Raw genomic sequence first — 144,179 nt, forward strand, 5'->3', positions numbered from 1 at the left:
AATGAGAACACATGGACACAGAGAGAGGAACAACACACACCAGAACCTGTTGGGGGATGGGGGTGAGAAGAGGGAACTTAGAGGATGGGTCAATAGGTGCAGCAAACCACCATGGCACATGTATACTTATGCAACAAATCTGCACATTCTGCACATGTATCCCTATTTTTTTAAAGAAGAAATAAAGAAATAACAGTAATAATAATAAGGTTGAATGTCTTTTCAAATGTTTTTGGCCACTTGTGTTTTCTCTGAAGAGTTCTTTTGCTAATTTTTCTATTCATTTTTCATTTATTATTAAATTGTGGTAATTATTTAAATATTCCTGATAAGAATTCTTTGGGGTGTGTGTGTGTGTGTATGAATGTGGGTTTATATGTATATAAAACATCTTCTCTTAATTTGTGACCTTAAACATTTTTACTGTGCTTTGTGATGAATAAAAGTTATTGATTAAAAAAATAAAGTCGGCTGGGCACGGTAGCTCATGCCTGTAATCCCAGCACTTTGGGAGGCTGAGGTGGGCAGATCATGAGGTCAGGAGATGGAGACCATCCTGGCTAACATGGTGAAACCCCGACTCTACTAAAAATACAAAAAAATTAGCCAGGTGTGGTGGCGGGCACCTGTAGTCCCAGCTACTCGGGAGGCTGAGGCAGGAGAATGGTGTGAACCAGGGAGGCGGAGCTTGCAGTGAGCCGAGATCGTGCAGCTGCACTCCAACCTGGGCGACCGAGCAAGCCTCCATCTCAAAAAAAAAAAAAAAAAAGTCATGGTCATAGTGTTTTTATTCTGATTCAAAGATATGTTAGTTACATGATATTTGGTAAGTTTATTAATCATTTTTAATGATGCCTAAAACTATCAATTCCTTTGTGAGGATTTTATAAAGGGAAAGCATGTGAAAATCTATATATATATGTGTGTGTGTGTATAAATATACATACATGTGTGCCTCTGTATAAGTATAAACACATACACACACACACATAGTTTTTCACATGCTTTTCATATACATATATGTATATATGGATGTTATATTTGTCCATTATAGCATTGCTATAAAAAATATTTAAGACTGAGTAATTTATAAAGAAAAGAGGTTTAATTGACTCATGGTTCTGCAGGCTGTACAGGAAGCATGGTGGCACCTGCTTCTGGGGAGGCCTCAGGTAGCTTTTACACAGGGTGGAAGGCAATGCAGGAGTGAGTCACTTCACATGTTCACATGGTTAGAATAGGGGGAAGAGAGTGCTACACACTTTTAAACAACCAGATCTCATGAGAACTCAATATGAAGACAACAGCACCAAGGGGTGATGGTATTAAATCATGAGAAACTGCCTCCATGATCTAATCACCTCCCACTAGGCCCCACCTCCAGCACTGGGGATTATATTTCACCAAACTATTCGATGAGGACACAGATCAAAACCATATTATTCTGTCCTGGCCCCTCCAAAATCTCATGTCCTTCTCCCATTGCAAGATACAATTATGCCTTCCCAACAGTCCCCAAAAGTATTAACTCACTCCAGCATTAACTCAAAAGTTGAAAGTTCAAAGTCTCATCTGAGACAAGGTAAGTCCCTTACACCTATGAGCCTCTAAAATAAAATTAAAAAAAAAAACAAACAAATTAGTAACTTTCAAGATACAATGGGGGTATAGGCATTCAATAAATGCTCCCATTCCAAAAAGGAGAAATCTGCCAAACTAAAGGGGCTACAGGCCTCAGGCAAGTCCAAAAACCAGCAGGGTAGTCATTAAATCTTAAAACACCAAAATAATACCCTTTAACTCCATGTCTCGCATACAGGGCACACTGGCACAAGGGGTGGCTCCCAAAGCATTGGGCAGCTCTGCTCCTGTGGCTTTACAGGGTTCAGCCCCCACAGCTGCTTTCATGGGCTGGCATTGAGTATCTGTGGCTTTGCAGGTGTGGGATGCAAGCTATTGGTGGATCTACTTTTCTGGAGTCTGGAGGATAGTGGCCCTCTTTTCACAGCTCCACTAGGTAATGCCCCAGTGGGGACACTGTGTGGGGTATCTTACCCCACATTTTCCCCCTACTGCTCTACTAGAGGTTCTCCATGAGGAACATTTACTGCCCTAGTAAAGGTTCACCATGAAGGCTCCAGCTCTGCACCAGGCTTCTGCCTGGATATCAAGTGTTTTCCACACTTCCTCTGAAATCTAGGCAGAGCCTCCCAAGCCTCAACTCTTGCATTCTGTGTACCTGCAGGGTTAATACTATGTGGAAGCCATCAAGACTTACAGCTTGCACCCTCTGAAGCAGCAGCCTGAGCTGTACCTGGGCCCCTTTCAGTCATAGCTGGATCTGGACCAGCTGGGATGCAGGGAGCAGTGTCCCAAGGCTGCACAGGGCAGCAAGGCCCTGTCCCTGTCTTCTTTCCTAGGCCTCTGGGTCTGTGATGGAAGGGGCTGTTGCCAAGATCTCTGAAATGCCTTTGAGGCATTTTCTCCATTGTTCTGGATATTAATAGTTGGCTTCTTTTTTTCTCATGCAAATTTCTGGAGCCTGCTTGAATTTCTCCCCTGGAAATGGGCTTTTCTTTTCTATCACATGGTCAGGCTGCAAATTTTCCAAACTTTTATGCTATACTTCCGTTTTACATAGAAGTTCCAGTTTCAGGTAATTTTCAGGTACAGGTTGTTAGAAACAGCAGGCCACATCTTGAACATTTTGCTGCTTAGAAATTTCTTCTACCACATACCCTAAATCATCATTTGCGAGTTCAAAGCTTCACAGGTTCCTACGGCAGGGGCAAATGCTTCCAAGTTCTTTGCTAAAGCATAACAAGCATAAAAAAAGTGCTTCAGTTCTGAATAAGTTTCTCATCTCCATCTGGGACCACCTCAGCCTAGACTTCATTGTCCCTATCTCTATCAGCATTTTGCTCAACCATTCAACAACTGTCTAGGAAGTTCCAAACTTTTCCTCATCTTCCTGTCTTCTTCTGAGCTCACCACACTCTTCCAACCTCTGCCTGTTACCCACTTCCAAGGTCACTTCCACATTTCCAGGTATCTTTATAGCAATGCCCCACCTCCGATACCCATTTTCTGTGTTAGTTAGTTCTCTCATTGCTATAAAGAAATATCTGAGACTGAGTAAGTTATAAAGAAAAGAGGTTTAATTGGCTCACAGTTTCAAAGTCTGTATAGGAAGCATAGTAGCATCTGTTTCTGGAGTGGCCTCAGGAAGCTTTTACTTGTGGTTGAAGAAAAAGGGGGAGTGAGGCTTTTTTCATGGCCAGAGTAGGAGGCAGGGGGTGGGGGAAGAGCTACACACTTTTAAACAACCAGATTTTATAAGAACTCATTATTGTGATGACAGCACCAAGGGAGAATGGTGTTAAACCATGAGAAACTGCCCTCATGATCCAATTACCTCCCACCTCCAGCATTGAGGATTACATTTCAACATGAGACTTGGGTTGGGATAAAAATACAAACTATCTTAGATGTCATTGGTGGTGTTTTTAGTAGTATTAATATTGTTATTGTTTAAAGTCTTCTAAAAGAAACAAATTCTCCTTTCTCCTAAGAAGATGTTCTGTCAATTTGTCAGGCAAACCCTATTGTGTTTTTTCAATGACTTTCATTCACTAGGGAAAGAAATGTAACTTTGGTAAAGGATAATACAGAAAATAGAGGCAATATCTATTCAAAATCTTCCTCTTTTTAATTTATTAAGCCTACTCAAGTATTTCATTAAAACAACTCTAAAACTTTTTTTTTTTTTTTTAAACAGCTCACTCTATCCCCCAGGCTGGAGTGCAGTGGTACAATCTCGGCTCACTGCAACCTCCGATTCCTGGGCTCAAGTGATTCTCATGCCTCAGCTTCCCAAGTAGCTGGGATTACAGGTCCCCGCCACCACACCCAGCTAATTTTTCTATTTTTAGTAGAGACAGTGTTTCACCATGTTAGCCAGGCTGGTCTTGAACTCCTGACCTTAGGTGATTCACCCGCCTCGGCCTCCCAAAATGTTAGGATTACAGGAGTGAGCCACCGCTCCCAGCCTAAAACAAACTTATCATCATTCTTCAGTACTTTCCAATTGCTCTTTTTCCTTTCATAGGCCAACATCTAAAAGCTGCCTACTTTTTTTAGTTTTGTTTCCTCAATTCCGAACTACTCCTGTTAAATAAAAACAATAAAAGGCCATTGTGGTGGACTGAGATTCTGCATTAGGATCAAAAAGACCAGATGAAAGATCAGAATAGAGTTACTCATGCCGAAGTTCCACATCATCAAACTAAAACTAAGAGATGGGAAGAGAGAGAGAGACAACAGCCTAATTTCCCAAACAGGCCAGTTTCAACTGACATGATAATGAAGTTTCCTCTGCTTTAATTCTTACAACAAAAAGGTTACCTAGGATGGGTGTAGTGGCTCATGCCTGTTATCCTAGCACTTTGGGAAGCCAAGGTGGCAGGATTTCTTGAGTTCAGCAGTACAAGACCAGCCTGGGCAACACAGTCAGCCCTAGTCTCTCTCTCTCTCTACACACACACACACACACACACACACACACACACACACACACACATTTTAAATTGGGCAGGCATCCTAGTATGTGCCTGTAGTCTCAGCTACTTGGGAGGCTGAGTGGGGAGGATCATTTGAGCCTGGGAGATCGAGGCTGCAGTGAGTTCTGATTATACCACTGCATTCCAGCCTGTGCCACAGAGCGAGACCCTATCTATAAACGCATTGTAAAAACCTGATGTAAACCAGTTATTTCCCTATTATTCTCTTTCCCCTTTTCTGCCTTACAAGGACAGTAACTTGAAAGGACCAATCTGCTTTTTATTCTGTTTTTGATTTCTCCAGCTCTCCTAGGTTTCTAAAGCCAACCTCCTCTGCTTGGCTTATCGGAAGACATTTATTCTATTTTATGGAATGAAATGTTGCCTGATTCTAGAATCACAAATAAAGCCAATTAAAATCTTTAAATTTGTTGTACTTTTTTTTTTGACACTCTTAAGTTTTGCTGTTAGAGTTGCATCCCCATCCCTTCACCAAACTATTATTATGTAAGATAAAGACATTTTTCAATCAAAGTTTTTTTTTTTTCTTTTGAGACGGAGTCTCGCTCTGTTGCCCTGGCTAGAGTGCAGTGGGGCGATCTCCGCTCACTGCCAGCTCCGCCTCCCGGGTTCACACCATTCTCCTGCCTCAGCCTCCCAAGTAGCTGGGACTACAGGCGCCCGCCACCACGCCCGGCTAATTTTTTGTATTTTTGGTAGAGACAGGATTTTACCACGTTACAGGATGGTCTCGATCTCCTGACCTTGTGATCTGCCCGCCTCGGCCTCCCAAAGTGCTGGGATTAGAGGTGTGAGCCACCGTGCCCGGCCTCAATCAAAGTTTTTTACCTCTCACTGATATTTGTAACACCCATACTCTGACTGCTGGTACTTAACAAGACTCTCCTGTTCTCCTCATCTTTCTCTCCTGTTCTTACCACTCTGTCTGCTATTGTTCTGTTTTATGTAGGTTCATCCTCTTCTACCTGAACATTCAATATGAAAGTTTCTGAAGTCTCAGATGTAGGTAATCAATAATAATATATGCTGATGATTCACACATTGATATATTCAGTCTCTGAGCCCTAGGCCCATATAGACTATTGCTCATGTGACATCATTTTCCTGCCAATTGTTTCATAGCTCTCTCAAACTCAAGACATTCCGGAATAAAATAATTCTCTCTCCTGAACCTGGTGTTCATCTGGCATTCCCTGTATCAGTGCGTGATACCAGCACAGATACATTTGCACATTCCAAACCTAAAAAAATCATTATTATGTACCTCTAACTCCCCTTTCCTCAACTCGTCACCGTATTCTATCATTTTTATCTTCTAACAGTTTTTCAAATTGGTCTACTTTTTCTGTCTCCACCACATCCTTTTAAATCCAAGTAACCATCATCCCTTACTAAATGTGATTCACTTCTTACTAAATGACTAGCCAAATATAGTTATGCATAGTGTTTAAATGCATTGATCTTGTAGCCAGTATGCCTGGGTTCAAATCCTGGCTTTGATAATTATTACCTTTATCACCTCCACTTACTGCCTCCTTGTTAGCTATTCTTAGTTCTGTACTTATGCCCTGACATTTTGTTCTTCACACTGTAGCCATGTTGATCTTTTTCAAAATATAAATTTGGTCACTTCACTTCACATAAGTGTTCCTTCCTCTATTAAAGAGGAGGCTTCCATTATGCTTAGAATAAAGGGGAAAAATTATGACATGACCTACAGGGCCCTACATAGTCTAGCATCTAACTTGTAACAGCTTCATCTCACATCATTCTTTCCTCTAATAATATCTGATCATGTACTCTTCTCTCTCCTGCCCTAAGGCTTTTGCATGAGCTATTTCTCTTTATAGAATGTTCTTCCCTCCCAATTTGCCTTCTTAACTCCTGCTCATTCTTCTGACCTCACTTTGAATGTCATACTTAAGGATTATTCCCTGACTTATCTAACTAGGTGTATCAAATTGCTTAAGGACTAATTTTCCAGTTGTATTGGTGGAGGTAGGAACACATTATTTTACTTCTAATGAGTGGATCTTCAGGCAGAGAATAAAAATCATAGGGAGCAGATAAAGATTGTGCACTTTCAGATGTTACCTTTAACTTCTCAAGGCTGTATGGAGAAGAGAGAATAGGATCCCTAAACAAATAAATGAGTTAAAGATTACAAATATTTCCCATTCCAATTAGAGTTTGGAGCCCATTCACAGCCAAGAAAGACAGATGAAGCCGTCATCACAGCTTATGATTTCTCAAGGAAATTGGGTCCTTTCTTGTTTGGTCAGAGGTGGAATAGCCATCAGCTGGTCTAAGGACTGCCACATCAACCACATGGACGTGGTGCCTTAGGCTACTCCTTGGTGACATCTACCATGCCTGCCTCTTACAGAATAAGCTCAGTGCCATCCTGACTCTGAATGGGGGAAAATATCTACAAACTACTCCTCTGACAAATGTGACCAGGCAAGCAAGCTCAGGCGCCAATGAGGGTGATTAGACATTTGTGGGCTAATTTTCTAAGACAAATGCTCACCAATTTGTTTTGAAGACATATAGTCAGAGGTGGCATAAAGGGGGCTTCTGGGAAATGGATAATGTTCTATTTCTTGATTTTTTTTTCTAATTTTTAAAAATTATATTTTAAAAATTTGAGGTACACAATAGGTGTATATACTTACGGGGTACATGATACAGGCATGCAAGGTGAAATAAGAACATCATGGAGAATGAGGTTTCTATTCCATCAAGCATTTATCCTTTGTGTTACAAACAATCCAGTTACATTATTTATTTTGAAATATACAATTAAGTTATTATTAAGTTATCCTATTGGGATATCAAAAAGTAGGTCTTATTCTTTCTGCTTTTTTTGGACACATTAACCATTTCCACTTTCCTCCAAACCCCCAACTACACTTTCCAGCCTCTGGTAACCATATATCTACTCTCTATGTCCATGAGTTCAGTTGATTTTATTTCTAGACCCCATAAATATTTGAGAACGTGCAATATTTGTCTTTCTGTGCCTGGCTTATTGCACTCAATATAATGCTCTCCAGTTCCATTCATGTTGTTGCAAATCACTGGATCACATACTTTCTATGGATAAATATAACTTCATTGTGTTTATGTACCACATTTTCTTTATCCATTTGTCCTTTGATGAACACTTAAGTTGCCTCTCAGTCTTAACTATTGTAAACAGTGCTGCAACACACACAGAAGTGCAGATATATTTTCAATAATTTTCCTTTCTTTTGTGTATATACCCAACAGAACTTCTGAATCATATACTAGCTCAATTTTTACTTCTGAATCATATACTAGCTCAATTTTTACTTTTATGAGGTACATCCAAACTGTTCTCCATGTGGTGGTACTAGTTTACATTCCCACCAACAGTGTATAAAGGTTCCTTTTTCTCCACATCCTAGCCAGCATTTGTTACTGCCTCTCTTTTGAATATGAGCCATTTTTACTGGGGTGAGGTGATACCTAATTTTAGTTTTGATTTCATTTCTCACATGATCAATGATGTTGAGTACCTATTAATAGGCCCATTTGCCATTTGTATGTCTTTTTTTGGGAAATGTCTATTCAAATATTGTGCCCATTTTTGATAAGATTTTTCAATTTTTCATAGAGTTATTTGAGATTCTTATATATTCTTATGAATCCCTTGTCAAAAGGGTAGTTTGCAGACATTTTTTCCCATTCTGCAGGTTGTAACTTCACTTTGTTGATTGTGTCCTTTGCTGTGCAGAAGCTTTCTAACTTGATGTGATCCAATTTGTCTATTTTGCTTTGGTTGCCTGTGCTTGTGGGGTATTGATCAAAAAAATCATCGCCCCAACCAATGTCCTGGAGATTTTCCCCAATGTTTTCGTAAAGTTGTTTCATAGTTTGAGGTCTTAGATTTAAGTCTTAAATTCATTTTGATTTGATATTTGTATATTGTAAGAGATAGGGGTCTAGTTTCATTCTTCTGCCTATGAATATCCAGTTTTCCCAGCACAATTTATTGGAAAAACTGTCTTTTTGCCAGCATAAGTTTTTGGCATCATTGTCAAAAATGAGTTCACTGTAGGTGTGTGGATTCATTTCTGGGTTTTCTATTCTATTTCATTAGTCTATGTATCTGTTTTTAGGCCAGTGCCACACTGTTTTGGTTACTATATCTCTGTAGTGTAATTTGAAGCAAGGTAATGTGATTCCTCCAATTTTGTTCTTTTGCTTAGGATAGCTTGATCTAATCTGGATATTTTATGGTTCTGTATACATTTTAGGGTCTTTTTAAAATTTATATGAAGAATGTCATTGGTATTTTGATAGGAATTTTATGAATCTTTTGACTACTTTGGGTAGTATGAACATTTAAAAAATATTAATTCTTTCAATATGTGAACATAGAATTATTTTTTTCATTGTTTGCTGTCCTCTTCAATATCCTTCATTATTTTATTGTTTTCACTATAGAGATCTTTCACTGTTTCGGTTTAGCTAATTCCCAGATATCTAATTATATGTGTGGCTATTGTAAATGAGATTACCTTTTTACTTTATTTTTCAGATAGTTCACTGTTGGCATATAGAAATACTGCTGATTTGTGTATGTTAATTTTATATTCTGCAACTTCAGTTAATTCGTTTATCAGTTCAATAGTTTTCCTGTGGAGTTTTTAGGTTTTTCCAAATGTAAACTCATGTCATCTGCAAACAAGGATAGCTAGAGCTTCCAGTACTATGTTGAATAACAGTGGTAACAATGGGCATTCTTGCTGTGTTCCGGATCTTAGAGAAAAGGCTTTCAGCTTTTCCCCATTCAGTATGATGCTAGCTGTGATCTGTCATCTATGGATTTTATTACCTACCCAGTTTTTTGAGGGTTTTTATCATGAAGGGATGTTTACTTTTATGCAATGCTTTTTTTTTTAAGCATCAATTGAATTGATCCTATAGTTTCTGTCTTTTATTCTGTTATGATGTATCACATTGATTAATTTGTGTATGTTTAATCATCCTTGCATTCATGGAATAAATTCTACTTGGTCATAATGATCTTTCTAGTGTTTTAATTCTATTTGTGATAATTCTGTTGAAGCTTTTTGCATTAATCTTCATCAATGATATTGGCCTGTGGCATTCGTTTTTTCATGTGTCTTTGTCTGTTTTTGGTATCGGGGCAATTCTGGCCTGGTATAATGACTTTGGAAGTACTCTCTCCTCCTCTATTTTTCTGAAGAGTTTAAATAGGATTCTTTTAAAGACAAATATATAGTTCTATAGTTTCTTTAGAGGTTTGATAGAATTTGGCAGTGAAGCTAACATGTCCTGGGCTTGCTGTTACTGGGAAACTTTTTATTACTGCTTAGATCTTGTTACTTGTTATTGGTCTGTTCAGGTTTTCCAGTTTCTTCAGACGCATGGTAGGTTGTATGTAACTAGGAAATTGTCAATTTCTTCTCGATTTTTCAATTTATTAGCATATAGTTACTCATAGTAGCCAATAATGATCCTTTGAATTTCTGCAGTATCAGTAGTAACATCTCTTTTTTTAATTTCTGATTTTACTGATTTATATTTTTTTAATCTGTCACTTTTCTTTAACTTTTAAAAAATCAACTTGTTTCACTGATCTTTTGCATTTTCATTTTCATTTTATTTATTTTTGGTCAGATTTTATTATTTCTTTTCTTCCACCAACTTTGCATTTGGTTTGCTCTTGCTTTTCTGTTAAAGTTGCATCATTAGATTGTTGATTTGAAGCTTTTTCTCTTCTTGATGTAGGCACTGATACATACAAACTTTTTTCTGAGTAGTGCTTTTGCTATATACCATAGGTTTTTGTACAATATATTTCCATTTTCATTTATTTTAAGACATTTAAATTTTTTTTTCTTAATGTTTGCATTGAACCTCTGGTCATTCAGGAGCATACTGTTTAATTTTCATTTATTTGCATAGTTTCCAAAATTCCTCTTTTAATTAATGTATAGTTTTATTCTGTTGTGGTCACGGAAGATGCTTGATAGTTATTTCAAGTTTTTCAATATTTAAAGACTTGCTTTGTGACCTAACATATGATCTATCCTTGAGAATAATCCATGTGCTGTGGAAAAGAATGTGTATTCTGTACCTCTTGGATGAAATATTCTATAAATATTTGTTAGATCTATTTGGCCTAGAGTGCAGATTAAGTATGTTTGTTGTTGTTGTTGACTTTCTGCCTGAAAGACCTATCTAATGCTGAAAGTGAAGTGTTGAAATCTCCAGCTATTATTTTATTGGGGCCTATCTCTCTATTTGGCTCAAATAATATTTCCTTTATATATTTACATGCTCCAGCGTTGGGTGCATATACATTTAAAATTGTTATATCCTCTTGCTGAATTGACCCCTTTATCATTATATTGACCTTTTTTGCCTCTTCTTCTAGATTTTTTTTGAAATCAATTTGGTCTGATGTAAGTATGGCAACTCCTGCTCTTTTTTAGTTTCCATTGGAATGGAATTTTTTTTTGCATTCATTTATTTTTAGTCTATGTGTGTCTTTATAGGTGAAGTGTGTTTCTTGTAGGCAACAGGTCAACAGATCTTGTTTTTTTCAATCCATTCAGCCAGTCTATATGAGAATTTAGTTCATTTCCATTCAATATTACTATTGAATAATATATAGGAGTAAGTAAATACTTACTCCTGTAATTTTGTTATTTGTTTTCTGGTTGCCTTGTGGTTCAGGACTGATTTTTACCTTTTGTCCCTTTTTCAATGATATACTGTTAAAACTAGGTAGTATGAGTGCTCACCTTAATTTTGGTTCTTCTGAAGGTTTTTTTTTTTGTGTGTGTAGATAGTTGTTAACTTGGTGTCTTTGTTGAGGGGACAATCAGTGAAGCTTTCCATTCTGTCATTTTTTATTTCTTTATTTGGGTGCTGGTTAAATGGATATGTGTATTTTTTTATAGTTCATTGAGATATATTATTATATGTGCACTTTTTTCCATTAATATTTCAATGAAATGATTTTTTAAAAGCAATCATTCATTATTGTTTAAAATATGGAATTGACACTGGAATTAAACCTTCTATATTATAATCAAGATGCACAAACCAGTTTTGTATCTCAGAGGTAAAATATTCAACTAATTCAGAGAAAGTACTAGAGATTAAAAAAAAAAAAAAACCCCACAAAAAAACAGTCTTCTGTAAAATGGCATTTGCTCTGGGGGCCCTAGCACCAAGTGAAAATTATTTCTGAGAATCCTAATGAAGACACTAATTTAAATCATGCTGTTATGATCTACTAATCACGTCACTTAGCATCATGCCATGTGGCACTGTTATTTTATACTGATCCTTGTGACTATTTAATTAACACCAGTCTTTTCCACAAGGGCACAATTACATTAGTTCCAAACCTGTATCTATAATACTTACTGATGAATCCCCAGAACCTGGCATAATATCTGGAATATCTTAGCCTCTCAATAAATATTGATGGAATGAATAGATCGATCAATGACTGAAACAAATCTATACTGCAAAAAATAAAAATAAAAAAAAGGTCAGGGCATGGTGGTAGCTGTAGGTGTTAAGTGGTAGAAAATTCTGCCTTCTTTAAACTGATTTAGAAAGACAATAGAATAGTTTTACCATGATAGTGAAAGAATGTCATTTACATCCTTTCAGTTCATGAGTTCTTTATAGGAACATCAGAACACTTTTATAGTTTGTATTTCCACATTCTGACTTGTTTTTCATCAATAATCCACCTAAAACTATACCATAAAAACAGTATGCCACATTCTACTGCTGGACTAATCACACGAAACAGAAGCATGGGAATGTGCCTTTCATTTGGATTTTCAGCAGAGAGCAAAATATTGCTTTGGGCCTTCCAAATCTCTCTGTAATATAGTACTGACAGATTGGAAAGTTAATTCATGACCTTGCAACATTTTTGTTCCCAAAAATAACAGAAATGAGAAATTTGTCTTTAACGCATTCCTGAACCATCCAGATAGCTTTATATATACTTGTAAATGGTTCAATCTCATCTTCTGTTAGCCATTCCTTGTTATCAGGTATCTCTTTATATATGTAATTAAAAATAGCCCATCACTCTTCTGACATTAACAGCACACTAATACACCTTTCTTCTTCAAATGAATAACATCTCAATTGTCAATCAGCAGTACCTTAAGGTATCTTTTAAAATTTGCCAAGCATAATACACAATGAACCGCACATCACCCACATCTATAGATTAAAATCTTATTCAAGAGCCACTCAGAGCTAAATCATTACATGGATGACATAGCTTGTATACTACAATCTTGTTGAAGATTTTCACATGTCTCTAAGCTTATAGTAATGTTTTCAAAAGAGAAAAAAGGAATAAGTTTGTTCTTTTAGAAAAAGTAGGCAAAATTACAAATGTGTAGTGACTGATACAAGTAAGGATTCCTCTTTCAGAAAACAATTACATGATTTTAACACTTCAACATATGAATTTTAGGAGATACAATTCAGCTGATTACAGAGCCCAACAGACCTAAGTCAGAATCTATACTACTTTTATGCAGCCAATTGACTTTAGATAAGTCAAACTCTGAGTATTAGCTCTTTTTCTCTATCCTTTAAAATCTTTTAGACACAATAAAATTAAGTTGCAGGGTTGTTGGGAAACTAAAGAATCAGATACCATTATAAGAACTTGTTTCAATTGGTCTTTGCTACACCACTGTTTCCTTCCTTGCCTACTCCATCTCCACCCCATTTTCATATGAAATCCAAGTGTTCCTGCTCTTCAGTCAATGTTCTATGTGCCCTTGAGCAGGTCAACTGTTCAAATCTTAGCTTTTCAACATTAAACTGAAAATATTGGGCTACATATTCTCTAAGAACCTAAGATTGAAAGAATCTATGATGATCACTGGCTGAAATGTGATGAGGGTGGTGAGTAGGATAGAGAAAATTTAATATATATATATATATAAAATATACATAAATAAATGCTAAAGTTTGTTTTGCCAGATTGTCTTAAGCTTCATTTCAAAATCACATCATATCAGCCTAACATAACATACTATAACATACCACATCATGGTTGTGTAAGTCCTTGTCTAGAAAAGTTAAACAGGCCAAGTGAAAAAAATAAAGAAGGTTCTATTTTATTGGAGTTTGTGTTCTGGAAGGAGCATATTCCTAATGTGATAGTATTAGAGGGTGAGGCCTTTGGGAGATAATTAGGTCATGAGGGTGGTGCCTTCATATGAATGAGGTTAGTGCCCTCATAAAGGAGACCTCAGAGATCCCTTGGCCCTTCTGATATGTGAAGAAACAAATAGAAGGCGCCAGTTACAAGAAAGAGGGCATTCCCCAGACATTGAATCTTCTTGGTCCTTTATCTTGGACTTCCAAGAATCTAGAAATGTAAGAAATAAATTTCTGTTGTTTTTAAGCTACTCAGTTTACGGCATTTTGTTCTAAGCAGCGCAAACAGATTAAGACAGAAAAGCAAGAGAGAGAAGTCCACTGAAAAGGGAGCAATTCTGCCCCACCCTCAGTTAGTAAAAGTTAAGTCTAAGGGTCCTTAAACAGAGAGTTCTGAAACAAGACTTAGTGCCCGCAATAATGAACCATCCATTCCCTTCACTTAAATTGCATACAACAGTGCCTGGCACAAAGCACTTGCTATATATAGAGGAGCTGTCGCGGTGGTGGTGGTGGTGGTCATGTTGTTGGTGGTTATAATTATTATTTTTGAGGCAAACTAAAGCCTTCTAAATTCTCCCACTATTCTCAGTGAAGAACAACATCACAATAATGATTGAGATGGAATTTCATACCAACCCGGAAACATGTGGCCTCAATGCCAGCATTAAGTTGATTTAAGGAAAATTTTAAAAATGATTTTTTTTGCACACTTGAATATATGGGCTGAGATTTATATTTGCTAAATCAGTTTATGTCAAAACGAAGGGAATTATCCCGAGAGACTTGATAGCTAATCTATAGTACAGTACACAACAAATGGTACAGACCATTACCAGTTATGTGAAAAGTGAGCTTAGAGTGTGTTAGTGCTATGCAGTGAAAGAAACAGTAGCACTGACCTGCCAGGTATCTCTGCTGCCTACTTCGAGACATCAGAGTTATAAGATTTATTTCAAATACTGTCTGGAATATCAGAGCTCAGGCACAACAGGAAGACAAGAAAACAACCATACAGTTTGTTTGGTGCCAAACAAACAAAAAAGGTTAATTAAATAAGACAGCAAATCTATAAATAATTTAAGAATCAGTTGCCAGGAAATGCTTAAAATGTCAGGATACATTTTTATTTTTGCCTTTCTTAGAAAGTAATTGAAAACCAAAAGCAACATTCAAGATTTGAAAATAATAGCTTATGCAGCTCTTCTTGAGACACCTAGGAAAAGAGAAACTGGTCTCCAAGGGCTGTAAGCCTTTCATTCTTCATTGAGAAAGTTCACCCATGCCAACAATTTAGCACCAGCTTCTGATAGACCCATATTTTATTTATTATTTCTCGATTAATTTTTTTAAGCAGAGAAAACAATGTGACAGTATCAGGAGGCAGTAGCAATAAAAGTCCAGGCCCCCACAAAAGGGAGGTGAGAAGGCTGTTCTCTTCAGTTGGTCCTGCAAGGTCTTTTGCAACCTCCAAATGTAATCTACATTTATTGGCCGGCCAGATTAGAATACTCTCACCAAGATAGCAGAATTACAAGCCAAAATCTAAAGCTGACCTGGGGAAGAGTAAATTGTAGAAGAAAGATTTTGCGTTAGGCAGCATTCTCTAAGATGGCACTCAATGAGGCACATGCCCATGTATAATTCAGTCTTTTTCTTATGGGCAGAACCTGTGACTTCCTTCTAACCAATCAAATATGGCAAAGGTGATGGCAGAGTCACTCAAGTGCTTATATTACATTATAAAATATTCCATTTTAGCAGAATGGAGTTGTTACAGGATCTTTGTGGGTGTCACTTCAGCAGCCAGAAACCTCTGTGGCCAGTGGTGCCGTTGCCTGAGTTTTGCTCTGGCCTGCTGGACTCATTCTGCCCACTCGGCCTGGCAGGCTGTGGTTGGCTTATGCTACCAGCCTGGATCCCACATCTTCCAAGGCACGGAGCAATGAGGGGTGTGTGAGCGAGCATGGGGTCCAGTTGCTGCACACAACCAGGCACACTGGCTGCAGTGGGGCAGGCAGCTCCAGGTGCCAGCATGGGCTCCGGCTCCCTTCAAGGCTGTGGCTGGACCAGGCATACCATAAGAAGCTTCCACAGCTGACGCCAGGGCATGCAGTGACACCCAAAAGCTTGGAGATGCCAGGAACTGCAAAGCCCTAAAGAAGGTGTCATAACCCTTGCTCAAGGAGCTCCAAGGTCTAGGCTCCCCAAAGGGCCACAGCACTTCTCTCCTTCTCTCTCTTCTTCTTCTTGTCATCTGCAATGTGGCAAGCAAGGGGCATGTTTCAGCCCTGGTTGTGTTACTGTTCTTTTAGCCCCTTCATTCAGTGGTTCCTGAGTTCTTGTCCTGTGTCTAGGAAGAATGAGGTACACAGACAAGTGGAGGGAGAGCAAGATGAAAAGGAGCTTTATTAAGTAATAGAACAGCTCAGAGGAGACCTACAGTGGGTAGCCCATCTCCATAGCCAGGGTGTCCCAATGAGTGTTCAGTTCTTAGCAGAGAGGGTAGCTCCTCTCTACTAGGCAGTTTGTCCCAACAAGTTTTCAGCTCTCAGCATATAGGATAGCTCCTCTCTGCTGGGAAGGTCATCCCAACAAGCATTCAGCTCTCAGCAGAGATGGTAGCTCTTCTCTGCAGGTAGGTCGTCCTATTGTCTCTTTGAGTCTGGCTGAGCTTGGGGCTTTTATGGGCCTCAGAGGGGAGAAGGTGTGTGCTGATTGGTCCATGAGCAGCCATGGGCAGTCCCAGAAAGAGCACCACAAGTTTCCACTCTGGTCCGTGGGACTGGCAGCCCAGTCCCAGGCTTCAAGCCCTCCCTGACTTGAAGGTGAGATTTCACGGGGGACCTGCCCCCTTCCACCCAGAAGCCTGTCTGCCTCCTGCTGCTGTATATGGCTCCTGGGCTGTTCATGCCAAGGGGCACCTGCAGGCCAGTGCCAAGCTGCCCTAAGCATCCACCTCAGCCTCCCTCCCATGCTTGTCGGTGCCCAAGTCTGGAGGAGGCTGAGGTGGCAGAGGCCTAGTGTGTCAGCACTGTCCCAAGCATGTGCACACCTGGCCAGGCTGCAACAGTGCCTGGACTTGGCTCCAACCCCGCTCTGAGATTGGAGCAGGAGCCGGGGATAGGGAGAGGCCAGGCAGCAGGAGAAGACACCTCTAAGCCTGAAGGAGCAAGGGGATAGTCTTCCCAGGTGCCTAAAAGTACAGAGATGCCTGGATCCACAGCTGTAGCAGGGCAGCTGCAGCTGCACCTGGGATGGCAGGACTCCTGCCTGCTACTGGCCCCCGAGAGCACATGGAGGCCCAGGTCCACAGCTGTGACTTGGGTGCCTGCAGCTGTGCCCAGGAGGGTGAAGATCCTACCTGCTCCTGGATCCAGCCAGCTCTGTGGAGCATGGCACCACCCTGGGCCCAGATCCGCCTTGGGGCCCTACACTGCCAGCCCCTCCATGCCCAACCACATTGCTACCCTGCTGGTGGGTAACTCGATCTGGCCCCATCATGGCAGCTCCTAGCATGGTGGACTCCAGGGGGGCTCCCAGGGGTGGGATCCGGGGATTTCCCACCTTCTCTCTGCATTTTCCCTGCAACAGCAGCAGGCAAGGTTCAGGTGGCACTGGCCCCAGCCAACTCTGCAGAAACAAACTCGATGCTTTCAGGGGTGGCCCCACCAGTCCTGGATGTGTCTTCAGCAAGGTGCTTGCAGGTTCCCAAGACAGGGTGGGGAGCGAGGCTGATACCACGGCAGAGGCTCTGGGGCTATATGAGGGTGGGGGTGGCACAGTCGGCTGCCTCAGGGATGCGGGGCACAGGGGACCCACCACCACCACTTCTGCTCCTACAGCCATTCCTGCTGCCACCATCTGTGCCTCCCTGCTACAGCTGGCATGATGTCAGTGACCACCTTGGACAGCCTGCCACTGCCATCATAGTGAGAAATTCTCCTGCTAGCTTTGAAGAAGCAAACGCCATAATGTGAGTAGGCCTGTGAGAGAGCCATGTAGCGGGGAACCGTAGATGCTTCAGGAGCTGAGAGTAGCTCCGGAATGGCAGCCAAGATGAAAAGGGATATCTCAGTTCTACGACCACAAGGAACTTGATTCTGTAACTGACCATTTTTTAAAAGTATTTATTTATTTATTTATTTATTTTGAGATGGAGTCTCACTCTTTGCCCAGGCTAGCTGGAGTGCAGTGGTGCAATCTTGGCTCACTGCAACCTCTGCCTCCTGGGTTCAAGTGATTCTCCCGCCTCAGCCTCCCAAGCAGCTGGAATTATAGGCACATGCCACCATGCAGCTATTTTTTGTATTTTTAGTAGAGACAGAGCTTCACCATGTTGACCAGGCTAGTCGTGAACTCCTGACCTCAGGTGATCCAGCCACCTTGGCCTCCCAAAGTGCTGGGATTGTATACATGAGCCACCTCGCCCAGCCTCATTTTTAAGTTAAAAGATCACTCTAAGGCTAAGATGAGAAACAATTTGGCCAACATCCTGATTTCATCCTTGGAAACCCTGAGCAGAGGACTGAGCTATGCTTTTCCTGTATTTCTGACCCATGAAAACTGTGAGATAATAAATGGAGATTGTTTGAAGCCACTGAATTTGTTGTACTTTGTTATGCAACAATAGAAAACAGAGCAGATCAGTCACATCCTGGGATTAAATGCATAAAATAAGATTCTTATTCTGGAGCCTAAGTAATCTCTTAATTCTGGACCAATAAAGAAATTAATGGGAAGTCACATCTTTGTATAATCCCTCCAAGAAAATATAAGCTTCTGAATCTTACTGAAAAAATAGAATTATTTTTCACATCATTATTTCCAAAATCTTTCGCTGTCCTGTGACTCTAGAGGAAAGAGATAAAAATCCCCTTGTCAAGATTTCTCTGTTTATAACAGAAGGGCCTATAATTCCCCTTAACACCCAAGATTTGAGTAGATAAACTTAGTCTGTTATAAACAGGGCCCATAACATACCACGGTGAACTCTAGCATTCCATAGAAGAATTTCTTGAGTATTTCAACTGAGTCAAAGGAAATGTTTAGTGCAGGATTTCTCAACCTCAATCCAATTGAAATTTGGGGCTAGATAATTATTTGTTGTGGGGGATATCTTGTGCACTGCATGGTGTTTAGCAGCATTCCTGGCCTCTACTCACTAATTTCCAGTAGCATCTCCCAAGTATTGACAACGAAATTTGTGTGCAAACATCACCAAATAATATCCTGTAGAGATAGAGGCAAAATTGTTCCTGGTTGAAACCACTGCATTAGCACAAGGTCTTTGTGAAACAACCTGAAGACCAATGGGAGGTGGTCATTGTGAGGGCATTTGAAGACTAATAAAAGCAACAGTCTCCCACAGAGCAGGCCATGGTCCTCCCTTTCTTTCTTCTCACTGTGACATAGTGCCTTCATCACCTTCCTTTCCATTGAACACTCTGTTCATTGGGAACTCGGATTCATCTGAGGCCCCAGGACACTCCATCACGCTGTAAGTACTCTCCCCTGTTTCTCTCAGGGTGATCCTTCCATGCACATTTTCTCTCCCAATGTTCTAGCTTTTCAGTTTTAACACATACCTTAATACCACATTCTCCACCCTACAACCTTCACAGAGGCCAGTCAACTACTTCTGAGCCAAGTCTCTCCTCCACTGTCTGGAGTGAGATGCGGCCGCAGCTGTGCCCAGGAGGGTGAAGATCCTACCTGCTCCTGGCTCCAGCCAGCTCTGTGGAGCATGGCACCACTCTGGGCCCAGATCTGCCTTGGGACTCTACTCCGCCCACCCCTCCACGCCCAATTACATTGCTTCCCTGGTGGTGGGTGACTCGATCTGGCCCCATCACGGCAGCCCCTAGCATGGTGACTCCGGGGGGGCTTCCAGGGGTGGGCACGTGGGCTTTTGCCATGTGACTATGCTAAACGATGAGCTTTCTGATATGGAGTTCTCTGCGCCCAAGAGTTCAGGCCCATTCCACTGAGGCACACTGACAGGCACACTGATTTGAATCAGCTCCTAAGCCTCTGAACACTCAGATTATAGGGTTAGAAAAGACAGACCTGGTGGCCTGAGGTGACATGTCCATTCTCACATCTCTTATCCACACAGAGTCCTCTGATTTGTCAAATTAGAGCTGTCAGGCTTCTGAAGTCTACATCCTCTGGCCACTCCTGACCTGACTTCAAGAGACTGGAGAAGCAGGAGAGGTGAGGGGTCCACCTCATTCATAGTGTGACTCTGAATAGTAAATGCTTCTTTCCTGTAAGAAGTTTTGTCCATGGAAAACTGTCTGAACCACAGTAGAAACTGCCAGTAAGACCCATTCTGAGTCACCAGTTACCCGTGGGATAAAGAATATCAGTATTTATCCTCTTGCTGGGTACTTTATACAGGACAGAAGCTACTCTCTCACACCTCACTTTAGTCAACAATGTTACTATCCTACCTACGTGTGAAAATTGAATGGTGACTTATGGGAAGAGAGGCAGCAGTGAGCAAAGGCCTCTTCAGTTCCATCAATGACATTCTAAGGGATCTAGAATTCTTATTATTTAACCTTCTGAACTATCTTGAGGAGATATGTGCCCTGCTGAGGCAGGAATAATGGTCATGGAAGGCATTTTTATTTTTCACCCTAGTTATTTTTGTTCTTAAATTTATATGTTTGTGATAAAAATTCAAACATTATAAAAATACATAATGTGGGAGTGACATCCTTACAACCCCAGAAAGACAATCGCTAATAGGATTAATGGTTCATATTTCTCCATTTTTCTTTTTATACATATTCAAACATATATTATTAATAGCATATTTCAAAGGGATTATACTATGCATACTGTTTTGTAATTTATTTTTAAATATGTACTGTGATCAGGTTTTTATGATGGTATATATGTCTTTACCTCATTCTTGTTAATGACTGTATGGTTTGCCTTTGTATGGATACGCCACAATTCCTTTAGTCAGTTTCTTACTGTTGAACATAACATTATTTCCTATTATTTTTAATTATTAAAAGAAGAATAAACCACCCTTGTCTATTACCCTCTGTACACAGTAGTTTTATAAGATAGATGCATACAAGTAGAAAAACTGACTAAAAGAATAGGGGAATTTTAGTTTTAAAAAGTATTGTCAAATTAACCCCCCCCCAAACTGTATTAATTTATATTCTCACTAAAAGAGTTAATAAGAATACTTAATTCTGCAGTATCTTGAAAACTTAGAGCTGGAAGAAATCATTTTTCCTCATTATTTGCTGAAACAATAAGTGAAAAACAATAATCTCATGGTTACATTATTTCTCTTTTTGTAGCTATGTTACTTTTCATTATTTGATTATTATTGAAGTAGAATGTCTTTTAAAAAGTTTATTGACTGTGTCTGTGTGTGTGTGTGTGTATGTTTCTATTCTATTCTTATCCTTTGCTCATTTGCTTTTGAGCTACTCATTCTTTTCTTGCTTATCAATATAAATTCACTGTATATTGTGATATTTATCATTTCTCTGTTATATATACTTCATGTTTGCAGTGACTACAATATTTAACCTTGCCCATTGTATATTTTGATGTACAATATTTTTAATTAATAAGCATATCTGTTCATCTGTTTATTATAGATTTTGTTTTCTTAGAAAAGTATTTTCTTTACAAAGATTATATAATTTTGAGTATATATGTGTATATATATATATATATGTATTTAACTAAAATATTTAATTTTACCAGAATATTTTAGAGGGTATGACATAAAATACAAAATGAAACTTTCTTACATATAGATATCCAATTGTCCCAACACAATTATTTCTAATTATCAAAAGAATAATAAACCACCTTTTTTTACTGATTTAAAATAGGTTATAATAAATTTTCACAAACACAAAAATCTGTTTCTGAATTATTCCCTTGATCTACTTGTTAGTTTGTGTAGCAGTACTACTCAGCTTAAATTACTTTCTTAGTATGTTTTCTCATCTTACAGGTCAATTCCCCTCATAAAATAAAAATATTTTGACAGTTCTCACTCATTTGTTTTTCTATATGATCTTTTGGATTCAACCGTGACGTTTCAAACTATGTTATTATTTTCATTAAAATTTCAATAAATTTATAAATTACTTTGGAGAGAAACAACAGTTTTAAAATATTGGGATCCCCAGTCCGACATCATAATATGCTTCATCATTTATTCATGCTTTCTTGATAAATTCAACAAAGATTTATAGCATTTTCTTTTAAGATCTCACATACTCATTGTCAAGCTTATTTATGATTTATGAAAGTTTAGAGTTTAGGTCACTGTTACCAACGGAATTTTTAAAATATACTTTAAAATGGCTATTACTGGTATATGGGAAAAATATATGTGTATCTCCTTTCATGACCAGCTGATTAGTTCTGAAATATAAAAAAGGCTATACTGATTAATATTTAGTACCTCAAACATTTACTAATTATTAGAATATAAATTATAAACTATATTTTAATTATAAAATTAAGAATTAGGTATATTTTTCCATTCTTGCACTGCTATAACAAAATACATGAGACTGGATAATGTATAAGAAAAAGACATTTAATTGGCTCATGGTTCTACAGACTTTACCGGAAGCATAGTGGCCTCTGTTTTGAGGGAGGCCTCAGGGAACTTATAATCATGGCAGAAGGGGAAGCAGGCATGTCTTACATGACCAGAGCAGGAGCAAGAGAGAACGAGGTGGGGGGAGAGGCTACACACTTTAATATAAGCAGCTCTCGTGAGAACTCCCTTACTCTCATGAATACACCACCGAGGTGATGGTGCTAAACCATTCACAAAGGATCAACCCCCAGGATCCAGTCACCTCCCACCAGGCCCTACCTCCAACACTGGGGATTACAATTCAACATGAGATTTGGGAGGGGACACAGATTCAAACCATATCGTTCAGCTTTCCCAATTTCCTTGTTAATTAAATGTATTCAATAATATTGTTGTATTTGAGTTAAATGAAGATGAGTTTATAGTTAACATTTTAATAAATACAACTGGGCTGCATGTTGAACTACTGTGGGCACCATAGCAAACTATTTGAGTCCATCGTACAATATCAGTATTTTCAATTTCCCCTCTTACAGAGAGCACATGTCATCATGTGAATCAGAGCCTGACACACAGTAGGCCCAGAAGAAATGTTTCCTGCATTGTATACTGTGAGAAAATAGTGGTGGTAGTATTAGATCATAATTCAAAGATGCTAAAGTTCAATAAGAGTATATGTGACATGATTGCATTTCTTTATCTTGGAGCCTGCCTTTATCTCATAAATCTCTGTATGCTTTCTAATTTCTTGATTTGTCAAATAACATTATGGAGAAATTATAGTTATCTTTTCTAAGGACTTACACTTTGTCCTATGTATTAACTCATTTAAACCTCACAACAATTCTTTGTGGTAGGTACTATCACTATATCCATTTTACAGATGAATAAACTGAGGCTTCTCAAGTTTCTGAACAATTTAAGTGATTTTCCCAAGGTCACACAGCTGGTAAGAAGAAATAGATCTTCACACAAGCCGTCTGGTTCCAGAGCCTGCTCATAGTATCTAGCTGCCTCTTTTTCCCACTGACTTTTTTTTTGGAGGGGGGACTCTTTTGAAAAATCTCCGCAAGGTGTATAAATTAAGTTGTCCAGATTGATAACAAGAATAAAGGTGATTTCATCTATTAAGACTTTATTTCCAATGAACTTTCGACTGTCAATATTTTCCCCATGAGAATTAACATACATTCGGAGAATTTGGACTTACATTATCTTAAATGGTATTCTAATAACACAGGAAATTAATACCTAGGGAGGGGATATAATTCCCTAGGCTCACAGGAGGGATTAGTTGCAAAGAAGCAGGATCCAGGCCTTCTGTCAAAGGCTGATTTCACTATAATCACCTGGGAGGATACACAATTTTGCTTTTAGACACTGAAACGACAAGAAGTTCACTACCATTTGGATGGGCCAAGATATGGCTGGTAAATTATAGGTCAGGATATGGCTGGGAAATTATGCCTTTTATGAGGTAGAATGCCGATACTAGGGATCAATCCATCTCTAAAGGCACAAAGTGTCCTTCTACAGTCAAACTCAGAAACCAAAAAGTTAATCCACAAAAGCTAAACATCTGTTTGTACTTGGCTGTCTCCCAGCAAGTGAACACTCATTTTACTTGAGCTTTTGTGTTTTTCTTGCAAATGATAAACCTTTGGAAAATGTGAACATTTGTCCCGTTCATTATTGTGGTGAAACAAAGGTTTAGAGGAGAAAGAAGGGAGATTCAAACATTTTTGCAAACATCTCCCACAGGCCAGCTGGTAGAATTATTGGCAAAGAGTACAGGCAGGACTAAACAAATGCGAATTTAAAAAGAAGAGAGAGAGAGACAGAGAGAGACAGAGTGTGTGTGTGTGTGCGTGTGTGTGTGTGTGTGTGTGTGTATCTGTGTGTGTTTCCGGGAATCTGTTTATAATAGAAATTAGCCTAACCAAATGTTTCTGAGAACTATCACTCAGCATCATCATTCCAGCTGTGAAATGGTGCTAGTGAGGCAGACTATTCCCTATCATTGATGTAATGCAAAGGAGTAACCTCAATTAAAATAGTTAATGTGGCAAGATGGCCATCACCAGGTATATCAACATCTCCTGGCACGTTCACATGACATATTAGCCTCCAGCCACTGAATGTGTAAGTGAGCGGGACTTGTTTATTATCTTGGAATGTTATAAACAAAGCAGATAAAAATTTTGAATTAAAAGGACCTAACATATGTCTCTGTATAGAATATAAAGAATTTTAGATCACTTTGCTCTCCTCATGTAATTAAACATAATCCAGATGTTACGTAGCACAATATGAAATGAAGGCCTTGAGTCTTACTTTTGGAAATAGCCTTAGATTGGCAAACAGAATACATGAGAATTTTTGTAACATATTTTGTTCTGTACAAATCATATTCTCTGACTCACAAATTCCAGTATGTTATGTGCCTGTTCTCAAATGCAATAAAATGGTTTTATTGTTTGATAACTTACGATAGCATAAAAATTTTTATAAGATGGCTGAATAGGAAAAAGTATCTGTCTAGAATATAACATATTTCTCATAAAATAAACTTGCTACTAAATTAGTCATATGTAAAAATCCTGAATTGTAATAACTCAAATATAAGCATGGAAAACACACTGTGCCTCATGATACAACAATGCTGTTATTTTTAAAGATAGTTTTTCCAAAATAATATTTTGAATTTTGACTCATCAGGATGTCTGTGGATTTATTAGACTCAATCAGGCACGAAAATCTTTCTTTTCCAATACTTGGTAAGAAGAAATGTATATAGGGACCTGATAAAAATCAAACAGGTCTTTCCTTCTCTCCCTTTCTTTTTTTATATATTGTCTGTCATCAGAATTATCTTTTATTCTAATATGCTTCAAAATAATTTGTGTTATTTTCATGTCACTCACAAATATCCCCATTAAGTTCCACAGAGATATTCACACATATAAAACAGAATTATACAATAGACAATGAGACAAATCATTATTTCAAATTATTCCACCCACATCAAATAGCTTCACTATACCTAATTAGAAATTTATCATTTGAAAATGCTTTTTATAATAGGTAAGCTTTTTAAGACAAATAAAAACAGTGCTGACATTTTAGAATAAAATTATTTTATACAGTATCAAATACCTTTTATTTTCACCCTTATTCGTGCTCTATAAACCATAATAAAAATCCGTATTTTATTGGCAAAAACACAGGAAAACTATAAGTACTACAAACATCTACAAGTGCACACACACACATACAGTCATAAATATAAGCATACACATACTCCCTTATACAGAACACAGAACGTTATAGGGGAAAATAGATATAGGCTTGAGAGGAGAGGTAGAACAACATGGTTCGATAGAACCCTCCAGTAAACATGACCCCACAGGAACACCAAATTGAACAACTATTCAGCAAGAAAGCACCGCCATAAGAACCAAAAAATCAGGTGAACAATCACAGTACTTTGTTTTAACATCATAATTTTAAAAAGACATTGAAGATGGTAGGAAGGATAGTCTTGAATTGCCTACATCATCCATCCTGCAACCCTAGAAAGTTCAGTCTGAAGAAAGAATTTGTATGCTTGGGGGAGGGAGAGCAAAGTGAGTGTGGAAATTTACATTGGAACTCAGTGTTACTATGTCACACTGGAACACAAAACGGCAGAATTCTGCGGGCACCCACAGAGAGAGCATTTATACCAGACCAGGGCCAAAGAGGAATCCTTTGCCCCAAAAGGAGAAACCCCAGTCCCAGAAGTCTTCACCACCAGCTAATTGAAGTGGCCTGAGGCTTTGAATAAATTTGAGTGGCAGTCAGGCCACAAGGTTACAGTCCCTGGGCAAGCCTTGGTGCTGCACTGGTCTTAGAGTCAATGGGCTTGGTGTGTGGCCCAATACAACACCAACTGTGGTAGCTACAGCATTGCCTACATCATTTCCCCCCTAACTCCAGGCAGTGCAATCAGGGAGAGACTCTTTCCACCTGGGGAAAAGAGAGAGACGATTACAGAGGACTTTGTCTTGTAATTTGGGTACAAGTTCAGCCACAGTAAAATAAAGCACCAGGCAGATTCTTGTTGCCCGTAAGTCTAGGCCTTTGCTCCTGGATGGTGTTTTTGAACTTACCCTGGGCCAGAAGGTGATTTGCTGCCTTGGTGGAACAGACCCAGTGCCAGCAGTATTCATGACCTGCTGACTAAAGAGGCCTTGGCCCTTGCATAAACATCGGGGACAGCCAGAGAGTAGAGACCACAGGGCTTGGGTGAGCCCCACTACTGTGCTGGCCTAGGAAGCTAAGGACTTCTGGTGGGACCCATTAAGATGCCATGTTTCGGGGCCACAAAAGTGCCCACATCTCCTTTTCCCAAACTCCAGGCAGCTCATCACAGAAAGAGATTCCTTTTGCATGGGAGAAAGAGAGTGAGAGACTTCACCTGTAAACCCAGAGAAGTCTTCCTTTTTTTCCTCAAGTCCACCAAGGCTGTGTATCTACGAGTCTGCAAGTGTTGCAGAGTTACTGGGCTTATGGCACCCCCTAGGGCTAAAATGGCTGCAGTAACCATAAGCTTAGGTCATGATACTCAATTTCCTTTAAATTCTAGGAAAGTGCTCTCAAGAAAGATGGGTACAAACCAGCCCAAACTCTGAGAATAAATACCTAACTTGTTAAAACACAGACATAAACAAAGATCTAGAAGCATCAAGAACACCCAAGAAAACATGACCTCACCAAACAGACTAAATAAGGCACCAGTGACAAATCCTGGAATGACATAAATATTTGACTGAAGTTGGGGAATTCAAAATAGCTGTTTTGATAAGCTCAACAAACCAAAATAACACAGAAGGAGAATTCATAATTCCAACAGGTACTTTTTTTAAAAATTGAGATAATAAAATACATCAAACAGGAAGTCTGGAGCTGAAAAATTCAATTGGCAAACTAAAAAGTGCATCAGAAAGATCTGTTCCAATGATCCAAATACCAGCTTAGCAACTAGGATAGGGCACTGGGCAGAATCATGAGGCCTCCCTTCCATGATCTACCTCCCAGAGGATATTTCTAGACATACCCTGAGCAAGAAGGGGATCTTCTTCCTTGACAAGTAGGACTCAGTCCTGGCAGGATTTATCACCTGCTGATTAAAGAGCAGTTAGATCCTGAGTAATCAGCACCAACAGCCAGGTAGTATATGCTGTGGGTATTAGGTAAGACTCTGAGATGTGTGGGCTTCAGGGGTACTCATCACATTTTCAGCTGTGATAGATACAGGAAGAGACTTATTCTGCTTGAGAAAAGCAGAAGAAATAGTAAAAGTGACTGTCCTGCACCTTTAGTACCAGGTCCACCATAATGGAGTAGAACACCAAGCAGGTTCTTAGGGTCTTCAATTCCAGGCCTTGGCTCTTGAATGGTGTATTACGCCATTCTTTCATTTCTATAAAGAAACACGTGAGACTGGGTAATTTATTTAAAAAGAGGTTGAATTGGCTCACAGTTCTGTAGGATTTACACAAAGCATGGTCCTGGCATCTGCTGGGCTTCTATGGAGGTTTCAGGAAGCTAATAATCATGGCAGAAAATGAAGGGGGAGCAAACACATAACATAACTAAAGCAGGAGCAATAGCAGGGGAGGTGCCACACATTTTTAAACAACAAGATTCTGTGTGAAGTAAGAGAGAGAGATTACTCACCACCAAAAAGATGGTGTCAAGTCATTCATGAGGAATCCGCCCCAATGATCCAAATACCTTCCACCAGGCCCCACCTCCAATACTGGGAATTACAATTTAACATGAGATATGGGCAGGGACAAATATGCAAACTATATCATTCCATCCCTGGCTTCTCCCAACCCTCATGTTCTTCTCACTTTGAAAAATACAATCATGTCTTCCCAACAGTTCCCCAGAGATTTAACTCATGGCAGCATTAACTCAAAAGTTCAAAGTCTCATCTGAGACAAGGCAAATCTCTTCCACATATAAGCCTACAAATTTTTTAAAAAGTTATGTACTTTCATGATACAATAGGAGTATAGGTATTTTGTAAATATTGCCATTCCCAAATGGAGAAACTAGCCAAAAGAGGCTACAGCCTCCATCCAAGTCTGACACACAGCACAACAGTCATTAAATCTTAAAGCTTCAAAGTAATATATGAATCCATGTTACACATACAGGCACACAGGATCAAGGGGTGGGTTCTCAAGTCCTTTGTCAACTTCACCCCTGTGGCTTTGCAGGGTTTAGCCCCTAAGACTGCTCTCACAGGCTGGAGTTGAATACCTGTGGCTTTTCCAGGAGCAGGGTGCAAGCTACTGGTGGATCTATCATTCTTCGGTCTGGGGAATAATGGACCCCTTCTCATAGCTCTGCTAGGCAGTGCCCAAGTGAGGACTATGTGTGGGGTCTCCAACCCTGCATTTCCCCTTTACACTGATCTAGTAGAGGTTCTCTGTGAGGGCTCCACCCTTGCAGCTGGTTTCTGTCTGGACACTCAGATGTTTCCATAGATTCTCTGAAATCTAGGCAGAGCCTCCAAAGCCTCCTTCATTTTTGCATTCTGTGCACCTGCAGGCTTAACACCACATGGAAGCCTCCAAGGCTTATGGTTCAAACCCTCTGAAGCAGTAGTCTGAGCTGTATCTGGGGACCTTTGAGATGAGGCTGGAGCCACAGCAGTTGGGATGCAGGGAGCAGTATCCCAAGGCTGCACAGGGCAGCAGGGCCCTAGGCCTGGCCCTGAAATTATTCTTTCCTTCCAGGCCTCTGGGCCTGTTTTGGGAGGGGCTGCCACGAAGGTCTCTGAAATTCTCTTGAGGCCTTTTTCCTATTGTCTTTTCTATTAGTGTTTTGGCCCCTTTTAGTTATGCAAATGTCTCTAGCGAGTGGTTACTCTGCATCCTGCTCGAATTCCTTTTCCGAAAAAGCTTTTTTTTTTTTCTTTGTGTGTCACATGGCAAACCTACAAATTTTCCCAGCTTTTATACACTACTTTCCTTTTACACATATACATTGCAACTTTAGGTCATTTCTTTGCTCCCACATCTGAGCATAGGTTGTTAGAAGCAGCCAAGACACATCTTAAATGCTGCTTAGAAATACATTCTATCAGATACCCTAGGGGATAACTCTCAATCTCAAGCTTCAGCAGATCCCTAGGGCATAAAACCAACGAAGGCAATTTCATTGCTAAGGCATAACATGTGTGAACTTTGCTTCGGTTTCCAATAAGTTCCTCATTTCCATCTGACACCTCCTCAGCCTTGACTTCACTGTCAATATTACTATCAGCATTTTGGTTGCAGCCATTTAAACATTCTCTAAAAAGTTTCAATCTTTCCTTCTTTTTCCTGTCCTCTTATGAGCCCTCCAAACTCTTCCAAGCTCTGCTCATTATCCTGTTCCAAAGTTGCTTCCATGTTTTAAGGTATCTTTATAGCAAAGCCCCACACCTCTGGACCAATTTTCTCTATTAGGCCATTCTTGAATATCTATAAATAAATACACGAGACTGGGTGATTTAGAAAAAAAAAGTTTAATTGACTAATGGTTTGCAGGCTTCAGAGAAAGCATGGTGCTAGCATCTTCTTGGCTTCTAGGAAGGTCTTGGGAAGCTTAAGATCACAGTGAAAGTGAACGTGTGAGCAGGTATGTCACGTGTTGAATGCAGAAGCAAGAGGAGGGGAGATGCCACACACTTTTAAACAACCAGATCTTCTGTGAACTCAGAGTGAGCACTCACTTATCACTAAGGGGATGGTGACAAGCCATTTATGAGGGATCTGTTTCTATGACCTAAAAACCTCCCAACAGATCTCACCTCCAATACTGGGGATTACAATTCAACATGAGATTTGGGTGGGGACAAACATTGAAACTATCCGATGGAATTTTGGACCTTTCCTGAGCCAGAGGGGAGGCCCCTTCCCTGAAAGGTGAGTCCCAGGCTTGGCAGCATTTACAACAAGTGGACTTAAGAGCCCTTTATCATGAGTAAACATGATTGGTAGCCAGGCTGTACTCTCTGTGGACCCATGGTGTCAGTGGCCATGGAGAGAGACCACTCTGCTTTTGGAAATGGGAGGAAAGAATGAAAAATAATTTGTCTCGTGGGTTGGGTGCCTGATCAGTCACAGTAGAATAGACCAAATGATAGTTTCCTAAGGTTTATGATTCCAGGCCCTGGCTCCTAGATAGCATCTAAGAGCTGCTCAGTGCTACAGAGAACTTGCCACCCTGAAAGGAGGGACAAAGACTGGCTGGCTTCACCACCTTCTGATTGTGGAGCACTAGGGCCTTGAGCAAACATAGATGGTAGCCAGGTAGTAGTTACACCAGGCCTTGGGCAAGATGCAGTGTTGTGCTGGATTCAGCTCCAACCCAGCAGAGTTTCAGTGGAGGTTGCAACAGGGGTGCTTGGGTCAACCCTCACCAAGCTCCATGTTGCTCAGCACAAAGAGAGGGACTTGATTTGTTTGGAAGAAAGTAAAGGAAGTAAAGAAAAGTCTCAAATTGGTGATCCAGAGAATTCTTCTGGATCTTATCCCAAGGCCACCAAGGTGGTACCTCTGTAACTCTTCAAGATCCACAACATTACTAAACTTGGGGTGCCCACTTGTGCAGATTCAGCTGCAGTAACTAAAAACTTAGACTGCAATACCCAAGACTCTTCAAATACTTGAAAAAACTTCCCAATAATAATAGGTACAAACAAGTGGTATCTCTACAAGTCTGCAAGTGCTGCAATGTTACTGGGCTTGAGGTGGCCCCTAAAGCAGAAACAGCTTAGATCACGATACTCAAATCCTTTTAAATACCTGGAAAGCATTCCCAAGAAGGACAGCTACAAATAAATCCAGACTATGAAGACTACAATGAATACCTAATTCTTCAGTGCCCAGATATCAAGGAATATCCACAAGCATCAATACCATCCAGGAAAATGTGACCTCACCAAATGAACTAATAAAAAGCACCATGGACCGATCCTGGAGAGACAGAAATATATGAACTTTCAGACAGAATTCAAAATAGCTGCTTTGTGAAAACTCAATGAAATTCAAGATAACACAGAGAAGGAATTCAGAATCCTATTAGATAAATTTAAAAACAACATTGCAATATTTTTTTAAAATTACCAAGAATTCTAGAGTTAAAAAATGTAACTGACATACTATAGGATGCATCAGAGTCTCTTAATAGCAGAACTTATTAAACAGAAGAAAGAATTACTAAGTGAGCTTGAAGACAGGCCATTTGAAAAAACAGTCAGAGGTAAAAAGGAAAACAAATAAAAATGAATTAAGCACACCCACAAGATCTAGAAAATTGCCTCAAAAGGGCAAATCTAAAGAGATGATGGCCTTAAAGAGGAAGTAGAGAAACAGAGAGAAAGAAAGCAAATTTATTCAAAGAGATAGTAACAGAAAACTACCCCAAACTAGAGAAAGATACTAATATTCAGGTAAAAGAAGATTATAGAATACCAAGCACATTTAACCCAAAGAAGACTACCTCAAGACATTTAAAAATGGAATTCTTAAAGGGCAAACATAGAGGAAGAATCCTAAAAGTGGCACAATAAATAAAACAAATAACATACATTGGTGCTCTAGTATGTCTGGCAGCAGACTTTTTACTGAAAACTTTACAGTCCAGGAGACAGTGGCATGACATACTTAAAATGTTGAAGGAAAAGCTTTTTACCTTGGAATAGTATATCTGGCAAAAATATCCTGCAAACATAAAGGATAAATAAATACTTTTCCAGACAAACAAAAGCTGAAGAATTTCATCAACACCAGATCTATCTTATAAGATATGCTAAAGGAGGTTCTTCAATTTTAAAGAAAATGATGTTAATGAGCAATAAAAATTATCTAAATGTACAAAACTCACTGGTAATTGTGAGTACATAAAAATACAAAACATTATAACACCGTATTTGTGGTATGTAAACTACTCATACCTGGAATAGAAGGTCTAAAACATGAATTCATCAAAAACAATAACTGCAAAATTTCTAAACATATACAGTACAATAAAATAAATAGAAATAACAAAAAGTTAAAAAATAGAGGAACAAAACTAAAGTATAGGGTTTTTTAAAATTAGTTTTCTCTAATAGTTCGTTAGTTTATGCAATCAGTGTTAAGTTGCCATGAATTTAAAATAATGGGTTATAAGATATTATTTGCAAGACTCATAGTAACCTCAAATTAAAAAAATAAAATGGTAACACAAAACATATAAAGCAAGAAATTAAAAATGCAACCAAAGAGAATTATCTCTACTAAGAGCTAGATAGGAAGGAAGAAAAATAAAAATGAAGGAAGGAAGGAAGGAAGATAGGATCTGAAAACAACCAGAAAACACATAACGAACTGGCAGAAGTAACTCCTTACTTATCAATAATAGTATTAAATGTAAATGGAAAACCTCTCCTATCAAAAGAACTACAGGGGCTGAATGGATTAAAAAAAAAAAGGCCCAATATTCTGTTCCTTATAAAAAACACACTTTACAAAGACATACACAGGCTGAAAATGAAGGAATGAAAGAAAATATTCTATGCCTATGGAAACCAAAAAAGAGCAGGAGTATATATACCTACATCAGATGAAATCGATTTCAAGAAAACAACTGGTAAAAAGAAACAGAGATCATCATATAATGGTAAAGGAGTCAATTCAGTAGGAGGCTATAACAATTGTAAATATATGTGCACCCAATAACAGACGTCTCAGGTACATAAAGCAAATTTTTTTTTTTTTCTTTTTGAGACGGAGTCTCGCTCTGTCCCCCAGGCTGGAGTGCAGTGGCGCAATCTTGGCTCACTGCAAGCTCCGCCTCCCGGGTTCACGCCATTCTCCTGCCTCAGCCTCCCGAGTAGCTGGGACTACAGGTGCCCACCACCACGCCTGGCTAATTTTTTGTATTTTTAGTAGAGACGGGGTTTCACCGTGTTAGCCAGGATGGTCTCGATCTCCTGACCTCGTGATCCGCCCGCCTTGGCCTCCCAAAGTGCTGGGATTATAGGCGTGAGTCACCACGCCCGGCCATAAAGCAAATATTTTTATAGCTGAAGAGAAAGATAGACCCCAATATAATAATAGCTGGAGACTTCAATGCCCCATTTTCAGCATTGGACAAATCTTCCAGACAGAAAATGAACAAAGAAACATTGGACATAATCTTCAGTATAGATCAAACAGACCTAATAAATATTTACAGAACATTTAATCCAATGATCCAATGGTTACAGAATACACCTTTTTCCTCAGCACATAAATTAATCTCAAGGATAAACCATATGCTAGGCAATAAAACAAATCTTAAAACATTCAAAAAAATGAAATAATATCAATTATCTTCTCTGACCACAAATGAATAAAACTGTAAGTCAATAACAGGAGGAAATTTGAAAATATACAACCATGTGGAAATTAAACAGTATAATCCTGAATGACCAGTGGGTAAATGAAGAAATTAAGAAAAAGATGAAAAAAATTGATGCAAATAATAATGGAAATACAATATATCAAAACCTATGTGATACAGCAAAAGCAGTACTAAGAGGAAAGTTTATAGCAGTAAGTGCCTACATCAGAAAAGAAAAATAAAACTAAAAAAACTGTACAATGCATCATAAAGAAATAGAACAGCAAGAACAAACCCAATGCAAAGTTAGCAGAAGAAAAGTAATATTAAGGATCATAGCATAAATAAACTTGAAACAAAGAAAACAATATGAAACACCCACAAAGCAAAAAATTGGTTTTTGAAAATGTAAACAAAATTGACAAATGTTTAGACAGACTGATGAAAAAAAGTGACAGAAGACTTAAGTACCGTCAGAGATAAAAAAAAAAAAAAAAACATTACAACCAGTACTGCAGGAAATCAAAGTATTACTAGAGATTACATTGAGCAACTATATGCCAATAAATTGGAAAACTTATCAGAAATTGAAAAATTCCTAGACACATCCAACCTACCAAGATTGAAACATAAAGAAATCCAAAACCTGAACAGACCAATAACTAGTAACAAAATTAAAGCCATAATAAAAAAGTCTCCCAGCCAAAAAAGTCCAGGATCAAATGGCTTCACTGCTGAATTTTACTAAACATTTAAAGAAAAACTAATACCAATCCTACTCTAACTATTCTGAAAAACAGAGGAGGAGAACATGCTTTCAAACTCATTCTCTGAGGTTATTATTACCCTGATACCAAAACCAGACAAAAACAAAACAAAACAAATGACCCTGATGGGCATTTATGCAAAAATCCTCAATAAAATACTAACAAATCAAATTCAGAAACACTTTAACAAATTATTCATTATGACTAAGTTGGATTCATTGAAGGGATGCAAGAATATTTCTCTATACGCTAATCAAACCACGTGATACATCATTTCAACAGGATGAAGGACAAAAATTGTATAGTCATTTTAATTGATGCTGAAAAAGGATTTGGTAAAATTTAACAAAAATCCTAAAAAATAGGTATATGAAAAACATACATCACCGTAATAAAAGTCATTTATGCAGACCAACAGCTAGTATCATGCTGAATGAATAAAAACTGAAAGCTTTTCCTCTTAGATCTGGAATATGACAAGGATACCCACTTTCACCACTGTTATTCAACATAGTACAGGAAATCCTAGTTAGAGAAATCAGATAGAGACAGATATAAAGGACATCTGCATTCAAATGGAATAAGTGAAATTATTTTTGTTTGCCATTAATATAACCTTATATTTGTAAAAACCAAAAGATTCCACCAGAAACATATTAGAACTGATAAACAAATTCAGTAAATTTGGAAGATACAAAATCAATAGCATGCCAATAGTGAAAAACTTGAAAAAGAATTTAAAAAGTAATCTCATTTACAATAGCTGCAAGTAACACTGAATATCTAGGGATAAACTTAACCAAAGAAATTAAAAGTCTCGGCAATAAAAACTATAAAACATTGATGAAAGAAATTATGAGGACACAAAAAACTGGAAAGATATTCCATGTTTATGGATTGGAAGAATCAATATTGTTAAATTGTCCATACTACCCAAGGCAATCTATGAATTCAGTGCAATCCTTATCAAAATACCAATGACGCTTTTCACAGAAATAGAAAATGCAATGCTAAAATTTACATTGAACCACAAAAGACCCAGAGTAGCCAAAGCTATTCTGAACAATAAGAACAAAACTCGAGGAATCACATTACATACCTTCAAATTATACTATAGAGCAATAGTAATCCAAACAGCATGATACTGGAATAAAAAGAAACACACAGGCCAGTGGAACAGAGTGAAAAACCCAGAAACAAATCTATACATATACAGTGAACTCATTCTTAACAGAGGTTTTAAGAACAGACATTGGGAAAAGGACAGTCACTTCAATAAATGGTGATAGGCAAACTGGATATAGATATACAGAAGAATGAAACTGGATTCCTATCTCTCACTATGTAAAAAAAAATAAAACGGGCAAAAGAAAGAAAAATAATCAAATCAAAATGGATTAAATAATTAAATCTAACACCTTAAACTATGAAACTACTAAAAGAGAACATTGGGGAAATTCTCCAGGACATTGATCTACACAAAATTTCCTGAGTGATACCCTACAAGCACAGGCAACCAAAGTAAAAATGGACAAATAATATTACGTCAAGTTAAAAAGCTTCTGCACAGCAAAGGAAAGAATCAATAATGTTAAGAGACAATCCACAGGAGAAAATATCTGTAAAATAACCACGTGACAAGGTATTAATAACTAGACTATATAAGGAACTCATACAACTCAAAGGGAAAAAATCTAATAATCTGAATTTAAAATGGCAAAAATCTGAGTAGACATTTCTTAAAAGAAGACATACAAATGACAAACAGGTATACAAAAGTGCTGAACATTACTGATCACCAGAGAAATGCAAATCAGAAGTACAGCATGGTATCTTCTCACCCCAGTATAAATGGCTTTTATCGAAAGACAGGTGACAACAAATGTTGGTCAGGATATGGAGAAAAAGAAACTTTTGTACAATGCTGGTGAGAATGTAAATTAATACAACCACAGTGGAGAACAGCTTTGAAGGTTTTTCAAAAATCTAAACTAGAGGAACCATATAATCCAGCAATCCCACTGCTAGGTCTATATTTAAAATAAAGGAAATCAGTATATGGAAGAGATATCTGCACTCCCATGTTTATTGCAGTACTATTCACAATAGCAAAGATTTGGAATCATCCTAAGTGTCTATCAACAGATGAATGGAGTACTATTCAGTCACAAAGAAGAATGAGATTCCGTCATTTGCAACAACATGGATGAAATTGGAGGTTATTGTTTAGTAAAATAAACCAGAAACCAACAAACTTTGCATGTTCTCAGTTATTTTTAGGAGCTAAAACATAACACAATTGAACTAATGGAGACAGAAGGTAGAATGATGGTTACCAGAGTCAGGGAAGGGTATTGGGGGTGGGGGATCATGGCGGCGGTGGGGGAGTAGAGATGTTTAATGGGCACAAAAAATAGAATGATTAAGATCTAGTATTTGATAGTACAACAGGGTTACTGTGGTCAATAATAATTTAATTTCATAAAGTAAAATTGTATAATTGGATTATTTGTAACACACATAAATGTTTGAAGTCATTAATACCCAATTTTCTCTGATGTAATTATTATTCATTATATGCTTGTATCAAAATATTTTATATACCCCGTAAATATATACACCTACTATGTACCCACAATAAGAAAAATGTGTAAAGTAAAAAAAGATGACATTCTTCACAGAAATATAAACAATTCTAAAATGTATATGGAATCACAAAAGACCCAGAATTACCAAATCAATCTTCAGCAAAAGAACAAACCTGAAGGCACTGTATGTGTTACCTGACTTCAAATTATGCTACAAAGATCTGGTAACCAATACAGCATTGCACTGGCATAAAAACAGACACATATTCCGATGAAATAGAGAATGGAGAACCTTAAATAAATCTATGTATTTACAGCCAACTCATCTTCAACAAAAGTGCCAAGAAGATATGCTTTGTGAAGGGCCGTATATGTAAAATGACCCCCAAATGCAGAGGAGCTGAGAAAAAATAAAGAAAGATAAGTCCAGCTTGTCATAAGGTGGTTTTATTTGGTAACTTATGAACAGAAATATGGTCTTTGGTTGCCTCAAACAGGTAGATCTCCACACCATCACCCACTAGACCCAGTAACTATACACCCTAGGGACAGGCACACATACTTCAGGGGAATGGGTAGAAATTTGCCCAAAGGGCAGGGTTTACAGTAAGTCTGAGCTGATCAAGTTCAATTTGATCTAAGGGCAGAATTTATGGTAAGTACCTATTCTTACACAAGGAACAAGAGATAAACTGGAAATCTCATAGGCATTCCTGTAACCTGAGTTAATTAGAAATTAACATGGCAGATTAGTTTCAAAGATGGAGTTACCTTATCCTCCACAGTCCACCCCTCTAATCTGGCTCTTACAATCTCACATGGCCTTCTTTTTTGCAATGGTCCCTGGGCCTTTATTTGAAGAGGTTGTGGATGACATCAGTTTGTTTTCTACTTGTAGAAGAGTCTGCAGCAATAATCCAGACAATAGCAGGCAATAACACCTATGCCAAGTAGATATTTTTTGCTTCCTGGCAAGAAATATCTTATTCACCCTAAGGGGAGATGCCAATTCAACCCCCATTCAAATGTCCCCTACTCCAGCTCAAGATCTTGGGGAGTCCTAAAAAACATTTGCTATTCACCCTTTATCAGCTCTGGTAGAGATGTATCTGGTCAAACTTTCTTTTTTTCTTTTCAATTTATTTATCTATTGTGTTGTATTTTATTTTATTATTTTTTGAGACAGGGTCTCCCTTGTCACTGGCTGGAGTGAAGTAGTGTGATCTTGGCTTACTGCAGCCTCAACTTCCTGGGCTCAAGCAATTCTCCCGCTTCAGCCTCCCGGATAGCTGGGAATACAGACATACATTTTTGTATTTTTTTGTTTGTAGAGATGGGTTTTCACCATGTTGCCCAGGCTGGTCTTGAACTCTTGGGCTCAAACGATCTGCCTGCTTTCACCTTCCAAAGTGTTGGAATTGCAGGGGTAAGCTACCATGTCCGGCCTGAAATTTCTTTACAACCATGGTTAATGGGCACTCCTTTAAAGTCGTCCCAAGTCCTTGGTAGGGTGCCAGCCCTGTACTTATCTCAACTGAATTAAGTTTCCTAAAAGCTTGAGGAAAAACCTTTATCCACCAAGGCAAGGTATTGAATTGTGAAAGTGCCCAAAGTTGTTCCTTGAAAATGCCATTTTTTCCTATCAATCAACCCTTCCACTTGGGGATTGTATGGCAAAAAAAATCTCCAGTCTATATCTCTTTCATGTTCCCAATCTTGTACCTTACGTTCAGTGAAATGCTCACGTCAGTTGCTATTAATGCAACGAGGGTATTTATCCATGACACTGGGCTGCCCCAAGCACTTAATGGTGGCTGTTTGGTTTGTCATTTTTGCAAAGAAAAGTGTGTAACAATCCCATGGCAATGTCTACACGTGTTGGTGCACACTTTTGTCCCAAGTTTACTGGCAGGAGTTTGATGTAGTCTATCTGCTAGCCTTTCACATGGCTGGACATCTTATGAATTTGTCCAGGTGTATGTGGGATGTGGCAGGGGAGCCGTCTGTTACTTGTGACACTAAATCTACATAGTGGAGAGGCATATCTGCTCCTTTGGATATCTGCCAGCCCACACGTGTACTGCAATGTTTATGTACCCAATTAGCTAGCTCAAATGACTGCAAGAGAGCCAGCATTCTAATATTCGCTATAGTATCTGCCTCCATGTTACTGAGAGGTGAATCTGACCAGTGTGCTGAAACATAATACACATTTAGCCTCATGGTGGGTTCTTGTAGCCTTTCCCAAATATCTTTCCACATAGCAGCTCCTCATAAGGGTTTATTGAGGACATACCAGTCATCTCGGTCCCACTGGGCAAGCCAAGTGGAAAGATTCTTAAATACAGCCCAACTGTTTGTACAGAGGACTATAAGCCATAACTCCTGGGTACAAACCAACCACAGCCCAGAATTCTGCCCATTGACTGCTTTTCTGTGCTACCATTTCAAACCATATGGTATCTGTCTGTGGTTGTACAGGTACTGCCTTGTATATACAAGGGTTACTTCAGCTGCACCCATCTGAGTACCAAGTGACCCCTAGGAACTTTACAGCTGGTCCTGGGCCTCGTATCTTTTATGGATTGATGGCTCATCCTCTGGATTGGAGACAGGAACACAATAAGTCAAGGTGTTGTCATAGCAATGACAAGTCTTCGGAGGTCAGCATAACATCACCAATGTAATGAAACTATTTTACAATAGTGGGTGGTGGACATATAGTTAAATCTCCAGGAATCAATCCATATCAAATAGTGGGGCTATGTAGATTTCCCTGAGGCAACAATTGGAATGTCCATCGCTGGTCATTCCAAGTAAAAGCAAATTGATCCTGTGAGTCAGGATGTAAAGGGATACTGAAGAAGGCATTGACTAGACCTAATGCAGTAAGTTAAGTGCCTATAGTTTGTATTCGTTTTCCTATCAGCTGAGTTATATAGAAACTGCAGCATATATTTTGGGAGCCAGCTTATTTAATTCTTGGTAGTCTATCATTGTGTACCAGGTGCCATCAACTTTCTCCACTGGTCATGTGGAAGTACTAAATGGGCTCTGGAGTGGTGGAATCATATTAGCTTTGGCCAGCTCCTGTACAGTGGCTGTAATTTCTTCCATCTCACCAGGAAGACGGTGGTGTTTCACATTAGAAACATGCCATGAGGGAAGGAAATATACAGATTTCCCTTTTGCTTCCCCTTTTTAAATATCTTTCACTACCCAAATTGTAGGTAAAATTTCCTCACAGATGTTTGTAAAGGACATCCTAAAAGGACATCCATACCTAAGATATTCTCTGGAATTGGTGAAATAAAGACAGTATAGTAACTAAGGAAGTACTGAACTCTGCCTAATACTAAGGGAGAAAGAAGTTTGCTTCCCTCAGATTGTTCATCCCCCATAATCATCTACAGCTGCCCACTTGCCAGGGTGGTTTTCTGTATTTCCATAAATTATGGTACTAAAGCTAAGGTTCTCTGCTTGTTTGGGGGGGTACCAATGGTTTGTGAGCTCCACATGGGGCCTCTGGTCAGCCCCTACGGCTTGCACATGGAGGAAAACTTGACCACACCCCTAGTCTCTAGGCTGGGAGGAGTCTGCCCCTGGAATGCAGAGACTGGAATTCTTTCACCTGGGGTTTCTTTTCCTTCTTCTTCCTCCTCTGACAGGGCACAGGAGATGGTCCTAAGCTGCTGAGCAGGAGTTAAGTCTTTCCGAATGTCCACCAATAATGGCATTAGGTTGCCAAACTATATTTTCTTTGACTACCCAAGCTGAGATGAGATCATACCATATTTGCTTTCTGATAACCTTAACTGGGCCTTTTAGACTTCCCTTTTTTAGTCCAACAAACTTAGAATCTTATTTCTTTTCTTTTTCCCTGGTAACCAGTTGGACCTTCTATTTTCAATTTTTCCAAGATCAGTTATAGTTTCCCCCACATCATACACATCTTATCCCACAAGGAAGCTCAAGAGAGATATGAGGGGACCATGTCAATCGGGTGGGTGTGGGGGTAAGCACTTTTTAACAAGTTATATTTCATCCCACAGTAAACACTACCTTACCCAGTCCTGCAAATTACTTTGAATAGATTGTCTGGCGCAAGCCCAGCTCTCTTAAATTGCTCTGCACTTTCTCCAGAGATTGACATAAGACCGTGATTACCCTCAACAGTTCTAGCATTGTGCAAATCCTGTCTTAAATCAGGATGAGGAGCTACATTGCTCATTTTTTTTTTAGCTTAACTCCCTGTTAGGGAGAAGCCTTCTCCACCAATGTGCCACAGATGCACCATTAATGTAGTACATTCATGGTGATGCATTAATTAACATTAATGTAGTGAGCTTTCTTTCAGCAGCTGTTTACAGGTTTTTGCCATGTCTAACAGTACTGCCAAGGTGTAGTCTCAGATAGTTAAGGTTTCCCTGGAAACTCTGTTCATTATTGCCCAGTTGCATGTGTTGGGCCTTTGCTTTCCACTGCATGAGTGGTCTTGCTCTCAAGAGGGGAAGAGAGTTATCTTTCTTCTCCTCTGAGAATATCTCTATGTCTTCAGCTCACTAAATAGTTGCTTCCACGGAATTCTAAGTCTTAGCATTCCAGTCTGGTTTAGCAAAGATAGCTCACCTCTGTCTGTGCACCTGCCTCCCTCCCAGTGGCACAAATCAAATAGGCTACAGTTTCCAGCTGTGCTTTATAAGTTTCAAGTTTGTCCACCAAACTCGACACTAACATAGACATGGAGGTTCACATATCTTTTTTTAATTGTAATTCTTTATCTATCTTTCCTACCCTCATTCTTCTGCTAATTGTGCTTCCATGGCCATTTGTACAGCACAAAACACAACCATCCCACTTTCGCCACCACCTAGCAGCTTTCCTTACTCCAGTGGGTCATGTGGCTTTCCACTCACAAGCATTCTAGGCCCTCTGGCGTTTTTCGGGCATCATCATATACACACAGTGGTCCACGGGAATATAGCAAATGGACAACACCACACCACATAGATGAGGAGGGCCACCCCAGGATTTTTCCCTCGGACGCTTCTTACCACTTGTCCATACTTTGGTTCTCGGGTTCCTGGTGAGATTGATACTTACTCTGTGAAAGCTGCATATATATAAAATGATCCCCAAACACAGAAGGAGCCAAGAAACCAAGGCAGAAAAGTTCAGTTTGTCATTATAATTTGATTTTATTGAGAAACTTATGGACGGAAGTGTAGTCTTGAGTGCTTGCAAGACAGGTACATCTCCACATCATCACCTCTCAGACCCAGGGATGATAAACCATGAGGGAGGGTGACACATCCTTCAGAGAGAAAGTGTAGAAATTTGCCCTAAGGGCAGGGTTTATAGTAAGCAGGAGTTTATCAAGGTTGATTTGCTCTAAGGGCAGGATTTATAGTAAGTACATGCTCTTACAAAAGGAACAATAGATAAAGTGGAAACATCAAAGGCATTCTCCAAACCTGGATTAATTAGAAGTCAAAATGGTGAAATAGTTTCCAAGATGTAGTTACTTTAGCCTCTCCAACACACAATAGAAAAAGAACAGTCTCTTCAATAAATGGTTTTGGGAAAACTGGATATCCACATGCAGAGGAAAAATACTAGGTCTCTATCTCTCACCATATATAAAAATAAAATCAAAATTACTTGAGCACTTAAATGTAAGACCTGAAAATATGAAACTACTAGAAGAAAACATTGAGGAAATTCTCTAGGACATTAGTCTGGGCAAATATTTCTTGACTAAGACCTGAAAAGCACAGGCAGTCAAAGCAAATACTGACAAATGAAATCACACCAAGCTAAAAATATTCTGTACAGAAAAGGAAATAATTTAAAAAGTGAAAAGACAATTCATAGAATGGAAGAATATCTTCACAAACTACCCACCTCACAAGGAATTATCGACCAGAATATATAAAGAGCTCAAACAACTTAATATAAAAAATAAAATAAGAATCCAGGCCAAGTGCTGTGGCACATGCCTGTAATCCCAGGACTGTGGGAGGCTGAGGCTGGCAGATCACTTGAGGCCAGGAGTTCGAGACCAGCCTGGCCAGCATGGTGAAACCCCATCTCCACTAAAAATACAAAAATTAGCCAGGAGTGGTGGCACTCCCTTGTAATCTCAGCTACTCAGGTGGCTGAGGCATGAGAACCCAGGAAGCTCTGTTCATTGAACCCAGGAAGCGGAGATTGAACCCAGTGAGCAGAGGTTGCAGTGAGCCGAGATCATGCCACTGCACTCCAGCCTGGGTGACAGAGTGAGACTCTGTTTCAAAAAAAAAAAAAAATACATATATATATATATATATATATATATATATATATACACACCAATTAAAAGATGGGCAAAATATCTGGATAGACATTTCTTAAAATAAGACACACAAATGTCAAAGAGGTGTAAGAAAAAGTGTTGAACACCATTAATCACATCAGATAAATGAAAATCAAAAGTAAAATGATATGTCATCTTACTTCTGTTTAAAAGGCAGACAATAATGTCAAAAAAAGAAAAACAGGCAATAATGGTTGCTAGCAAGAACGTGAAGAATAAGGAACTCTCATACACTGTTCATGGGAATGTAAATTCATAAGCCAGTATGGAGAAGAGTATGGTGCTCCTCAAAAAACTAAGAATAGAACTACCATATGATTCAGCAATCCCACTGCTAAGTATATATTCAAAAGAGAGGAAATCAGTATATGAAGGAGATATGGGTACTTCCATGTTTATTGCAGTGCTATTCACAATAACCAAATTATGGAATCCACCTAAGTGTACATCAACAGATGAATGGATTTTTTAAGATATAGTGCATATACGGCATGGGCAAGGACTTCATGTCTAAAACACCAAAAGCAATGGCAACAAAAGCCAAAATTGACAAATGGGATCTAATTAAACTAAAGAGCTTCTGCACAGCAAAAGAAACTACCATCAGAGTGAACAGGCAACCTACAGAATGGGAGAAAATTTTCACAACCTATTCATGTGACAAAGGGCTAATATCCAGAATCTACAAAGAACTCAAACAAATTTACAAGAAATAAACAAACAACCCCATCAAAAAGTGGGTGAAGGACATGAACAGACACTTCTCAAAAGAAGACATTTATGCAGCCAAAAGACACATGAAAAAATGCTCACCATCACTGGCCATCAGAGAAATGCAAATCAAAACCACAATGAGATACCATCTCACACCAGTTAGAATGGCAATCATTAAAAAGTCAGGAAACAACAGGTGCTGGAGAGGATGTGGAGAAATAGGAACACTTTTACACTGTTGGTGGGACTGTCAACTAGTTCAACCATTGTGGAAGTCAGTGTGGCGATTACTCAGGGATCTAGAACTAGAAATACCATTTGACCCAGCCATCCCATTACTGGGTATATACCCAAAGGACTATAAATCATGCTGCTATAAAGACACATGCACACGTATGTTTATTGTGGCACTATTCACAATAGCAAGGACTTGGAACCAACCCAAATGTCCAACAATTATACACTGGATTAAGAAAATGTGGCACATATACACCATGGAATACTATGCAGCCATAAAAAATGATGAGTTCACGTCCTTTGTAGGGACATGGATGAAATTGGAAATCATCATTCTCAGTAAACTATCGCAAGAACAAAAAACCAAACACCACATATTCTCACTCATAGGTGGGAATTGAACAATGAGAACACATGGACACAGGAGGGGGAACATCACACTCTGGGGAGTGTTGTGGGGTGGGGGGAGGGGGGAGGGATAGCACTGGGATATATACCTAATGCTAGATGACGAGTTATTGGGTGCAGTGCACCAGCATGGCACACGTATACATATGTAACTAACCTGCACATTGTGCACATGTACCCTAAAACTTAAAGTATAATAATAATAAATTAAAAAAAACAAAGAATAAAAAATAAAAAAGATATAGTGCATATACACAAATAAATATTATTCAACCATAAAAAATAAAATCTTATCAATTGCAACAACATGGATGGAACTGAAGGACATTATATTAAGTTAAAAAAAAAGCAGGCAAAAAAGACAAATATTGCATGTTCTCACCTATATGTTTGAACTAAAATAGTTGATCTCATGGAGATAGGGAGTACAATGATGGTTACCAGAACCTGAGAAAGGTAGATAAGAGGAAAGGATAAAAAGGAATTGGCTAATGGGCACAAAAATATAGTTCGATAGAATAAATAAGATCTTATGTTTGGTAGCACATTAGGGTGAATATAGTTAAAAATAACAGTGTATATTTCAAAATAATTTAGAAAAGTGGAATTGGAATGTTTCTAACACAATAGATAATAAATGCATGAGGATATTCCAATTACTATTTAATATTCCATTACCCAGGAAATGAATATCCCAATTATTATGATTCAATCATTACACATTGTATGCTTGCATCAAAACATAACATTTACCTCAAAAATTTGTACTGTTATGTATCCACAGAAATTTATATATATATATGAATATATATAAACACACTATCTATCTAGTGTGTGTGTGTGTTGTGTGTGTGTATACTATACAGGCTTTATCATTCAATAGATATATTAGACAAATAACTTTTCCATTCTGAACTCCAATTTATACCTTGTATAACACAAAGGAAAATGTTGTGTCGTAATGTAATTATGATACGCAAAGAAAATAATGTGAATGTTCATTGCATAAACTAGAAAGTGTTGTACACATGTAAGGTTGTGTTTTTGATGCCGTTTTTCTTCTAAAATTCTGTATACAGAGTCAACACAAAAATGTTTCTTGAATTAATTATATAATTACAGGACATAATTTTATTGATGATATAACTATGATAGTTTATCGCATCATGATGTTGTCTTCTAATTCTCTTGTAGTTAATTACTTTTTTTACACTGCGAGATAGACTTGAGTTAAAATCACTACAGCCCTGTCAATTCTAGCTGATTATGTGTGAGAAAAAATATAATTTTTCAGAAATGAAAAATTGGTAATAATTACAGAGTTAGAGATCTGAAGAAGTAAAAAGCACATGTAACTCTATTATAGTAAACTTGAACATTTCAATCAAATGGACAATTTCTACAAAACTAAAAGTGAGCAAACACAAATATATAAATAACCATGAAATAAATTTATAAATGTTAAAAATCTATTTTAGTTATTCTTGATTTCTCTCTCAAACAGCTTTCACTCACTAATAAAATCCTGTTTTTTCTGTCTTCAAAGTATATCCAAAATATAATTAGCTCTCTCAACCTCAATTCCTGCCACCCAGATCCAAGCCATCATCATATCTAGCCTAGAATTTTGCATAATAGCTTCTTAATTGGTCTCACTGCTACATACTTTCTTCCCTTCAATGTATCCTCAACAAAATAGCAGAGAGAACTTTTCAAAACATAATTGTCAGTCAAGATAGAGTAACAAGAATCAGATTAGTCCTCCTGCCTCAGGCAAGAGGAAACCAGAAAAATGTTAATCAGGTTTTCAGGCATTGGAAAACAGATGACACAGAAATACAAACTCTGAAAGATGACAACAAAGTAAGCACTAATTATTTCATCAGTTTATTTCCTGTAAGCAGTGTCTAGGCTACATCTGAGACAGGAGTAACCCATTCAGGGTCTGCAGTCTTGCTGAACTAAGGAGATGCAAATAGAAACCTGGTAAGAAAACTTGAAAGGGTTAGAAATTTGCAGCACAGATTACTGGAGAATAGGGAAGTACACAAAGAGAGTGAAAGAGCTTGGGAGAGATGCATAGTGGAATCCTCACATGTTTGGCTGAGTACTTATCTATGCACGCATGCCTGAAAATTACCTGAAATATTGAAAAGAACAACCAAAAGGGAGTAGGCAAACCAATTACTAAAATCCACACAGATGTATAAATAGGTCCTGCTTCCACAAATCAGAGGAGAAAGATTCATATGTTATAGGTTTGAATCCTTAGAATGGTATTACATTAGTAGTCAGGCTAGATTAGCTTAGACCTAAGATTGCTATGAACCACATCTAACAAAGATAGAATGAAGCCTTGAAAGAATTCAATTAATTCTAAGTAACTCATCTGGAAGCCAGAGCAAAATCCAACACTATTTTGTAGATACAATAAATTCTACTAACCAAAAGGTAAATCTCCCTGGTATGCAAAGAAGCAGGAAAATATGACCCATTACTCATATTAACGAGAAAAATATCAATCAACAGAGAAATCCAGAAATAATAGAGATGATTGAACTAACATCCAGGGATGTTAAAGCAATTATAAATTCTTATATAGAATACATACTTTTCATGTGTTTAATAAGCTAGACAAATATATTAGCATGATGAGAAAGAATAAAAAAGTGCTAGATGAAACTTGCGAAGGAAAAAAATGCAATAACTGAAATGAAAAATACACTGGATGCTATTACAAGCAAGTTAGATTTTGCAGAAAAAAATCAGAAAACTTTAAAACATAGAAAAAATTATTTGAATTGAAGCACAGAGAGAAAAAAACTGAAACATGAACATAAGTAGAGCATGAGTGAGCTATAGGAAAATATTAAGCTACAATAATGGCTAGGAATTTTCTGAATTAAAGAAATATATAAACTCACAAATTTTAGAAATTTAGGCTGGGCGTGGTGGCTTATGCCTGTAATCCCAGCACATTGGGAGGCTGAGTCAGGCAGATCATGAGGTCGGGAGTTCAAGACCAGCCTGGCCAACATAGTGGAACTCCATCTCTACTAAAAATACAAAAATTAGCCGGGTGTAGTGGTGCACGCCTGTAGTCCCAGATACTCTGGAGGCTGAGGCAGGAGACTTGCTTGAACCCGGGAGGCGGAAGCTGTGGGGAGCCGAGATGGTGCAGCTGAACTCCAGACTGGGCAACAGAGCGAGACTCCATCTCAAAAAAAAAAATGAAATTTAACAGACTCCAAGGAAAATAAGCCTAAGGATTCAAACCAAGACACTTAATAACATTGCTTAAAACCAGTGATAAATAGAATTTTTAATAACAGCCAGAACTACATGACTCATGACATACAGGGGAACACAGATAAGAATGACAATGGACTTTTACTAGAAATTATAAAGACAAGAGATGGTAGGGATACATCTTTTCAGTGCTGAAAGAAAAACAAAACTACCAACATAGATTTTTTTTTTATCCAACAAGAATATCAAAAGTGAAAGCAAAATAAAGACATTTTCATTGTGTTTATATTTCCAGTGACAGAATACATTACCAGCACACTGGCATTAGAAGAAATTTTAAAGGAAGTCTTCAGACTAAAGAAGAATTGATACAAAATTAAAATTGTATCTACACAAAGAAAGAAAGAGCCCTAAAATGCTAAATGTGTGGGACACATAAAATATCTTTTTTACACATTTTAAAAACCATATCAAAGATAATTGACCATTTAAAGCAAAAACAATAATTACGCACTGTGGGAATTTTAATGAAACATAAAGAATAGAACAAAAACAGAAAGGTAGAAAATCAAAATATACTATTTTCAGGTTTTTTTAAACTATACTTTAAATAACATGCTAGTATTTAAAGGTAGACAGTAATGAACTAAAAATGTAATGTTGTAAGCCTAAAGCAACCAAAAATTAATGAATGACAGCTAGCAAGCTAACAGTGGAAAGAAATTAGAATCATAAAAAATTGTTGAAGAGAAAGCAAGTTAAGAGAAAAACTGAAACCAAGAGCAAATGGGACAAATAGAAAATAAATAGCAACATAGTAGGTCAATGGATTTGCATTTAAACCTACTATGTGCTATTTATTTTCTATTTTGTGCTACTACACAAAATTAAAATGATGTAATCTCTGCAATTCAATGTTGAAAATTGTCTTGAGCATTCACTGATTTTGGTATCCTCATGGGTTCTCGAACTAATTCCTCTCCCGATACTGGATAGTAAGGGAAGGCCGTATTTGTCCTGTCTTATAGCTCTCTGGAAAGTCCCCATTTACAGAATACTGTTATTAGACCTGAGCTGCTGAAGTCCTACAGTTTTCTAATAGGCTCTACATGACCTGACCTAAATTCTGCCTCTGCCCCTCTTTTCCTCTCTGACCTCATCTACTGCTACTCTAACTCTTTCTCACTATGCTGTAGCCACACTGGTCTTCTTACATTCTGTAGAACATGTATGCCATCGTTCCCTCCTAAGGACCTTAGCATTTTTTGTCTCTTCCAGCCAGCAAATTTTCCCCAGATACCTCATTACCTCCATGCCTCATCTCAAAATTCACCTTATTAGAGAAGTCTTCTTTGACCATTGTATTTAAAATTGCAACCCTACCTCCACCATTGTCATACACTATGCCCCTTTTCAATTTCATTTTTCTCTATAACACATATTGGCATACGGTATGATCTGAATGCATGTGTCTCCTGTCTCCCCAAAATTCATATGTTGAAATCCTAACCCCCAATGTGGTGGTATTAGGAGGTGGGGCCTTTGAGAGGTGATTAGGTCACAAGGGCAGAGCCCTCATGAATTAAGTTAGTGCCCTTATGAAAGAGAACCCAGAGAGTTTCCTGACTCTTTCCACCATGTGAAGACACAGCAAGGATTTGGCAGTCTGCATCCTGGAAGAGGGCTTTCACCAGAATGCAATCATCCTGGCACTCTGATCATGGGTTTCCCAGTTCCTAGATCTGTGAGAAATACATTTTTGTTGGTTATAAGTCACCCAATTTAAGGAATTTTTGTATAACAGCCTGAGCAGACTAAGACATCATCTGACATAGTGTATAATTCACTTAATTTTGTTGATGATCTCCCCCCATCAGAATATGAGCTCCTTGCAGTTAAAACTTTTGTTTTTCTGCTCCATCTCCAGAACTCAAAAGAGTATTTGGCACAAAGGAGATTCCAATAAATATTTGTTGAATTAATTCAGTAATTTCTCTGTTTTCAAACATATAGAACATGCAGTATAGACTTTCAAACTTATAGAGCATGTATATGTTCAAACTTATACAGCAATGTATTTTCTAACTTATAGAGCATGCAATATAGACTTGCTTAACCCTACAAAAATAATTAGCAAAATCGCATCTCTCTCATATATCCACTTATTGTACCTATGCACATCAAATTTAAATATTACATGCCAAAATCTACACTAATAGCACTAAAAGTCATTTCACCAATGACTGATACAATTGCCAAATTAAATTCCAATCTAAGTCTTTGATCCATCAAATACTTTTGATAGAGTTGATTGCTTCCTTGTTAAAATATTTTCTTCATTGGCTTCTAGGACATCAAATCTACTCTCCTATTTTTCTCATAACTCATTGCCACTTTCTTGGTCTGTTTTTTCTTTTTTTTATTCTTCTCCTTTATTTTTTAAACCTCTAATTGTTAGAGTGCTCCAAGGTGCATCCCAGGACTTCTTATTTCTATTTACTCCCTCTTTCTAGGTGAGGTCACTGAGATCTATGACACAAATCACAACCTTCCGCTGACAACTCAAATTCTGGTTCCAGCAAGTGCCATTCATCGCAAATCTCTTTCTCTGGAGAACCATGACGAACACAGATTTTGGTACCTAGAATTTTTCTAGAGGAGCATAATTTTAAGAGTTTTCTGAATTGGTTCTGGGTTTTCTAGAATTAGCTTGCTAATCTGACTAGATTTTAAGATGCTCATGACTCTATTTTCAATAATGAAGAAAGCATTGATAGCCCATGGTACAAACTGTTTACAGAGACATGGAAAATACTTATATTAGATACTTCTAATAAACTACTTATAAGAAGTAAGGAGCTACGTGACTTTGTATATAATACCTTCAAACATTTTTGAAAAGCTAACCAATATAATGCCACTGGTTGGTTGCTCCTAATGTCACTAGAAAAGTGGTGAAAGAAAAGAATGAGCTCAGGTATTTTAATTCTCAGCTCAAGACCCACAAAAAGGACCTAAAGTCTTCTCTGGATACCCTGAAAGAAACCCTTACCCCCTGTAGTTGCAGAGCTGAAATTCTTGAAAATCAAACACTGAACCTTGTTCAGTGACTGGCTGAATTAAAACCAAGTGTAGCCTCCAGCCTGTAAGGGTATCTATAGTTACAGTGAGGAAATTGATTGGGAAAGAATGGAATTCTATAAGTTAGGATCAGAATATATTGGAAGATATTGATGAAGCTGGGCATACTGAACCCTTAAATTCTGATGAGTTTTGTTTGTTTTTGGAAGCGATCTCCCCATCCCCAGTGGAAGTGACCTCCCTACTACTAGTCGTGGCGGCATCCTCACCCATGGTCTGAGCAGCCTTTCCACTTCCATTTAAGAGAATTAACTCTCCATTGCCTGAGCAAACTCTAATGTCCTCTCCTGAGGCAGTAGCCATGCAAGACAGTGGTGATTATCCTCATAACCCATCCCCATCATCCCTCTTTCTTTTCCAAGTCCCAACAGTTCCTAAAAGTGAGGTACAAAGTGTGACTCATGAGGAGATGTGCTACACTCCAAAATAACTATTTGAGTTTTCTAATTTATACAGGCAAAAATCCAGAGAGCATATGTGGGAGTGGATATTAAAGATGTTGGATGATATGTGGAAGGAACATAAAGTTGGATTGGGCCAAGTTTATTGACAAGGGCTTACTAATCAGAGATTCTGCCTTTAGCATTGCAGCTCAGGGAGTTAGAAAAGGCTCAATTTGTTTCATTGGTTTGCTGAAACATGAACCACAAGGTGGCCCACTGTGAGTGAATTGGAAATGCCTGACATGTGTCAAACTAAATAACAAAGAGAGAGAGAGAGAGTCTCCAAACATAATGAGTTTACTTGAGAGTGTGCAGGGGATTTGAAAATTTGGAATATGTGCTATGGGGACCATAGACATATCAAAATAGGTTGAGGCAAGAAGAAGATTTAAAGTCGAAAGTAGGAGTACATGTAAGTTGTATTGTGGTAAAAGAACATTGGTTACAGGGGCTAATCACAGGAGTTGAAGTCACTTCATTAGTGGAGACACTGTGCCAGGCAAATGTTCATGTGCATCTGGTTAGCTGTCCTTGTGATTCATGTAGCAAGCTGAAATTTGGAACGTCCTTGGCAATAGTTTTGGTTATGAGTATATGTGCATAAAGGCTGTGATGGTTAATTTTATGTGACAATTGGAGTGGGCCACAGGATGAGAAGATTAAACAGTGTTTCTGAGTGTGCCTGTGAGAATGTTTGTAACTGAGATTAGCATTTGAATCAGTGGACTCAGTAAAGAAGATAGCCCTCCTCCCAATTATGGTTGGGTATCATCTAATCCATTGAGGACCTGAATAGAATAAAAGGCGAAGAAAAGAGTAATTTGTTCCTTTTTTTCCCTGACTCACTGCTTGATCTGGTACATTATATCTCATCTTCTCCAGCCCTCATACTGGGAGTTATATTATTGGCCCCCTCCTTGTTCTCAGGACTTCAGATTTGGACAGAATTATACCACCAGCATTCTGGGGTCTCTAGCTTACAGATGGCAGAGCATGAAACGTCTCAGCCTCTATAATCACATGAGCCAATTCCTCATAATCAATTTTCTCTCCCTCTCTCTCAATCTCTCTCTCTCCACTTCTATCTCTATTTCCTATTGATTCTATTTGGAGAACCCTGACTAATACAAGGGAATGACATATTCTGGGACCAAGCTTTCTCCAGATTTCATCTCTTACTATTTACTTCTTCACTCACCGTACTTGAAACACATTTGATCTTTTTGCTGCTCCTTAATCATAACAAATTCATTTTTACCTTTTTGAGTTTGCATGATGTTCTTTCTGCCTGTAATTTCCTTCCCTGAGACATCCACATGGCATTTTACCTTTCTTTATTCAGACTTCTACTTTGACTTCACCTTTTCAGGCAGGCCTTTCTTCACGACTTTAATATAACACCTCTTTACTTTCTATTTATTTATTTACATAAGCATTCTTCATATCCATTATAATCTATGTAATATTTTAAACTATATGCATCATTTATTTTCTGTGTATATTCATCTCTAGAGTTTAAGTTCCATTTAGTGCAGGTGCTTTGTCTGTTTTGTTCCCTCATCTGTCTCTAAGGCTTAGTAATATTCTCGGCATATAAATATTAATAAATGATTGAATGAGTGATTGAATTAATTAGTACATATAAAACAAATAGGAAATAAATAAAAGGAAAAGATATACAACAATTGTGTTTATCTCTAGGTAGATGAAATAGTAGGTCACTATTGTTGCTTCCTTTCACTTACTGGCATCTTGTGCTTTTTAGTTAATGATCGTCTTTTAATATTAAAATGAGAAAATGTAATTAACATTATTTTCCATTACAAATTTTATAGCCCATACCCTCAAGTGGGTAAATCAGTTGAATCCAAAGGTCAATATATTGATAACTCATTTATAAATGAATTTTTCTATACTTTGGAAGCTGTCACTTCAATGAAAGATAAGCATGCTAATTGAGTAACTGACAAAGATAATGAGTAGAGAAATGAATAATGGTCAGTCTAAATTGTTTAAATATTATGCAGATGTCAACAATAACTGAAATGGAAGAAGAGTATTAATAAGCCTGAAAATATTACTTATGAAAAATATTTTGTGATGCCAAGAATTCTTTAGCAATTTCACTGAAAATATTTAATATATTGCATCATGGATATTGAAGAAATATCCTATTTGAATCCATAATAAGAAAATCACCAGTACAGAGTTTTAATAAAGTCCTACTAGTTTTATTTTCAACCGATGTATGACTTTTTCTCCCTTGTTGTTTAGGAAATTTTTAGTATTTGCATCATGAAAAGATTAGGAGTCATGCTTTTTTCAGTCCATTTTAATCCAATTATTATTACTGATCATTTTCAATGTACAAAGCATTTTGTGGGGTACTGTGGAGTAAAGCAAAATATTCACTCACTTGTAAAAGTAGCAGCCATGTACACAATAAAGCATCAAGCAAGACAACAGTTCCTGTTGTAATATTAGAGGAACAAAGGCTCTGGGAGTATGGAAAGAGAGATATATTTCAGGTTGGTGGTTGGGGAGGGCTGTCTAATAACAATCATAGGATGACGATTTGAGTAGGGTCGAAGGATAAGCAGGCTTTTCATAGACAGGTAAGAACCTGGGGTAGCAGAGGACATTTCTGACAAAATGAACAGACTGAGCAAGGCCAAGAACAGGAACACAATGAAATGAATAAAGGAAGGTTTCATTGGAGGAGTACAGTGAAAGGAAAACCTGGGAAAACAGTTGGTGCAAACTGTGTGCTGCTAAATTAACACTCAGCTCCCCAGAAAGCCCTCATTTGTAAGTTTTGTCAATTTATGTTGTGATATGGTTTGGCTCTGTGTCTCCACCCATGTTGAATTGTTCTCCCATAAATCCCAAGTGTTGTGGGAGGGACCTGGTGGGAGATAATTTGAATCGTGGGGGCAGTTTCCCCATACTGTTCTCATGTAGTGAGTAAGTCTCATGAGATCTGATGATTTTATCAGGGGTTTCCGTTTTTGCATCTTCCCCATTTTCTCTTGCCGCCTTCATGTAAGTGCCTTTCACCTTCCACCATGATTCTGAGGCCTTCCCAGCCATGTGAAACTGTAAGTCCAATTAAACCTCTTTTTCTTCCCAGTCTGGGGTATGTCTTTATCAGCAGCATGAAAACAGACTAATACATATAGTACAAATATTCTCACCATGGCCAATTTCAAGCTGCTAACATATGCCACTGAACACAGAATCGGGAAGGGATGCTCTTCATGGACTCCCACAAGCTGTATGAGACAGCTCCCACATGCCCCTGCATTTGGCTCAAATTATGTGGAGATTTATAGAGGATAAAAAGTCACTGAGTTACTTTGAACCAGGAAATGGAATAATCAAACATATTTTGGGACAAGAACTGGAAGCAAGTTTCTTAAAGTACTGGGGAAATATAATCTAGATTGGGAAACAAATAAAAAATAACAGTCTCTTTCAAAAGTCTTTCTGAGAGACAATGAAGGCCTATTTTAAAGTAGACACAAGGAAGAAATACACGTTAGAAAGTATAGGTGGCAGATTAAATAATGTGAGAAGAAGTAGAAAAAGTGCAAAATAATTCCCAAGTTTCTAACTTGCATGCCTTAGTGGATAGTAGTACCTTCAGTCGTTATAAGGAACAGAGGGGGAGTCAATGTTGCCTAGGGATGGTTAAAATGAAAGGAGGTGAAGAGAAGATAATTTTCGGTTCACACTTCTGGAATGGAAGCTCCCATGTGAGCAGGGACCTTGTCTTTTCTTTTTCCACTATTATATTTTAGTGCTGAGGACAATACCTGAAAACATGCAGGCACCTTCTAAATATTTGTTAAAGAAATGATTAAACTACAGTCTAAGTTTGGCATTTTGAAGGATAATTTTATCAGCTAATTGCCATGAAAACTTCACTTTTGCTTGAAATGCTTTCTTTAGAACCTCATTACACTTAGTGAGTCTTTTAGACACTAAGAGAAATGAAGTCAATGAGTCCATATGTTGTTCAATCTCATTTCTTTGATTCTTAATGAGTCTATATTGATGTTGCCAAAAAAAGTAGGTTGCAAGGACATAGATGTGGCTTTTAAAAATTAATCTCTGTGTCCTCTTCCAAATATCTAGGACAATATCACAGACACATTGGAGAGTCAAAAATTATTAACTTATAACAACAATACTGATAATCTGGCCATTACAAAAAATTCTAGAAAGCTCTATAGCATTCTATTTTAATAGAAATATAATATTGTAATAGCAACATATACAGAATTAATGGTAATTTAAGCATCAGAACTTTGTTGGCATACATTTGAAAAATATAAGAAAAACCTTTTTCTCTGCTATACAAATGCACTGTCCTGGAAAGAATAAATCATAGCCAGAAATAAACATTAAGACTGTGTCACAGATCTACCCACAGAAATTAAAAACTAAAAGTAAGAATGCTTCATAGTATTTCTTAGATCAATGAGCAATATCCGATAAGCCTATATGCTGCCACTTATGAAAGGAAAATTAATCTCGGGAACCCCAAATCACTAAGCCAAGGAAAAAGTCGAGTGGGGAACTATGTCAGGCAAAGCTGCCTCCCATTTAATTCCTAAATAAGAAGCTACAAAAATTAAAAAGCTCCATACCTCCCTCATACAGCAAAATAGACAGCTTTACCAATCATCCCCACCACAAGGACACAAAATTAACAATTATCTACACTAAATAAATACCTTCATAAGAACCAAAAATCGTCATACCTAGCTTTATCTTCATATTGCTGAAAGAGGCCCTGAAGAGAGACAGAGAAAAGAAAAGCCTCAAATCGCCCATGTCTGCACTTCCCCAGCTCTCAGCAGTGGCAGCATGGCGCAGAGAGTGTCTCTGGGTGCTGAAGGAGGGAGAACACAGCAATTGTGAGGGATTGAACTCAGTGATGTCCTGTTAGAGCAGAAACAAAAATCAAACCAAACTTAGCTGATGGCCACCCATGGAGAGGGCATTGAAACCAGCCCTAGCCAGAGGGAAATCACTGATCCTAAGAGTCAGGACTTAAGTTCTCACAAATCTTGCCACCAAGGGCTAAACTGCTCTTGGTCTCTAAGTAACCTGGAAAGGCAGTCTCGGCCATAAAATCTGCAACTTTTAGGTGAGTCATAGTGTTGAACTGGCCTTAAAGACGATGGACCGGGAAGACACACAACCCACTGAGACACCAGCTGAAGGGGCAAAGGAAATGCTGGCATCACCCCTTCCCGAATTCAAGGCTGCACAGCTTGCGGGTCAAAAAGAGACCCATTCCTTCCACTTTAGTAGAGGAAAGGGAAGAGTGGGGAGGACTTTGTCTTGCATGTTGGCTACTAGCTCAGCCACTGAAGGGATAGGGCACCAATCTGAGTCATGAGGCTCACATTCCAGGCCCTAGTACCCTGATAACATTTCTAGACACACTCTGGGCCAGAATAAAAGCAATTTCCTGAAGGAAAGCACTCAGTTCTGGCAGCATTCATCACCCGCTAACTGAAGAGCCCCTGGGCCCTGAATAGCCAGCAGTGATACACAGTTACTACCCCTAGTGGCCTTGGGTGACCCTCTGAGACTTACTGGCTTTTGGTGAAACTCAGCACATTACCATGTGTGGTGGTTACTGAGCAAAACACCTTGTGCTTGAGAAAAACAGAGGAAAAATAAAGGGGACTTTGCTTTGCACATTAGGTACCAGCGCAGCCATAGAAGGTGTAGCACCAAGTGGCCTCTTAAGCTCCCTGATGCCAGGACTTGACTCTTGGATAGCATTTCTGGACCTGCTCTTGGCCAAAGGGGAGTCTACATCCCTTAAGTGTGAGTACCAAGCTCAGCATCATTCACCACAAGCTGACTGAAGAGTCCTTGGGCATTAATGGAACATTGGCAGTAGTCTGACAGTACTCCCCATGGCCTGTGCTGGTGGTGGAAACAAGGAGTTCTCCCCTGCCTTTGGAAAGGGGAACAAAGAGTGAGAAAAACTGTATCTTGTGGTCTGAGTGTTGGTCCAGTGGCACTACAACAGAACACCAGAGAGACTTTTAAGATTTATGACTCCAGTTCTTGACTCCCAGAAGGCATCTCTAGACCCAAGTGAGGCTTGGGAGAACTTGCCACCATGAAGGGGAAGACACAGGCCTGGCTGGCTTTGCCACCTGCTGATTGTAGAGCCCAAGGGGCTTAAGCAAACAAAGGCAGTAGCCAGAGAGTGGTTACAGCAGGTCTTGGGCAAGACAGTGCTATGCTGCCTTTGGGTCTGACTCAGTTCACTCCCAGGAGTGGTGAACACAAGTGTACTTGTAACTCCACCCCCAGCTTTAGGTGGCTCAGAACAGAGAGAGAGACTCTGTATGTTTGGGAGAAAGTGAGGAAAGAGAACAGAATGAGAGCAGTCTAATACAGTAAATTTGTACCAGGGAGTGGGGCGCTGATGTAAAGATACCTGAAAATGTGGAAGCAACTTTGAAGCTGGGTAATAGGCAGGCAGACATTGGAACAGTTTGGAGGTCTCAGAAGAAGGCAGGAAAATGTGGGGATGTTTGGAACTTCCTAGCGACTTGGAAGGCTCAGAAGACAGGAAGATGTGGGAAAGTTTGAAACTTCCTAGAGACTTGTTGAATGGCTTTGACCAAAATGCTGATAGTGATATAGACGATAAGGTCCAGGCTGTGCTGGTCTCAGATGGAATTGAGGAATGTGTTGGGAACTGGAGTAAAGGTCACTCCTTCTATGCAAAGAGGCTGGCAGCATTTTGCCCCCGCCCCAGAGATCTATGGAACTTTGAACTTAAGAGAGATGATTTAAGGTATTTGGGGTAAAATGTTTTTAAGTGGTGAAGTGTTCAAGAAGAAGCAGAGCATAAAAGTTTGGAGAATTTGCAGTCTGAGGATGTGATAGAAAAGAAAACCCCATTTTGTGGGGAGAAATTCAAGCTGGCTGCAGAAATTTTTATAAGTAAATGAGGTGCCAAATGTTAATCACCAAGACAAAGGGGAAAATGTCTCCAGAGCACGTCAGAGAACTTCAAAGCATCCCCTCTTATCACAGGCCCAGAGGCCTAGAAGGGAAAAATGGTTTCCTGGGCTGAGCCCAGGGCGTCCTTTGCTGTGTGCAGCCTTGAGACTTGGTGCCCTGTGTCCCAGCCACTCAAGCTGTGGCTGAAAGGGGCCAACATAGAGCTCAGGCTGTGTCTTCACGGGGTGGAAGCCCCAAGCCTTGGCAGCTTTCACATGGTGTTGAGCCTGTGGGTGCAGAGAAGTCAAGAATCACGGTTTGGGAACCTCTGCCTAGATTTTAGAGGATGTATGGAGACACCTGGAGGTCCAGGCAGAGGTGTGCTGCAGGGGTGGGGCCTTCATGGAGAACCTCAGCCACAGCAGTGAGGAAGGGAAATGTGGGGTCAGAGCCTTCACACAGAGTTTCCACTGGGGCACCGCCTAGTGGAGCGGTGAGTAGAGGGCCACCGTACTCCAGACCCCAGAATAGTAGATTCACCAACAGCTTGCACTGTGTTCCTGGAAAAGCCACAGACAATGGCAGCCCATCAAAGCAGCCAGGAGGGAGCTGTACCCTGCTAAGCCATAGAGGCAGAGCTGCCCAAAGCCATGGGAATTCACCTCTTGCATCAGCATGACCTGGATGTGAGACATGGATCCAAAGGAAATCATTTTGGAGCTTTAAGATTTGGCTGCCCTGCTGGATTTTGGACTTGCTTGGGGCCTGTAGCCCCTTCATTTTTGCCAATTTATCACATTCGGAATGGGTATATTTACCCAACGCCTATACCTCCATTGTATCTAGGAAGTAATTAACTTGCTTTTGATTTTACAGGCTCATAGGGAGAAGGGACTTGCCTTGTTTCAGATGAAAGTTTAGAATGTGGACTTTTGATTTAATGCTGAAATGAATTAAGACTTTGGGGGACTGTTGGGAAGACATGATTGGTTTTGAAATGTGAGAAGAACATGAGATTTAGGAGTGGCCCGGGGCAGGATGATATAGTTTGCTTCTGTCCCCACCTAAATCTCATCTTGTATTGGAGCTCCCATAATCCCCATGTGTCAAGGGAGGGACCTGGTGGGAGGTAATTGAATTATGGAGCAGGTTTTCCTGTGCAGTTCTTATGATAGGGAATAAGTCTCATGAGATCTGATAGTTTCATAAAGGGCAGTTCAGGAAAACAGTCTCTTGCCTGCCGCCATGTAAGATGTACCATTGCTCTTTCTTTGCCTTCCGCTATGATTGTGAGGCCTCCCCAGCCATGTTGTACTGTGAGTCAATTAAACCTCTTTTCTTTATAAATTACCTAGTCTCAGGTATGTCTTTATTAGCAGCGTGAGAATGGACTAATAGAGGAAACAAAAGAAAAAAGAATAAAAAACAATGAAGCACACCTACAATATCTAGAAAATAGCCTAAAAAGGACAAATCTAAGAGTTATTGTCTTTGAAAAGGAGATAGACAAAGAGGGCAAAAAGTGTAATCAAAGGGATAAAAACAGAGAACTTCTAAAACCTAGAGAAAGATATTAATATCCAAGTACAGGAAGGTTGTAGAATGCCAAGCAGATTTAGCCTAAAGGAAACTACCTCAAGGAATTTAATATTCAAACTCCCAAATTCCAAGGGTAAGGAAAGGATCCTTAAAGCAGCAAGAAAAAAATAAACAAATAACATACAAAGGCGCTCCAAGACATCTGACAGCAGACATTTCAGTGGAAACCTTACAGGCCAGGATAGATTGGCTTCACATATATGAAGTGCTGAAGAAAAAGAAAAAAAAACACTTTGTGCTAGAATAGTATATCCAGAGAAAATGTCCTTCAAATTTAAAGGAGAAATACAGACTTCTCCAGAGAAACAAAAACTGAGGGATTTCATCAGTATCAGACCATCCTATAAAAAGGTGGTTTTTTGGAAAGTTAAAAAAAGTCTACAAACCTCTAGCCAGACAAACTAAGAAGAAAAGAGAGATCAAATAAATGAAATCAGAAGTAAGAATGGTTACATTGCAAATGTACTACAGAAATTGAAATGATCATTAGTGGCTACTATGAGTAACCATATGCTAATGAATTGGAAAACCTAGAAGAAATTGACAAATTCCTAAACACATATAACCTACCAACACTGAACCAGGAGGAAATTCAAAACCTGAACAGACCAATAACAAGTCATGAGGTAGAATCTGTAATAAAAAGTCTCCCAGTAATGAAAAGCCTGGGATCTGATGTTCATTAGTAGCTATAGTCCATTTTGGGAACTATATTTACTATTTAACATAAAACAATTTACCCTTTGAAATGAATTCACATGGTTTTAAAATATACCTTATGCTAACCTTAATTTTACTCTGTATTTTTGTGAGTCATGCATATTTTTGGAGTTAACATATTTCTGGAATAATCTAATGGCACATCTTCTCCCATTTAGTCCTTTTTTCTGTTTATTTCTCATTTTTAGTCTACATCAAAAAGAACATTTTTAAGGTTAACAAATGACATTTTCCAAAAGAAATACAAGTCTGTATCATTATAAGTATACGTCATGATTTCTTTTCAACATGGATAGCTAAGGCCAATCTTGGTTTCTAAGTAATAATGGCCTAAAAAATCAATCTCTAATGGATGAACTTAGAGGTAAGTTCATTGTTCACTGTGGTAAGTGAAATAAGCTAGGCAGGGAAAGACAAATAGTTCATACTCTCACTCATAGGTGGGAGCTAAAAACGTTGAATTCATAGAGGTAGAGAGTAAAATGGCATTTATTAGAGACTGGGAACAGTATGAGAGAGGGAGATGAAAAGAGGTTGGTTACTGGGTGCAAAAATACAGTTAGATAAAAATCAACCTCTCTATGTAAACAATCTAACCTCCAAAACATCAACAAACTGTGAAATACCATGAAAGTGTTCAGGCAAAATATATATTATCATGCCAACTAAACTGAAAACTTAAATGATAAGAGTTGCAAGTTCTGTTTTCTCACAAAACATTTGAAAAGTTATTAATAAAGTAACTATAGTATGAAATAGGAGAGAAATGTGATGGCTCCCCTAGGTATTTTCAAGAATAAAGCAGCTTGGAGGTGAATGGTCTGAATGGTCGGCAGAAGAAGGAGATACATAAAATGTTACGTATTACTTTGTGGAGAGTTGGTTAAATCAGAAACAATATTTAATACTCCCTTTATAATGCCTAGTTGAGTGAGTATCACCAGACAACAGAATTGATTTAATGATTGTTAGACAGGTGGTTAGAGAAGGCATCTCTGGTATAGGAGAAGAAAAATACATTGCTTCAATTAGTAGAAATAGTGTTTGCTAGATCAATGAAATCAGGGATACATGTAGAAATAACACATTGAAGAAAAAGAAAACAGGAAAAGGACAAAGAGACGGCAGAGTATTTGCACTCTAGTAAATAACAGGAATGAAGTGTGTGAAGAATGCAGTTGAATTTGACCAAATTAAGCAGAGGTTATAACAGACTGAACTCCATAGACGTCACTTCTTGTTGTCCAGGCTATTTTCTGTGCCCTTCAGAATTAGCTTCTAATAATTAAAAAAAGCTTATAAAATGAAGTAAATAGTAATCAGAAAGTATATCAGGAGTCAGAGTAAAATATGGTCCAGCAAACTCCACCTTCAGGGTATGAAAAGGAAAGAATTTGTTAGGGGTTTTGTTCAATAGACAAAGTATAAGATTATACATACAGACATTTAAATTACTTTGAAAAGACATGCAAGCAGCCAAAACAAACATGAAAAATGCTCCACGTAACTAATCATCAGAGAAACGTATATTAAAACCACAATGAGATACCATCTTACAACAGTCATAATAGTTATTATTAAAAAGTCAAAAATCAACAGATGTTGGTGAGGATGTGGAGGAAAGGAAACATTTATACACTGTTGGTGGGAATGTAAATGACTATAACGTCTATGTAAAATGATATGTAGATTTTTCAAAGAACTAAAGGCACCTACACTTGTTTGTCTATCACAGCACTATTCACAATAGTAAAGATATGAACTCAACCTTCATTTCCATTGATGAAGAATTGAATAAACCAAATGTGGTGTGTGTGTGTGTGTATATATATATACACACATATATATATACATATATATACACATAATGTGAATCTATATAATGTATCTATATCCCTAATACACTCCCCCCCACACACACCGTGGAATACTACTCAGCCATGAAAAGAATGAAATAATGTATTATGAAGCAACATTGATAGAACTGGAGGCCATTATCCTAAGTAAAATAACTCAGAAACAAAAAGTCAAATACCACATGTCCTCACTTATAAGTGGGAGCTAAACAATGCATACACATGAAAATACAAATTGGAATAATACATTGGAGACTCCAAAAGGTGGAAGAGTAAGAGGGGGGTTGGGGGAGTACCTATTGGATACCTATTGGATCCAATGGTATTGGATACAATGTACATTATTTAGGTGATGGGTACACTTAAAGCCCAGACTTCACCACTACACAATATATCCATTTAACTAAATTGCACTTGTACCCCCTAAATCTATTGAAAAATTACATAAAATTGTACTGAACCTGCATACAAGATATTTTCAATATCATAGCCACATAACTGACTTTATTTTAGTCAATGTCAATAAATGAAATATTTCATGCATCATATTATCATGCCCCTTCCACCTCATCCATTACTTCATGGAAGAATATCCTAGCACTGAAAGAAGGTAGAGGTTTTACGATTGTGCCAGTGCACTCCAGAATGGGCACTACTAGAAGATGTTACCTCAAACAAAAATAAAAAAAAGAAGGTAGAGCTCCTTGGCTTGGTGTGGCGACTTCTGTGAATTAGTTTGGGTTGGTAGCACTTGTTGCAGCTTTCTTTTTTGATTGGTTTCTGCAGTGTTTGATGCTACCGAGGAGGATTAATTCCACCCAAAGGGGATGAGATAGGGATACAGGAGAGTCAATGATGTCCCTAAAATTCTTTGTGTCAAATATTTCAACAAGCATTTGGGCAATTTTTGCTGCTTAGATTCATAGTATCGCTCATGGCATTCTCTTTTCAATTACTTTTATTTTTAAGATGTATACCTTTCAGAACAACTCAGTTTAGGAAGGTTCTAGGCGAGACTGTTTTTTTCATACTTTTACAGCTTCACTGACAAGCACCAAAAAGTTTAGTGACAAAGTCAGGCAGTGAGTCAGAGAGCAGCAAGGGTCCTGGGTACCATCATATATTGTTGGTGTAACTGCTTCTCTTGTAAATCACAGTGTTTTGTACTGAAAAAGACTTGCAATAGTGACTTAAGGAGAGATTTTGAAATGGGCTTTTTCTTAAACAATGCATTCTCAAGGATGTTTTTGTAATACCCTATCAGTGTCTCTTAACCTCTGAGCTATTTAAATGCCATTCACGTATCATTCTCACAGAAAAGTCACGTAGGCATTTTTGGGGGTCTGTGGAAGAGGCTAGTTGGCTGTTTGAAAATTTAGCATGTGTCACACATTGAAATTTATGCAAAAATTACTTCTAGGTTACTTTTAATACTCATCCAATATAAATTGTTAAATACAATAATATACTTCTTTAAGAAAAGCATGCTTCAGACTGGATTGATTAATATTAATTTATTGAACTCTGTCTCAGATAAGCTAGGCAAGAATCAATTAGAAATTGATAAGGCATGGCCCCTGGCCTCAGGGAGTTTACAGTCTGGCAAGATTGATATGGAAGGAAGCAAACACAGATCTGAAAGTACTACTAGGACAAGGTGGGTGCAGTGTCTGCCTTAGCTTTTCTCCTTCTGACACTAAGCAGTACAGGAAAGATTTCACAGGTATTTGTGCGTTACAGAATGGTTAGTTTGATATGTAGCAGCCATTACTGGAAATTGCATATGACACTCAATGTAAACACATTATAGAAGAAAGTATGATATGTAGATTTCATGGCATTCATCAAATTCCTTTAACATTTGTCAATTTCCTTCAATGTTTGACAACATTGAATTGTCCTTCAATGTTTGACAACATTTCTTTTAAACATGAAAGAAAACACTTGAACATGATTATCTCTAAAGATTTATTCAGCATTGTTTTTGTAATCTGTAAGATTTGTAGAGTTACAATGTGAGAATTCCTAGTGATCCAAAATAACTAGATGCCTGGGCTTAATAGTTGAGATTGGCCAATAGTATATCGAATTGTTTGAAAGTAAAAAAAAAAAAAAAAAAAAAAAAAATCTATTGAAATGGCTAACACGTTTGAGAACTTTACATTATAATGAAAAGCCAGCAACATCTATTATTCAGGATCAATCCAGTTTAATGGTTCCCCAATAAATCTAAGTGAATATATTTAAGCCAATTTTAAATTGATATCCCTCAAAATCTAAGCTAAATTTAAGTCCGGAAGTTTTTTTTCTACTGGCAATTTTAATAGAAGAGTAAAGAGTGATTACAAGAATCCTCAGTAATTAAAATCAGTGCACTCTGTACTGAAAATATTGATTATTTTTTTCAAGATAGTCCTTGAGATTGGACTTGAGATAGTCCTTGAGATAGTCCTTGGCCTGAAATTCCTTCCAGGCCAGCAGTGTTAACAGTGATGGACCACAAAGAATTTCAATTTGATATATTCCTTTGCTTAATTCCCATGATACTTTACACTTGAATAGACATGACATATCTTCTGGCAATATTTATATGAATATAAGATATTAAGTAATATGTAACATTCCAAACTTTTTACTGAACTGTTTCCATGGAAACCAAAGGCATGTCCTGCAAAATAGAAGCATTTTTTTCCTCATTGGATAGGTATGAGGCATCTTAGGGATTCTGCTGCAGAAGAGCTAAAATCACTGATGTCATTAATTCTATATATTAATTACCTAATTGAATTTCACAAAGGTCAAGGGAAGAAACATAAAATGTATTTTAGGCAATTTGACTTTAAACACATTACCTTTATAAAATGCCAAATCAAAGGTTCTCAATTACCATCAATACAAAATGACTGCAGATGGTTTAATTTTAATTATGACACACAGATGAACAACCAAAGAGACACAATTTAATTTAATCTATATACGGGGTTTTAAGCCAAATTTGTGATTATTTAGGGTTGTCCATAAAAATTAATAAACTATTTTAACAGACTATTTTAGCAAGATAATACCTAGATGGCATTTTGATTAGGAAGAACAGAAGCAATTGAATTCTGTCCTAGATGTGGTTACTTTACTTTTCTCTTTTTTACACTCTTTCATGAAAAACTTTTTACTAAGCTTCTAATGTTCTGTCAAGAATATTAGAGGAATTTAAAAGGCTCTGCCTTCATGGAACCCACAATTTAGTGACAGAGAACTGCAAGTTATAGGAAATCTGAATAGTAGGCATTATGTGTGCTTTTTAGGGCAGAATTCTGCCTAATACAGACTGTAAGGTACAAACCAAGAAAGATTAAAAAAAAAAAACAGGAGAAAAAACAACAAATACAATTTTTTTTTTTCAAAAAGACACTGACAAGAAAAGACCAGAAAAGACTGACAAGAAAAGGTCCTGTGAAGGACTCCCATTGGCTTCAATGATTAGGGATAAAGTCGCTAAGTAATGCAGAAAGTGGAGGTAGTTGCATAGATACTATCAGAAATTCGTTCTCCTAACTTGTCAGCCAGAAGACTCTCAACTCCTGGGAGAAATTAAATCTGAGGGTCTTTCAACTTGAGGATGAAAAGTGAAGCAGAAAACTTGGATAAGACACAGGCTTAAAGAGGCATTAAGTAAAAGTTCAATTACTAAACTCTTGGTCTCATCCTCTACCCAGCTCCTAGTTTATGTAAAAAGATCTCCAGGTGCTAAATGTTTTCACCATTGCATTCTATACCAACCCACTTATCAATCAAATGAAGGTACAAAACACATTTTTAGATGTAAGAAAATTCAATAATTTGCATACTGTGTACTCTAAGAAAGTTACCAAAAGATATATTTCAGAAGACAAAGGGGTAAACTAAGAGATAAAGACATGGGACCCAAGATATAGGAGACACAAGCCTGAAGAATGGTCAAATGAAGTACCAGAATAACAGCTAGGAAGCAGGCTTTAGAAAACCAGTGAAGGTCAGAAAAAGGGAAATTAGAGCCTCTAGGAAGAAGATAGTTCTAAGTTTTACATAATGAAGTTCATGGGTAATATAATGTTTTGGACTATTTGTAGACATTATCAACAGATGCTTTTGACATATTTTGGAGCATATTTATTCATATTTGGAGAAAAATGTAGCAATGAGTACCTAAAAGCCAATCAAATGAAAGGTAAGGAGGAAAAGGAGGAGATTATTAACTCCAGTACAAATAAAATGCTTTAAGTAAGTGTACTCCATGAAACAAATGACCCAGAAATCAAGAATATTTGAATCATTATTGATGCAAAGGTTAAACACTCATTTGACAATGGTAGAAAACTTTCTAATATAACTACATGGGGAGAAACTGGCTTGGGAAAGGGGGAAGCATTATAGTATAAGGAGTTAAATTTCCAACTACTATATTTCCAGTAGTCACTATTGTCAGAAACTGATGACTCCATTATACCTATACTATTTACAAATATGGCAGTTAATACCATTTTAAACAGCTAAAATTGAAATGATTGCCTCTTAAGAACGGGGCTAGGCCGGGCACAGTGGTTCATGCCTGTAATCCCAGCACTTTGGGAGGCCAAGGCAGGCGGATCACGAGGTCAGCAGATGGAGACCATGGTGAAACCCCATCTCTACTAAAAATACAAAAAAAAAAAAAAAAAAGAACGGGGCTAAGTATACAGAGGAGGGACAGAAGTATACATACACTTACTGTAAGCCTTTTTCTATTTTATTTTTAGAGACTATATATGTGTGTACAACTGGTAAAATATGTCAATTCATATCTTAAATATTATTTATAATTCAAACAACACGTAACCTTACAAATAATGTGAAATCCATCCCCCCAGATACCCTTTCTAATTTCAATTGTCCAGAATATTCCATTATATCTCTAGACCCTAACACAATTTGTGACTCACATAATTTGGTGCATGACCCATGGGCATTATGCTAAATACATAGTTTGTTACTATTTAGCTAACTTGTATGGAACTTATACTTCATTAGCCTCTGTTCTGGGTGCTTCTACATATATTAATTCATTTCATTTTCATAAAAACTCTTTAGGTATTTACATATATCAATTAGCACATAAACCCTTTTGGGTAAGTAATATTATTGTCTTTTTAAAGATTAGGAGACAGAGGACACAGTACCTAATACTATACAGTTGTTAAACAACTTAGGGAATAAAACTCACGTTTCCTTGACTACAATGTCTTTGGTGATAACTCAATAATATGATACATAGTAAGTAACTAGTACTAATTTTGGCTCAGATATGGTGCTCAGTGAATAATGTACATAAATATTAATTTGCATAAAGGATTTCAAAATACTTACAACAGCTTCCTAGTAAAGGCCTATATTTGTTAAGGAGAATAAACAAAAGCTCAGTTTTCCACAGTGCATATGGGTCTGTCAGTATTTGATACAAAATTCTCCTTTATTTTGTATTTATTTTCCCTTTTCATAAATTCATTTTCTATATAAAATCTTTGTTTTAAACATATCTTTACTTACTGTATTACTATTAATATATATCCATTTAAAAGAATGAGGTAAACATCTGTATACTAATTTGGAAAGTAAAAAGGCATAATTTAATGTATAACAGGCTCACATTTGTTTTCTGCAAGGCACTGGTAAGCATTTGTCTCCAGGAAGGGAGAATGGTGGATCAGAAAAGGAGGAATGGGAACTGACATTTCACTTTATAGTCTTCTCTGTTGTGTTAAATTTTTAAATCATGATCATGTATTAATTGTATAATCGAATAAAGCTAATTACTAAAACAACCCTTTGTTAAGCTTAAAAAATAACTAGAAAAATTTCATAGCTTGGCTTCAGACTTTTTGTATTTCCCCTGTTATAAAGCACAGTGCTAGGCAGCCAGGATCTACTCAGTATGGTACTACCTAAATATTTACTAGGAAGAAAATATGCGTTCTGCTTGTAAGACATCAGATAGGGAAAAACTCAAAGGTTACTATTCTGCTTTGTTCTCTTTAACATTTTATCTTAAGACAAAATATCTGTTGCTCACTTGCCAAAATTAGTAGTTACTCAATAATGAGGCCTATTAATGACTAATGCACAACAAAGAGAGTACATAATCACTAACTTTAATAATAAGATCAAAAGCCTAAACTGAAATGAAACCGATGGCAATAATAATAGCAGTGATTTGATTTTTGTTTTGAGAGATCCCTATGCAAAGCTAAGAGTAAATTAAATATTAAATGCAGATGGCAAGAAAAGGCTTTGTAAAGGCCATGGTTTATAAAATATAGTTCCTTATTATCTCAACAGAATAGACCTATAAATTTATTTGAAAGATTTAAGTGACACATTTTATAGTTAGTAAAAGATAATGAACAATAATTTCAAAGAGAGATTAGAAAGCAGTCAATTTTAAACCAAGTTTATAAATAGAAGAGGTGAAATGTCATGTTGACATCTTTGATAGCCTCAGTGGCCTCTCCTTATCAATTGACTGGGCATTCCTATCCCCTTACTTTTGAGGAAGGATGTGGAGAATAAAGATATTAGGGACAATACAGAGCATTCTTCAATCAAAAACAATTGAGCAATGATTATTGAAAAGCTTTCATTCACTTTCATTAGCTACAGACACATTCTCACTGTCGTTACTGATTTTATGCATTGAATATACTATTGAATGCTGAAGATTTAGACAAACTTGAGAATGAAGTGGACTTAATTATTGTAGAGGAAACTTATTTTCACAATTTATTTATTCATGTATTCAACAAACTTTTATGAAAGGCACACTATGTGCCAAGAACTATGCTAAATGATGGGGATACAAAAATAAATGTCAATTTCTGCTTTATTTTCAACTCTTATTTTAGAATCAGCTGCTACATGTGCAGGTTTGTTACAAAGGTGTATTGCTTGATGCTGAGGTTTGAAGTATGACTGAGCCCGTCACCCAGGCACTGAGCATAGGACCCAATAGGGAGTTTTTTTTTTATCCCTTGCTCCCCTTCCTCCCTTCTCTTGTATTCCCCAGTGTCTCTTGTTCCTATCTTTATGTCCATGTGAACCCAATGTTTAGCTTTGACTTGTAAGTGAGAACGTGTAGTATTCGGTTTTCTGTTCTGCACTAATTCACTTAGAATAATGGTTTCCAGCTGTATCCATGTTGCTGCAAAGGACATGATTTTGTTCTCTTTTATGGCTATGTAGTATTTCACAGTGTATATGTACCAGATTTTCTTAATCCACTCCACCATCAATGTGCACCCGGGCTGATTCCATGTCTTTGATATTGTGAATAGTGCTGCAATGAACGCATGGGCGCATGTGTCTTTTTGGTAGAATGATTTATTTTCCTTTGGGTATATACCCAGTTATGAGATTGCTCAAAGGACTCTCTAAACTGTTCTCTACAGTGACTGAACTAATTTACATTCACATCAAGAAGTGTATATATGTTCTCTTTTCTCCACAGCCTCACCGGCATCTGTTATTTTTTGACATTTTACCAAAGTCATTCTGACTGGTATGAGATAGTATCTCATTGTGATTTTGATTTGCATTTCTCTGATGATTGGTGATGATAAGCATTTTTTCATTATGTGTGTTGGCCACCTGTATGCCTTCTTCTAAGAAGTGTTCATGACCTTTGCCTACTTTTCAATAGGGTCATTTATTTTTTCTTATTAAGTTCTTTCTAGATTCTGGATATTAGACCTTTCTCTGATGCATAGTTGTAAATATTTTCTCCCATTCTCTAGGTTTTCTGCTTACTCCATTGATTCTTTCCGTCCGCCCTTCCTCCCTTTCTCTCTCTCTATCTCTCCTTCCTTCCTTTCTCTCTTTCCTACCTTTCTATCTCTCTTTCTTTTCTTTTCTCTTTTCCTTTCTTTTCTTTCTGTGTCTCACTCTGTCACCCAGGCTGGAGTGCAGTGGCACCATCTTGACTCATTGCCACCTCTGCTTCCCGGGCTCAAGTGATTCTCCAGCCTCAGCCTCCCAAGAAGCTGGCACTACAGGCACGAGCCACCAATGCCCAGCTAATTATTGTATTTTATTTATTTTTTATAGAGATGGGGTTTTGCCATGTTGACCAGGGTGGTTTCAAACTCCTGAGCTCAAAGTGATCTGCCTGCCTCGTGCTCCCAAAGTGCATGGATTACAAGTGTGAGCCACAGTGCCTGGCCAGTTGATAATTAGCCATGAAGAAGCTCTTTAGTTTAATCAGGTCCCACTTGTCAATTTTTGTTGCAATTGCTTTAAAGGATTTAGTCATAAATTCTTTGCCAAGGCTGATAGCAAGAAAGATATTTTCTGGGTTTTCTTATAGGAATTTATAGTTTGAGGTCTTAAATTTAAATCTTTTAATCTATCTCAAATTGACTTTTGTATATGGTGATAGGTAGGGGTCCATTTTTATTCTTCTGCATATGGAGCATCAGTTATCCCAGCATGATTTGTTGAATAGAAAATCTTTTTCTCATTGCTTATTTTTATTGTCTTTTTTGAAGATCAGATGGTCATAGGTGTGTGGCATTATTTCTGGGCTGTCTATTTTGTTCCATTGGTCTATCTGTCTGTATTTCTACCAGTTTTATACATGTTTTTATATCATGTTGTTTTAGTTACTGTAGCCTTGTAGTATAGTTTGAAGTAGGGTAACATGATGCCTTTGGCTTTGTTTTTTTTTTTTTACTTACTATTGCTTTGGCTATTCAGGCTCTTTTTGGTTCCATATGAATTTTATAATAGATTTTTTTCTGATTCTGCAAAAAATGATGTTGGTAGATTGTTAGGAATTGCTTTGATTTTGTAAATTGCTTTCGGTTGCATGCCCATTTTAATGATATTGATTCTTCCAATGCATGAGCATAGAATATTTTTCAATTTATTCATATCATCTCTGATTCCTTTAAGCAGTATTTTGTAGTTCTCCTTGTAGAGATATTTCACTCTTTGGTTAGATGTATTCCTAGGTATTTTATTCTTTTGTGGCTAATGGGATTTCATTATTGATTTTGCTCACAGCTTGAATGTTATTAGTGTCTTCAGATACCAATTACTTTTGCACATTTGTTTTGTATCCTAAATTTTTACTGAAGTAGTTTTCAGTCCTAGGAGCCTTTTGCTGGAATTTTTAGGGGTCTCTAGGTATAGAATCATATCTTCAGTGAAGAGGTACTCTGACTTATTCTTTTCCTATTTGGATGGCTTTTATTTCTTTTGCCTAATTGCTCTTGCTAGGATTTTTAGAACTGTGTTGAGAGTGGGCATCCTTGTCTTGTTCCAGTTCTCAAGGGAAATGCTGCCAGCTTTTGCCCACTTAGTATGATGTTGGCGATGAGTTTAGAATCAAATAATAAGCTTACTGTCTACAGTGTGATGTCATGAAGAAAATAAGCAGTGAAAATATGGAACCACATGGGAAAACATCTAGTTCTGTCTTACTGGAAAGGAAGTAGAGTTATGGAAGGCTTCTAGAGATGATGCCACAAGAATGCTATTCCTATTGGTATTTCTAAGCTTTCTAAACTTGCCACCTTGGTTTGATATTATTTACTGTTTTAAAAATAAAGTTTTTATTTTAGAACAATATTAGATTTACAGAAAAATTGCAATGATAGTATAGAGTTTTCATATACTCCACATCCAAATCTTATTGCTATTAACATCTTATATTAGTATGGTTCATTTGTTAAAACTAACGAACCAATATTGATAGCTTATTATATTGCTCTTCTTGTGATAGTGAATAAGTCTCATGAGATCTGATGGATCTATAAAGGGGACTTTCCCTGCACAAGCTCTCTTTGCCTGCTGTCATCCTTGTAAAACGTGACTTGCTTCTCCTTGCCTTTGACCATGATTGTAAGGCTTCTCCAGCCAGGTGGAACTGTAAATCCATTAAACCTCTTATTCCTCCCAGTCTTGGGCATGTCTTTATCAGCAGCATGAAAACGAGCTAATACAACATATCCTTGACCAAACAAAATTCAATTCACAGGAATATTGTCACCAAATCGTAATTTTAATTAAAATTCCATAAAAATATGTTAAGCACCTTTTCACAGGCTTGTTTGCCAACAATTTATCTTCTTGGTACCATATATGTCCAGATATTTGCCCATTTTTTAAATTGGACTGTTTGCTTATTGTTGCAATTTAAATGTTTTTGTATATTATAGAAATATGTTCTCTGTCAGATATGTATCTTCCAAATATTTTCTCTCAGTCTTGGCTTGTCTATAACTTTTTAGACAGTGTCATTTGTAGAGCAAAAGATTTTAATTTTAATAAAGAACAATTTATGTTTTCTATTATAAATTTTGCTTTTGGGGTTGCTACAACTTACCTTCAAAGCCAAGTTTGCCTGTATTTTTTCTGACCTTTCTTCTAAAGCAATTTGATAGGGTTTGGCTGTGCCCTCACCCAAATTTCACATTGAATTGTAATAATCCCCATGTGCCAAGGGCAGGCCAGGTGGAGATAATTGAATCATGGGGACAGTTTTCCCCATACTGTTCTCATAGTAGTGAATAAGTCTCATGAGATCTGGTGGGTTTATCAGTGGGAGTCTCCCTGCACAAGCTCCCTTGCCTGGCACAATTTAAGACATGCCTTTCCTCCTCCTTTGCCTCTGCCATGATTTTGAGGCCTTCCCAGCCACGTGGAACTGTGAGCTTATTACATCTATTTTTCTGTATAAATTATGCAAACTCAGGTATGTCTTTACTACCAGCATGACAACTAATACATTAAACTGTTACTTGGAAAAGTGGGGTGCTGCTGTAAAGACACCTGAAAATGTGGAAGCAACTTTGGAACTGATTAACAGACAGAGGTTGGAACAGTTTGGAGAGCTCAGAAAGACAGGAAAATGTGGAAAAGTTTGGAAATCCCTAGAGACTTGTTGAATGGCTTTTACCAAAATGCTGACAGTGATATGGAGGATAAGGTCCAGGCTGAGGTGGTCTCAGATGGAGATGAGGATCTTTTGGGAACTGGAATAAAGGTGATTCTTGCTATGTTTTAGCAAAGGTACTGGTGGCATTTTGCCCCTGCCCTAGAGATCTGTGGAACTTTGAACTTGAGAGAGATGATTTAGGGTATCTGGTGGAAGAAATTTTTAAGTGGAAAAGTGTTCAAAAGGAAGCAGAGCATCAAAGTTTTTAAAAATTGCAGCCTGATGATAAGACAGAAAAAAATAAAAACCTCAAAAAAAAAAACATTTTCTGGGGAGAATTTCAAACAAGCTGTAGAAATTTGCATAAATAACAAGGAGCCAAATGCGACTTATCAAAACAATGGGGAAAATGTCTCCAGGGCATGCCAAATAACATCATGGAAGCCCCTCCCATCATAGGTCCAAAGGCCTAGGAGAGAAAAATGGTTTCCTGGGGTGGGTCCAGGGCCCCCCTGCTGTGTACAGCCTTGGGACTTGGTGCCCTGCATCCTAGCTGCTACAGCTGTGGCTAAAAGGGGCCAAGGTACAGCTCAGGCTGTTGCTTCAGAGGTTGCAAGCCCCAAGCCTTGGTAGCTTCCATGTGGTGTTGAGCCTGCAGGTGCACAAGAGTCAAGAATTGAGGTTTGGGAACTTCTGCCTAGATTTTAGAGGATGTATGAAAATGCCTGGATGCCCCGGGAGAAGTCTGCTGCAGGGGTGGAGTTTTCTGGAGAATCACCACTAGGGCAGTGAGGAAGGGAAATGTGGGTTTGAAGCTCCCACAGAGTCCCCACTGGGGCACTGCCTGGTGGAGCTGTGAGAAGAAAGCCACCATCCTTCAGACCCCAGAATGGTAGATCCACTGACAGCTTGCACTGTACACCTGGAAAAGCTGCAGGAACTCAACTGTGGAAGCAGCTGGGGTAAGGGGGGTTGTACCCTGGAAAAGCTGCAGGAACTCAACTGTGGAAGCAGCTGGGGTAAGGGGGGTTGTACCCTGCAAAGCCACAGGGGTGGAGCTTCTCAAGGCCATGAAAGCCCACCTCTTGCATCAACATGATCTAGATGTGAGACATAGAGTCAAAGGAGATCATTTTGGGACTTAAAGGTTTAATGACTGCCCTATTGGATTTTGGACTTGCACGGGACCTGTATCCTCTCCATTTTTTCCTTTTCTCCCATTTGGAATGGGCATATTTACCCAATGCCTGTACCCCCATTTTATCTAGGAAGTAACTAACTTGCTTTTGATTTTACAAGTTCCTAGGCAGAAGGTAATTTCCTTGTGTCAGATAAGACTTTGGACTGTGGACTTTTGAGTTAATGCTGAAATAAGTGAAGACTTTGGGGCAGTTGGGAAGGCATGATTGGTTTTGAAATGTGAGGATGTAAGATTTGGGAGGGGCCAGAGGTGGAATGATATGGTTTGGCTGTGTCCCCACTCAAATCTCACCATGAATTGTAATAATCCCCACATGTCAAGGAGGGGCCAGGTGGAGATAACTGAATCATGGGGGCAGTTTCCCCCATACTGTTCTTTTTGTTGTGAATAAGTTTCACAAGATCTGATGGTTTTATAAATGGGAGTCTCCCTGCACAAACTCTCTTGCCTGTCACCATGTAAGATGTGCCTTTGCTTCTTCTTTGCCTTCTGCCATGACTGTGAGGCCTCCCCAGCCATGTGAAACTGTGAGTCCATTAAACCCCTTTTTTGTATTAAAAATTACCCAGTCTCAGTTATGTCTTTATTAGTAGCATGAGAACTGAAAAATACACAATTATAATTTTATATTTTGCATTTAGTACAATCATAAATATTGAAGTAATTATTGTGAAAAGTGTTAAGGTATATCTCTAGATTCATTTTTTTTTTTGCATGTGGATGTTCCATTGTTTCATTAGCATTTGCTGAAAAGACTAATCTTTCTTCATAAATTTGACTTTGCTCCTTAGCCCAAAAATTTTGTTTATATAAACCTATTTCTAAACTCTGCATTCTGTTTCATTGATCTACTTGTCTGTTATTTCACAAATATCACACTGTCTTGATATCTCCTAGCTTTATAGTAAGCCTTGATGTCAGGTAATGGAAGCCCTCCAACTTTGTTCTTCCCTATTAATACTGTGTCAGTATTCTGGGTATTTTGTCTCTTCATATAAATTTTATAATCATTTGGTTGATATTCACAAAATAACTTGATGGGGTTGAGATTGTACTAAATCTACAGATCAAGTTAAGAAAAATGAACATATTAACAATATTGAGTCTTTCTATCCATGAACATAAAATATCTCTGCATTTATTTACATTTTTTTAATTTCCTTCATCAGAAATTTGTACTTTTCCTATTGATCTGGTATATATTTTGTTAGGTTTATACCGAAGTATTTCATTTTTTTATATTATTGTAAATAGTGTGATTTTATTGTAAAAATTCATTTGTTTATTGCTGGTATGTAAGAAGACAATTTATGTTTATATTTCAAACTTGTTTCCTAAAACCTTGCTACAATTAGTTACAAGTTGCATGTTTATGTTGTTGCTGTTGTTGATTCTTTGAAAATTTTTTGAGAATATTATGATCCTTGCACAAAGACAGTTTTATTTCTTCCTTCTGGATTTGTGGATTATGTTAATTGATTTTCAAATGGTAACCAGTCTTGCATACCTGGAATATTTCACTTGGCCATGGTGCCTAAGTAATATATATGTTGTTGGATTATATTTCCTAATATTTTATTAAGGATTTTTTTCATTTATGTTCACAAAAGACAATGTCTTCATTCCTGATTTTTGTCTTTTGTTCTGAAGCCCACTTTGTCTAAAATTCAAACAGGCATTTCTCCTTTTATGTTGTGATAGCATGGTATAGATTTCCCTAACTCCTCACTTTTAACATAAGTTTTAAATTTAAAATAGGTTTCTTATAGGCAGATGTTTATTCAGTTTGGGCTACTATAACAAATTACTATTAACTTGGTGGCTTATAAACAACAGAAAACGTTAAGGAAACAATAATCTACAGTTTTCCTTTTTGTAATATTTTTGAGTGGTGTTAGTATGAGGATAGGTAGACCTCATAGAATAAGTCAGACAGTATTTCCTCTGGTTCTCTTTCCTGAAAGAGAATTCTATAGATGACTGATACAGTGTTGTCTTTAAATATATCATAGAAATCACCAGTGAACCAATCTGGGCCTTGTGCTTTCTGGTATGGAAGGTTTCAGTTATTGATTCAATTTCCTAATAAACATGTTTCTATTCATAATCATAAGTTTTTCTTTATGTGTATTTTAGTAGATTGTATCTTTCAAATAATTGGTCCATTTCATCTATGTTATCAAATTTGTTGGCACAGAGTTCTTCATAATATTTCTTTTAATGTCCGTGGAATCAGTCGTGATGCTCTTTTCTGATAGTAAATTGTGTCTTCTTTCTTTTTTAATTAGTTAACCTGTCTAGAAATTTCTCAAATGTGTTTATCTTTTCAAAAAATAGATATTGTTATATTGATTGCATTAATCCATATTTGCAATTTCATTGATTTTTACTCTATTTTGGATTATTTGTTTCCTTCTCTAAGGTGGATGCTTATATTATTCATTTTATATTCCTCTTCTAATATATGCATTCAATTTTCTAAAATTCTCTCTAGGCTCTATTTGCATAGCATCTCACAAATTTTGATAAGTTCTAATTTATGTTTCATTCATTTAGTTCAAAATACTTTTTAATTTTTTGAGACTTTTTCTTTGATCCATGCAATGTTTTAAAGCTTTTTTTTTTTTGTCTCTGACTATTTGGAAAAATTCCAGCCATCTTTCTTTATTGATTTCTAGATTAATTCCATTATGGTCCAAAATATACCATGTATGATTTCTACTTTTTAAAATTTGCTAATGTGTGTTTCCTATCTTAGGATGTTCTGTGTTAACTTCACTATAGTTTGTAATCTGTTGTTCCTATATGGAATATTCCACAGCTGCCAAGTAGATCAAGCTGACTAATGGTACTGTTCAGGTCAACTATATCCCTGCTGATTTTCTGCCTGCTTGATCTGTGAATTATTCATAGAGGTATGTTAATGTTTCCAACTGTAATAGTGCATTTGTCTCCTCCTTTCAGTCTCATCAGTTTTTGCTCATGTAACTTTGATGCTAAGTTGTTAGATGAATACACATTTAAGATTGTGAAGGCCTCATGAAAAAATGACTTCTTTATCATTACACAATGCTCCTCTTTATTCCTGATTTTTGTCTTTTGTTCGGAAGACCACTTTGTCTGAAATTCAAACAGCCATTATTATTTCATTTTGTGATAGCATGGTATAGATTTCCCTATTTCCTCACTTTTAACATAAACTTTAAATTTAAAAAAGGTTTAATAAAGGAAAATGGCTCATTCAGTTTTGGCTACTATAACAAATTACTATTAACTTGGTAGCTTATAAACAAGAGAAATTTATCTCTCACAGTTATAGAAGCATGGCTAGGTCCTCATGAGGGCCTTATTTACACACACACACACGCGCGCACACACACACACACACACACACTCTTGGCATAGTATGCAATAGATAGTATTTTAATCCTCACTCTCCTCCCACCCTCCACCCTCAAGTAAGCAGTCCTATTGTCCTAGTCCCTGTTGTTCTTTTCTTCATGTCCATAGTTACTCAACATTTATCTCCACTTATAATTGAGAACATGCAGTACTTGGTTTTCTGTTCCTGAGTTAGTTTGCTAAAGGCCTCCCACTCCATCTATGTTGCTGCAAAGGACATGATCTCATTCTTTTTTATGTCTCTGTAGTATTCTATGATGTATGATTACCACATTTTCTTTATCCAGTCTACCATTGGTGAGCATACTGATTGATTTTATGTCTGCTTTTGTGAATAGTGCTGCAATGAACATATGTGTCTTTATGATAGGACAATTTATATTCCCTTGGGTATATACCCAATAAGGGGATTGTTGGATCAAATGACAATTTTGTTTGAAGTTCTTTGAGAAATCAACAAATTTCTTTTCACACTGGCTGAACTAATTTACATTCCCACCAGCAGTGTGTGTTTCCTATTCTCCACAACCTAATCAGCATTTGTTTTTATTTCACTTTTTAGTAATAACAATTCTGACTGATATGAGACAGTATCTCATTGCAATTTTGATTTTTTTTCTAATTATTAGTAATACTGAGCATTTTTGTATGCTTGTTGGATATATGTCTTCTTTTGAATAGTTTCTGATCACATCCTTTGCCCACTTTTTTCTTGAGACAGAGTCTCCCAGGCTGGAGTGCAGTGGCCAAATCTTGGCTCAATGCAACCTCCATCTGCTGGGTTCAAGCGATTCTCCTGCCTTAGCCTCCCGAGTAGCTGGGATTACAGGTGTGTGCCACCACACCCAGCTAATTTTTGTATTTTTAGTAGAGACAGGGTTTCACCATGATGGCCAAGCTGGTCTTGAACTCCTGACCTCAAGTGATCAACCCACCTCGGCCTCCCGAAGTGCTGGGATTACAGGTGTAAGCCATTGCACCCAGCCTTTGCCCACTTTTTAATGAGGTTGTTTGTTGCTTATTTGCTTAAGTTCCTTATAGATTCTGGATGTTAGACCTTTGTTGGATGCATAGTTTGCAAATATTTTCTCCCATTCTGTAAATATATTACTTAAGTAGTGTGAATTTGAAAAGCATTTGGGTTACTATTTGTAAGTACTCTTTAAGTTTAAGCCAATTTGGTACCTTGTGGCCAAAAACACATAACAAAATATGTGTATGTACACATAAATGAACACATACTAATACAAAGATTCCACAGCTTTTACTCAGAACTCTAGCAATGAGATAGTATTACAAACTCACCAGTTTGCAAAAATAATAACAATAAGAAATGGCTGGATACAAACAGTGGATTTTATCTCAGTAAAATGTAACAGCAGCCTTAAAGCAGGCAGAAAAGAAAACACCAGAGTGATATATAGATAACTTAGGAACTTTATAGTTGCAGGTTGACAACTGACATCTAAGTTTTCCTTGATATAATTTACTCATCAGTTTTAAATGTTCACAAAAACAGGCCTAATGTGTAACCACTGGAAGTATTAGAAAACCTGGCATGCCCTTCCATTTCCACAACTATCTGTAAGTAGAGGCGCCATTAAACCAAATGGGGTGCCTGAAAGGAAGTCATTCTCTTTCTGTTTTCTCATTCTTAGATCATTTGTTTCCCACGGTTTTTCTTAAAAGGAGAAAATGAGCTGTGGCCTAGGGTTTACTGTAGTGGATAAAAATGTGCTGACTGTGAATGGGATGCCACAGTATGTCACCACTGAGTCATTTCCACCCTCTTACATGTCTTAGTTTTTCTCTTTGAAGGTTTAGCACTTCTGAGAGGTCTCAAATGTAGACTAACCAGCTCTTATATGCATTTCCTGGATGAGCCTTTTTAAGCTAATTTTTTGGAGGTTCCCTGTAGGGTTTTTGCACATTGTGGGGTGTCAACCCCTCAGACACTTCTACTCAGCGTCCCCCCCCACCCTGCCCCCAGTAACCCAGGGGCATCTTTTGGCTGGGATGAGAAAAATACCATTTCTCTTCAGAGCAGAGAAAAGTCAGTCTCTCTCATTTATCTACAAAACAACAGTTCAGTTCCCAATGCACAGACAAACCAATTGAAATTATTTTTTTGAGGAAAGTAAATGGAGAAGACTAATTAGAATGTACCTCCAAACTACAATTAGGATCCCAAACAACAACTTCCTAGGAAAAAAGAAAGAAAGAAAGAAAGAAAAACAGCTAAGATCCTTTCCTGTAAACTGTTCTCAGCCACCACTAACTTTGTAGCTCTTAGGAGTCCACCATTACACATGCCAAGGTCAAATCCTCTAACAGTACAAGTTAATCTCTGGGATTCCCCAAAGCCAAAGATATAAGGTAGTGCAATACAGGAAATCAGAGCTTTAGACTTAAGAATCTGCCCATGACTCTTTAAACTTCACAAAGAAAACGGAACAGCCCAAAAAGGGTTGAGTAGCACCTTTGTTATGAGTCCTTCAAGGGTTTTGAGTCATTACCAGCCTCCTTAGATTTTTTTATCTTGACACTGAAGATGGAGAAGGAGGAGGGAGGAATAGAGTGGAAGAAAAATAAATGAAAGAATATTTGTTTAAGACAGGAAGCAAACACAGAAACCAAGCACATAGTTTTATGTGTTTTTCTTTTCTTTTGTAGCTGTGAGGAATTTTAGCCAATTCAGTCTTGTTTTCCATAATTTGGAATTCTCATTTAGATTTGACCAAATGAGACTTAGTAAGATATAATGGGAGAAATACCAGAATAACAAAAAATCCCAACAGTATGATTACAGAGGGTTCTAGTGGTAAGAAGGAATAAAGACCAGCTGGTTGTTAATCTTAACTTTAGCCCAGACGAACCCCAATTCAGTTACTTACCTAGGTATGGGTTTCAGGCTGAAGACTGCTGTCTACCATCCTAGAACTAGGCAAAAACTCAAACTCACTTTCCTTCTTGGAAGCAAGCTCAAACTCCAGAAAGGCACTGCCTGTACTCCATTGTCAATGGAAGCAGGAAAACTTGCCTTACTTGTTTGAAGCAAGTAAAACTCCAGAAAAGTTGTTGTAGAGCAAAATAAATGTTAGAACCCAACCGAATTTTGGAAGATCAGACATTCTATTAAAGGGTGAGCTCTTAGGCTTCAGCAAATTACCCTATTGCTTTGAGCCATAAGATTATCTCACGCTGGTACTAAGCACCTATAGGAGACTTGTCAAAGCTCAGGGGCACCTACACTAAGAATCCCTTCATGGTTACCAATTTGTGAACCTCAAAATATCTGAGACAGATCTCAATCATTATAGAAAGTCTATTTTGCCTACGTTAAGGACATGCCTGTGATACACCAGCAAGAGCCCGTAACGAAATGTGCCCAAGGTGGTTGGGGTACAGCTTGCATTTACACATTTTAGGAAGGTGTAATACATCAACTAATACTTGTAAGATTTACATTGGTTTTATCTGGGAGGTCAGGGCAACTCAGAGGGGTACTTCCAGGTCACACGTAGTTTTAAAGTCTTTCTGATTGGCAATTAGTGGAAAGAGTTATTATCAATCAAAAGTAATGTCTAGGTTGTGATAAGGGTTGTGGAGACTGGGGGACTCTGAAGGTAAACAAGTGTCAAATGGCCCAAACCCTGAAAAATGAAAGAGAGGGAAGACATAGGAAAAAGGAAAGAGATTCATACAAACAAATTAGGAAAATTATTATAATCAGATAAATAGTTATCCTTAAGGAAATCCTTCCCCTCAAAGAGGCACCATGGTAACATAGACTGAGCACTAGAATTGTGGGAAAAGTCTCAGTGTGAATCTTAAATCTGCAGCACTCCTTAGGCAATAAATTACTTGTTAATAAATTATAAGGTATTTGCAGATGAAGGTGGATTTTGTTCATCTTTAGATTGACAGCGTCTAACATAACATCTGGTTAAAAGGCTCTTGTTTGAATCTAAATCAGTGTCTGGCAAATTGAGGAGGCATCATTATCAACTGAAGTTTGTTAAACGATGGATTGCCAGAATCTGATACAGTAAGTCTGGGGTAACAATTTGCATTTCTGTCATGTTCGCAAGGGACACTAAGGCTACTACTCTAGGAATCACACTTTGAGAACCACTGGACACTTTTTTTTAAACCAGGGGAAAGCAAACTATAGCCAGCTGGTCAATTCACCCTCAGCATATTTTCATACAGTCCATGATCTAAGAATTATTTTTTTAAGTTTTAAAGGGTGGTTAAAACACCCCACCACCCAAGGATATACAACAGTGACTATATATTTCCCATGAAGCAAATATGACTATCTAACTCTACAGAAAATGTTTACCAACCACTGTTTTAAACAATACAGGTATTACAAACACAAACAACTGAATCTGCAAATGGTTTAAACTGCCTTCATCTCTGAAGAATACACCAAATATGTATTTTGTCTTTCCTAAACTACATTGTATTTCCAATATTCTACCTCTGCCTAATTCTTGTTGGGCTACCTATATCCATCTTAGGGACTTTAAGAATGATTTCAATTATTCTGTAAAAGCATTTCATTGAAATAAAATAGGAATAATTTTAGAAGATTATGTAATAATGTGAGGAAAATAAGATGAAATTAGTTCTTTCAATATTTAAGCTTACCTCTTTATTTTAATTGTGCTTTAAATCCTTTTATTTTTGGAATATTCTGGTAAGCCTTTTCTAGATGTCAGATTTCAATCTGGAACAAGTAAGCTTCAAATTCAACACTGAGGTTTATGGAAGCTCATTTCAACTATTTTCATATTGTTAGTGTTGCATGTTGGTATGCATTAGTAGGACATTAATCCAGATGTCACTTTTTTTCTTATCTAGTTTAGAGCTTTATCCAGGGTCAAGAAAGGAACCATAGCATAGCTAACCTCTTAAACACATATGGTACATCCAAAGACTCCTACACGTCCGTGTACTCTTAGGTTGGCTGTGAAATGGTCATTAGCAGCACCAATCACAAGTGTATGAGTTCAACCACACACATACACAAGAGTATTATATTTTATCAATAAGCAGATGAAGTAGACTGGCCTAGACATGAGCGTCAGTGAGCAAGTAGGATGAAAAGGATATACCTGAGAAGGGAGTGTTCTGAATTAAAAGGTCAGGGCCTGAGTGGGGTAAGGAAAGAATCCATGCATAGGGTGTGTGGAGGGGCAATCTGACATGTGGTATGAGAGACAAGCAGAATGAAGAGGGCTTCCACATGAAAGGCGTATCAGTGTGAGGTGTAGATAACTGAGCAGGGTGAGCAAGGTTTCCATACAGGGTGGTGGCATCAGCAACAGTCTGGCTTAATGTGTGGGAGCAAAAATGAGGTAAAAAGTACACTTATACAAAAAGGTGACAGGATTTTGGAGCCCAAAATAGGTGAGAAAGAAATCAAGGCTGACATGGAAATTAAGGTGGCAATAAAGGGAGATTGTGTCTGTGTGAAGGTATTGATCACACACGTAAATATATTAAAGCTAGTGGGGACAAAAGAAGGCTTTAACAAACATGGAAAAGAAAAAAGAAAAGAAACCCTAATATGCTTTCACTCTGTGTCTCCACCAAAATCTCATCCCGAATTGTAATCTCCACATGTCAGGGGAGGGGCCTAGAGGGAGATGACTGAATCACGGGGGTGGACTTCCCCTTTACTATTCTTGTTATAATGAGTACTCATGAGATCTGATAGTTTAAAGTGTGTGATACATCCCCACTCTCACTCTCTCCTGCTGCCATGTAAGACGTGCCTTGCTTCCCCTTCACTTTCTGCTATAATCATAAGTTTCCTGAGGTCTCCCCAGCCATGTGGAACTATGAGTCAATTAAGCCTCTTCGGTTTATAAATTACCCCATTTCAGGTAGCTCCTTGTAGCAATGTGAAAACAAACTAATACAGAAAATTGATACCGAGCATGGGGCACTGCCATAAACATACCTGAAAATGTGGAAGCCAGTTTGAAACTGGGTAACAGGCAGAGGTTGGAAAAATTTGGAGAGCTCAGAAGAAGGCTGGAAAATGTGGGAAAGCTTGAAACTTCTTAGAGACTTGTTAAATGGATTTGACCAAAATGATGGCACTGATATGGACAATAAAGTCCAGGCTAAGGTGTTCTCAGATGGAGATGAGGATCTTATTGGGAACTGGAGGAAGGGTCACTCTTGCTATGGTTTTACAAATAGACCTGTGACATTTTGCCCCTGCCCTAGAGATCTGTGGAACTTTGAACTTGAGAAAGACGATTTAGGGTATCTGGAAGAAGATATTTCTAAGCAACAAAGCATTCAAGATTTGATCTGGCTGTTTCTAAATCTGTACACTCCTATGTGTGATTATATGGTCATAATATATCAGGGTTAATTTTCTAATTCTGTGGCTATATTGCGATTATGTAGGAGAATATCCTTGACTAAAGGCAATATACACCAAATTATTCAGAAGGGATTGCAAAAAAGATAATCAATTTACTCTCAAATGTTTCCAGTAAAAAATAAAAGTTATTTGTAGTATATTTGCAACTTTTCTGTTATTTTAAGATATATAAACATACCAAAGCTATGAGATGAGGACATTGCATTATGAAGTTGGACAGAGTGCTGCAGTATATGTTTTACCCCCTTGGCATGATGATCTATACAAGGGATTCTCAGTAGAAGAGAATGAATGCACTTGTACTACATTTTGATGATGAGATTAACTTCGCTGTGATTCACAGGAGAATATGTAGAAAGAGAAAGTTCATAAATTTTCATGTTTGTGGCCTTATATTAGATTTTTAATTTATTTAAATTAAAACCAGAAATGAAACAAAACAGGAAATTCTTTTCTGAGAGAAAGTGGCATATAACAACAGATGTTAGCATTTCCTGGGATATTAAAGAGCCCTAATTCACCCTTGCCTAGATATCCTGCTTGAGACATAGACTATTTTACTTGGACAGAATATTTTGCTTGCTATAGGAATGATAACCTACCAAAACTCAAGGATATTTCTAGCACTGGAAATTCTATTAGGGAGAAAAGACTTTTGAATCTTGTTCAGAATAGACACAAAAGATGCTGTAGTCATCTGAGGCCAAGAAACTGCAGAATTTGATGTCATGGCCAAAGGTGTTTGGAATCTGAAAGCATACAAGTGACTTTGGCTGAATCCTTGCAAGCTTTAGAAGACGCTTTCCTTCTTGCTGAAAATCAGAATGCATACTGGATAAACCTCTTAAAAACACTTCAGAGAGCTGGAGAAAAAGTCATCTGCATTCACACAGATGACAGAGATTCTGTAACAGAGGAGACTCGCCCAGGAAATTTAGACTCAGATACCATTTGGCATGAGTTTTGGCTGGAGAAGAAGTTCTGACAACCACTTCGCAAACGTGTGGGAAGCCAGGTTGTAACATGCCTATGCACTGTCTCTAAGTACAAACTGCCAAGTAAAAGAGAACTTAATTCCTTACCAAATGGATACACCCCTGAATCTGCCCTCAAGATAATATCTTAGGGCAGTGGCACAGAAACTGTGATTAATGGCACTTCTCAGTCACTAAAACTTTAGAACAATGAAAACATCCTTTTTTTCCTACTTATAGAGAGCCACGGACATTTCATGGTAGACAGTACTTATTTAGAAAACTCACAGTCACACAGAATGCAAAGCTTATTTGGGGAATTTAAGGATATCTGGAAGAGACACATGAAGTTTACAGTAGTATAGCTTTAGCCAGCCCCTATATCCTCTCTTGGTATAGACAACTGAGATCAAGTAGTGGAGGCAAAAGAGGCATGAACAGTTACCACATTATGGATGTTGGGTGGGTGGATGAACAATTACTCATAAGTCAGCTACTTCCTGCTCTATATCCTAATGTTGGTGACGAGCCAGAGATGATATTCAACATTTTGTGCCCAGAATCTAGGGCAAGGAGTGGGGAAGGAATGACTTTAAGAACAAGGAAAATTTGACTGGACAGTAGGTCAGGAGTTACATGCTGAATTTCAGTCCTTATTTAGTTGTCTTGAAGCCAATGCCATCTGTCCATCTCTTAGTTACATGAAGCCAATAAAAGGGTTTTTGAGTTTCCAGACTCAAAAGAAGTTAGACCTGTGGCTGAGCCTTTGAATAGAACACATGCAGTGGTGGGTGGATAGGGAATCCCCAAGGCAAGAATTACACCTTGGAAGTGGAGGCTCAGGTACAACCCTAACCTATGATCCCAGGTTGAAAAAAATCTATGACCACTTCCTTAAGTAATGGCACAAAAAAGGTTGAGGTAGCCCTGCAACTGGGAATAGGGTAAAGTTACACATTAGCTTTAGATAGCTTCACAGGAGGAGATCTCAGAACATGGTTGTTAATGGGGAATTTAAAAGGTGAGTAGAAGAACTACAAAATTGCTAGATATAAGTAGTCATGCGTGAAGAGAAAGAAAAACAAATACACAGACAAAAACAAAAGCAAGCAAATGAGCAATCAATACTCAGATTAAGCTTGCAAATTAAAATTCCAAAGAATACAAAGGAAATTAATATTATGAATTTAATGATCAAATTTAATGTTATTATTTAAATGATAAAAAACCAGAAGAACCAACAAGCTAAAAGAAATAGAAGAATTCATACACTAGAAATGGAAACTGTATCGTAAAGAACTCCAGAAGTTGGCTTACATCCTCCAAATATAAAAAATAAGACATTTCTCTAATATATGTGGTAAAAACTAGGAGATATGAATTAAGAAACAGTTGGATCATCTCACTCAAGGTCTCAGCTTCAAGGTTTCTTCTTCAAAGTGAAATTCTTTGCTCACCAGTCTTAACTGATAACCAAGTCATTTGTATCACATCATATTCTGTCAATTCACTGTACTGAACTTATAATCAGGTAAAATTATTGTGTGTGTTTATACTGTCAGACTCTTCACACTAGAAGTGAAGAACAAAGAATTAAGGATGTTATTTTCTAATCCATAATGAGCACATAGAACATGGCCTGGACTATGATAGGTGTTCAGTCAATATATGTGGACTACTGAATGAATGAAAAAGTAACCAATTGAAAAATAAAATGAACAATAAGGTATCATCTCACCCTAGTAAAAATAGCTTTTATCCAAAAGATAGGCTATAATAAATACTGGTGAGGATGTGGAGAACAAGATACCCTCACACACTGTTGGTGGGAATGTTAATTAGTACAACCCCCATGGAGAACAATATAGAAGTTTTCACAAAAACTAAAAATAGAGCTACCTTATAATCCAGCAATCACACTGCTAGGTATATACTCGAAATAAAGGAAATCAGTATACTGAAGGGATATCTGCACTTCTATGTTTATTGTAGCACTATTCACAATACGCAAGATTTAGAAGCAACTTAAGTGCTTCCAATTTTTTAATCCATCAACATTAGAATGGGTAAAGAAAATGTGGTACATATACACAATGGAATACTATTCAGCCATAAAAAGAATGAGATCCAGTTATTTGAAACAACATGGATGGAACTGTGAGTCATTATGTTAAGTGAAATAAACCAGGCACAGCAAGACAAACTTCACATGTTCACACTTATTTGTGGGAGGTAAAAATTAAAACAATTGAACTTATGAAGATAGAGAGTAGAAGGAAGGTTACCAAAGGCTGGGAAGGGTAGTGAGGGGATGGGAGGAAGTGAGGATAGTTAATGGGTACAAAATAATACATAGAAAGAATGAATACACTCTAGTAGTTGATCGCAAAACAGGGTAATTATTGTCAATAATAATTTAATTGTACATCTTAAAATATCTATAAGAGTATAACTGGATTGTTTTTAAAACAAAGTATAAATGATTGAAGTAATGGCTACTCCATTTACTCCTACGTGATTATTATGCCTTGTATGCCTGTATCAAAGCATCTCATGTACCCCATAAAATATACACCTATTATACACCCACAAAATTAAAAAAGTCAAGTGAAAATACAATTATTTAAATTAAAAAAATAGGTGGAATAAATTCTAAAACAGACAGTTTGACAAGATGGATGTTGGAGAACTTGAAGTTATTTGAAGTTATTATTTAAACTGGACAATTTCACCCTGAAGGTATTTCCCAAAAAAGATAAAGAGGTAAAACATGAAAAATTTTAAAAAGACAGTTTAAGAGCTCTGAGGGATAATCGAGATATTCTACTATATATCTAATTGTAATTCCAGAGGAGGAGAATACAGAAAATAACAGGGAAGTAATTTTCCAGGTAGATATTAAAAGTACATATCAAGTAACATCCAATTGACATAAAGTAAATCTACACGTATGTATACTGTACCAAAACCGAAAACATAAAAAAACAAGATGAATCTCAAAAATCATCAGAGAAAAGAGACAGAGAAATTAAAATAAAATGATCATTTGGCTGATTTACTACATCAGCAAAAGTAGATTCTAGAAGAATATCCATAATATCATTGCTGGGTAAAATGTCTGACAATCTACAATTCATACCAAGCTAACTTCTCATTGAAGAGTAAGAATAAAAAAAATTGTGTTCAGACATAATAGGAAATTTTACTACCTACAGAATCTCACTGAAAGAAAATAAATAAAGAAGGAAATTAAATACAGAAGGGTTTGGAAGCAAGAATTAATGGCAAGCACATACATTTGTATGAAAATGCTGCCAAATTTAATTGAGTATTGGCAATAAAATAATACAAAAATAGTTTTTGCATTTGAAAAGATAGAGTTATTTAGGCTTAAATAGAATATATTTGGTTTAGTGGTCATCTTTTAAAAATTAAAGATAATCAATAAGGAATAGAACCTACAGCTTCCAAACCAGTGGGGAAAAAAAAACAGTAATTTAAAAACTACATTTCACAGAAGCTGGGTGGAGGAAAGGGCAAGAAAGAAAAATAATACCAATTAAAAATGTTAAACATGACAATAAAATGTGTATTCCATGAAGGCAGGGATGTTTGTCCATTTTCTTTGCTGCTTTATCTCTAGTACCTATAATGTGCCTGGCACAGAACAGACTCTGAATAAATATTTTTGGAACCAGATGCAGCAAAATTAATATGACATAAATACTATTTTAGAAGAGAATCATTATTAGGGCAAAAGAATATAGTAGGCACAAAAATGTGCCCTTCAGGTCTCTTGTGTGAACACACAAAGTCCCCAGTTCCCGCAGGTACCCTGATGAGGTTTTAAATTTCATCTTTATGTAATATTACATGCTACAGAAATCCAATTATACGTGTACAAGGTGTTTCCAGATCAGAGACACATTTCTTATTAATTACCTCAGAGGAAGAATAAGTATATTACTCTCTCTTACCCCACACCTTACCCTTAGGATAACGTGATAAAAGGCAGATGAAAAACCTGCCTATATGAGTAGCCAGACACTGCGTAAGCAAAGGAAAGAGAAATTACATAAGCAGGGAACGGAGAACAATTTTTTTTATTTATGTACAGCACAGTGACAACCCTGTCCCTCCTCTGCAGAAATAATTTTTTTTTAATTTGCTCCTTTGAGGTGGAATAGAAAGTATCTATGGGTTCTCACCCTAACATTTTAAATATAAATACCTTTTTTTTTTTTTTTCAAGAGCCAGATAAACTCTGGTGTCTCCAGACCTAGAGATGTTTTCTGGTATGAGATTCTTATATTCTGATATGTAAATACCTACAGAGATAGTGCTCCAGTCTTCCTGGCACCTTGAGACTTAACCAAGTACCTACTCTGAGTTGTAACCATTTGACTTTCTGGATCAGAGTAACTAACTAAAAAAATGTCTATAGATCTAATTCTCATGGTACCTAAAGAATAATGTGCTTCTATAGGAAACGAAAAGACAAAGCCTGTGCATTATAAAAATTGCCATATTACAGACAGTAATTTTAAAAAAATTATAAGAAAAAATAGTATAAGTAATATTTTGCCAAATTTTTTGAAAATTATTACTAAAATGTATTTTTAAAACTAAATAAATAACTAAATATATCCACAATCATTAATAAAATTGAACTGACAGTTGATTTCTACCTCTGCCCTAATGAAAAAGACACCAGGGCCAGGAAGTATTATAGGCAAATTTAATCAAATATTCAAGTGACTGATAGTTCCCACAGATACAAGTTATTATTATTTTATTTCATTTATTTATTGAAGACGGAGTTTCACTCTGTCGCTCAGGCTGGAGTGCAGTGGCACGATCTTGGCTCACTGCAACCTCCACCTCCCGGGTTCAAGTGATTCTCCTGCCTCAGCGTCCCAAGCAGCTGGGATTACAGGCGCCCACCACCATGCCCAGCTAATTTTTGTGTCTTTAGTGGAGACGGGGTTTCACCATGTTGGCCGGGCTGGTCTCAAACTCCTAACCTCAAGTGATTCGCCCACCTCAGCCTCCCAAAGTGCTGGGATTACAGGCGCGTGTCACTGTGCCCGGCCACATAATACAAATTATATCAAAGAATATAAAAGAGAGAAAACTATTCAATTCATTTTATGAAACTAATACAATGTTGGTAACAAACAATAAAATAATACTACCAAAGTAAGCACTTAGTATAGAAGCAAAGATCTTAAATTACTATGCAATTTAATCCATGGATGTGTGTACATAAACATAATGGTCAAGGACGGTTTCTCTTAGAAACATAAGGATGCATTAACGTCAGAAAATATTAGCTAGGCAAGGTGGTATATGCCTATAGTTTTTGCTACTTGGAAGACTGAAGCAAAAGGACTGTTTGAGTCCAGGACTTCAAGTCCAGCCTGGGCAACACAGCAATATCCTGTCTCTAATTTTTAAAGAAAATCTAATTGTCTTAGTCCATTTGTGCCATGATAACACACTGTGATAGACTGGGTGGCTTACAATAAACTAATTTATCACAGTGCTGGAGGCTAGAAAATCCAAGGTCAAGGTGCCAGCAGAGTTTTGTGTCTAGTGACGGCTCATTTTATGGTTCATAAATGGCCATCTTTTCACTGTGTCCTCACATGGCAGAAGGGCTAAAGTTCTCCACTGGGTCTCCTTCATAACGGCACTAATCCCATTCAAGAGGACTGAATCTTAATGACCTAACCACCTCCCAAAAACCCTCCACTTAACACTATCATTTTTGGGGTTATGATTTCAACATATGAACAAACATTCAAATTATAGCACTAACTATGCAACTTATCATATTGGTAAAGAAAAACAATATTGAAAGATGGAGAAAAATGATTCAATAAATGTTTAAACTTATACATAACTAAAATTACTAACAAAGAATAGATTAATATTTTTCTCATTATGAAAAAAGATATCTATTTAAAAAACCTATGAAAATATGTATTTAATTGTAAAATATTAGAAGGATGTCCATTTTATCGAGAAACAAAAAAAATTTCTTCCATGACCCCTACTACTTAACATTGTACTGGGAATTCAAAATGAAATATTTTAAGAAAAAGAATTAAGATATATTACAATGAAAAAAACAAAGAAACAAAATTGTCATTGCTGATGATGAATTTCTTCATAATGAAACCAAGAGGATCTACAGATAAATGAAACTGATAAGAATGTCCAGCAAGGTTTCTAAGCGCATCAACATAAGATAACTAACAGTGTTTCTACATATCAGCAATAATCAATAAAAATTCTAACGGAAAAGAAATGATAAAATGCTATAATCATTTACAGTGTAACTTTCATAGAATAAATATAAAACATATGAGAAATACTTTTAAAGAGAAAAGTATACAACGTTTTCAAAGAACATAAAAGTTTAAACAAATGGACAGTAAACTATATGCATATATATAAAAGCTCAATATTATAAAATGAAAATTATCCCTCAAATTTAACTGTAAATTTAACACCATTTCAATCAAAACCCTATAAGGAATTTCTGGGCACTAGATAGATTCTAAAATTCATACTGAGGACTAAAAGTCAAGAAAATAACAAAAATAATTCTACTTAAAAAAACAATAATAGAAGAAAGAGTTGTTCTACTAGACATCAATACATAGGACAAAGTTATCTTAGCATTGATGCTGATCAATAAAACAAAGACTTCCAGCTCAAAAATGGTGGCATAGAAGCAAGTTGGTGTCACTCCTCTCCACAGAAACACAAAAACAAACATATAATAGTTATCTTATGACCATTAGTAGCCCAGAACTCAAATGTGAGCCAGAGAAGTAAAAAAGCTCTGAGCAGATGGTAAGAGTATTAGATTTCCATATTTACAATGCCCCTCTCCCCATTCTGCTTGGCACCAAGTATGCTAAAAAAAAAAAAAAAAAAAAGTCCGCCAACTCACAGTTTCTACTTTGAAAGATGTAAAATTGAGATGGACAATCAGTTTCCCCACCATCTTGATTTCTCTGGCAGAAGACCTGTCCCTGCCAAACCCATGTGAAGCACTGTGAGTGCCTGAAGAGGGCAGTATCCCTGAGGGCAGTCAAAGACAAAGTCGGGGCGGAGGGGAGCGGGCAGGGTGGGGTGGGTATACCATCCCCAAACCTGGAAAATTCTGATCTGTAATTCAGCCACAGGAGACACCAAATCAAACTAGCAATTCAGCAGCACCACGCTATAGGACTTTTATTCCACAGGTTTCCTGGGCATTAACTCCAACCACTCTTCGAAACTTCCCCCATTCAGGCTTAGCAGCACTCTGATCTTTTTGTTTGTTTGTTTTATTATACTTTAAGTTTTAGGGTACATGTGCACAACGTGCAGGTTTGTTACATATGTATACATGTACCATGTTGGTGTGCTGCACCCATTAACTCGTCATTTACATTAGGTATCTCTCCTAATGCTATCCCTCCCCCCTTCCCCCAACCCATGACAGGCCCCAGTGTGTGATGTTCCCCTTCCTATGTCCAAGTGTTCTCATTGTTCAATTCCCACCTATGAGTGAGAACATGCAGTGTTCGGTTTTTTGTCCTTGTGACAGTTTGCAGAGACACTACAAAAAAAGAGAATTTTAGACCAACATCCCTGATGAACATCGATGCAAAAATCCTCGATAAAATACTGATCTTTGACTAGAGCTGAAAAGAGCCTGGACTTAGGGTACCACCTAGAGCTGGAAAGCCAGCAGCAAGCTAGCAGCAAAGAACCTCTATGCAAATATATTCACTAAACACCAAAGCAAGCCAGACAGAAAATACAACCTACCAAGATTGAACCATACAGAAATAAAAAACCTCAATATGTCAATAATATATAGTGAGAGAAAAGACATAATAAAAAGTCTCCCATTAAAGATAAGCTCAGGACCTTATGGATTCACTGCTGAACTCTACCAAATATCTAAAGAAGTACTAATACCAATTCTACTCAAACTTTCCAAAAAATTAAAGAGAAGGGAATACTTCCAACCTCATTCTATGAGGCCAGCATTACCTTGACATCCAAACTAAAAGAAAATGACAACAAAGACAGATGCAAAAATCCTAAGCAAAATACTAACAAACTGAATTCACAATGATAAAGTGGGATTAATCCCAGGGATGCAAGAGTGGTTTAATGTGTGCAAATCAATGAACATGATACATCACATTAACAAAACCCAGAAAACACACATATGGTTAATTCAATATATGCTGAAAAGGCATTTGGTAAAATTTAACCTCAATTTATGGTAGAACTCCTCATTAAACTGGTTATAGAAGGAACATACTTTAAAATAATAAAGGCCATGCATGAAAAACCCACAGCTAACAGAATTCTGAATCAGGGAAATTTGAAGACCTTTCCTTTAAGATAATGAAAAAGACATAGGATGCCCATTTTTCCCACTTTTATTGAATAGTACTAGATTTCCTAGTCAGAGCAATTAAGTAAGAGAAAAAAAAATAAAGGACATTCAAATTGAAAAAGATGTCAAATTAGCCTTGTTAGCAGATGGCATGATCTTATACTTAGAAAAACCTAAAGACTCAACCAAAACACTATTAGAACTGATAAATTTAGTAAACTTGCAGAAAACAAAATTGACATACAAAAATCAGTAGCATTCCTATATACTAACAACAAACAATCCGAAAACAATAATGAAAGAAATTCCATTTACAATAGCTACAAAGAATGTAAAAGACATAGGTGTTAAATAAAAAATATTTGGCTAAATTATTTATTTATTTATGTATTTATTTATTTTTGAGACAGAGTCTCACTCTGTCACTCAGGCTGGAGTGCAGTGGCGCGATCTTGGCTCACTACAAACTCTGCTTCCCAGGTTCAAGCAATTCTCCTGCTTCAGCCTCCCAAGTGGCTAGGACTACAGGCGCTCACCACCACACCCAGCCAATTTTTTTTTTTTTGTATTTTTAGCAGAGACAGGGTTTCACTATGTTGGCCAGGCTGGTCTCGAACTCCTGACCTCATGCTCTGCCCACCTCTGCCTCCCAAACTGTAGGGATTACAGGCATTAGCCACCACGCCCAGCCTAGCCAAAGATTTATATAAGAAAAACTGTAAAACACTGATGAGCAAAATGAAGAAGACCCCCAAATGGAAAGATTTCCCATGCATATGGATTGGATTCAATATTGTTAAGATAAGCATACTGACCAAACCAATCTACAAAATCAATGCAGTCCCTATCAAAACACCAATGACATTCTGCATTAAAATAGAAAATAAATCCTAAAATGTATATGGAACCACAGAAGACCCAGAATAGCCAAAACAATGCTGAGCAAAAAGAACGAAGCTGGAGCCATCACACTACCTGACTTCAAAATTTACCACAAAGCTATAGAAACAAATCAGCAAGATACCGGCCTGAAAAGAGACACATAGACCAGTGGAAGACATTAGAGAACCCAGATATAAATACACACACTTACACCCAACTCATCTTCAACAAAGATGCTAAAAATATTCAATGGGGAAAGGATAGTCTTTTAATAAGTGGTCCTGGAAAAACTATCCAGTTTAGTAAACTTGTATGCAGAAGATAGAAACCAGAACTCTATCTCACATCATACAAAAAAATCAAATCAAAACATATTATATACTTAAATGTAAGGCCTGAAATCACAAAAGTACTAGAAGAAAATATTGAAAATACACACTAGGGCATTGGTCTGGGCAAAGAGTTTTTTGTGTGTACGACATCAAAAGCATAGGAAACAAAAGCAAAAGTAAACCAATGGGATCACATCAAGCTAAAAACCTTCTGCAAAGCACAGGAAAGAATCAAAAAAGTGAACAGACAATCCACAGAATGAGAGAAAATATTTCCAAAGTACCCATCTGACAAGGGATTAGTAACCAGAAAATATAAGGAGCTCAAACAACTCACCAGCAAAATAAAAATAAAAAGAGAGAGAGAGAATAATTCAATTAACATGGGCAAAATATCTGAACAGACATTTCTCAAAAGAAGACATACAAATGGCCAACAGATATAAGAAGAACATGCTCAACATAACTAATCATAAGAAAAATAAAAGTAAAAACTACAAGATACCATCTATGAAATAGACAGTAATAAATGCTGGCAAATGTGGAGAAACAGGAAACCTCAAACACTGTAAATAAGAATGTAAATTAAGTCAGTCACTATGGAGAACAGTATGAAGGCTCCTCAAAAAGCTAAAAATGTAAATACCATATGATCCTGCAATTTCACCACTTGGTCTATATCCAAAAGAAAATCAATATATAAAAAAAAATATGTGAACTTCCACATTTATTGCACATTGTTCACAATAGCGAAAATATGAAATCAAACTAAGTGTTCATCAACAGATGACTGGATAAAGAAAATGTGGCATATATACACAATGGAATATTATTCAGGCATAAAAAGAATGAAATTCTGTCATCTGCAGTAATGTAAGTGGAACTGGAGGTCATGCAAACACAGAAAGACAAATATCACATGTGCTCAGTCATATTTGGTTCCCAAAAACTGGATCTCCTGGAGACAGACAATAGATTTGTGGTTACCAGAGGACAGGAATTTTAATGGGAAGGATGGAATAAAGAGAAATTAATTAATGAGTAGAAATATATGGTTTAATAAATGAAGTTAGACCTAGTGTTAGATAAGTAGGGTGACTATAGTTTAAAACAATCTATTGTTTGTTTCAAAATAGCTAGAAGAGAATAATTCAAATGTTTCTAGCATAAAGACACATATTTAAGGTGATACATATCCAAAGTATATGAATTTAATCTTTAAAAATTATATGAATGTATTAAATTATAACATGTATTCTAAAAGTATGTATGTATATTATGAATCAATAAAATTTAAAGATTCAGAATTGACACCCCAGAAAAAAGTCTATGCATATTAATACATGATGTGGTTGGCATTATAACTACATGAAAAAATTGGCTTCCCTTGTGATAAAAGCGAAAGTTCTTTTTCTCAGTATATCTAAAATGAATGAAAGATTCTTAGCTGTATGTATGTTTAAAATATAATTTATAATTATTAGAAGAAAACATAAGGGATATCTTTGTAACCTCATGGTAGGAAAGAAGCTCTTAAACGTGACACAACAAAGCACATATTAGAAAATAAAATATTGATGGAGTTTACTATATCAAAATGTTAAAATAATTAAAAAACAGAAAGTTATAAGACAAGCCAAACTTGGAGAAGTTATTTGTGACATTCGCTTTAACAATTTATTTAGCAATTGCAATATAAGGAAAATCAAATTCATGAGACACAATAGAACATGGCCATCTTGCAGAAGAGGAAATTGGAATATCTAAGAAAAAAAAAAACACAAAATATGTTGAACATCACTAGCGGTCTGAGGAAAAGAAACCAACACAATAATCTATCAGATTTGAACCTGCACCCCACAAGTGTTTATGAGAAGGTGGTTAAACATTGCTAGTATAAGTAAAGAAGAGCAATGTAATAATAGACCCCCAATGCTAAAACAATTTACATTTTAAATAGAGGCAACTACTATCAAGTAAACAAAATTAGGTACTTGATTGATTTAATAAATTTCTGTTTGTGATTGTTTCATGTTAGAAAAAAAGAGAAATTAGACTGTTCAGGAATACAAAGGGATCAGCTCAACCTACAGTTTTCCTTTTATTAAAAAAAATATCTGGAAACATCCCTGTCTGACAGCTTTGAAGAGAGTAGTGGTTCTCCCAGCACGGAGTGTGAGATCTGAGAATGGACAGACTGCCTCCTCAAGTGGGTCCCTGGCCCCCAAGTAGCCTATCTGGGAAGCACCTCCCAGTAGGGGCTGACTGATACCTCATACAGCTGGGTGCCCCCCGAGACGAAGCTTCTAGAGGAAGGATCAGGCAGCAACATTTGCTGTTCTGCAATACTTGCTGTTCTGCAGCCTCTGCTGGTGATACCCAGGCAAACAGGGTCTGGAGTGGACCTACAGCAAACTCCAACAGACCTGCAGCTGAGGGTCCTGACTGTTAGAAGGAAAACTAACAAACAGAAAGGACATCCACACCAAAACCCCATCTGTACGTCACCATCATCAAAGACTAAAGGTAGATAAAACCACAAAGATGGGGAGAAACCGGAGCAGAAAAGCTGAAAATTCTAAAAATCAGAGTGCCTCTTCTCCTCCAAAGGAATGCAGCTCCTCACCAGCAACAGAACAAAGCTGTTCTGTTTAAGGAGACATTAAATTTGATACCACAGGAAATCAAAGGATCATTAGTGACAACTTAGAGCAACTATATGCCAATAAATCAGAAAATCTAAAATAAATGGATAAATTTCTAGACACATACAACCTATCAAGATTGAACTGTGAATAACTCTAAAACATGAACAGAACAATAAGTAACATGATTGAAGTTGTAACAAAAAGTACGAAGCAAAGAAAAGCCCAACACTCAATGGCTTCACTGCTGAATTCTACCAAATATTTAAGGAAGAACAAATAGCAGTCCTGCCAAAGGTATCCTGAAAATAGAAACAGAGGAAACACTTCCAAACTCATTCTACAATGCCAATATTACCCTGATACAAAAAAAAATAGACAAAGACACATCAAAAGGAGAAAACTACAAGCCAATATTGCTGATAAATATTGATGAAAAAATCTGAAACAAAATACTGGCAAATTGAATTCAATAACACATTCGAAACATCATTCATCAAGACCAAGTGGGACTTATCCAGGGATGCAAGGATGCAAGTATTTATCCTTCCAGGGATGCAAGGATGTTTAACATATGCAAAACAATCAATGTGATATATTGTATCAACAAAATGAAGGACAAAAATTATATGATCATTTCAGTTGATTCTCAAAAAGCATTTGATACAATTCAACATGTCCTCATGATAAAAAAAAAAGACATTAAAAACCTGGGTGTAGAAGGAACATACCTCAACATAATAATACCTCAACATAATAAAAGCCATATACAGCAGACTCACAGATAGTATCCTACTGAATGGGGAAAAAAATGAGAGCCTTTCCTCAAAGAGTTGGAACATGACAAGAATGCCCACTTTCACCACTGCAGTTCAGCATAGTACTGGAAGTCCTAGCTAGAGTGATCAGACAAGAGAATGAAAGAAAGGGCATCCAAATTACAAATAAAGAAGTCAAATTATCCTGATGGTCAGATGATATGACCTTACCTTTGGAGAAACCTAAAGACTCCAGCACAATACTATGAGAACTGATAAACTAATTCAATAAAGTTGCAGTATACAAAATCAACATGCAAAAAATCAGTAGCATTTTTATATGCCAACAGGGAACAATCTGAAAAAGAAATCAATAAGCTAATTAAATTTACAATAGATACAAATAATGTACCTAGGAATTAAACTTAACCAAAGAAGTGAAAGATCTCTACCATAAAAACCGTAATATACTGATGAAATAAATTGAAGAAAAGACAAAACTGCAAAGATATTTTATGTTTATGTATTAGAAGAATAAATATTGTTAAAATATCCATACTACCCAAAGTATCTACTCAATGCAATCTCTGTCAAAATAGCAATGATCTTCTTCACAGAAATAGAGAAAACGATGCTAAAATATATATGGAGTCACAAAAGACCCAGAATAGCTAAAGCTATCCTAAGCAAAAAGAACCAAACTGGAGAAATTATATTACTTAACTTCAAATTACACTACAGAGGTATAGTAACCAAGACAGCATAGCACAGGAATAAAAACAGACACACAGACCGAAAGAACAGAATAGACAACCCAGAAATAAATCCATACACTTACAGTGAGCTCATTTTCCACAAGGGGGCCAAGAACATACATGGAGGAAAGGAAGTTCTCTTCAATAAACGGTGTTGGGAAAACTGGACATCTATATGGAAAAGAATGAAGCTGGACCACTGTCTCTCACCATATACAAAAATAAAATCTACACTGATTAAAGAAAACCTTAAATCTAAAACATAATATTATAAAACTAGTACAAGAAAACTTTGGGGAAAATCTCCAGGACATTGGTCTGGGCAAAGATTTCTTGAGTAATACCCCACAAGCACAGGCAACCAAAGCAAACATGGACAAATGGAATCACAAGTTAAAAAGCTTCTGCATAGCGAAGAATACAATCAAGAAAGTGAAGAAGCAACCCACATATTGGAAGAAAATATTTGCAAACTAATCATCTATCAACTAATAACCAGAATATATAAGGAGCTCAAACAACTCTATAGAAAAAAAATCTAATAATCCAATCAAAAATGGGCTGAGGATCTGAATAGACATTTCTCAAAAGAAGACATACAAATGGCCAACATATATATGAAAAGCTGACCAATATCATTGATCATAAGAGAAATGCAAATCAAAACTGCAATGAGATACCATCTCATCTTAGTTAGAATGGCTTTTATCCAAGTGTAAGGCAATAACACACGTGGATGAGGCTGTTGGGAAAAGGGAACCCTTGTATACTATTGGTGGGAATATAAATTAGTAAAATTACTATGGAGAACTGTTTGGAGGTTTCTCAACAAACTAAAAATAGAACTTCCATAAGATCCATCAATCCCACTCCTATGTATATATTCAAAAGAAAGGAAATCAGTATATCAAAGAGATATCTGCACTCTCATGTTTATTACACCTTGGCTATTCACAATAGCCAAGATTTGGAAGCAATCTTAACGTCCATCAACCTATACATGGATAAAGAAAAAGTGGTATATATACACAATGGAGTGCTATTCCTCCTTCAAAAAGAATGATATTCTGTCATTTGCTACAACATAGTTTGAGGTGGGTGTCATGATGTTACATGAAATAAACCAGACATAGAAAGACTAACCTTTCATGGTCTTAATTATTTGTGGGAGGTAAAAGTTAAAACAATTGAACTCATGGAGATGGAGAGTAGAAGGCTGGCTACCAGAGGCTGGGAATGGTAGTGGGGGTGTGGGGCTTAAGTGGCAATGGTTAATGGTACAAAAAAAAGTTAGAAATAATAAATAAGACCTAGTGTTTTCTAGCACAATAGCCAAATGTAATTTATAATCAAATGTATTTTAATTGTACATTTTAAAGTTACTAAATGAGTATAATTAGATTGTAATACAAAGGATAAATGCTTGAGGTGAGGGATACACCATTTACCCTGATGTGATTATTATGCATTGCATTCTTGTGACAAAATATCTCATGTAACCCATAACTACATAAACCTACCATGTACATACAAAACTAAAAAATAAAAATAAAAATAAATCTGAATCAAATATTAACATTTGTTGAATCTCAGTGCTAGGTATACAGGTATTGCTATCAGCACCTTATGTTTTCTTGTATTTTGTATGTTTAAACTTCATATATATACAAAACTACATAAATACATAAAACTTGGGTTCAAATGAAACTAACTGGACTTTTTGAGTGGGGTAAAGAACAAAATATTCTTCGGATTAGCAGGCTATTTCTAGGCTAAAGTTGAATTTGGGATAAACAGCAATAAAAGAATCAAGCAATCTTCGTGTGTGCATGTGTGTGTGTCACCTCATTTAAAGGGTTAGAGGTCTTGGGAAGAGGAATAGAAGATAATATAGACATTAAGCAATATTCATGTTATACTTAAGATGGATGAAAAAAGGATGAAAAGAAAGTTGAGTGACAGTAAGCGTCTTGAAGTCATAAATTTGTTTTTTATCTAATAGACTATTAGAGGTAAAACATCGTTTTTGAAGTAATGAGGTAACAAAAGTCATCTCCTGGGAAAACCACTCTGATGGAAGTTATGGGCTGGTATATCTTGAACAAGCCTCTTCCTACCTGCTCTCATAAAGGAGGGCACAACACAATAGGAGTTTTTATTCCTGAATTCCTTCACCTCCTTATGCCATTTTGTAGGAAAGGATTTAAGACAGGCCCTTCTCTACCTATCTGCCACTTTTCCATCAAAAGAATTACAGAGTTTAGCAGTTTGGAGACAGTTTTCACAGATATTATTCACTTTACCAGATAGTTCTTCTGTAGGATGGCATTTTCAATAAGGGTACATTGCTTACTAACTTTAAAATATTATACAAAATAATTTTGCTATGAAATGAAATGAAATGTCTATCTACTGTCAAACCACTTTTTCTTATATCTCTCCTGTAAAAGTAAATGAAAGAAGGAAATGATTCTGCATTTTTAGTCCAGGCAAATCCCATTTCATATCAACTCAGTACTTTCAACATTTCAGGCTGTTACTTTTCTAATAAAATGCAAAAAAGAAAATCAGTGATGAAATGACTCTTTGTAATGTTGCTTGATTCAAAGGGACTGACATCCCACATAGTATTATTTCCTATTGCTTCCTTATGGTTACTTGAAAACTAATCAGAGATTAATTATCCATAGCTCCATACAGAGGAGTAAAGGGCTTTTTTTTTCACCTGAAATTTGGAATAGTTAACAAAGGTTTTTAACAAAGAACTCTATTATGTGTCAGGGGACTTGGGGTTCATCTCCGACAAGATTTGCTACTGGTACAAGAGACAAAAATGTCATTACTGCTCCTCATTTTAACTGTGGAACTAGGATGATACTTAGCTAACACAGGATTTATTATAAACTTTCAAATACTATTCAAAGGCTGTTTGTCAGTTTATGATGAAAGTTTACATGTTAAAACAAAGGAGTACAAACACAAAATAAATTAACACAGAGAAAATAACCAGTGTGATAAATGACAAAGTCTTTATGTGTTATTGCAAATTACAGATCTCTATAATCACTTGAAAAGGACTCAAGCATTTAACGTCACAGTAGTATATTTATATATTTTTGCAATGTAAAATATATTCCATTGCATGCCTTTTTAATGCTATGCCAACACATAACGTAATTGTAGAATAACATTCATTGTAAGAATTGATGGAAGCCATTATGTTATAGGTTAAGTGAAATGATAATGGCAGGGTATGGTAATAAAATTCTTCTTGTACAAAAAGGAGAATGAAGAAAAGCACTTTATTTCTTCTTCAAAAAAGCCTTCTTGCTAAAAGATAATTCCAAGATAAGTGAAACAAATATCATCCAAAGAGGTGTTAGAAGAAAATAATAAAAAAAACCTCATGTTTATTTTTATCTCCTGTCTTTTAATTCTTGTTTTTTTGTGTTTTGTAATTCACATAAATACTGGTATGGTTATACATGTTTATAATTTATAAACAAATAAATGGTGCAACAAGACCATTTCAATGACTTCATCAAATCTTACCTAAGTTAGTCTTCTAATTTGTCCCACTGCCTCTAGTCTCACCCATATCCCTCCATTCTTTACTCTACATTGTCAGCAGAGGCATCTTTCCAAAGTGTATATCTGATTTTGTTTTTATAACAGATTTGATTTCTTGGAAACAGACTGTGAGATGAGGGTTTATATGCAGGAGGTTTACTGGGAATGTTCTCAGAAGATATACGTATAAGGAAGTAGGGAAGGCAGGGTGGAGCAGAGGGAAAATTTTATTCCCACTGCTTTGCAAATGGAGCCTTAGAGTACACTTCAGAAATAACTGGAGCTTGAATGTCCAGCTTTTCAGTGTTGTCTCAAATTGAAGAAAGGGGCTTTTACTTTTGAACCCTCAGAAAGCCAGTCATTGTCCATAGACTAAATGACATAAGAGTTGTTGTAAATTTGGGTAAGGATGCAGTGTTCTTTGGGCTTCCCAACTGTGAGCTGCCAGCAGAAGACATTCCCAACATTGGCCCTGAAGAGATCTTGGGGGATTGATACCTTACCTATTACAAAGTTCTAATCCCAAACAAAGATATTAAAAATTTAAGTTAAGAGGGATAAGGGGAGGATTTGTGAATAATTTATGTTATTTAAAAGAGAACTATTGCTGTGCTCTGAAGAAGAAAAGTGTTTTTCTTTTTTTTTTTTTTTTTTTTGGTGGTGGGAGAGGGATATCCTTTTCATGTCAAACTTAGGAAAAGAAGATTTAATGCATCCAATTTTAAAATCCTAAGGCAGATTTCTTGAAGTTTGAGAAACTCAGTAGACTGTGGTCTAACTCCACCCACAAAAATATGGAAGCCTAAGTCAACTTTGTCGGGTAGTGAAAACAAGATGCTGCTTCATATGGGAGGCTATTCACTCCCCTCCAGTGGTTATTCAAAGGCCCAAGAGCTAACCAAGTTTGCTGAGGTAAGTACTCAAATAATTATAATGCCAAAAATACTATGAATAATGCTATAAGAAATGTTCAAAGCCGAGTGCGGTAGCTCACGCCTGTAATCCCAGCACTTTGGGAGGCCAAGGCAGGCGGATCACCCGAGATCGGGAGTTCGAGACGAAAGTGACCAACATGGAGAAACCCCATCTCTACTAAAAATACAAAATTAGCCAGGCATGGTGGCGCATGCCTGTAATCCCAGCTACTCAGGAGGCCGAGGCAGGAGAATCGCTTGAATCTGGGAGGCAAAGGTTGTGGTGAACCGAGATCACACTATTCCACTCCAGCCTGGAGAACAAGAGCAAAACTCTGTCTCAATAAATAAATAAGTAAATAAGTTTCAAGACAATTGCTAGCGGGTTGTGAAAGAAAAGAAAATTGCTTCTAGTTTCAAAAAGTAGAGAAAAGTTTTACACACTAATTTGCATTTTATGTGGTATTGATCTGTAATGAAGAGAGGGGAAAGCCTAAGAAGGAAGGTTTAAGGTGAAGTAAACAGCCTGAGGCAAAGTACCAGTGTTAAAAGTACTGTGAAAGAAGAGTATGTCAGATGACACAATGAAATACATAGAAATATCACTGTGGATCTATATTAGTTTACTAGGGCTGCCATAACAAAATACCACAGACTTGGTAGTTTAAACAGAGCTCTGGAGGCTGGAAGTCCAAGGTCAAGTGTCAGCAGGGTTGGTTTCTCCTTAGGCCTCTCTCCTGGGCTTGCAGATAAGTGTCTTCTCACTCTGGCGTCATATAACCTTTCTTCAGTTTGTTTGTATCCCAGATCTCTCCTTAGGTGTCCCAAATTTCTTGTTTCATAAGGACACCAGTCAGATTGGTTTAGGCCCACCCTAAAGGCCTCATTTTAATTTTATCAGCTTTTTAAGAGCACTATCTCCAAATACAGTCACATTCTGAGCTACTGAGTTTTAAGACTTCAATACATGACTTTTGGGGGAACACAAAATGTTCCCCATAACAGGGGAAATTAATCTATTATAAACTTGTCCATATATGTAAACCTGAGATAGAATTATGTAACAAAAAGAAATTAAAATTTTGACATTAGAAAAGTCTTTGATGATTCCTAGTTCATTTATTCATTGAAAGATTAATAGTGTGACCTTGAACAACTTATGTAATTTCTTTAATCTTCTGCTTCCTCAATGAAAAAATGAGTACAAAAATGTCTACTTTATTGAGTGGTTGTGAAGATTAAATAAGATAATAATTTCTAAATAATTCAGCATATAAACTGACAGTAATTTATAGATCAATATAATTTATCTTACCTTATTTTCTTCTAACTTTGGCTAAAATTATACATTGTCGGTGAAGTCTTAATGGACCATTCTTTTAAAAATCATAACTTTCTATTTCCCTTGCTAGCATACCTTCATATACCTTCTGTTTATTGTTCCCTGTGGTACCTGCTATCTAACATACAATATATTTATTTATTTACCTAAAATTTGTTTTCTGACTACCCCCTACTAGAATGACAGCTAATTGTGTATAGAAACATCACCTTTTTCTCTGCTGTATCCCCGTGCCTAGAATATGTTCTAGCACGTAAGTGCTCAGAAAATATTGGTTGAATTAATTAATTAATATTGAATACTATTTAGAGAAAAAATTAACTTATGCTATAATCAGATTTATAGATTAATACTTAAAGAGCCTTCAACCCAGGATTTATCATTATAACAGACATACATGAAAAGGCTTTAATAAAATTTATGGTTGATAGGCAACTAATATTGTGAAATGACTACATTTCAGACTAGGCAGGCATAGCATCCCTATAGGACTAGCGACAAAGCTGATTGAAGAGTTCCTGTTTTTTCATTTTCATTGACATGGAGCAGACTTGTTTTAACAGAGAAACAAGATGACAACTTGTTAAATGAACTAGACTGAAGAGACAAGCCACAGAGAACTTGAGAATCCACCTTTCACTCGACTTTCTTTGACTTCAGAGGACATTATTAAAAACCTTGGAGGTTTTACATTAGAGGCAGGTGATATTTATATTGCAACGATTTGTATTCTAGCCACTTATGTATATATGTTATCTCAAGTAATCCTCACAACAACCCAATGACGAAGATACAATTATAAGCCTCTCTTTCTAGATGAAAACACCAGAGGCTCAGAGAGTTGAAGGAACACTATAAAGCCACCCATTTGAGAAGTGTTATTCATGATATGTACCTGTGTCTTCAGAGAAATAGGACATTGCTTTCTTCACTCTAAAACATTACCATTTTCTAATTAACATTCCTTTCTGAGGCTGTTGATAGCAGCCTAGAGTTATGAATTAGAATCACTTCAGGTCATTTTCTCCTCTATAACATATTCCACATAGCCTAGTACCAAATCCTGACCATGTGTTCAGATTCTAAATAAATTATCTACACAACAAATTCTGCCAAAATACATTAATTAACACAGTTGGTGGTACTAGATAAATGTCTATCCTGCGAATGCTTAGGGTACTTGAAGGAAAGAAAATCATTTTAAGTAGATATTATTGGAAACTTTACAGTTTCCAAAGGGTCTGTGCAAGCTCCTCAATGTGTTGGAATCTGATTCCAAGGCCCAAAATGCAGGAAATGGGCCCTTTGGTTTCTGATTCAGATAGCAAAGTTAGGAGTAATTCCATAGTCAACTGATTTTATTTCAAAGTTCCAGACCAAAATATTAAACTTCAATCTAGGATTCTACATAGAATTCAAATCTCTAAACAAATTTTATTTCAAATATTTATTTCAATGGTCATTGAGATATCTGCTATGATGCCATTCACTGTGCTGGACACAGATAGATGCAAGAAGCTATAAGAATAGATACAAGTTATAAAACACAATTATATCTTCAAAGTGGGAATCAGTGCTGGAAGATAAAAGCACCAGCTAAAGACGTAGACAGTGCTCCCAGTCCCGGATCCACTATTATTTCTGAAACTCACATTATGTTTAACTGAAAATAATAACATACACTTCAGAAAATTTTTATGAGGATTTCATAGTTTAACATAAAGTGTCCAGAGTCTGACACATAGTTGGTGTACAAAAGTTAAACATTTTTATTCAAGTTATTATTATTAATAGAAAGCTAGGTAGTACAAGCAACATGAAATGCATCTAATAAAAAATGAGGGAGCACAGCTTTGGTGATAAATGCTATTGCTATATTTTTCCCATTGCCATACAGGGCATTGTTATACCAAAAACACTATGAAACTCATAAAAAATAATTTTTATATCAATATTGTCTAAAGTGCTTTCCTTAATATGTAAAAGTCCTGAAAATGAGGCAGAACAAGTTTTGTTGTGTTTATTGTAGCTAATAAAGTATAGGGTCTGAATCTTCTGATACCATGCAGTGCTCTTGCTACAACATGCAAGGCTGCTGATCTCTAGATGTGTGCTCTTCCATTTGCTACCTCTCAATAATATTAAAAGTACATGCCAACTAGAGTAGGCAGGTGGTCCCTTATCTGCACCTGTATCTGTATCCATATTCATATTTATATTAAGTTACATGCAATCACATTGCATTTTTGTAAGTCAAAATTAGCAAAATTCCAGTGATTTTGTATGATTTAACATGCTTACATATATGCAGTATGGGATATTGTTTAAAAGTGCAGGTTTTGGTATTGGACAGATGTAGACCTGTAGTCTAGCTCTTTCACATAAGTTATATAAACAATGGAAAGATCATTGTCTATTGAGTGCTTCAGAACTCTAATTGTTTTAATGGAAATATTAAATATTAAAATCAATAACAGTTGCTTCTTAGAGTTGTGCTTACCATATATTAAGTCCTAATTATTATAATTATGAGTAGCCATGAGGATGTTCACCCACAGTGAAGATGGAATCATCCATACTTCCTTGAAAAGGCATCTGGGTTAATTATAGCAAATATTTGCAACTTATAGAAGTACTGTGCTGAAACCATCCTGTCAAACTCATAAGAATTAAATGTTAAATCTTTAGGATTTTTTTAAAATTATTTTTTGAGATGGAGTCTTGCGCTTGTCACCGAGGCTGGAGCGCAATGGCATGATCTTGGCTCACTGCAACCTCCGCCTTCCAGGTTCAAGCAATTCTCCTGCCTCAGCCACCCAAGTAGCTGGGATTACAGATGCCCACCATCATGCCTGGCTGATTTTTGTATTTTTAGTAAAGACGGGGTTTTGCCGTGTTGGCCAGGTTGGTCTCAAACTCCTGACTTCATGATCCACCCACCTCAGCCTCTCAAAGTGCTGGGATTACAGGTGTGAGCCACTGCGCCTGGCCCAAATCTGTAGGAATTTTTATATCTGGTTCCCACAGTCATTATTAAAAATTAAGTTATATAAACTTAAATATTTTGTTCCATTTTATTATTATTTATGTTATTGAGATTATTTACATCTATTGTACCTGTATAATGAAATACTAAATAAGAATGTGCTACTGTGTATCTCTTCCCACCTATACATTCAGTAACATCAGCTTGGTAACTTTAACTTAGCAATAGTAAGAATTTTAACACCACGCAAGTCAGCCAATGCTATTAATAGGGGCTTTTTCAACCCAGAGTGCCAGTTGTTAAACATTAATTAGTTCACCATTACACCAAAGTAATATCAGCCGCATTTAACCTCAGTATCATATGAAATGCTTACAAACTCCCCTCCATGCATCTCAATTTTATGACCTGCTTACAACCATCTTCATTAAAGCACTGAACAGAATATAAGGCAAATGAAAAATTTGAGGGTGTGGATCATTACTAAATAGTCACAAAATTAGCCCAGGTTTGGAAACCTCTCTTTGAGATAAATTTCACTTCATTATTGTGAATGATCTTTTTGATGTGCTTCTCTCAAGAAATTTTAAAATCTCCCTTGTAATTTCTTCATAGTTTCAGAAATTACATTTAAGTCTTTAATCCATGTTGAATTTATTTTTGAATATGGTGATAAATAAGGGAAGGGTCTAATTTCATTCTTCTGTATATGAGTATCCTGTTTTTCCAACACCATTTATTAAACAAATTCTCCTTTCCCCAATGTATGTGCTTGGCCCCTTTGTTGAAAATCAGTTGGGTGAAAATTAGAGGATTTATTATTGGGCTCTCAACTTTGTTCCATTGGTCATATGTCTGTTTTCATGCCAGTACCATGTAGTTTTGATTACTATAGTTTTGTGGTATATTTTGAAGTCAGACAGAATGATGACTCCAGCTTTGTTCAAAGAGATAATATGAAACTGGAACTTTTATTTCAGACAAAAGCAGAGCATAAAAGTTTAAAAAATTTGCAGCCTGACCATGTGGTGGAAAAGAAAAACCTGTTTCCAGGGAGAAATTCGAGCAGGTAGCAGAAATTTTTATAAAGAGGAGCCAAGCCAAGACAATGGGGAAAATGCTTGGAAGGCATTTCAGAGACATCCAGGGCAGATTCTCTCATCACAGGCCTGGTGGCCTAAGAGGGAAAGAATATTTTGTGTACCAGATCCAGGACCCTGCTGCTCTGCACAACCTCAGGACACTTCTCCCTGTGTCCCAGCCACTACAGCTCCAGCCATGGCTCAAAAGAACCAAGGTACAGCTCTGGCTGCTGCTTCAGAGGGTGCAAGCCATGGCTTCCATGGGGCGTTTAGCCTTCAGGTGTACAGAGAGCAAGAGTTGAGGCTTGGTAACATCCTCCTAGATTTTAGAAGATGTATGGAAATGCCTGGATTCCGAGGCAGAAGTCTGCTTGAGGGGTGGAGCCCTCATGGAGAACCTCTATTAGGGCAGTGCAGAGGGAAAATGTGGGGTTTGAGCCCCCACAGAGAGTCCCCACTAGAGCACTGCCTAGTGAAGCTAAGAGAACAGGGCCACAATTCTCCAGACCCCAGAATGATAGACCCACTGACAGTTTGCACCATGTGCTTGGAAAAGCCACAGGCCCTTAATACCAGCTTGTGAAAGCAGCGGTTGGTGGCAGGGTGGGGCGGGGGGGAGCTGTAAACTGCAAAGCCACAGAGGCAGAGCTATTGAAGACCTTGGGAGCCCACCTCTTGCATTAGTGTTACTTAGATGTGAGACATGGAGACAAAGGAGATTATTTTGTAGCTTTAAGATTGAATGACTGATCTGCTTGTTTTTGGACTTGCATAGGGCCTGTAACCCCTTTGTTTTGTCTGATTTCTCGCTTTTGAAACAGGAGTACTAACAAATGCCTGCACTCCCATTGTATCTTGGAATTAACTGACTTGTTTAAAATTTTACAGGTTCATTGGTGTAAGGGACTTGCCTTGTCTGAGGTAAGACTTTGAACTGTGAACTTTTGTGTAAATGCTGGAGTGAATTAAGACTTTGGGAGACTGTCAGGAAAGCAGAATTGCATTTTGAAATGTAACATTAACTTTTTGTTTCATTGATCTTTTGTATTTTTTTCATTTCAAATTTATTTCTGCTCTGGTATTTATTTTTATTAATTTGGGGTTTGGTTTGAACTTGCTTTTTAATGATGCATTGTTAAAATGCATGGTTAAATTGTTTATAGAAAGTTTTTCCTATGTTTTTATGTAAGCACTTATATCAATTAACTTCCCTCTTTGTACCGTTTTTACTGTGACTCACAGGTTTTCATATATTGTGTTCCTATTATTATGTATTTCAAGACATATTCCAATTTTCTTCTTAATTTCTTCATTGACTCTCTGGTAATTCAGGAGCATATTGTTCAATTTCTTTGTATTTTGTATAGTTCCCAAAATTCCTCATGTTATTAGTATTTAGTTTTATTCCATTATGGCCAGAGAAAATGTTTGGTATTATTTCATTTAAAAAAATTTAAGATTCATTTTGTGAACCTAACATATGGCCTCTTCTTGAGAATTATCCATGTGCTAAATAAAGGAATATTTATTCTGTAGTCACTGTATGAAATGTTCCGTAAATATCTATTAGATCCATTTAGGCCTCCGAAGGAACTGAAAGCTACCAAGAACCTAAAGCAGCAGTGCTCTCCATCTCATGCCGTGCTTCATTCTTCTCTTCAGCAGTGGCTTCCTCTGCTCCTCAGATCTCATGGCAGATAACATGGCAGCTGCACATTTTTCTTGAGGAGTACATTTTTCTCCTTTTCTCTCCAGAAGGGAGCAGTATTGAAGGTGTAGGAGCCAAGGTAAAACTCTTCCTTTGCCCTCTGAAGGTTTGCTGAACAATCAACTGGCGACAGGCAGATTAATAGGAGAAATGGCGTCCAAATTTATTAGTGTGCACAGGAGAAAAACCACAGAGTGATTACCCAATATCCCAATGGGTAACTTGGGAAGGGAAATGGAAAAGTGTGGATGATTTTCGGAGGGTAGTAACTCATTTTCAGGGGAATTCAATGGGCTTAGAGAACATATAATGGCCTGGGACAAAATCTATTGGGCCTGAAGAGCCTATGATGGTTTGTGACAAAAGTCTGTCCAGGTTTGTTGACAGACTTCAGCTTTTCTTCCTGTGATATTAGTTCAGTTAATAAAAATTCAAGGAAGAAAAGAAAAAAAAAAGATCCATTTAGTCTATATTGCAGATTAGATCAAATGTTTCTTGGCTGATATTCTGTCTAGAACTTCTGCCCAGTGTTGAAAGTGGGTTGTTGAAATCTCCAGCTATTATCATATTGGGACCTATCATTCTTTGTAGTGCAAATAATATCTTTTTATATATATGGGTACTCCAGATTGGGGTGTATATGTATTTAAAATTGTTATAGTCTCTTCCTGAATAGACCCCTTTATTATTATATAGTGACCTTCTTTGTCACTTATTATAACTTTGTCTTAAATTCTATTTCATCTGATGTAAGTATAGTGACTCCTGCTATTATTTTGGTTTCCATTGACACGGCTTATCTTTTTCTATCCTTTATTTTCAGTCTATGTGTGTCTTTATAGGTGAACTGTGTTTCTTGCAGGCCAAATATAAATAAATCTTTATTTTATTACCCTTTCAGCTACTTTATATCTTTTGATTAAAGAATTTAGTCCATTCTCATTGAAGGTTATTATTGATAAGTAGGAACTTACTCCTGCCATTTTCTTGTTTTCATTTTTTCTCTTTCTCTCTCTCTCTCCCTCTGTGTGTGTGTGTGTGTGTGTGTGTGTGTGTGTGTGTGTAGTGTTCTTTCTTTCTTTCCTTCCTGTCTTCCTTTAGTGAAGTGATTTTCTCTGGTAATATGATTTAGTTTCTTGCTTTTTTATTTTTTGTGCATCCATCATATATTTTTTAGTTTATTAAGAGGCTTGCAAATACTATCTTGTAACCCATTATTTTATCTTAATAAGAACACTGTTTACATAAACAAACAAACATGGAGAAAGAAAACTAATACTCTATGTCTTAACTTTGCCCCCTCACTATTTTACTTTTTGTTTTCTATTTATATATTTTTGTACTTTTGCCAAAGTCTTGAAAAGTTGTTGTAGTTATTATTTTTGATTGGTTCATCTTTTTGTTTTCCTACTTAAAATAAGAATATTTTGCACATCAAATAACAGTGTTAAAATACCTGGGATTTTTTTGGACTTACTATTACTGGTGAGTTTTGTACCTTTATGTGATTACTTATTGTATATTCAAGACCTTTTTTTTCTATTTGAAGTACTTCCTATAACATTTCTTGTAGGAATGATGTGGTGATGTGGTGTTGAAATCCCACAGCATTTGCTTTTCTGGGAAAGTCTTTATTTCTGTTTCATGTCTGAAAAGTATTTTTGCTAGATATACTATTCTAGGGTAAAAGTTTTTCTCATTCAGCACTTTTCTTACAACATGCTACTCTTTTCTGGCCTATAACTAACTTTCCCATTAAAAAGTCTATAGCCAGACATATTGGAGCTCCATTGTACATTATTCATTTTTTTTTCTCTTGCTGCATTTAGGATTCTTTCTCTATCCTTGATATTTGGGCATGTGGTTGTTAAGTTCTTTGAGGCAGTCCTCTTTGGGTTAAATGTTTGGTGTTCTATAGCCTTCTTGTATTTTAATATTGATATATATCTTCCTCAAGGTTTTGAATGTTCTCTGCTCTTATCCCTTTCAATAAACTTTCTTCCCTTATCTCTTTTTCTGCCTCCTCAAGGCCAATAACTCATAAATTTGCCCTTTTGAGGCTATTTCCTAGATCCTGTAGGTGTGTTTAATGGTTTTAAAATTATTTTATTTTTTTCTCCTCTAACTGTGTATTTTCAAATAACCTGTCTTCCAGCTCAATAATTTTTTCTTCTGCTTAATTAATTCTGCTATTAAAGGACTCTGATGCATTTTTCAGTATGCCAATTGCATGGATTTTTAGCTCCAGAATTTGTTTTATTCTTTTAAATTATTTCTATCTCTTTGTTAAATTTATCTGATAGAATTATGAATTCCTCATCTGTGTTACCTTAAATTTTTTTGAGCTCTCTCAAAACAGCTATTTTAAAATTTCTGAAAATTTACATATTTCTGTTTTTCCAGAATTGGTCCCTGGTTTCTTACTTAGTTCATTTGGTGAGTTCATGTTTTCCTACATTGTGTTGATGGTAGTAGATATTAATATCTGGGTGTTGAGGAGTTAGATATTTATTGTAGTCCCCACTCTCTGGGCTTATTTGTAGTTGTACTTCTTGAAAAACCCTTCCAGATATTTGAAAGGAAGTGGGTGTTGTGATCTAAGCTGTAGCTGCTTTAGGGGGTACCTCAAGCCCAGTAACACTGTGGTTCTTGCAGACTTGTAGACGTAGCACCTTGAAGGTCTTGGACTAGATCTGAGGTAATCCTCTAGATTACCAGGCAGAGACTTTTGTTCTCTTTGGTTGCTTTCTCCCAAACAGAGTCTGTCTCTATCTCTCTCTCTCTCTCTCTGTTCTGAGCCACTGAATGCTGGGAGTGAAGTGGCAAAAGCACCCCCATGGCCACCATAAGTATGGCTTTTGTGGGTCAGACCTGAAGCCAGCACAGCACTGGATCTTGTCCAAGTCCTGCTGTAACAACTTTCTGGCAACTGCTTATGTTTGCTCAAGGCCCTGGGTCTTCACAGTCTGTAGGTATATAAGATGAAAGACAAACTCCTCTCACTCTTTTTTCTCCTCTCCTCAAGCAAAAGGAAGGGGTCTCTTTTGGAGCCAGGAGCTATGCAGCTTGAGTCTGGGGGAGGGGTGATGCCAGCACTCCCTTAACTGCTGCAGCTGGCATCTCAGTAGCTTGCATGCCCTTCTATTCCACTGTCTCTATGCCCAGTTCAGCCCTAGGACTTGCCTATGAGTTTGTCCTTATGGCCTAGACTGACTTTCAAGTTTACTTAGATACCCAGAGCACTTTGGCCTTTGGTGGTGACGTTTACAGAAACTTAATTTTGGATCACTGGGATCCGCAGTTCTCTCTGGCTAGGACTGGTTTAAATGCTTGCTCCGTGGGAGGGCATCATCTGAGTTTGGTCTGGTTTTCCTTTCTGCTCTGATAGGACAGCAATGAGTTTAATGCCTCACAATTGCTGTGTTCTCCCTCCTCCAGTGCCCAGATATAGTCTCAGCTCTAGGCTACTGCTGGAGGGGGGTGAGGGGGGTGGGGGAGGTGTGGCCTCAGAGATCCAAGACTGTTTTTTCTATCTTTTCTGAGCCTCTTTCAGTGATGTGGAGTAAAAACCAGGTGCTATGAGGGTTCACCTGAATTTTGTTTCTTGTAAAGTTGTTTTTTGTGTTGATAGTTCTTAAATTGGTACCCTTTTGGGGAGCACAATTGGTTTAGCCTTCTATTCCACCGTTTTTCTCTGCCTCCTCCTTATGAATCGCTTCAAGTTTTGTTTCTTTATGCGTTCTGCCACTCTATGTTCTTTAATTGGATAGTGTAATTCCTTTGCATTCGAGGTAATTATTGATCGTAAGAACTTACAACTATTATTTTGTTCATTGTTTTCTAATTGTTTTGTAGGTCTTTTTGCCTTTTTCCTCTCTTAATATCTTTCTTTGTGGTAAATTTCTCTAATTGTATTTTTTAATCCCTTGCTTTTTAGCTTTACTGCATCTATTATAGATTGTTGCTTTGTGATTACCATTAGTCTTACAAGAAACCTTGTTATAACAGGTTATTTAAAAATTTAAGGTAATGCATATTTTAATTAGCTCTATTTAGAAATTCCACAATGTGTGTGTATATATATGTATGTGTGTGTATACATATGTATACTTCAAAACACCATGTTGTTTATGATAAATATATACATTATTTGCCAATTCTTTAAATAAAACAAAAACATTTAAAAATTGTTACATGCAATAAAAGCAGTCCTTAATTGTAAATATAGAACAATAAATGCATATAAGAAAATTAGAATATGTAAAATAATAATTTAAAATTTCACCTTAGTAAACTATAAAAAAGGGTAAATTCAATCCAACATAATTAGAAAGCTTATATAATCAATGTTAGAGTAAAAATTCACAAATTTGATAACTGAGATAAAATAGACTATTTGAAATATGCAAATAATCAAGTCTCACACAAGGAGAAACAGATAATCTGAAAATGGCTACATCTGTTTTAAAACTTGCATTAATAGTTAATTACCTCCAAAAAATAAAAACAGCAGGCCAAAATGATTCTACTTGTTAGTTCTAGGACACAATTATGGAAAAAAAATGATAGCATTTTTTATCTACAACTTGTTCCACAAAAAATAAAAGCAAAGAGAATACTTCCCAACTGATTCTATGAGTGAGCATTGCCCTAATACCAAAACCATTGGATAAAGACATAACAAGAAATACAAAACTTAAAAAAGACTTATATCCAAAATATTTAAATAACTCTAAAAATTCAACAATATGAAAGAAAACAACCTAATTAAAATATGGGTGAAGCGTCTTCATAGACATCTCAATACAGAAGATATACAGTTAACAAATAAACAATGTAAAGATGTTTGATCAAATGGCATTAGGGAATTGCAAAGTAAAACAAGGTGTGAGATATCACTATGCACTTATAAGAATGGCTAAAATCCAAAATACTCAAAACACCAAATTCTGGCGAGGCTGTTATAAAATGAAGAAATAGTGCTCCTAAGTATTTACAGGCATAACTTGTTTCATGCATTTCACTGTATTGTGCATATATTGCTTCTTTTACACACTGAAGATTTGTGGCATCTCTATGTATACAAAATCTATCATTGCCTTTTTGCATGTACTCATTTTGTGTCTTTGTATCACATTTTGGTAATTCTCATGACATTTTAAACTTTTTCATTATTAGTATATCTGTTCTGTGATCAGTGATCTGTAATCAGTGATCTTTGATGATACAATCATTACTATTTTGGGGTACCAAGAATCATACCCACATAAGATGGTGAATCTAATTGATAAATGTTGTATACGTTCTGCGTGCTGAACTATTGGCTATTTCCCATCTCTCTCCCTCTTCTCTGGTCTCCCTATTCAATGAGACACAAAAATATTAAAATTAAACCAATGAATAATGCTACAATGGCCTCATAGTGGCCAAGTGAAATGAAGAGCTGTCCACCTTTCACTTTAAATCAAAAGCCAGAAAGTGATCTCGTTTAGTGAGAAAGAAATGTTGAAAGCTTAGATAGGCTGAAAGCTAGGCTGCTTGTGACAATCAGTTGGCAAAGTTGTCAATGCAAAGGGAAAGCTATTAAAGGAAATTAAAATTGTTACTCCAGTGAACACACGAATGATAGGAAAGCAAAACAGCCTTATTGCTGATATGAAGAAAATTTTAGTCGCCTGGATAGAAGATCAAAAACCAGCCATAAGATTCCCTTAAGCCAAAGCCTAATCTACAGCAATGCCCTAACTCTCTATAATTCTATGAAAGCCGAGAGAGGCTAGAAAGGTGCAGCAAAAAAGTTTGAAGCTAGCAGAGTTTGGTTTATGATGTTAAGCAACCATCACCTCCATAAGTCAGCAGTCATCAAAAATGAGGCAAGATTGTTCATCAGAATAAAGGATTATAAATCATTGAAGGTTCAAATGAGCCTTAGCAGTTTTTAGCAATAAAGTCTTTTTAAATTAAAAAGTATGTACATTGTTTTCTTTAGATATAATGCTATTGCACACTTAATAGACTTCAGAAAAGTATAAACACAACTTTTTATGCACTGGAAAAAAATCACATGACTTGCTCTATGGGGATATATGCTTTATTGTGGTGGTCTGGAACCAAACCCCAATATCTCTTTGAGGTATTCCTATACTCATGAGTAGAAAACATGTCTACACAAAAAGCTGCACACAAATGTTTATAGCAGCTCTATTTGTAATTTTCAGAAATTGTCAGCAACCAAGAAGTCTTTCAATAGATGAATTGCTATCCAAACTGTGATACATCCATACCATGGATTATTATTCAGTAATAAAAATAAATGGGCTATCAAGCCACACAAGATCATTAAAACTACATTGCTTAGGGAATAAATCAATCTGAAAAGGCTACATACTGTATGTTCCAACTATATAACATTTTTGAAAAGCAAAACTATAGAAACAGTAGAAATATCAGCGGTTGTCAAAGGTTGAAGAGTGAGAGGGGATTTTATGAATAGGTGAAGCACAAATAATTTTAGGGTAGTAAAACTATTATTTATGATATAATAGTGAATATATTATATTGTGAATTTGTAAAAATTCATGGACCTGTACAACACAAAGAATGAACCCCAATTTAGCTATTAATTTGAATTAACAATAATATATCAATATTATTGGTTTATCAATTCTAACAGTAATGTACTATATAAATATAAGATGTTAATAATAGAGAAAACTGGGGGCAGGTATAGAGTCATATAGGAACTCTATACTTGAGGTCAATTTTTCTGTAAACTTAAAAGTGTTCTAATAAATAAATTATATTATTTAAATATATAAAAGTGTTCTAATAAATTATTTTATTTAAACATAAAATAAAATGGATAAAATTACATTGACCATCAGTGTATAAAATCCTTGAGTTGCATTTCTGTTTTTATAGAAAAGAGCTCCAAAAGTAAAGTGAGTCAATATGTATGTCTCTTGTGCCTGCACACTGAACTTGGGTCCTGTCTCCGTTGCTCCATCTCCTATTCTCTGGAAGGCACCAGGTGACTCTGTCACAGCCCATGTCACCCTGTGACCTGGAGGTGCTGGGGAATTCATAGGGAGGATACTGGGACACCCAGAAGCTGGGAAATGTTACTCTCCATTACTTAATTACCAAACCCTCCTGAGAACAGTTCAGTGGATGTCAGCTAAGATGGCCAACTAAATGCAGCCAGGAAAAACATCTTGCACCAAAAGACAGAGACATCAGGAAGGCTGGCAAACTGCGAGCAGATTTTTGGAAGGAAGGCGTTCAGAGTGGATAGAAGGATGCAAACACTAGGCTGGAGAGGGATGAAGCTGGGAACACGTGACTGGGCTATTGAGCACTGGAACTCATCCCTGGCTCCCGGTGGCTCCTGGGAAGGGGTGAGTTCAACAGACAAGGAGTGGCCCCATCTTATCATGGACCTTGGAATCCTAGCTACAGGAGACCCCATGACCCCAGTGGAGACTTGAGCTGGCAGAGAGAGCTGCTTAGAGAGGTGGCAGGAGCAGGACTCCAGCCTCTGCAGAACCTAGAGGGTTTGGCATGGAAACGAAACGGCTGCAGTGGAAGATGGCCAGTGATCCCCATACTCCACGGCTTCCCACATTTCCCTATGTGGCTTTAGCTTTTGGGTAACTATTGGACGTGGACAAAGCAGCAAGGTCTTGCCCATGAAATGGGGACAGTCTGATCTGAGTGCTACCCTGTCTGCTAGCCTCTCTTGGGGCCCCACCCTGGACATACCTGCATGCAGGGCAGCCTCAGATCCTGAATCAGAAAGCTGCCCAAGGACCCTCTTTATAACTTCCTCATTGCAGACCAAGCCTAACTTTTAAAGAGCTCCAGAAAATTGGTCCCACCAATGCACACACACCCACTTATAGCTTTCCCCCACCAAATCCTCCTGCCATCACTTTGCTCCTGCCAGCACCTCATCCCATTGATGCATGGGCACTCCACTGCTGTAGCCAGCACAAGTGCATGCAAAAACACTGGAGTCCTGCCCCTGCTGTGCTGCTGCCACTGGCTGAAGCCCATGCAAGAATGTTGCCAAAGTAACCCCGCTGATGAGTACCACACATCCACACCACTGTTGCTGCTGGCATGCACAAGGGACCACAGTCCCTGCTGCCGCTATCCTAATGAAGTACTTTGTCTGGCAACCCCCATTAGACTGCTGTGACCAGAAAACTAGGAACAATTCAATCCCTCAAGTGCAACAGTTTCCTAACCTCAAGGGGCCAGAGAACAAAGCAAGGGGTCTGGTATTAGTCCCCCAGAGTTAGAGCATACATCCCAGAAGAGCTGATCTGAACCTCAGCGCCCTGAAATCTTCCAGAGAGGAAGCCAGTTGACTAAACTGAACTCATAACACAATAAAATACCCAAGGGTATCAACAAAAATAAAAGCAAAAATCCCTATACAAAGGAGAGCAACTTCAAAGATTAAAGGAATATCACCCAACACAGATGAGAAAGAGCCAGTGCAAAAACAAAAAACCAGAGTGTCTTCTTACCTCCAAATGACAGCACTCGTTTCCCAGCAACGGTTCTTAAACATGCTGAAATGGCTTAAATGACAGACATGGGATTCAGAATATGGATAGGAATGAAGTTTATCAAGATTCAGGAGGAAGGCAAAACACAATACAAAGAATTTACTGAAAGATGAAATAGCCATTTTAAGAAAGAACCAAATTGATCTGACAGAACTGAAAAACTTACTTCAAGAATTTCAGAGAAGAATTGCATATATTAAGCAAAATGTACCAAGCTGAGGAAAGAATCCCAGAGCTCAGTAACTGCTTTTCTGAATTAACTCAGTCAGACAAAAATAAAGAAAAAAAAAAAATAAAACACTAAAATTTGAGAAATATGGGATTATGGAGAGACCAAATCTATGACTCATATCCCTGAAAGAGAGAAAGAGAAAGCAAGTAACTTGGAAAACATATTTCAGGATATCATCCATGAAATTTTTCACAACTTCATTAGAGAGGCCAACATTCAAATTCAGGAAATGAACAAAAATAATTTAAAAAAACCTGTGAGATACTATGGAAGACAACCATCCTCAAGACATATAGTCATCAGATTCTCCAAGAAAGTCACAGAAGAAAAAAATATTAAAGGCAGCTAGAGAGAGGAGGCATGTAACCTACAAAGGGAATCCCATCAGGCTAACAGAAGATCTTTCAGTAGAAACCTAAAAACCAGAAGAGATTGGGAGCCTACACTCAGCATTCTTAAAGGAAAGTAATTCCAACCAAAAACCCCATCATCTCTGCCCAAAATCTCCTTGAGCTGATAGGCAACTACAGCAAAGTCTCAGGATACAAAATCAATGTGCAAATATCACAAGCATTCTGATACAACAATAACAGACAAACAGAGAGCCAAATCATGAGTGAACTCCCATTCACAATTGCTTCAAAGAGAATAAAATACCTAGGAATCCTACTTACAAGGGACATGAAGGACCTCTTCAAGGAGAATTACAAACCACTGCTCAACAAAATAAAAGAGGACACAAACAAATGGAAGAACAGTCCATGCTCATGGATAGGAAGAATTAATATCGTGAAAATGGCCATACTGCCCAACGTAATTTATAGATTCAATGCCATCCCCATCAAACTACCAATGACTTTCTTCACAGAATTGGAAAAAACTACTTTAAAGTTCATATGAAACCAAAAAAGAGCCTGCATCACCAAGTCAATCCCAAGCCAAAAGAACAAAGCTGGAGGCATCACACTACCTGACTTCAAACTATACTACAAGGCTACAGTAACCAAAACAGCATGGTACTGGTACCAAAACAGAGATATAGACCAATGGAACAGAACAGAGCCCTCACAAATAATGCCGCATATCTACAACCATCTGATCTTTGACAAAACTGACAAAAACAAGAAATGGGGAAATGATTTCCTATTTAATAAATGGTGCTGGGAAAACTAGCTAGATGCAGAAAGCTGAAATTGGATCCCTTCCTTACACCTTATACAAAAATTAATTCAAGATGGATTAAAGACTTAAATGTTAGACCTAAAGCCATAAAAACCCTAGAAGAAAACCTAGGCAATACCATTCAGGACATAGGCATGGACAAGGACTATATGACTAAAACACCAAAAGCAATGGCAACAAAAGCCAAAATTGACAAATGGGATGTAATTAAACTAAAGAGCTTCTGCACAGCAAAAGAAACTACCATCAGAGTGAACAGGCAACCTACAGAATGGGAGAAAATATTTGCAATCTACTCATCTGACAAAGGGCTAATATCCAGAATCTACAATGAACTCCAGCAAATTTACAAGAAAAAAACAAACAACCCCATCAAAAAGTGGGTGAAGGATATGAACAGACACTTCTCAAAAGAAGACATTTATGCAGGCAAAAGACACATGAAAAAATGCTCATCATCACTGGCCATCAGAGAAATGCAAATCAAAACCACAATGAGATACTGTCTCACACCAGTTAGAATGGTGATCATTAAAAAGTCAGGAAACAACAGGTGTTGGAGAGGATGTGGAGAAATAGGAACACTTTTACACTGTTGGTGGGACTGTAAACTAATTCAACCATTGTGGAAGTCAGTGTGGCAATTCCTCAGGGATCTAGAACTAGAAATACCATTTGACCCAGCCATCCCATTACTGGGTATATACCCAAAGGATTATAAATCATGCTGCTATAAAGACACATGAACACGTATGTTTATTGTGGCACTATTCACAACAGCAAAGACTTGGAACCAAGCCAAATGACCAACAACGATAGACTGGATTAAGAAACTGTGGCACATATACACCATGGAATACTATGCAGCCATAAAAAAATGATGAGTTCATGTCCTTTGTAGGGACATGGATGAAGCTGGAAACCATTATTCTCAGCAAACTATCGCAAGGACAAAAAACCTAACACTGCATGTTCTCACTCATAGGTGGGAATTGAACAATGAGAACACATGGACACAGGAAGGGGAACATCACACACCGGGGCCTGTTGTGGGGTGGGGGGAGGGGGGAGGGATAGCATTAGGAGATATACCTAATGTTAAATGATGAGTTAATGGGTGCAGCACACCAACATGGCACATGTAAACATATGTAACTAACCTGCACGTCGTGCACATGTACCCTAAAACTTAAAGTATAATAAAAAAAAAAGAATTTTATATACAGCCACAGTAAGCTTAATAAGCAAAGGAGAAATAAGATCCTGTTCAAACAGGATAAACTAAGGTGAAGGGAATTTGTTACTACCATATCTACCTTACAGTAGGTCCTTAACAGTGTGCTAATTATGAACATGAAAGACTATTACTGGCCACCACAGAAAAACACACTAAAATACATAGACTATTGTAACTATAAATCAACTACACAATTAACTCTGCAAAATAATCAGCTAACAACATGATGACAGGATCAAATCTGCAAATATCATTATTAACCTTGAATATAAACAGGCTAAATGCCTCAATTAAAAGGCACAGAGTGGCAAACTGGATAAAGAAGCAAGACCAAATGGTATGTTGTCTTCAAGAGACCCATCTCCCATGCAATGACACCCATAGGCTCGAACTAAAGGGATCAATAAAAATGTACTGATAAAATGGAAAAGAGGAAAATGGTTGTTACTCTAATTCAGACAAACAGACTTTAAACCAACAGTGATCAAAACAGACAAATAAGGGTATTACATAATGGTAAAGGATTCAATTCAACCAGAAGACCTAACTATTCTATATATATTTGAACCCAAGTCAGGGGCACCTAGATTCATAAAGCAAGAACTGAGAGACCGCCAGGTGCCTTGGCTCACACCTATAATCCCAGCACTTTGGGAGGCTGAGGCAGGTGGATCACTTGAGGTCAGGAGTTTGAGACCAGCCTGGCTAACATGGTGAAACCCCGTCTCTACTAAACATACAAAAATTGCCAGGCGTGGTGGCACATGCCTGTAATCCCAGATACTGGGGAGGCTGAGGCAAAATAATTGCTTGAACTCGGGAGTCAGAGGTTGCAGTGAGCCGAGATCGTGTCACTGCACTCCAGCCTGGGAGAAGAAGTGAGACTCCATCCCCCCCCCCAAAAAAAACAACTAAGAAATCAACAAAGAGACATAGATAATGCCACGATAACAGTAGGTGACTTCAACACACCATTGACAGCATTAGACAGATCAGGGGGCAGAAAATGAATAGAGATATTTGAGTCCTAAACTCAAATCTAGAACAAATGGACATAACAGATATCTACAGCACTCTCCAACCAAAAACAACAGAATATACATTAGTCTTATGTGTTCATGGCACATACCTCAAAACTGACTACATAACTGGACCTAAAATAGTTCTCAGCAAATTAAAAAAAGTTATGCCAACCACACTCTTGGACCACAATGCAATAAAAATAAAAATTAATACTAAGAAGATCACTCAAAACCATATCACTACATGAAAATTTAACTACCTTCTCCTGAATGATGTTTGGGTAAACAATGAACTTAAGAAAGAATTCAAGAAATTTATTGAAATGAATAGAACAAAGATACAACAGACCAGAATCTCTGAAACACAACTACAGCAGTAAGAGGAAAGTTCACAGTGCTAAATGCCCACATAAAACAGTTAGAAATTCTCAAATTAGCAACCAGATAGCACATATAGAGGAACTAGAAAACAAGAGAAAACTAAACACAAAACTAGCAGAAGAGAAGAAATACACAAAATCAGCAGAGCTGAAGTAAATGAAATTTACATGCACAAAAAACACACAAAAGATCAATGTCACCAGAAGTTGGTTCTTAGAAAGAATAAGATTGATAGAATGCTAGTTAGATTAATAAAGAGAGAGAGAGAGGCAGAGAGAGACAGAGAGAGAGAGACAGAGAGACAGAGAGGTTTCAAACAAACATAATCAGAAAACACAATAAGGACTTTACCACCGACTGCAGAGAAATTAAAAAAAAAAACAAAAACTGAGGTTGGGGGAGGAGTGAAGAAAGATGGTAGGATAGAAGGCTCCATTGATGGTGCCCCCAGCAAGGATGCTAATTTAATAACCATCTAGACAAAAGGCCACCTTCATGAGAACCAAAAATCAGGTGAGAATTCAAAGTATCTGGTTTTATATTTATATAGCTTAAAGAGGCAGAAAAAAACAATCTTAAATTACAAACACGACCCTCCCCCTATCCCTGGTAGTGGCTGTGCAGTGAGGAGAGAGAATCTGTGCACTTGGGAGATACAGAGAGCAGCAATTGTGACACACTGCATTGAACTCAGTGCTGCTGTGTTATAGCAGAAAGCAAAACCAGACCAAACTCAGCTGATGCCTGTCCACGGAGGAGGTATTTAAACCAGCCCTAGGTTGAGGGGAATCACCCATCCCAACAGTTGGAACTTGAGTTCTGGAAAGCCTCCCCACTTCAGGCTGGAGTGCTATGGGTCCCTAAATAAACATGAAAGACAGCCACAAGTACTGCAATTACTAGGGGAGTCCTGGTGCTGAACTGGGCTCAGAGCCAGTAGATGGGTGAGCCATGCAACCTACTGAGACACGAGCCAGAGCTGCTGAAGGAGGGCTGGGGCCACCCTTCACTTAAACACAGGCTGCATATCTTGCAGCTCCGAGAGTCCCCTTCCTTCCACTTGAGGAGAGGAGAGGAAATCGTGGGGAGAACATTGTCTTACATCTTAGATACCAGCTCGGTCAAAGCAGGATAGGGCACTTGTCAGAGATATGATGTGCCCTTTACGGGAACTAGCACCCAGATTACATTTCTAGACATACCTTAGGTGAGAAGGGAGCCTGCTGCCTTGAAGGGAAGAACCCAGTCTTGGCAGGATTTATCACTTGCTAACTGAAGAGCCCTTGGGCCCTGAATAGCCAGCAGTAATACCCAGGTACTACATGATGGGTCTTGGGTGAGACTCTGAGACTTGCTGATTTCAGGTGAGATTCAGTACATTCCTAATTGTGGTGGCTATGGAGAGAGACTTCTGCTTGAGAAAGGTGAAGAGAAAAGTAAAGGGGACTTTGTCTTTCACGATAGTTACAATCTCTGTCACAGTGGGGTAGAGCACCTGGCAGGCTTTGGAGGTCCCTGATTCCAGGATTTGGCTTTTAAATGGCATTTCTGGACCTGCCCTATGCCAGATGGGAGCCCACTACTCTGAAGGGTGACTCCCAGGCAAGGCAGCATTCACCCCAAGTTGACTTAAGAAAGCCCTTGGGCCTTAAGGAAACATTGGCAATAACCTGGCAGTACTCCCCACGGGCCTGTGGTGGCCACAGTGTGAAGCTACTCTGCCTGTAAAAAGGGGGAGGGAAGAGCAGTAAGGACTTCACCTCATGGATTGAGTCCCAGCTCAGTAATAGTACAATAAAAAAAACAGGTAGGCTTCAAAGGTCTTTGACTCCAGTCCCGGGCTCCCAAATGGCACCTCTCTACCTGCCTGGGACCTGGGGAAATTTACGCCCTGAAGAAAAAGAAAGAAGCCTGACTGGCTTTGCCACCTGCTGATTAGAATTGAGCATTTCTTAAAACACAATATACCAAAACCTATGATACAGGGAAAACAGTAGTAAGAGGAAAATTTGTAGCTATAAATGAGATCAAAATATGAGAAAAACTTCAAATGATTAACGTAATGATGCATCTTGAAGAACTAGAAAAGCAAGAGCAAACCAAACCAAACCAAAAATTAGTAGAAAAAAGAAATAATGAATATCAAAGCATAAATAAAATTGAAATGAAAAGTAATACAAAACATTAGCAAAACCAAAAGTTGGCTTTTTGAAAAGTTAAGCAAAATTGACAAACTTTTAGCAAGACCAATAAAAAAAGAGAAGACACAAACATATAAAATCAGAGATGAGAAAGAAGACATTTATAATTCATACTGCAGAAATTCAAAGGATCATTAGGTGGCTACTATGAAATATTACATGCCAATAAATTGGAAAATCTAGAAGAAATGAACAAATTCCTAGATATATACAACCTACCAATATTGAACCATGAATAAATACAAAATCTGAACAGACCAACAATAAGTAATCAGATTGAAGCCATGATAAAATAAAATAGTCTGCTAGCAAAGAAAAACCTGGGACTCAATGGCTTCACTGCGGAATTCTACCAAAAGTTTAAAGCAGAACTAATACCTATTCCACCCAAATTATGCAAAATGTAGACGAGGAGGGAATAGTTCCAAACTCATTCTACCAAGGCCAGTATTACCCTGATAGCAAAACCAAAGACATATTAAAAAAGGAAAACTATGGGCCAATATTATCGTTGATAAATATTTATGTAAAAATAATCAACAAAATACTAGCAAATAAAATTTGACAACACATCAAATGCATCACTCATCATAATCAAGTGGTATTCATCCCAGGGATACAAAGGTGGTTCAACATAGGCAAATCAGTTAATGTGGTACATCATACAAACAGAATGAAGGGAAAAAAACTGTATGATAATTTCAGTTTATGCTGTAAAAACCTTTGATAAAAGTCAACATCCCTTCATGATAAAAGAGCTTAAAAAAACTGGAGATGAAAGAAACATATTGCAACATAATTAAAGCCATATATGACAGACCCACAGCTGGTATCGTAGAAAGATTTTTCTAATATTTGGAAGATACCAAGGATGCCCTCCTTCACCACTGTTATTTACATCAAAATGGAAGTCCTAACTAAAGCAATTAGACAAGAGAAAGAAATAAAGGACATTCAAAATAAAATGAAAGAATTCAAGTTATACTTGTTTGCAGATGACATCATCTTACCTTTGGAAAATCATAAAGACTTTACCAGAAACTATTAGAATGGATAAATAAATCCAGAAGTTGGAAGATACAAAGTCAACATAAAAAAAAAAATCAGTGCCATTTTCACATGTCAAGGGAGAACGATCTGAAAAAAAAAATCAATAAATTAATGACATTTACAATAGTCACAAATGAAGTTAAATACCCAGGAATTAATTAACTTAATTAAAGAAGTTAAAGATCTCTGCAATAAAAACTATAAAATATTGACAAAACAAAGAGGACATAAAAAACTGGAAAGATATTCCAGGTACATGGGCTGGAAGAGTCAATATTGTTAAGGGTTCATACCACCCAAAGCAATCTACCTATTCAATGCAATCCCTATCAAAATACCAATGACAGTCTTCACAGAAGTAGAAAAAAACAATCCTAAAAATTATATAAAATCACAGAAGACCCAGAAAAGCCAAAGGTATCCTGAGCATAAAGAACAAAACTGGAAGAATTACATTACCTGATTTCAAATTATACTGCAAAAATATAGTAACCAAACTGCATAGTACTGGCATAAAATCAGACTAATAAAGCAATGGAACAGAATAAAGAATAAAGAAACAAATCCAACACCTACAGTTAAGTCATTTTCCACAAAGATTCTATGAACCTACAGAGGGGAAAAGACAGTCTCTTTAACAAATGGTGCTGGGTAACCTGGATATACATATGTAGAAGAATAAAACTAAACCCCTATCTACTGCCATATACAGAAATTGAATCAATATGAATTAAAGACTTAAATCTTAGACCTCAACCTATGAAACTACAAAATGAAAACATTGGAGGAATTCTCTAGGACTTTGGGCTGTGCAAAAATTTCTTTGGTAATACTCCACAAACACAGGCAACCAAAGTAAAAATGGACAAATGGGATCACATCAAGTTAAAAAGCTTCTGCACAGCAAAGGATACAATCAACAAAGTGAAGAGACAACACACGGAGTGGGAAAAAATATTTACAAACTAACTATCTGAAAAGGAATTAATAACTAGAATATATAAGGAGCTCAAACAGCTCTATAGAAAAAAAATCAAATAATCCAATCAAAATACAGGGAAAATATTTGAACATGCAACTTCTCAAAAGAAGAAAAACAAATGGCATGCAATAACAAATTCTGCTGAAGATGTAGAGAAAAGGGAACCTCATTCGCTGTTGCAGGAAATGTAAATTAGTACGACCACTATGGAGAACAATTTGGAGGTTCCTCAAAAAACTAAAAATAGTTAATAGAGTTATCACATGATCTAGCAATCCCAATGCTGGGTATATATACAAAAAAAATCACGATATTGAAGAGATATCTGCACTATCATGTTTACTGCAGCAATATTCACAGTAGCCAAGATTTGGAAACAATCTAAGTTTCTATAAATAGATGACTAAAGAAAATTTGGTACTTATAAACAATGGAGTACTATTCACCCATAAAAAATGAGATCCTGTCAATGGCAACAACATGGATAGAATATGAGGTCATTATGTTTAATGAAATAAGACAGACACAGAGAGACAAGCATGATGTGTTCTCACTTATTTGTCGGAGCTAAAAATTCAAACAATTGAAGCCATGGATATAGAGAATACAAAGATGGTTAATAGAGACTAGAAAGAGTAATCCAGGGGCTATGACAGAAGAGAGGAGTGTTGATGCGTAAAAAATATAGTTATAAAGAAAAAATTAGACCTAGTGTTTGCTAGAACTAAATGATGACTATAATAATAAATAATTTAATTGTTCACTTTAAAATGAGTATAAGTATATAATTTGATTGTTTGAAAGACAAAGGATAAATGGTTGAGGTGATGCATACCTATTTACCCCAATGTTAATGTTATGCATTGCACGTTTGTATCAAGACATCTCATGTAACCCATAAATGTATGTACCTCCTATGCACCTACAAAAATTAAAAATTAAAAAATATTAAAAGTAATACAAAAAAAAACCTTCAAGGGGTATTGTGGAAACCTCTATATACACAAATTAGAAAACCTATAAGAAATCAGTAAATTCCTGAAAATGTAAAATCTCCCAATATTGATCCAGGAAGAAGTTTAAAACCTCAGCAGACCAGTAATAAGTTCTTAAATTGATGCAGTAATAAAAAGCTTACCAACCAGAAGCAGCCCTGGACCAAATGGATTAACAGCCAAATTCTATCAGATGTATAAATAAGACTTGTTAGCATTCCTATTAAAACTTTTCCAAAAAAATTAGGATAAGGGTTTTCTCCTTAACTCATTCAATGAGGCCAGCTTCATTCTGATACCAAAACCTGACAGAGACATACACACACACACACACAAAGAAAACTTCAGGGCAAGATTCTTGCTGAACACAGAAGCAAAAATTCTCAACAAAACACTAGCAAACCACATCCAGCAGCACATAAAAAAGCCAATCCACCACACTCAAGTAGGCTTTGTCTCTGAGATTCAAGGCTGGTTCATATACAGATCAGTAAATCACATACACAGAATTAAAAACAAACAAACAAAGAAAACACATGATTATCTCAAAAGATGCAAAAAAGGCTTTTGACAAAATTAAACATTCCCTCACGTCCTTCAATAAACTAGGTATTGGAAGAACATGTCTCAAAATAATAAGAGCCATCTATGACAAACCCACAGCCAATATTGCACTGAATGGGCAAAAGCTGGAAGCATTCTCCTTGAAAACCAGAATAAGGATGCCCACTCTCACCACTCCTATTGAATATAGTACTGGAACTTCTGGCCAGAGGAATCAGGCAAGATACATAGATAAAAGTTATCCAAATAGAAAGACAGAAAGTCAAGCTATTTCTATTAGCAGATGATATAATTTTATATGTAAAAATTCCAGTGGTCTGTGCTCATAAAAACCTAGATCTGTAAACAATTTCAGCAAAGTTTCAGACTACAAAATAAACCTACAAAAATCAGTATCATTTCTGTACACCAACAACATCCAAGCTGAGTGTCAAATAAAAAAATAAATCTTATTTTACCATATCCAAAAAATAAAATAATCCCTAAGAATACAGCCTACTAGGGAGGTGAAGAATGTCAACATGAGAATTACAAAATACTGTTGAAAGAAATCATACATGACATAAACAAGGGGAAAATCATTTCACATGCATAGGAAAAATAATGTTAGAATGGCCATATTGCCCAATGCAATTTACACATTCAATGTTATTTCTGTCAAACTACCAATGGCATTTTTCACAGAATAAGAAGATAACTATGCTAAAATTCATATGGAACCAAAAGGGAGACCAAATAGTCAATGCAATCCTAAGCAAAAGGAACAAAGCTGGAGGCATCACATTACCTGGCTTAAAACTATACTACTAGGCTATAGTAAACAAAACAGCATGGTACTGGTACAAGAACAGACACATAGACCAATGGAACAGAATAGACATTCCAGAGATAATGCTACATACCTAAAAGCATCTGATGTTTGACAAAGTCAGCAAAAACAAGGAATGGGGAAAGGACTGCCAATTCAATAAATGGTTCAGGAGTAACTGGCTAGCCATATGCGGAAGATTGAAATTGGACCCCTTCCTTATACCATATAAAAATTAGCTCAAGATGGATTAAAGACTTAAATTTAACATTTAAAACTATATAAACCATGACCAATGACCTAGGAAAACCATTCTAGACATAAGCCCTGGCAAAAATTTTATGATGAAGGCTCCAAAAGCAATTGCAACAAAAACAAAAATTGACAATTGGAATATAATTAAAATAAAGAGCTTCTGCACAGCAAAAGAAACTATCATCAGCGTAACCAGACAACCTAGAAAATGGGAGAAATTATTTGCAAAGTATGCTTCGGACAAAGATCTAATATGAAGAATCTATTAAGAAATTTAAACAAATTAATAAGCAAAAAATAGACAACCCCACTAAAAAGTGGGCAAAATACATGAACAAACATTTTCAAAAGAGGATTTACACATGGCCAACAAGCATATGAAAAAATGCTCAACATCATTAATCATTAGAGGAATACAAATCAAAGCCGCAATGAAATACTATCTCACAACAGTCAGAATGGCTATTATTAAAATGTCAATAAATAAAAGATGCTGATAAGGTTGCGGAGGAAAGGAAAGGCTTAAACACTGCTGGAGGAAATGTAAATTAGGTCAGCCATTGTGGAAATTAGTTTGGAGATGCCTCAAAGACCTAAAAACAGAACTACCATTCTACCCAGAAATCCCATTACTAGGCATATACCCAAAGGAATATTCTACCATAAAGACATATACATGCATATTTTCATCGCAGCACTGTTCCCCATGGCAAACACATGGAATCAACCATCAACAGTAGACTGGATAAAGGAAACATGGTACATAGACTTAATGATATATATGAGATAATTTCCTTTGGAGTAACATGGATGGAGCTGGAGGCCATTAACCCAAGTGAACTAATATAGGAACAGAAAATTAAATTCTGCACATTCTCACTTGTAAGTGGGAACTAAATATTGAATACTAATGAACACAAAAAAGCAAACAATAGACACCAGGTCCTACTTGAGGGTTCAGGGTAGGAGGACGGTGAGACTGAAAAACCATCATCTATTGGGTAATGTGCTTATTAGCTGGCTGACAAAATAATCTGTATACCAAACCCCCATGACACACAATTTACCTATATAAAAAACCTGCACATGTACCCTGAATCTAAAATAAAAGTTAAAAACATGTGTATGGTTATATTTAAGAGGATTGTTATATATTAATGAATTTGCCAAAGTGTTTTACCAGTCCCCACACCAATGATCACTGTTCCATCTCAGACTCCTCTTGTATGGGATTTTCAATTTTTTGAACTACTCTACTCTAATCCTGTCAAGTCAACTCACAAAAGAATATATATTGGTTATATGTATGCTAAGTCATGAGGATATGGATAGAAATAACAAAATGCTTATTCTAATAGGAAAACAAAGGTAGTAGGTTTGTCTCTTCTTGGCTCCTCAGCATCCTCCATTGATCTAACCCTTAGCTGTATCAAAGCATTGAGTAATTTTTTCTCTTATCTTATAAATTCAATTTTTCAGTGAATAAAAACATAACTTATTATGCCTGTAAAACAGAAAACCCTTATTATGTTTATCAGTAGTTTGCTCCATTTTAATGCTGAGTACTATTCCATAGTAAAAGTTTAACACAGTTTCTTCATCCTTTCACCAGCTGATGGACTTTGGGCTGTTTCTAGTTTGGGTTTCTTATGAATAAAGCTGCTATCAATATTTGTGCACAAATCTTTGTTGGTGTATCTCAAAAAGATTATGCTAAGTGAAAGAATTCAGACACAAAAGACTACATATTATCTAATTTTATTTATATATTATAGAAGAGACAAAGTATAGTGACTGATACCTGATCAGTGGCAAAGGAACACAAATAAATTTTAGGAGTGATAGAAATACTCTATATCTTGATTTTGGTGTTGCTCCACGCCTATGTACATTTGCCAAAACTCATCAAATTGTGCACTTGAAGTTGGTAAAAAAAAATTATGTAAATTTTACCTTAATAAAACTGACCAAGAAAATAGACAATTACTAACTGGCAAAGATAGTACAGTATCAACCTATCAAGTGCCCCATAATTTGCAAAACTGGCTCTCTCACACTGATGCTAGTTTATTCTATTGTACAGAGAAGTGTTAGTTCCTCGTCTTCATTGCCTTGATACCTACTTCCCTTTCAGGGTTTTATTTTGTCAACTGTGAATGGAAAATAACGTGGTTGCTGAGCCATACGTTTCTTTATGTCCTTTAACTACAGAAAGATGCAGCTGAAGCTTTCAAAATAGTGTTTATAATGACTACATTCTAAATCAAGGATGATTCTAATTCCCAGTCTCCATCTGGCAGGACTGAAGGGGATGCTTTTATTTCTTCAGTTGCAGAGTGTTTATGGCTGTATCCACAGTGCCTATCATAGTAGGCATTCCACAAATATTTATTGACTAAGGAAAATATTGTTAAAATGTTCATTCTGTTTTAAAGTATACTATTGGGAAAAATGGATCTGATGAGAAAACCTCCTTAACTACAATATAATCTATAATCACAGGCTACCAGCCTCTTTAGAAGTAAGAGTACATGGTGCAGTGCTCCATACAAATATTTCCACCGGGACAAAGCCACTCTTTTTCCCACTTGGTGGTGGCTGCTAATGACTCACAGCTTATGAATCCCCTCTGGAAATTACCTTTGACTTAATGAAGCAACCCTGCCCAAAGCTATACCCCTTCCTTTGCAACAGCCTGCACTGAATGTCTGGTCAGTGTGACGGGACAAAGACCTGACCCTCTTGCTTCAATTCAGGACAATTCTGAAGGACAACTCCAGTTTCAGAGGTCCCTGTGGGACAGTTTGATTGCAACCACATCAAGGTTTAAATTCTCTCTCTGCTCTTCCTTTTTCTCTCATTCACCTAAAGATGCCACTTTTGAGGCCATTCTCCAATAAACCTACATTTTACAACTGTTTGCTTCCCTGAGAAACCTGACCTATAGTCTCAACTATGGCATTTTGGAGCTGGATTATTCACTGGTTAGATAGAAGGGATGACCTCATTTCTGGTAGTAGTTGGAGTACTAATAGTCACTGGCATGATAGAGCAGTGCAATTATTAAAATATTCATTGGCGGTAAACTGGAATGGAATAGGGGATAGAAAAGAATGTAATAGTATACACAATATCTGAGGCCTTTACAAGGTTTTAGGAGAGTGGTAATTATAAGGGGTATGAAATTGGATGGTTTTGTGGTTATTAATGATGCACTGGAGAAAAACAAGGAAAGGCTGAGTGTAACGAATTCCCAATTTAAGGCAAAATAGAAAAATCTGAGGGATTCTTTTATATAAAGAACCTCTCATCTCCTGCAGCTGAAGGGCAGAAAAAGCTGAGGTTATGAATCAGAAATTATTTACAAGGGTAGAGTAGCTCAAGAAGCTTGAATGCATGGATGTGAGGGTGGTCTGGCTGTGACATCTGTCACCCCATTGATTGCCAGGGTTGATCCGGTTGATATGGCTGGCTAGGTGGGTGTCCCCTTCCTGCCTCACCACTCCATGTACATCCCTCCTGAAGCTGCTTGCTTGGTCAAAGAGGACAACCATCCCTGATAGAGGAGGACCGGTCTTCAGTCAAGGGTATACGAGTAGCTGCGCTCCCCTGCTAGAGCCTCCAAACAAGCTCTCAAGAAGATTGAATGTTTAATCCTGATTATGTTAGACAGAACAATCACAGAGAAGAAGAAAACTCTGAATCTTGGGATGGGGCCATCTGTGTCAATATATCTGCAATTCTTGATTCCTCGGGTTCCCTTGAACCCACTGGGTTGGCCCAGTGTCTCACTGTTGTCTGTCAAAATAGCATACATTCTTTTCTTGAAGAAAGTGCACAGGTTTTTGCTTTGTACGACAATTTAGAGTCACAATTAATCTCCACCCACCTTCTGGCCAACAGAAAAATAACTAAGGTGAAGTCATAACATAACTTGGCTAGGGAAAGCACTGGGCTGGCAAAGGAGGGAAAGGGAGCATATGCTGAATGAACTGGAGACACTAAAAGAAGGGTATAAACAGGGCTAGACCCTGGAGATGATGACTCAAAGGGAGGGAAAATGCAGATGGAAGGGGTGAGTTTATCAATATGGAATGGATCTCTTAGGATTAAGGATTTAAAAACCCAGCAAAGGTCAAGGAGAAAGTGCAAAAAGTCCCTACTTGAAGTGAAGAAGGGTAATGCAAAAAGTGCCTACTCTAAGTGAAAAATAAATACCATGGCAGAAGGAAGAAGAAGGAATCCAAAAGTTCAGATAGTTAGACATGCTAGAGCAGATTTACTATATAAGGCCAGAAAACCCAACCCATCATAGGCTGCAGACAGGTGCAGATGAAAATCCATTTAACAAAGGAACATGGAATACACTGATAACAAAGGAACTGGCAATGTTGAGAAACAAGTCTGTGGCTGTGTTACTTTTATATTGCTGTGTACCAAATTACCACAAATTTATTGCTTAAAACAACATACAATTATTATATAACAATTTTTGTGGTCAGGAGTCAAGGTATAGCTTAACTGGATCCTCTGTTTCAAGATCTCTCAAAAGGCTGTTACAGTCAAGGTGCCAGCCATCCTGCATTCCTTCCTGGGGCTCAGGGTTCTCTTTCCAAGCTTCCATGGTTGTTGGCAGAATCCATTTATTTGTAGAACTGAGAACCCTGGCTTCTTACTGGATATTTACCGGAAATTGTCCTCAGGTCATAGAGGCTGCCCACAGTAACATCATGTGGCTGGCCCTATCCATAGGCATTTCACAACATGGCTTTTTGCTTCTCTAAGCCTGGAAGGAGAAACTTTCATTCTAGTCTACTAAGACAGAGTGTAATATAATGTGACCTAATCAAGGAATGACATCCCATGACCTCTGCTATATTCTATTGGCTAGAAGCAAGTGAAAGGTTCTTCCTACACTCAAGAGGAGGGGATTATACAATGGCATGTGAGATATTGAGTGTTATCTTAGGATTTATACACTGGCTGTACTCTCTATGTCAGTGTTGAGAGTAGGAGATGGTGTTACAGATTTATGTTTCCTGACAGCAAAGAGGATAAAAGGAGTTAAAAAATAAACAGACACCAAGTGGCAGCAATTAAATGGTAGAAGCCCAGTAGACACAATGATCATAAAGTGCATCAAGATCAGAGTGGATCAGGTAGCCAAAGGATTCTGATCCACAAAGAGCTTTAAGGATGACTAATAGAATACAGTGTCTCTGAGGGCAAGATAAATGGACAGTAAACAAAGGTATTGCTTAATTTATACAACCAAGACAAATCAAGAATAGGTGATGAAGAAACTGAAAGTAGGTGGTCCAGTGAAAAATTACGGTCTCTTGCCCACATTCTGGATGACAGTCAACTCACCCAAGTTCTGGATGACAGTCAGTTCTCAGACCCAGAGCTCACTGACTGAAAAATAGGCCAGGTTCCCATAAAGAAAGACCCTGCCAACACCATGGTAAGGATATAAGGTGAGTAGCACCACAGTATTTCTCCAAAAGAACCTATAACCATCTACTTGGGTAAGTGCACATTGTGGAAAAGATAATACCAGACATTTTGAGACATGGAGTCCAAGTTGGCATTGATTCTCGGAGACCTTAAATGTCATTAGGGCCCCCCTTTTAGAGTTGGTACTTATAGGGAGCAAATAACAAATGGAGTTATGGAGCATATTGAGATCACTGGGTCTACAGGTCTACCTCATGGTAATTATCCTAGTTAATGATTGTATAATTGGAATGTACATACTTGGGAGCTTGCAGAGACCCCACTTAGGGTTTTGGCTTGAAGGTAAGAGTTATCATTCTGCATAAAACTGAGCAACAGTCTCTGAAACACTCAACACCACAATCCTTTCACTGCTGGCCAACACAGCAAATCTAAAACAATATTGGATCCCAGAAAAAATGGCAGAAATTAGTACCCTATTAAAAGACTTCAGGGAAACAGAGATAGTCATCCATCATTATATTTCCATCTGTTTTTGGATCCTACAAAAATAAATGTACCCTGGCAGATGAAATTGGACTATTAAAAAACGCAACCAAATAATATCCTCAATCTTACCTTTTGTGCTGATGTAATAGCTTTGCCAGATCAGATAATTATGCCCTCGGGTAAATGGTATTTGGCCAATGATGCAGGTAATCTGCATGGGCAAGTGGCCTCAAACCCTATGGCACCCCCAGTTCTTGCACTGGCATTTTTCCCTCAGCTCACCCCTATGGCCACATAATTGAGGCTAAGGAAAGCCAACCTTGGTTTACAGTAGGGTCTGCTCGGTATGTGGGTACAGTCCCCAAGTGGACTGTGACTACATTACAGCTTCACACAGGGATGGCCCCTAAGATAGCAGAGAAAGAAAATCCTCTAAATCCTTAGAGCTGAAGCCAATGCACCTGCTTATCCATTTCATATGAAAAGAGAAGTGGTCTAGAATAATTATTAAAAAAAATGATTGGTTGGCTTATTGCTCCAAGACTTAGAATAAAAAAGACTGGAGGATCACAGACAAGGAGGTCTAAGGAAGAGGCATGTGAATGGACATATGGAAGTGTGCACACTGTGAAGACATCTGCATTACATGCTAATGCTCTCCAAGAACCATTGACCATGAGAAAGGCACTAAACAAACAAATAGACAGAATTGCTTGGTCAGCTGACATTAACCAGTTTCTTTTATTGGCTACCTCAGCTGGCATAAGAGGCACATAGATGAAGTAGCCATGGTGATAGATACGAATGAAGGCTATGCATGGGCCTAATGGCAGGAACTCTCATTCATCAAGTCTGATATAGCTATTACCACCAGCCACTGTTCAATACGCTGTAAAAGGAGACCAAAATTAATGCTCTAATATGGCGATATTTATTAATTAGACCCACCAGCAACTTGATGGTGGCATATTGACTGGGATCAGCGTATATTTTGGATATAACTTTCCCGCTTGCAGGATCTCAGGAAGCACAATTATTCAAGGAATATAGAATGTTTAGCCCACTGCTATGGGGTTCTGTACAACATGACATTGGATCAAATGATCTACTTTATATCAAAAGAAGTATAGTATTTGGCACATGACATTTGGGTCCACTGTCTTTATCACATACAGCAATACCCAGAAGTGATCGGTCTGATAGAGCAATGGAATGACTTTTTAAACATACAGCTGAGGCTACAGTTTAGAGATAACGCTCTAAAACATTGAACATTATCACCAATAGATAGAACTCAATGGGTGACAATGGGAATGCCTATTTATAATTACTTTCCGTGACCTATTTAGGAAATTTGTGTGTCCTATCCCTGCAACTAGTTTAGACTCAGTGGTTCTAGACATGTTGGTTCTCAGAGAAGGAATGCTTTTAAAAGGGCCATAGTAAGCTGTGTTTTTGCTTCTTCCTTATCCAATTTTGATGGTGAGTGGACAAGTAGAGTAGCCAAAAGGTTTAAGCTTAAGAATCTTGCCAGGGGCGGTGGCTCATGCCTGCAATCCCAGCACTTTAGGAGGCTGAGGCGGGAAGATTGCTTGAGCCCAGGAGTTTGGGACCAGCTTGAGCAACACAGAGAAACCCCATCTCTACAGAAAGTTAAAAATTAGCCAGGTGTGGTGGCACACGCCTGTAGTCCCAGCTAGCAAGGAGGCTGAGTTGGGAGAGTCATTTCAGACTGGGCGGTTGATACTGCAGTGAACTGTGATTGCACCACTGTGCACTGCAGCCTGGGAAACAGATCAAGACTCTCTCTCAAAAAAAAAAAATATATGTGAACACAGACTCAAGTCTCAGTTTAAAAAAAAAACAAATCTGCATCGCTGCATCAGAACTCCAGGAAAGTCATCTGGTCTAGAAGAGGTGATTCATGTAAGAAACTCTAGAGTGGGTGTTGGAGGAGGGAGATAATACACAGCAATTTTACCTCTGAGACTAATTATGGCAACAGGGGCTATCTACGGTCATTTGGCATTTTAAGCAAATTGGAAATGTGAAAAAGCTTTGTAAGTGGGTGCCTCATGAACTGAGTGAAAAATTTTTAAAAATCGTCCTTTTGAAGTGTTGTCTTCTTTTATTCTACCCAACGACAATGAACCACTTTTTGATTGGATTGGGACATGCGATGAAAAGTGGATTTTATCCGACAACCAGCGGCGACCAGCTCAGTAGTTGGACTGAGAAGAAGCTCCAAAGCACTTCCCAAAGCCAAACTTGCACCAAAAAAAAAAAAAAAAAAAAAAAAAAAAAGGTTATGGTCACTGTTTGGTGGTGGTCTGCTGCTGGTCTGATCTGGTCTGATCCACTACAGGTTTCTGAATCCCAGCGAAACCATTACATCTGAGAAGTGTGCTCAGCAAATCAATGAGAAGCACCGGAAACTGCAACACCTGCAGCTGGCATTGGTCAACAGAAAGCGCCTAATTCTTCTCTACAACGCCTGACTGCACGTCACACAATCAACGCTTCAAAAGTTGAACAAATTGGGCTACCAAGTTTTGCCTCATCCGCCATATTCACCTGACCTCTGACCAACAGACTACCACTTCTTCAAGCATCTCAACAACTTTTTGAGGAAAAATGCTTCCACAACCAGGATGCAGAAAATGCTTTCCAAGAGTTCGTTGAATCCCAAAGCATGGATTTTTACACCACAGGAATAAACAAATGTACTTCTCATTGACAAAAATGTGTTGATTGTAATGGTTCTTATTTTTATAAATAAAGATGTGTTTGAGCATAGTTATAATGATTTAAAATTCACGGTCCAAAACCGCAATTAATTTTGCACCAACCTAATATATACATTCTATTGGTTCTGCCTCTCTGGAGATCCCTCATTAATACTATGTGTATATATACTACACACACACACAATAATGTATGTATATATATTATATATCTGTATATATTATATATACATATATGTTATATACTATATATGCATATATGTTATATATACACATATAACATATGTATATATATATAATATATATGCGCACATATAGTACAGGTTGATTATCCCTTATCTGGCATCAAAAGCGTTTTGGAATTCAGATTTGGGTTTTGGAATTTTGCATATATATAATGAGGTATTGTAGGGATGGGACCCAGGTCTCAACGCAAAATTCATTTATGTTTCACATACACCTTGTTAATTATACACATACCCTGAAGATAATTTTAGACAATAATTTTAATAATTTTATGCATGAAACAAAGTTTCAGCTATATTTTTGCTCTGAACAATCACATGGGGTCCAGTGTGAAATTTTCCACTGTGGCAGCCTGTTGGTGCTCAAAAAGTGTTTGAGTTAGGGATGCTGAACCTACAGATAGATAGATAGATAGAGAGAGAGATAGATGATAGATATGCACATCTATCTGTATGCAAATATGAATGTATGTACATATACATATATGTTATGTGTGTATGTGTCTATGTATGCATGTGTATATTTACACAGTTCACCCTCTATATCCATGGGTTTTGCATCATCAGATGCAACAAACTGCAAGGTGAAAATATTTTAAAAATATAATACAAACAAAAACAAGACAGTAAAACAAGTATTTACATAACACATTGTACTAGGTATAAATAAACTAGAGATGATTTAAAGTGTACGAAAGGATTGCTAGGCATGGTGGCTCATGCCTGTAATTCCAGCACTTTGGGAGGACGAGGCAGGCAGATCGCTTGAGGTCAGGAGTTAGAGACCACCCTGGCCAACATGGTGAAACCCCGTCTCCACTAAATAAATAAATAAATAAATAAATAAATACAAAAATTAGCCGGGCGTACTGGTGGGCGCCTGTAGTCCTAGCTACTCAGGAGGCTGAGGCAGGAGAATCATTTGAACCCAGGAGGTGGAGGTTGCAGTGAGCCAAGATCGCACCACTGCACTCCTGGGTGACAGCACGAGACTCTGTCTCAAAAATAATAATAATAATAAAATAAATAAAGTATACGGAATGATGTACATAGGTCATGTGCAAATACTACACCCTTTTATATAAGCAACTTGAACATCTGCAGATTTTGGTATCTGCATGGATGCTGGCACCAACCCTTTGGAGATACTGATGGATGACTATATACATCTGAACAAACACTATTTGACTACTTATGATAAAATACTCAGATCCCAGAAAAGTTATAATATTGTAACACTAAGAAAATAAATAGCAGTATCAAATAAATCTCAAAACCAAATGACTTAGTAAAATATTATTATCACTCAAATATGAAACTTATTCCATCCAAAATTGGCAACATTATTTGGTAACTCTAATAATAGCAGCTATGGTTATTTAGCTCCTACTATGTCCCAAGCCTTTGGATAGGCTGCTTTTCATTATACCTTATCTCATCATGGAAGTGTCATATCGTTTCATCTTTAACTATTCCGTCGTGTATTTCCATCATGTATTTCTGGAAGATAAGAATTATTTCATTAAGGAATACCACAATACCATTATCTCTCAGAAAAAAACAAACTTCTATCCTCATGAAATATCACTTGATGTGCAAATTTCACAAAGGTCATCGTTTTTTTTCAACATATTTGTTTGAATCAGGATCCAAATAAGTTTCACATCTTGATATTCGTTCATGTTATCTCTTAAATCTCATTTAATTAATTAATTATTTATAGAGACAGGTCTCACTGTGTTGCCCAGTCTGAAGTGCAGTGACATGACCACAGCTTACTGTAACCTTGAACTCCTGGCTTCAAGCCATCCCCCTACCTCAGCTTCCCAAGCAGTTGGGACCACAGAAGCCTGCCAACATGCCCAGATAATTTTTAATTTTTTAATAGAGATACGGTCTCACTATGTGGACCGGGTGTGTCTTGAACTCCTGGCCTCAAGCGATCCTACCATCTCAGCCTGCCAAAGTAATTGAATTACAGGCAAGAGTCAGTGACTGGCTCTAAAATCTCTTTTAATTTATAGTTTCTTCTCCATTCTTTCTCTTCTTTGTTTTAAATTTTGAAATTATTTTTGAGGACATTTGATCGTTATCTGTGGTAAAAATGACTCCTCTCAAAGATATCCAAATCTGAACTCATGGAAACCTGGAATGTTATCTTATATGAGAATAAAGTGTTTTTGCAGATGTGATTAAGTTAAGGAGATTGGAAATAAGGGATTATCCTAGATTATCCGGGTGATCTTTCAAGGCAATTTTAAGGGTTCTTACAAGTGAGAGGCAGAGGGAATTTTTACAGAAGAGGAGGTGGCAAAGTGACCAGAGAGGCAGAGACTGGAGTGATGCCGCCAGAAGCCAAGCGATGCCAGCAGCCACCAGAAGCTGGAAAAGGAAGTCTTGCCCTGCTGATACCTTGAATTCAGCTTATTGGTATTCATTTCAGACTTCTGTCTTTCAGAACTGTGGGAGAATAAATTTCTGCTGTTTTAAGCCAACAAGTTTCTGGTAATTTGTTATGGCAGCCCTAGGAAATGAATAATTTTTTCTGTAAAATTTCCTGCATTGTGGCTTTTGCTGATTTCAAGCCTTTGATTTTTTAAATATGTTCTTCTGTCTTTTCTACTTTTGCTTATTTATATTTCTTTTCCAAGATGGTTTTATAGGTGGTTTATATACTTTTATACAGATGCATATTATCTCTGGATGTCTCTCTTTTTTAATTTTAGCAGGTATTTTAACTTATTGCTTATATTCATATATTCACTGGGAATTGAAATATAGCTATAATTTCTACATAGGCACTTTACATGTATTATCTTCTGTCTTATTAACAACTTTGCACTTTAGGTGATATATTCGAAAGCAAATAGAATACAGAACTAAATTTTGAAAGCAGAGGATGAAAGTCCAAATTCTGGGTTATATCTATAATGCTGCACTTTTACCAAGAATCTCAGGTAAAACAGAGCTGAGAATTTGACCCCTACTCTTCTCCTCCATATCTACCATCCATTGATTTAGATAGAAAGTAGGAGTTTCTGTAGGAAAAATATTTCTCATGTAGTTGTTGTAGATATATATATTAGAGATCCTTAGACTTTATTATACTTTTGTTTGTGTTGTTGCTGCTTTCAGTACTTTTTTTTTTTTTTGAGACAGTCTCACTCTGCCACCCAGACTGGAGGGCAGTGGCGTGATCTCGGCTCACTGCGACCTCTGCCTCCCGGGTTCAAGTAATTGTCTGCCTCAGCCTCCCGAGTAGCTGGGATTACAGGCGCCTGCCACCACATTTGGCTATTTTTTTTTTTTAATTGGAGTAGAGATGGGGGTTTCACCATCTTGGCCAGGCTGGTCTCGAACTCCTGACCTCATGATCCACCCGCCTCTGTCTCCCAAAGTGCTGGGATTACAGGCGTGAGCCACCATGCCCAGCCTTCAGTTCATTCTTGACCCACTTTTGAGACACTGGCTGGCAACCCTTATCCAGACTCTCACACTTGGGACAGTATGCACTCACCCTATTTGCCTCAGGGCTAGATGCCAGACAAGTAGGCACAGCCTGTATGCCACTGGGTGTATGAGAAATTATTCAAATTAACCAATCTTTAGGGAGCCTGAAAAACCTAGCTAACCCCACCCTGCTTGTCATACGTAAGTTGCCCCCTACGGCTCCACTTGGCTGTCACCCTGTCCCCAGGTGCAATCCCCTATGTGGTCCTGCCTAATAGCCTTCTCTCACTTAGGGACATGTGTAACAAAGAGTTCTGCATTTCCTCTAGCCCAGTGTCAGCATGTCGTGGCCCACCATCAAAAACAATGTTTAAATCTTATTGTCAAAAGAAGACTATTCCAGCCTGTGCAATATGGCAAAACCTTATCTCCACAAAAACAATACAAAAAATTAACCAGGTATGGTAGATTGTGCCTGTAGTCCCAGCTGCTCGGGAGGCTAAGGTGGGAGGATTGCTTGAGCCCAGGAGGCTGAGGTTGCAGTAAGCTGAGATCCAGCCACTGTACTCCAGCCTGGGTGACAGAGTGAGATCTTGTTTCAAGAAAATAAATATACTATTCCAGCTTTATATAAAAAAGATAAAGTTAGGTCATTTTTTGACTTTTTTTTTTTTTTTTTTTTTGAGACGGAGTTTCACTCTGTCGCCCAGGCTGGAGTGCAGTGGCACGATCATGGCTCACAGCAACCTATGCCTCACGGGTTGAAGGGATTCTCCTGCCTTAGCCTCATGAGTAGATGGGACTATAGGCATGGGCCACCACACCTGGCTAATTTTTGTATTTTTAGTAGAGACAGGGTTTCACCATATTGGCTAGGCTGGTCTTGAACTCCTGACCTCATGATCCACCCGCCCTCCCAAAGTGCTGGGATTACAGGCGTGAGCCACCATGCCTGGCATTTTTTTTTCCTTTTATAATCACCCATAATTTTGCACTCAAAGTTTTTTTTTTTTTAATCTCATAGCCTTTATTTATTTGGAGTTTTCTCTTCACACCAAAGCCCTCAGGTAGGCAGAATAAGGATTTCTGTTTCTATGGTATAATTGAGAAAACTGAGCCTTCACACAAT

Source organism: Pan troglodytes, chromosome X (genome assembly GCF_028858775.2).
Source record: "Pan troglodytes isolate AG18354 chromosome X, NHGRI_mPanTro3-v2.0_pri, whole genome shotgun sequence".
Lineage (NCBI taxonomy): Eukaryota > Metazoa > Chordata > Mammalia > Primates > Hominidae > Pan > Pan troglodytes.